Genomic DNA, 138,431 nt, shown 5'->3' on the forward strand with positions numbered 1-138,431 from the left:
CATTAGTTGCTTGCTTCATTCCTGCCAAATTTCAGTAGAGAGGAGGGGGGAACAAGGAAGGTGAAACCATTAACACAGATGGACTGTTACCTAGCACCAGGAATGTCCAAGGTCGTACCAACATGAGAACCAAGAACTGGCTGAGGAGAAGGGAGGTTAAAAAGTGAGGGTAAAAGTAGACTGGGAATGCACGGGCCTTTAGTTTCAGCAATGCTTTGAAGCTGCATGTACGTCTCAATAAATGAGTTTCTTTTTGAACTTGACTCGGGTTTCAAGAGATTTTTCTTCATTGGGATTTGAACATTGCAGATCTAACAGGGTGAAAGCTTACTTTAAAAGTTTCAGGCTGAAAGAGTGAAAGATACCTAAATCAAACGTGACATTCAGATCTCAACTGTCAACCTAGGCAATGGGCAAAGAGAATGAAGACCTGTAAAGACATCAAATGCAAAAGATGCATTCAGGAGAATGAAGCTTCCCCTTTCAGGTGGGCTTTTACAAAGAGGAAGGGGAGGACCATTTTACCTGTTTCCAGGTAAACAAGTCTCTAGTCTCCTAGAAAATGGGATGAGAGATCCAGAAAAAAATGTGGCAAATTAGGGCATATTGGAGCTAAATGCTGATGATTGCTTGTATTTATTTAACGGTTTTTATAGCCCACCCAACTCAAAATGCACAACAGAGGATTTCTCTGAGGAAGAGTGGCTGATGGTGCCATAGTGAAAATGTTCTCCTCAGGAGCATGCAGTAGGGATCGTACGTGGATGGGCTTAGCGATGCCAGCTCGAGGGAGCTGGAGGGATCGACCACTCACACTCCAGCCTTGAGTGTATTTGTGTGCATGGCCCTTTTCCCTCTCAAGGCCTTTTCTTTCCACAGGGGCTTTCCCAGTGATTCTTACAAAGACAAACACACGCCTGAGGTCCTTCAAAGGAAACTCAGTGGGGGCAGAGTTGCAGAGGACAACTGATGTGACATAAAAGATAAGCATTTCTCCGTGCCAAACTGCTCACTGTTGAAACTGCTTTGTACTGGAGGAGGACGTTTTTCTCAGGGCCATCAAATTTACTCCCAAGAGCAGGTCTAACCCCAGTTATTAGGTCTGGAGGGGCTTTTTCCAAGATGAAAAGTCCATTGCAGCCGCTCACGGATCTCCTTTGTTTTGATGCCATAGACAATAGGGTTGAGCATGGAGGGGACCATCAAGTAGATGTTGGCCAGGAAGATGTGAACACTGTGGGGGATGTTATGCCCGAAGCGATGGGTGAGGAAGGAGAAGAGGCCAGGTGTGTACAGAATGATGATGACAGCTACGTGGGCCCCACAAGTGCCCAGGGCTTTGTGACGAGCCTCCACTGAAGGCAGATGGAATACAGCTTGTAAGATCAGTCCGTAGGAGATGAAGATAAAGGTCAGGTCTCCACCAACAATGAGAAGCGACACAGTCAGCCCATAGAGATTGTTGGGTGTAGTGTTCCCACACGCTAGTTTTACTAGAGCCATATGCTCACAATAAGTATGAGAGATATGTTGGGAGTGACAAAATGGCAGCCTCAGCACAAGGAAAGGGAAGGGCAAGATGCTTACAAAGGCTCGGATAAGGATGGCTGTTCCGAACCTGACCACAGTCTTTGTTGTCAGCAGGGTTGTGTAGCTGAGTGGGTAGCAGATGGCCACATATCGGTCATATGCCATGGCGGTGAGTGTCCCAGATTCCACAGCACAGAGGGCGTGGACCACAAACATCTGCACCAGGCAGGCAGGAAAGGTGATCTCTTGGGCACTGGTCCAGAAGATGCCAAGCATCTTGGGAAGGATACAGGTGGGCATGGCCATGTCAGTCAGTGCCAGGATGGAGAGGAAGAGGTACATGGGCTGGTGCAGGCTGGATTCTGTCCAGATGACCCAGAGCAGTGTGGCATTGCCCAAGAGAGCCACGGCGTAGATGAGGCAGAAGGGAATGGACAGCCAGGCCTGGACGCTCTCTAGTCCGGGAAGACCCAGGAGGAAGAAGGAGGTGGAAGAGGCATGGCCACTGAGGTTGGAAGGAACTAATCAGAGGGAAGAGAAAGCTGTTGTCAGAGAGAGTCTGTTGTCAGGAGGGTATAAAGGCCACTTACTCTGAGACATTTTTCATTATCAGCTGGCACAAGGCCTCAGCTTCTGCCTTGTCCACTTCAGACCTTGGCAGGCAGACTTCCGTTCTGGGCATTCTGTCTGGAACCACCCCCTGGCAAACCCTTTTCTGAAAACCATCTGTAATGCCACCAAAACATGCTGGCTTTGCTCACATTCTTCGGCTCTTTTTCAGTTGGGTGACAAACAGGGAAGAAAGAAGCCCTCGCAGGAAAATGTTTAATTTACTCAATACTCTGGTTTCTATTAAGGACTTTTCATATTTTAACAGGAGCCCTAACTGTATCTCAGGTTATGTTTAAGGCTGAAGGTCTATGGCAGCAATGCAGAGCTTCGCACCTCGTACACGTTTAATTTACATCCTGGCCAGTTAATGCTGTTTGGTTATCAGAAATATCCAGAATGGGTCCTGGCCCTGAGAACTTTTTCCCCTTCTAGTTACATTCGGGGTCAGGCTGATCTGTTGGGAGAATCTGGACCAGCAGAAGGAAATCCTTCTTGGTCTAATGCTGGTGGGTTCCAGACAGCTTAGCTAAACTGTGGTGTTGGCCACTTGTTCAGACGAAGTGGACCAGGAGGTTTATGGAGGATTGGGCTTTCAGTAGCTATCCATTTCATACCTCCTGAATCCTGGGCAGCTTCCCCCAGAAAGTAGCACCTGCTGGGGAGCAACAGCAGAAGAGGCAGTCACCCTTCTGCTTATATTCTTGTTTCCTGGATGACCTGGTTGGCCACCATCTGATACAGAAAGGTGGACCAGCGGAGCCCTGGTCTTCTTACGCTCGTACCCTCCGTATTTATTAATGGTTAAGCTGAAGTTCTTCCTTTCCAGCAACAAAGTTCTTGCTTAGTGGAACCTCAACGCTTGACTAAGCAACCCTCAGAGGGAAAACATGAGCATTTTCACAGTTCCTTCCATTTTGGCTCCTACCGCAAATCTCTTTTCAGGTTACTACTCACCCTGCATTATCCAACTCACTCTCTCTCTCTCTCTCTGCTCTGTAAATAAGAAGAGAAGTTCAAGATGAGAAAAGCTCCCCCGTATTGCCTGCAAGAAGAGGAAAAAGGAAAAAAAGCAGAACCTGCTTTCAGGTGGAACCTTCAGAGACACTTTTTGGGGAAATGAAGGCTTTCTGACAGGTTTTGTCGAGAACATAGTGGCAGGTTCCTCCTCAGAAGGAAGGAAGCTGAACTGTTGTGGTTTGTGGTTTGGAAATGTTTATCATATGAGCTGGTCATCAGGGTTTTCCAGGTGAAGCACATCTACTTCCTTCCATCTGTCCTCACAGACTGCCTCCAGACCCATCGGTGTTTCTATGGCTCTCTGGACATCTCCACTTTTGCCAATATCCTTCTGAATGTGGGATCTGTATAACTCAACATATCCCCAGTGACATACTTGTTGACAAGGGGAAACATAAACTACCCAGTTTCTTCCAGGATATGTGTCTTTGTCACCTTCATCCCTCTTCTAGACCTTCAACCTTATTTCTAGGGCCACGTTCCTTCTCTCTTTTTTACACCCCCCCGCCCGCTTTTGATGAGGCACATTTTGCTAGTTAGAAATAAATCTCGTCTGGAACATGGTCACCGTTCTGACTTGGAAGACCCTAAGCGTCTCTGTTTTCAGCAAGTGCCAACAAGCGGTGGGAAAACTTAAGCTACATGGCGGTGTGGCCACCTCCTCTCCTCTCCTCTCCTCTCCTCTGCTCTGCTCTGCTCTGCTCTCCCCTCGGCAAGCCCCTCTGTTCTAAGCACAGCACAGAAGGGAGCTGGGCACTGTGGGCAGTGGGCAAAGCCATACTCACAAAGCGGCCTCCTTCTGCCCCCGGCCCAGTCCTGCATCTGCCGGAAGACGCTGCTCATCTGTGGCCAGGCAGGGCCGGAAGGAGAAGCTCCGCAGCCTTTGCTTTTATAGGCTTGGATGAGCAGGAATTCCCATCAGAGAAAGGCCAGAGGAGAGGAGGGTTCCCCAAAGGGTTTCAGGCTGCAACTCTGCCTGCGCCCACAGAAACACCGGCATGGCTGCCAAGCGGCTTCTTCATTACCGTTGGACTGAGCATTGGGCTGTAGCTGGTCCGGGGAAGAGAAGTAACTGTTATTGGAGGAGATGAGAGGTAGAAATCCTGATGACCGCTGTTTCTTTGATGGCGTGCGTGCGTTGCTGGGTAGGATTGGCCCGGGAGGTGTTTCCTTTCTCTCCTGCCATGGGTCGTCTGCCCAGCAGAAGGCGAATGGGGGGGCATTTGGGGTGCTGGCGTTTGGGGGCCTTCTCTCGGCTTCCAGGATTGGTGATGAATTTCCTCTGAGCCAGAGCAAGCGTGGTCACATTGGATATTCTCAGCAAAGACCTTAAAGATGGTAAAAAATGGCAACCCTCCTTCCCCTTGTGCCATTCGCCAGACTGCCTGAAGAAGTAGCAGTGGTAATAATAATAATAACTTCTTTTATCATTTTATTATGGTACTAATTAAGCAGAGGAGAGTATCAAATACATGTCATGGGATTGAGGAAACAATGCAACTTCCTTATGTGAAAAGAAGCAAAAGCCAAATCTGGAACAGCTTTTAATGTTTGAAACAAAAGGAAAGGATGTCTGGCAGAAATATATATTCAAACACAGATTCAGCAGTTATCATCTACCTGCCCCTCCCCTTTTTATCACGGAGGAATCACGGGCAACCCTCTCTGTGGTTGGTTTACATGACAGAAGCCCATTGGGGGTATGGAACTTTTTCTGAAGCAAAGTACTGATGAATCAGTGCAATGATGAGAGAAACAACATTTTGCAATTTTGGGACTCTGTCCGAAGCGCGTCTGTGGGGTGTGTGTTTGTGTGTGAGATCAGTCAAGGGAGCAGGCATGCTTGCACAAGTGAAGCCTTGCCCCTTTTTAAGTGTGCAGCATCATATGCTTGATGTATTTAAAAAGAGGAAGATTTCATGTATGGAGGCGTGACTGCCATCTTGGCTCTTTGCCCCCCCCCCCCCGATCTCCCTGCCTTTAGAGGTCATGACAGTTTAGACATCTCCAAGCAGGAGGAGGACTCCATAGATCCAAGGTCTCTTTGTGCCTCTGATATCCTGTGACTTCACATGTCCTCCTGGCCTGATCCCTCACATGAGAAGCCACAGACAATAGTCAGCAGAGCATGGTTTGTGGTGTGACCACAGTGCCTGGTATCGTAATGGGGGTCCCCTGCCAGAGTAAAATTAGCAGCTTTATTGCTCACTCTCAGGAAGTCAGGTCCCACAACCTCTTCCCCCCCTTCTGTCTCCACGTGTGAGCGACCTGCTCGAGGCTATTCTGGGACCGAAAGGAAGGTCTGAGAGATGAAGGACTTGCAGAATCTGGCATCACTGGAGAATCCGCCATGTCCATCAGTGGCTTGTCCTGAGATGATAAATGTGGCCAAAGGGATCTCTTGGGAGTTCTGTCCATGTGAGTAACTCTAGTTTACCCTCCTGTCAGCAACGGTTGATCACTGGGATGTCCAAGAGACCCCCAAAAGGAATGCACCCACATTCCAAGGACTGGCCCACTTCTGGCTTTCTAGAGCCCAGGGCACTCTAAGGTGGTTGTGCGACCCCTCTGTGAACTCGCCCTTAAGCACCCCCCCCCCATTAGCCTTCTGGAGAGCCCGCAAGACCCAGCTCTTCCCCCAAGTGCTGGGGTAGGGAGAGGCCAGGGTGAGATGAGAATGTGGGTTGCATCAGGGAGGTGCAGCGGTGGCACCACGTTTTCTCCATCTTTTAGTGGCATCGTTTTTTGTGTTATGATCGTAGATGTCATTTCATTGGCTGTAAGCTGGCCAAAGTTGGTTTTCAGATGGGCAGCTATACTAATGCTATGCTAGAAAGAAAGAAAGAAAGAAAGAAAGAAAGAAAGAAAGAAAGAAAGAAAGAAAGAAAGAAAGAAAGAAAGAAAGAAAGAAAGAAAGAAAGAAAGACAGACAGACAGACGGTAGGGAACATATGGAGAGCATTCCTTCGGAGAGACCCCAAGCCCTTTCCTGGCAGCCACCATGGGCTTGTGTGTGTCTGTGAGCCAGAAAGTTCCAGGCAAGCTGCATCCGCTCCACTCGGAATGGCATGGACGGGGAGGGGGGGCTTAGAAGACAACACGGAGCTGCTGCCCAACTGGCCTTCCCGTGTGCCTGGGCGATGCCCAGGAGCATTCTTTATCTTGGTGGCCCCCAGCCCGGTTCAGCCCAGTTTCAAACTTGGTCTTTTCCTGCCCCACAAAATTTGGTCCTGTTCTGCTCAGGTTTTGGGGAGTTATCCTAATGGAGAGATGGAAAGATGGATGGGGTCTTGAGCCTCTTGATGTCATTTATTTCCAGATATTCAAAAATGGGAACTGGAAAGAAGAAAAGCACCCTCTGAACTCGTCTCCCTGGTTAAGGATGGAATTTGAATGTATGGAGACCAGCCCCCAAAGCAGGTGACATGACACCACCCCAGGCACCCCGGTTGTGGAAGGCTGGAAGGGCGGGGTTGGGGGCATGAGGGCGTTCTTCCTGGGAGCTGCGAGGTCCCTCAGCCATTCGCTGTGCTCGACAGGAGAGATCCACTTCTAAATCTATGGGTGGGACTCAACTGCAGGAAAGCACAGCTGGACAGATGCAAGCTGCAAGGAGCAACCTTATGCACAGGTGAGCTTAAAACGTTTCTGTGCAGCCTTTATTTTGTTAAAAGTCACCACAAAGAGAGCCCTCAAATATGGAAGTTCTGGAATTAAGTTCTGGAATTCTTGCAGCTTTCAAGATATTATTCGGTCTAGGAGGAAACGGTCTTTAAAAAAGTGGCAAAGGGCCACTCTTCCAAGCTGCTCCCTGCCAGCTTCCCATGGAGGACCCTCTTCTACCCCCATCTTTCCTGGAGGAGCATTTCTCAAACCTTCCAGCTCTGTTACCCACAGACGGTCAAGCAAGAGAGAGAATGTATTGTCGAAGGCTTTCACGGCCGGCATACGATGGCTGGTGTGGGTCTTCCGGGCTGTGTGGCCGTGGTCTTGAAGTTTTGTTTCCTAACGTTTCGCCAGCACCTGTGACCGGCATCTTCAGAGAGCAGGAGCACAGACAGGGGCACAGAGAGAACTGCTCCTGTCTGTGCTCCTGCTCTCTGAAGATGCCGGTCACAGGTGCTGGCGAAACGTTAGGAAACAAAACTTCAAGACCACGGCCACACAGCCTGGAAGACCCACACCAGCCAAGAGAGAGAATGCTCAGTAGAGGCCAAGGGGGCCAAGGGATGGATCTCTTATGTTTAATAAGCTCTGAAGCACATATCATGTGAAGGACTTCTCCTCTTGCCCATCATCATCATCATCATCATCATCATCATCATCATCGCCCATGAGAAGCTCATTTTATAGAGAGATTGGAAATGTATCAATTGGCCCCCCGGAGAGATTCTTCTGGCGTGATGTGGCCCCCTCTGATAATGGGGGGCAGGGACATACAGGCATCTTAGAAGAAGCTGTGGAGTCCATGGGTGAGCAATAGTGGCAGGAGGGGTTTGTAATCTCCATCCTGGGGTCAGTTTGCACAGCTCAGGGATTGGGGCCAACCATAGGAGACAGGGGAATTTCAGCCTCCACAGGCAGGTCGGATATTACTGTAGGATATTGGCCATTGCAACAAGAAGACTGCAGGCTGTTGAAGACAGCAGTTGACCTGGAGGCCCAATGGACTTCAGATCCTCTGTCTCCATCTGCCTCCTCCTGGGATTAACAAAACAACTATCTGCTTTGATATCTACGCACAACTGGCTTCAGTGAGACTCCCGGCTCCTGTTGAGTCTCATGTACTTTAAGGCACGTTTCCTGATGTCCTTAGTCCTAGCCCCATAGACAATGGGGTTGAGCACAGGTGGGACCAGGAGGTAGGTGTTGCTCATAATGGCCTGGAGCAGGGGAGACATGTCTCTCCTATACCGGTGGATCACAGAGAGGCTAATCAGGGGCACATAGAAAGCCAGGACCATGCAGATGTGGGCCACGCAGGTTCCAGAGGCCCGTAGGCGTTGCTCCCTGGAGCTCAGCTGCAGGACAGCCTTGATGATCAACAAGTAGGACACAAAGATGAGCAGGAAGTCAAGGCCCATCACCAGGCTGATGGCGATCAGGCCGTACACAGTGTTCAGTGTGTATTCGTCACAAGCTAGGTTCATCATATCTTGGTGGAGGCAGTAGGAATGCTGGAGATCCCTGGGGCCGCAGAATGACAGGCGACTGATGAGGAAGGGCAGAGGAAGGAAAAAGGCCACCCCTCTCACCACTGCCACTATGCCCACTTTTGCTGTCACAGAGTTGGTAAGGATGGTCGTGTACTGGAGTGGGCGGCAGATGGCCACGTAGCGATCCACTGCCATGGCCAAGAGGATGGTGGACTCCATAGCTGAGAGGGAGTGGATGAAGAACATCTGGAGAAGGCAGGTCCTGTAGTCAATTTCCTTGGCATCAAACCAAAAGAGAGAAAGGAGCCTGGGCATCGTGCAAGAGGCAAGGGCCAAGTCCACGCCTGCCAGCATACTGAGGAAGAAGTACATGGGAGTGTGGAGGGCCGGTTCAGCCTTAATGACCAGCACCACAATGGAGTTGCCCACGAGGGCCACAACATACATGGCACACAGGGGGAATGCCAGCCAGAAGTGGGCAGTTTCCAGGCCAGGCAAGCCCCTCAAGATAAAGGAGGTTTCATTAGGGAAGGGCATGGCCAGGGCGACGTCCGGGAGCCGGGTGCTCTAGGCTGCGGAAAGGAAAGGAGGCAGAGTTGGCAACATCAACAAGATGGGATGACACGGAAGCCCTGCCCTTCTTGCTCCTGCCCCCAAACACAGTGCCACTGCCCAGCAGAGGGCCCAGCTGGAGGGACTCGTGGGGTGATGCCCATAAGCAGCAAGGGGCTTGGGAAGAGTGAGGGGAATGCCTGGGGCTGTTAGACGTAGACGCGTGGGCTGCTTACCAGCTAAGCCATGGTTTGAATTACTAAGCCACAATGGGCTGGAGCCACACATGATACTAAGTCAGAGCAGAGTGCTGGATTTAGGACTAAAGAGGCCGAGTTTGGCTCCTCCCTCAGCCATGGAAACTCAGTGGGTCACGCTCCCTCAGCCCAACCTACCCCACAGGATTGTTGGGGAAGGAAAAAAATGGAGGAAGAACTGGGCATCCTGCCTGGAACTCCGAGAGAAACAGAGGGACCTGGAGCTGCCCCGGACTCGCAAGAAGCCAGCGATGCTGGGGTAGGGGGAGCCACAGTGGCCTGGCTAAGCCGCACCCACAACCACACCCCACCAGCCACCCCATGGCACTGAGAGATGGGCAGTCCAAGGCATTGCTTGCTTTCCCTGATCGATCAGAGAATCAAAAAAGAGAAACAATGGAGCGACAAGTCAGCATTACAGCTGAGGAAAAAAAAGAAAAAGGAAAATGCAACTGCAGAATGACATTGTTTTAAACATATGCAAAGGCACTTTAAATTTAAAAAGCAACTTCGTGACCACGCCTTGCATCGCCCTCCAAACCATCTCCCACAGGCCAGGCTGAAGGCGCTTCCAGTTCCTGGGAAGAACTCGGGGAAGCAGAAGGGGCACTTCTTGGCCTCCACCCCTGAGCCACACCCTGCACCGGGGCACTGGATAGCTCAGGTGCCTGGCGGTCATGGCCTCGGGGGTGCCAGACCGTGCCCTCCCCATTCCTTAAGAACAGACGCCAAAAGCCCAGATTAGCGGACCAAGGTTTGGGGGCTGCACGAGGCAGCCAGTGAGTCTAGGACCGGCTCCGGTCACACCTCCCTTCCAGACTGGAGCACGGGGTCCGAGTTGTAGCAGCCTTCCCTGAGCCCGTGCCCTCAGACAACCATTCCATTAATTCCAGTTGCAAAATCTGGCTGGTGATCACAGGAGATGTAGTCAAACACATCTGCCGGGGGCTGCGTTTGGGAAGGCTGCTCATTTTTAAAAAGTTTTCCAACCAAGTAAAGAGAAGATGAGAGGGGAAAGAAGATGCAGGCTTCTCCTGGAAACCTTTGAGTTAAAATCATACACACACACACACACACACACACACACACGACTTGCAGTTCTGAAACTTTTGTTAAAAACTTGCAACTTACCTTGACAGATAATTTCCCTAGTCTCTCCTCACGCACAGTTGGTAAATGACATTTCCCAAGTGAACTTTCCTTTCCTTTCCTTTCCTTTCCTTTCCTTTCCTTTCCTTTCCTTTCCTTTCCTTTCCTTTCCTTTCCTTTCCTTTCCTTTCCTTTCCTTTCCTTTCCTTTCCCCTTCCCTCTCTCTCTTTCTCTCTTTTTCTTTCTCTCCTTCCTCCCTCCTCCCTCCCTTTTCCCCCTCCCTCCCTCCCTCCCTCCTTCTCCTTCCTTCTTTCTTTCCTCTGGTGTCCTTAAGATACAGCCTCCGTGAAGACCCCCGGCCCCACCCAGGCCCTTCCCACCGAGGATCCTCTGTGAGCTCCCACAGGAGGTGTGCTGTGTGGCTTGAGAAGCAGAGGGCTCCCTTGCTGCTGTGAACTGCAGCCCTTTCACGGTCGGCCCCTCGGGACCAGCTGGCCGCTGCTGGGAATGTTCCACCCAAGAAGAGCAGCTTCTCCGGGAAAGAGGAGGGCGTGCAGAGCTCCTTTAGGGATCATGTCTGGAATGGTCAGTCCATCTCAACAGAACAGACCTCTCAAAGGCACAGAGTAGCCCTTCCCAGGGCCGGGGAGAGGGCTCGCTCTGCCTTTCTCCTGGGTTCGTTCCAAGAGGAGAGGCTTGGTGGCTTTTGGCCAGAGACTGTCTTCCAGCCCAGCCGGCACTCAGGCATTTAGCGGTGGCCCTGCCATGAACACCGGCCTGGGTCATTGTGGCTGTTCTCAGCCGTGGCTCTGGGGAGCGAGGCAGGACCCTCGCCTGCCTGGAGAGCAACCGAGAGAGCTCCAGAGGACAGACACACAATCGGGCTGGGTGTGGGTGCAGCAGAACTGAGGGGCAGCAGGGCGACCCGGGGGCCCACAAGAAGTTCTTTCTCTGTACGCATTCAGGAAACACCCCGTGAAGAAGTTAAGAACTGACTTGAATCCATCTCAGTCTCAGAACATTCAGTCAGGGGAGGGGGCTTGCCCCCGAGGAGCGTGGAAGGGGGCGGCCCCAGGAAATCGAAGTAACGCAGCCCTGCCGATCGCCACAAGACCCGTGGCACCCCACGGCTACCGAATCTGCCGTAGTCCTCTACGGCCCAGAAGCCCCTTCCTGGGGGCCGCACGCAACTGCTTGGCACACCTGTGCAAGGTTCTGCCACAGTCAACTTGTGAGCATTTCAGGGGCCCTGGACTGATCCGGGCCCCTCTCCAGAACGTGTGATGTCATTTATACCTGCAATCAGCTCAGCCGCGAACGAGAGGGGCGAAGAGCAGCAGGCTTTTCAGATAGTGAAATAACATGAGGGGAATGACGAAACGAATCTGTTTATTTAGAGGACTTGGTCTGTTTATTTACTACACTTTTAAAAACTGCCCAATAACCAAAGCTCTCTAGGCGGTTTATTTAAAAAAACACTCTAAAATGCAATTTGAAAAAAAAACCCTGATATACAGTAAGAGGTGAAAGAGAAACTCGGCATGAACGAGGCAGCTGCCAGTCAGTCAGAGACAAAACAGCCTGGATTAAGATGCAGCTCACCCATAATTAAAAGCCAGGGAAAAGTCCTGGGGAAACGGAAAGGCCTCCCCTGGTCCCGAAACGATGCTAGAAATTGTGCCATTTATGGCGCCCGGTCGAGGAGGCGAAGGAAACCAGCCCGGAGCGCTTGCCGCGGGCCGCCGAGCCTCACCACACCTGCCGGGCGAGGCCTGTCAGGCAGGCGGCGCAGTACGCCGAGCCCCCCCCCCGCGAGGAACACGACGCCGGCCCCGCGGGGAGACCAGTTCCTTGCCCGGAGGGGCCCGCGGTTGGCGAAGCAGCGGGGGGGGGGGTCCCGATCCGCCTCCTCCCTCCAGCCCCGGAGGCCGAGAGCGAGACGGCCGGCCCGAAACGACGCGCGGGGTCCGGGGGCGGCGGCGGCGGCTCGCTTCGACTTCGCTCCCAGCCGGGGGCGTCGCGCCTCTCTGGCGGGCCGGCGGCGGGGCGTGGGGGCTGGCAGCGGTGCCTCTGCCCCCCCCCCTTTGCGTGTCTGGAGAAGGCAACCGGAGAAGGCAGCCGGTCGCCCCTGAGTTTGACCCGTGAAATTAAGAGCTCTGCCGCTCTCACCCTTCCCTGCAAGCGAAGGGACTCGGGTAGCAAGTAAGAGGAAAAGCACGCGAGGGAAATAGCCGCGCTGCCGTGGCGGAGCCTCGCTCGGACGTGCCCTTCCTCGAGGGGACGAGCCAGACCCGCTCTTACCCGCTTTTGCTGAAGAGCCGCGCGGAAGGGCGCCGTTTGGCTTGGCAGCTCCTGGGCCTCCCTGCGCGCCCGCGTTTGAAAGCGAAGCCGCGTGGAAGGAGCGCTGCCTTCGTCGGGCAGCGAAACACCCGCGGGCGCTCTTCCGCTCACCATCCTAGGCACGGTGTAGGCTTTAAACTGGGGTGAGCGAAGGGGGGAAGGAGGGGCTTATGCAGGCGTAGGCGCCTTTTGATAAAGTGGGTTTTCTGATTTTTGAAAGAAAACAAGGAGAGCTGTTAAAAAACTCAAGGTGGTGGCCGCAATCACACACACACAAAACAAGCAGGGCTTCAGTGGCGGGGTCGTGGTTGCCATCTTGACTTTTTTGACCTCCCTGCACCTGAGTTCCACCCCTCCTTCTGGAGGCAGCGGGACTTGTTTTTCTGAACCCTGTTTGTGGGTGTGTGACAAAGAGGCATTTCCTTTGCGATCCAGAAAAAGAAGGGGGTGGACGGTTCTTCCCAAGGGGCTCTCAGAAGCTGGAAGCGGCAAGTGGTAGCCACGCCCGGCCTTTGTGAAAGCAGCAGGAGATGCCTCCTGTCACGGGGGGGGGGGGGGGCGATGTTGGCCTTAAAGGCTGAAAAGAGGATGAAGAGGTGCCACTGTGGTGTGATGGAACACCCCCCCCCCCACTGCTGGCTGACTGAGGGCCCTGGGGGGGATTTTCCTCAGAGCAGCTCTAGGACTGGGGGAAGGGGCCAAGGGGCTACAGCCGCTGCAGGATGACCAAAGACCGCCCCCAAAATAGCTCCCCAGATTCCAGCGTTCTGGTGCCCGGTTGAAAAGCCCGGGTCTCTGCTGGCTTTGGGTCTTTGGCTTTTAACGCAGCTTCCTGGCAGTATTTTAGTGCCTGAAGGGACTGACCCTCGCTGGCCACCTGCAGAGTCCTTGAGTTGGGAGACGCCCTTGAGGCCATCGGCTCCACCCACCTGCTCAGGTGAGGAGCTTCATCCCAAGCAATGAAAGCCCAGCAGCGCTCGGAGTCCTTGGTTGCTCTTTCTAAAGTTCAGTTGGGGGAATCTGCCTTCCTGACTCTGGGTGGGGTACATAATAAAACCTAGTGCCCGCCGCCCCCCAAATAGCCTCCCAAGCCCTTAAACCTCTTGGAATCAACAGGTATCCTTAATAATACGACACAAATAATTATTCCATCTCCTGCTCTCTGAAGCAACTTGACCTTCTCTGTAAGCAATTTTGGAGTATTTGAAGGCACTGTCATCTCCCCCCTCCCCGCCCGGGTCTATCCTCAAGACGAAACCCACCCAGCTCCTTCAGTCTCCCTTCACAGGACTCAAAAAGAGTGAGGAAGACCACAAACAGATTGGAGAAGCAAGACATCCACTGAAAGATTCCCTAGAGAGGTTCCCTCTTCCCCCCGTCCTCTTTGGCTGGGCTCCAACGTCCCACGGAGCCTGTTCCTCACGTGCCCCTCTCCCGGGCACAAGCCAGCCCTGGCAGCCCCTGCTGTTGCTCATTTGCCGGCAGTTTATGTGCCAGGTGTCTGAACTGCTCCAATCGCATGACTCTGGGCGGCACATACCCATGTGTGGAAGGTAAAAGACAAAGTCTCTATGAAATAATGTGACAGCCCCCCAAAGGGGCAAACAAATACACCGATGGATGCCCGCAGCCGGTTGGTCACCTGCAGCCAAAAGCCTGGTGGAAGAGGAACGCTGAAACAACTTTCTGGAATCTAAGAGAGGAAGACGGTGCTCTTCTCCCTGTGCCCAGGAGTAAGAACTTGTCCTCAGCTGTGGTGGTGATGTTCCACTGCACTCTCATAGGCGGAGGGAGGGAGGGAGGGAGGACGCCTTTCCCCACTGGCCCGGGCAGCCTCTGTTTATTGCCCTGGGCCCTTGGCTGCATCTGGTCCCCAGCCCAGAAATGAGGCAGGCCTAGATCCTCAGGTGGCCTCGTGCCCCTTCTTCCACCACCCTCCAAGGATGGCCTTGAGGGAATTTAGGGGGCTGACTGGGCAGTGCCAGGGAAGAGAGGCCATTGACCGACAGCACGGATGGTGAAGCTAGTTTTCTGCCAACTCCAGGAGGGGACAACCCTTCAACTCAGCTGTGGGGAAAGACCCTTAAATGTCTCTATTAAAAGCTTAATGGCTGCACTGACACAAAGGGCTAAACTCATAGTTTTCTTCTTCTTTACAGCTGAATGTGTTGCATGAACCCAGACTATTCATTTAGCTCCATATATTGTATACATCCTGAAAGATGGGTTAACTCAGTAACTGGGTGAAAAGTTTCATGTGAATGCAGCCAAAACAAGAGAGAGGGTATATTCTAAGGTCTTGCCTTAGAAATGTGGGTGAAAAGAAGGGCAGGAGTGTTGGGAAAAGCTGGACCAGTGTTCTTCAAACTTGGCAGCTTTAAGAGGGGTGGACTTCAACTCTCAGAATTCTTCAGCTAGCATTCTGAGAGTTGAAGTCCACCCATCTTGAAGTTGCCAAATTTGAAAAACACTGAGCTGGACTATTCAACACACGTCCACACCTTGTTTCTTTGATGCAGTGGCTCTTTTCCCTGAATTTCATTTCCCTTGTTCTCCTTCATGAAGACAGAAACTTCAAAAACCTACTACTGAGACACACTGGATGCCGGAAAAGTTGAAAACAGGGTTATTTACCAACAGAAATTCATAACTAATGATATAGCGTATGTTTTGAACTCTCGTGCTATGGGAACTCAGGATATTTCTGAGTGCCCTCAAACCACTAGAGACAAAGCTGGGTCATCTGCTGGCATCCTGAACCTTCCTCCTGGCAAGCAACGGTGGTCCCTTCCCAGAGACAAGAGTGTGCTCACTGGGTTGTCCCATGGCTTCCTCTTGGGGTGGGGTGGGGGAGAGGAATCTGGGGGTGTGGTAGGGCGGGGCAGATGGGTGGGAGGGAAATTCCAGCTTGGCCCAGGGACATGCAGCCATCAGTGGACCCTTGGGTGGGCCAGTCCCATCTCTGGGAACCAAGGGCAGGCTCGTAGCCCCCTGACCCAGCTAATCCTCCATTGTTTATTTAGCTATATCTGCTTAGACATTTGAGCTGGATTTATCAGAAGATGAACCCATGTGACGTCGTTGGAAGAAGTGCCTGGAAACTGCCTGGGATCTGGCAGTTGTCACCCAGCCCCCAGCCCCCACTCATCATCCCCCAGGGTTGCCAGATGCAGGAGAGGCCAGGCCCTGCCCTTGGCCTGCAGCCCCAAGGATGACACTTCAGCAGCAGGATCCCCCCTGCCCATGAACGATGGAGGCCAGGAGCCCCGTCTTCTTCTGCTCTGGCCACCCCTGCAATCACCTGCAGCCCAGCTCTCTGGCCCTGCCAGAATATCAGCAGGAGTCAGAAGGTTCCCCCCCCCTTCTCCCATTTTCCCACGGAGGGGAGGGAGCTGTTGGGAAGCCGCAGGAGGAGGAGGAGAGGGCCCAGAGAGAAAAAGGAGGCCAGGAGGGCAGGCCTTTCCTTTCAATTCCCATCAGCCAGCCGGGGGTCTGTGTGCTCCCCCCCCCGCCCCGCCCCGCCCCGAGGGAGTTGCCTCCTCCCGCCGGCAGGCTCAGGCAGAGGACAGTCTGGCCAGCCCTGGTGGGGAAGCACAGCCTCCCCAGCCGCCTTCAGGCAGATGACGCGGCGAAGGGCCAACCCAGGTCCAGGGAGCCCGTCGTCCTGGCTGGCTTGGATCAAAGGGTCGTGCCTTATTCGCCCCCACGGGGCCCGTCGCCCTGCCCAGCCTGACTGTTAAAGAAGCAGCAGCTCATCCTTCTACTAAAGGAGAAGAGGGACTGGGAGCCTGGCCCACTGCACAGCGCCGGTGCCCAGCGAGCAGAACGCACCCGAGGCCCCACAGCCCACGCCGGCCCTCCAGAGAGGGCTGAGGGTGGGGGGAGGGCCAGCGGGCGGCGCCTCGGGGGCGATCCAGGCTAGTTAGCGACGCCCGTGCTACGTTGAGGCGCCTTCGCTGCCACGTCGTGCAAAGTCCGGAAATTAGGGCAGGGTCCAAACTGCCTGCGGACCAAACGCGCCGGTGACGGGGCGCGCTGGCTCTTCCGGGTTTCCCGGGCTGAGCGCGCTGCTTGGGTCAACGGCACCGGGCAGCGAGGCTCCGGCCGCGTCTCCTGCCAGGCGCCCACAGTGCTGCACTCCCCGCGCGAGAGAGGGGGGCGGAAGGCGGGCAAACGTGCGCCCGAGATGCCCGCCAGCCCCGCGGAGGTCGCCGCCGTTTCTGCGGCTGCTTCTCCCTTTGGAGTCTTTCCTCCCAATGCCATCCCTTGGCGGCGCTTTGCGCCACGGCTTGGGCAGGCTTTTACGCCTGCCGACGGGGCGGGACGCTCCCCGGGGAAACTTCCAATGTAGGGCTTCTGCTTGTGACACAGAAGAGCCTGAAATTCCTTGGAAACGTGAGGACGGGGACGTGAGGAAGGAGAGAAGGGAGGGAGTACCCATCCAACTGCGTAGCTTTGCCGGGGAATTTCTAACTCTGCTTTTCTATCAAAAGTAGCGGGGGGGGGGGTGCATGCGCGCGCGCGCTCCAGACAGACCTCCCATCGTTTGGGCTGCCCTTCGCTGCCCACCGTGACTGCCAGGCGTCTGTGAAGGGGGGAGGGTTGCGGCTGCCATCTTGACTTTTTTTACCCTCCCCCCGGTGGACCCCCATGCCCTCGGTGGCTGCTGCTGATCTCCAGCATTAGCCCCTCCGCCCAAGGAGCTGCAGCAGACCTCGCCCTGGAAAGCCCTCTCCCGCTCTCCAGCCCGGGACATGCGCCTCTGCGGCTCCGGAGAGATCTTGCCCTGCCCCCGAGGAAGGCCGATCTGCTGCTGCTATTTTTAACGCGGAGGGTTTATTGCTTGAAGCCCATGTAAGGGAGAAAGGATGAGTAGGGGTTTTTCTAAAAATAAGGGAAGGTAATGGGAACGGGGAGGGCGGCTGGGCTCCAGCTGGCAAGGCTCTGCTCTGCTTGGGGCTTTCCTGGGAACTCAGAGGCAGGTTTGGGCAAAAGTGCCCAGGGCCGGGCTGCCAGCCTCCCCCGGCAGTTGAGCACCACCGCGGGACGGGTGGGCAAGGGAGAAACGAGCCAACCTTTCAAAGGGGGGGGGGAAGGCAGAGGGAGCGCGGGGATCCCTCCTGCTCCTGCTTAGGAGGGGCAGCCACTCTCTGGAGGGAGTGGAGTGAAAGACCCCACCCCCACCCCCAGGCAGAGGGCTGCCTTCCTGAAGGTGTGCAACTGGAGGCTTCCATCTGGGCCCCCGCCTTCAGCAGGGGGTGGGCTCCGTGGCCGCCCTCCAGAGCGCCTTCCGAGTCTAATGTTCAGGGGCTCTGCGGCTAAGTGAGTCCAGCCACCCTTCACTGCATTAAGCAAATCAAGACCAAATCAAACCCACAGCCAATAAAAAGCCCTAGATAAACCCCTGAGGGCTGGGATGGGGGAGGAGGAGAACACGGAGCTTCAGCAGGGTCTTCACGGTATTGTCAAAATAGTCAAGGTGGCAGTTGTGATGGTGTGATTGAAGTTCTGCCTGTCTTTTATGTCTGTCGCGCATAAGAACAGGTGGAGCTTCGATCATGTCGTTGCAGCCATCTTGACTTTTTTGACCACTGCTGTGGACACCACCATGGGATCTTTCCTCCCATGGAGTTCCCTGGGCAAACACAGCTAAGTGCTCTCATTCTTTGGGCCCCATCCTCCCAATGAAACCATCTGCATGCAGGCGCAGCAGGTCATAAATCAGGGAGGATAATAAACCCCTTGCCCAGGACTGGAGGCATCAGACTCTCCCGATCCTCCTGTGGGCCTCTGCCTCAACCAGGGAGCACCCGTGGAGTCAGTGGCTTCTTGGGAGCCGGGTGAAAGCCTGGTCCCCACCACTGGGGGGGGGGGCGCAGTTCTTCTGGATCCCGGAGGGGATTCACCCCTTTTGCAGTTCAAGGGCAGCTCCCCTCCTCTAATCATCCATCCGTCCGTCCATCCGTCCATCCATCCATCCATCCATCCATCTATCTTTACTAAAATGTTAAGAAAAGAAAGATTAAAAATGAACAAGAACTAATATTTAGAATAAAGAAGAAAAGCCAGAAGTGCAGGAAAGGAAAAAAAGGAAAGAAAGAAAATATAAAAATATCTTCTCCTCTAGTCCAGCCATCATGGAAGTGCAGCAAGTCTCTAAACAGCTGCTCCAGTTTGCTGCCCATGTTGACAAGGCAGTTCTCCATCTGCTGAGGGTCAAATGCAAGGCAGTGGGTTCTGTTCTCTGTTGTTGTTGAGGGTGCGAGTCTTTATTTTAAGGTTTGTTTTCCAAATGCCCTGGGCACTCCCCCGCAGGTGGGCCTTTTCCTCCTGGCACCAGTGGGCTTTCCTCTGGTGCAAGGTTATGGGTTGGGCGTTGCTTCCTGAACTGCTGACAGGAAGCTGCGGTGCGGCGATCCCGCGAACCTTCCAGGGAGCGCTGCAATAAAGTGATGGTCGGAGTGAAACGCCCTGAGCATTAGAGACACTGGAAAGCGAAGAATCAAGGCACCTCCTTTGACCGCCCTTAACCAAGAAAGTGGAGGCCACCAAGAGCCGTCCTCCTCCAATGGATCCTCAGAGGGATGGGGGAAACTGCCCGTGGCTCCCAGCTGGGCCATGGTGGGGTCCCCTGAGCGGGACTGCCAACCGAGTCCTCCTCCATCTGCGCTCCTTTGGGTGGGACCATTATTTCTCCTGAATTCTCACAGTTTTCACCTCCGCGAGACACAGAGCAGCTTTGGGAGGGATTCTGACTGTGGAAACCGCCTCTGAAACACCCTTTGTTTGGCCCCATGGGGCTAGCTACGAAAAAGGCTTTCCCAAGCACTGGTCTGGAACCCTTGAAAATCTCTCTTCGGGAGGAGCAGGTGGCGGTTGTCTGATCGGATTGGGAAGCTGCTTCGAGTTGCCACGAATGCTGAGAACAGAAGGAAACCCCTTCCCCAGCACATTGTGTTACGCCGCTTGTCTATGATGCATTTGACACAGAGAGGCTGCGGGTGTTAAACAGATTGTTCCCCGCTGCTTTTTTTCTAGGCCATAAACAGATGAAAATTGGTGGTATGGAAGTGTGTAGGGCTCAGCTGTATCGTAGTTCTCCTGTTTGGGGGCTGGGTCTGCTTTATAGCTTAGGCCAGTGTTTCTCAACCATGGCCCCTTTAAGCTGCGTGGACTTCAACTCCCAGAATTCCCCAGCCAGAATTCTGGGAGTTGAGGTCCACACAGCTTAAAGTGGCCGTGGTTGAGAAACACTGGCCTAGGGAATCTAAATTTTGGCAATTTGCACATTTTATGCACACGTATACACGTCACTGAGAGAAAGCAATTTGTGGCCCAACCCGAGACTTCAGAGCATCCAAGATTTGGTTATAACATTCTGACTCCCCCCAGGTTGCCTCAAACTGGTTCTTCTAAAGGGGTGACAGGGGGAAATGATTTAACACATGGGAAACATTGATAATCAATTATATTTTATAGTTGATTAATTTGAATTTAAATGACATGAACTCAGATGTAGGTTGTGCCGTGGGGCCTCTGTCATCAAAGACTCCGTTCAACCTTCAGCCCCCCAAAACTCTGCCTTCTAGGTTTTAGAGACAAACGAGAGTTCCTCTGGAAGCCAAGAAGTGACCGCATGACTCGGCTCTTATAATCTCCAGCCAGTGTGAACAAGAATGATGCTGGTTGAGATTATGGAATTTGGGGTCAAAGACATTTGGTAGGCACTGGGTTGAGGTGATGGAGAAAATGGGTAATGCCAACCCTGTGCAGGGTGTGCTATGCCCTGTGTGTGAAAGCTGCAGAAAGAAGGCTGCTGCCATGTCTTCAGTGGCCAAAGGGGAGGGGGACCCAGCCTCCTTCTCTCCGAAAAGGGCCCTGGACCCATGAATATGCCCAGCATTTCTGATTCTGATACCTAGGATCACTGGCGCATCTCCCACCGATGAAACTGGCCTCTCCCAGAGCTTCTGGTATCCATGGACCATGATGAGGCTTGTGGGGTGCTTCAGCAAATCCTAGGCGTTGAACAGCAAAGCCTAATCTCTTGTCTCCTGGGGCGGGAATCAGAGCCTGTCACAACCTGATGAATGAGATACCACCCTGGACAGCCCACCCACCCTGGAGGCTTTTCCCTGCCCCTTTCACATCCTCCCATCTGCTCTGCTGAGAGGCGCGGGCCTCGTGAGGAGCATCGTGGTCCTGTGGCTTTGGGTGATCAGAACAATTGGGCATTGCTGGCTTTATGGTGAATGTGATAAGGATCTGCACAGCGTGATGCCCTGTTTGGGAAGCTCCCAATGTTACTCAGACGAATTCCTTGTCTCCTCTTACTTTCCGGGAGACAGCCTACTATTATTTATAGGGCGCGCAGAGTGTGGCAGCCATAAAATAGTGAGCTGGCTCCCTCCCCTGCTGCCATGCATTATCTTCTGCTACTGTTATCTTCAGCCCTATCTGTTTGGACGTCTACATTTTTGCAGGGTACATTAAGTTGCTGGCCTTCAGCCATAACAACATCTCTCTCGGTGTGCCTGTTGGTGTGATGTTGCATTAGAGAAGGAAGGGCCAGAGGAGGCGTTGACAGTACAAACGCCCCGCCCGGGTTCTTGGACTTTACCTGAGGGGAGGGGGGCCCAGGCACCCGCATCTCCCACTTTGGAGCATTCCACCCCCTTCTCTTTCCTGCCACCCAGAAGATCACAGACCCAGGTCTTCCCTTCAAGGGAGAGGCTGTGTGCAACTAGAAACTTTCTGCTCTGCAAAATTGTCACCCATCCTTCCCCAGCCTGCCTGATGGTGTGTTCCCAGTGCGGGGGGCTTCGTCTCCCAGAATTGGCAGCCAGCCCATGGCTGGGAACTCTGGGAGCTGAAGGCATCTGGAGACAAAAAACAATTGGGAACGACAGCCAAGATAATTTCTTGCAAGGCGCCAAACCTGCTCTGATGCCACCTTACCCTGGCATCGTGAGTGGCCTTGCCTTGGGCTCTCTGTCTCTTGATCGTCTTCCGTGGGATCCAGGCCACTTTTGCCCGTTCCGCAGCACTCCTGCTCAGCCAGGAAAGGGCTCCTATTCTGTGCTCAAGGGATGCCTGAGAGCATCCTGCCTCCGCTTCAGCACAACTTCCTTCCCCACCGGGAAGGGGTGATGCTGGGTGGGAGCGGGTTGCAGTGAGGGAGTCCACCAACCACTCCCCTGAAAATGTCCCGCATTAAAACACTAAAAGGGACAGTACCAATCACATGCTCCATCGCTGAGAAAACGAGCTCGGCCGTCGGGGCGGCGCAGATCAGGCTGGTCGTCAGGACAGAAGGGATGGTGAGCAGCAGTGAAGCTCTGTGCCACCAAGTGTCACCTCCAGATGTGGTCTGGCATGAGCCGTCTTACAGCATGGGCCACGTGGAGGGGGTGCCACATTCTTTGGAAACGTGGATGATTGCGCAGTGGGAGTCACAGGGAAGACTTTTGCAGGGTGGTGGGGGGAAGAGAAATGGGTGCGTTTCTTTTATTTTGGCTGGAGTTGAATTTTTGGGCTACAGTGCAGAGTTTTTGTTTTGGAAGTTGCATTTGGTTAAATGTTTGGAAAAGCCCGCCTGGAGGGATTCCTCAGGTCTTTGGCCTGTGACTGTTGGGAACGTGTCAACCTGCACAGAGCATAAGCTCCACAGGGCAGCTGATGAAAGTAATCACGGTTCTGGTTGCTTTTCTGGATACCAAATCAATGGAAAGAAAACGAAGGTAATAGCCAGGCACTTAACCTCCCAGGAAGAAAATTTTGTGAAAAAAGAGACTGGCTTTGAGATAAGAAAAGATCCCGAGAGAGATTTGTGACTTCACTTGACAGGATGCAACAAAGACATATTTCAAAACAATTACAACAAGCCATGGAAAGAAATAAAACAAGACCTTGGAGGAGTCCAAAAGGAGGAAAAGCTTAAAACGTTCCTGGCTAGGACTTACGGCGCCAATAAAAATGAATGTATTATCCAAGATAAACTTCTTGTTTCAAAGGGTACCAATTCAAATCCCAGATAAAAATTGCTGGATTGATAAAGAACGATGAATAGATTTGTATGAAATGCAAAAAAGCCAAGAGTAAAATTCATAATATTGCAAGACGTAAAAGAGGGTGGTGGATCAGCTTTCCCCAATCTCAGATGATATTACAGAGCAAGCTGTCTGTCATGGATAACAGGATGGATAAAATTTCCTAGTAGCAGAAAATAACAACAGCAACAACAATAAAAGGAGCATGGGCTTCACCGATATTTATGGTATAAAGAAACAAGACAAGAATCTGAGGGGACATATTATAAGAGAAAATCTGTCAAAAATTTGGGGTTTCCTAAAAGCAACGATAAATCCAACAATTTCAGCACTAGCGTCACCATCAAATGCTTTCTATTTCAAAGCTAATTATGGCAAGAAAGATCTGATCATATATGCCAACAAGATACACCAGGACACAAGAGGTAGATGAAAGACACAAGTTGCTTAAGGAAGGAAGAAATCTAGCATGGTTAATGTCTTTGCAAATAACTAGAAAAATAAAAAGAAGGAGGGACCCTGAGAAAGATGACATAATTTGAAGTACTTATATAGAATCAAGACAATTTATTAGGATTATTTCTAATTTCTACACCTTGTATAGAAAATCCATTTGGGATTCCACTTGAACTCCCTCCACCTTGTTTGCTCTTCCTGTTTGCTCACTCAGTGAACTTAGGATTCTTCAGTTTATAAAATAAAAGGCAAGAAAGGAGAAACATGTTAAGAGATGTACACAAAGTTAGGCATACTCTCCCCACCTCGCCCCCCAAAGAGAACCCCATGGAATCACCTTGATGAAGAAGTTGAAACTGGATGGCTTGAGATTCCAACAAATTTACATGGTGCAACTCTATGTGAATTTTCTAGGTCAAGATGTCATGATGGCCCCCAATGTGGGTAAGTTCAAAAGGGCATGAAACAAATTCATGGAGAAGGACTTCCACTGCATCTCTATATTATCTATAGAATCACAGTGTAAAGGTGCAGTTGCTGCCTTGTGATCTTCACTTTACAGACACCTGGTGGGCCATGGCAGGAGCAAAAGGTTGCATTACCTGAATCTTTGACTTAGTCCAGCTCAGCTGTTTCTCCATTCTTAGTTTGTCATCTTATTTGATCTGGGAGTCCACATCTTCATATTTACCCAAATCATTTCCATGCTCAAGCCCTAATCTGGGGTGCTGCTCCCTCTTCTTTATATCTGGTGAAGCAGAACTCCATGTAATTTCCATACATGATGGTACTCAGCTGAAACTCCAAGGTGACCTCCCCCATTGACAGGCAACCAGGTGCACCATAATTCCTACAAGCCCCAGCCAGCATTGCCAATTATAAAGGTTCATGGGAAAAGTTGTCTAAGACACCTGCCTATCTCTGATGTTGATGTCCAAGCATGGAGAAAGGAACAGATTGTTGTACACTGGAATTGGTGTTCCAAGTAAAGGTGAGCCAGCATCTAATGGCGCCTCCACCCACACCCAGTTCAGAGAAGCTATCTGGAAGGATGACGTGATTGATGGTAATTCACTCACAAATGATGTGAGGTGGGTTGACCATCAGTCATCATGTAGGAAAGAAATGTTGTTTATGACAGATGAGAATTTCCATCTGTAATATGGAAGCGCTTTATTTTGTAGGAATGGAAGCATTTTATTTTGCATTCTATTCTTCCTTAACTTTTTAGTTTCAGTACAATCCAAGTCCTTTTTTATTACCCTCAGAATTTTCTACCATCAAATCCTGGTTTGCTTCCTCAGGAAAATGTTGTATATTCTCTGCCGAATCTGCTGGGTCTTCATGCTGTACACAATGGGATTAAGGAAAGGTGGGGCCATAATGTAGATGTTGGCCATCAGCATGTGCACAAGGGGGGAAAAGTGTTTCCCATATCGATGGAGCAAACTGACACTGATCATTGGGACATAAAAAATGAGGATGGCACAAATGTGGGAAACACAAGTGTTGAGAGCCTTGAGACGTTCTCGATGGGATGCAATGCCCAAAACAGTTTTCAGAATCATGATGTAGGACACAAGAATGATGACAACATCGAATCCCAGTGTAAAAATGATGATAATCAAACCATACAAGATATTGACCTTTATGTCTACACAGGCTAGCTTCATTATATCAGGATGGAGACAGTAGGAGTGAGAAAGTATACTGGAGCTGCAGAAGCGTAGACGTTTAATCAGAAAGGGAGTTGGGAAGCAGACACAGATACATCTGACTGCAGCAGCTATTCCTATTTTTGCAACAGCTATGTTTGGGAAGAGTGTTCTGTATCTCAGTGGCTCACGGATTGCAACAACACGGTCAAAAGCCATTGCCACCAGAATGCCAGACTCCAGCCATTGAAATGCATGGATGAAGAACATTTGGGTAATACAAGCACGAAATGTGATTTCCTTGGAGTCAAACCAGTAAACTCTCAGCATAGTTGGAAAGGTGGACATGGAGAGGCCCAGATCTGAGCAGGCAAGGATGGAAAGGAAGATGTACATGGGTTCATGAAGGCTTGGGTCAGTTTTGATGACAAAGAGAATGAGGCTGTTCCCAAGCAGCGTGAAGACACAGAGCACAAACAGAGGAAAGGCCATCAAAGCATTCTTTTCCTCCATCCCAGGAATGCCAGTCAGGACAAAGGATAACAGGTTCAGGCTGCTGTTATTGAACATCTTGACAGCTGACATGCTTCCCACAGGAACGTCTGATACAGTCATAGAGGTGAATAAGGAGGTTCTTGTGCTATTATATATTTTGGAAAATATCCACAGTCATTCTGAGTGGAGTGAGTGTTTCAGTTTACTCAGACAGGCTAGGTTATGAGAAGTAACAAACTAATTTAAAGGATGGGGTTCAGCCTGATAATTTGTTCAGCTTTCATCCTCCCAGGTGTCCTCTCCTCATTCTAAAATGTGATCCTGTTCCTTTTCTCAAAGGTTCACGCATCATGAGCAGCCTAGAGATCTCAACATTTGGGAGCTCCTGGTGGCTTTGAGTTTGGACTCTGAGTCTGAAGACTTCCTCTTTTAGCTAGGAACCAATCAGATATCTGAAGACTGCTATCACCCCTCAGTCATCTCCTCTGTAGACTAAACGTACCAGATCCATTAGCTGCTCCTCACAGGGCTTGGCTTCCAGACCCTCGTTTATCTTGCTGGCCCTGCTCTGAACTTGATCAGTCACTGTCCTGGGCACCACAGTCCAAAAAGGGCACTGATACAGGACTCCAAGTGAGATCTGACCAGCATGGAGTAGAGAGAAACAGTTACTTCCCATGGTCTGAACTCTGCCCTATTAATGCACCTGAAGATAGCATTAGACTAGCTATGTCATATCGCTGGGTCATGTTTACCTTTGGGTAGACCAGGACACTGAGATCTCTTTCACATGGACTACTGCCAAGACAGAGACTCCCCCAACCTAGATTTGTGCTTCCATTTTTCCTACCCAGATGTGAAACCCCATGCTCTACCCAGGGCTGTCCATTAAGAGCATTTGAAAGCTTCAGCTGGTCCACAATGTGGCAGCACGTGCAGTTTTGGGCACACCCCGTGTTAAATCACTGCTATATGAGCTGCACTGGCTCCTGGTGCTTTGAACTGTATCCAGAAGCCTTTAAAGCCTTTAAATGTCACCTTTAAAGCCCCACAAGGCAGGGGGCAGTTACTTGGGGTTTCTGCCCATCCCACCAGATCTGTAGGTAGGGTGGGCATGCTCCGGGTTCCCTCTGTGAAACAATGACATCTAGTGGGACCCAGGAAGTGGATCTTCTCCTTCATGGCCCCTGCCCTATGGGACAACTTCCCCTGACCTCACTGGCCTTCTGGAGGGTCTTGAAGACCTTATTTTCCCACAGATCTCGGGGCTGGGAAGCTGGTGGAGCCAGCACACGTGTGCTTGCTTCATTTGTTAAAGACATGTTTAAAGGGGCCTTGATTAGGCTGTTCTATTTGGTTCTTGCTTGTTTATTGTGGTTTTATCATTTCGTTTGCCATCCAGGATTACACTGGTTAAGATGGCCAGCCATATAAGTTTTTTATAATAAATGAATGCAACTTGACATTCTCCCTGTCATTTCAGCCCACAGCCTTAGCTGATCTAGGTATTTTCAGTCTGTTCTTCCTCCTCCAATCTCCTCCAATGTTTAGAGACCTCTCTGAACTTTGGGTCATCTGCAAATCAGTATTTATTTATTGGCTGCATTTATATGCGGCCTCAGTCTAACTGATCGAGGTAATGCATGCCAATAACTCCCGCTGCTCATAAAAAAACCGTAATCATTAAAAACTGCTAGAACATAACCCTCAAACTGGATGCAGAGCGATCAGCGGGCCCATACCGAGCACTCTGCGCCCCACAAGCCCAGCAGAAAAGGATCCTTCTTGTTAACCGAGAGGGAGCCGAAAGAGACGCGTGGCCATCGAAACCTGAAGTGGTGAATCCACCCTGCCGTTATTCCTGCAGCGGCAGGCCTCCTCCTGCTCTCCAGCCGCCCCCCCAGCTCCAAAACGGCCCCAGCTTCTGCTGCCGGGCTTGCTTACAAGCAGGCGCCTCCTTTGAACAAAACTCTCACTGGCCATCTTGGGCCAAAATCTTATTCCTCCCCTGACGAAGGTCCAGGAGACCCGCTTCTTAGATTAACTCTTTCCTGCCTCAATGTGCCTCAACTCTTACCTCCGCCAGGGACTCAGCAGGAGTCTCGGAGAAATATTATTTATTTACTTCTCTGCAAGCGGCGTATATGCTCTGCATGACTCCTGGTGGTTTACAATAAGTATAAAGAGAGCTTCCCTAAGAAGGTGGCGTACGGAGGGTCACCTCACCGAGGGCGGTTCAAATGATGCCGGGAGGGTGGCAGTCACACCTCCCAGGGCAAGGGCTCCCTCGGGTCCAGGTCCCTTGGAATTCTGCCAGGGGTGAATTGCTCAGCCCCCCCCCCGCCTCCCACTTGAACACCTGGGCCAGGCAGATTGTGCCTGGAGGAGAGAGTCCCTAAGGAAACCTGCCATCTAGGCCAAGTTTAAGTAAAAGCAGCACCTTGAATTGGACTCAGAAGCCAACGGACACCCTACCCAGCACTTAAGGGACATGCGTTTAACGGCTCCTGTCCTGGTTGCCACTTTCACTAGCTTCTGAGCCATTTTCAAAGGCAGTCCTACAGAGAGTATGTTGCAATAATCAAAGTGTCAAATAGGGGGTGATAAAGGCTGGGATGCATTGCAGTTGCAAAGTCTTTGGTGGGGCCACAACGGGGGGGCTTGCCAAAGCACAGGGAAGACTCCTCTGGCCATAACTTCCACCTTGCTGAAGATGTTGGTGATGAAGTGGGTGGAGCCGGGCTCTACCCCACTCCTATTGGCCACTTTAGGCTGCTGTGGGCATGTCTCCTCCCCTCTGGTCCTAGGGCATTGCCTTCCACCAATATTTGGGGTTGGGTTGCTACAGAGACGGGACACCTGGCTCCCACAGAGGCATCTCCTTACATAAAGCCTGCCTGGCACTTCAGAAAGGCTGAAAGTCAGGCTATTTATTTATTTATTTATTTATTCCGTTTATATGGCTTCTCATCTCGCTTCTGCAACACTGGATGACTAACTACAATGATCAATAATATTAATAAAAACCACACAACATTCCAAATAAAAGCTACAATCATAACACAAACATACCGCATGCAGCAGAGCTCACCTAACGTCTCGGCCCAATGCCTGAGGGAATAGCCAAGTCCTCAAAGCTTTCCAAATGCCAGTGGGATTGGGGCCATCCGAATCTTGGGACTGGGGGAACTGGTGTTCTGTAGCAGGGTTCCTCAACCTTGACAACTTGAAGATGTGTGGCTGGCTGGGGAATTCTGGGAGTTGAAGTCCACACATCTTCAAGTTGCCAAGGTTGAGGAACCCTGTTCTATCGGGAAGGAATTGTGAAGGCTGTTTATATGAATGGGTTTAGTGACCTTCTGGAAGAGCATTAGACCTGTGTTTTTTCTTCTGGATAGTGTCCGGCATGATCCATCTTACAGCATGGGTTGCTTCGCATGAATAGTCAGAAATGGGGACCCATATTCTTAGGAACATGAATGATTGCTGGGTGGAGAGCCACAGTGAAGTCTGTAGGAAGTTTCTTTTGTGGGTCGGTGGGGGAAGAGAAATGGGTATATTTCTTTTATTTTTACAGGAGTTGACGTTTTGGACTACTAGACAGATACTCTCTTGAAGCCTGTATTTGGTTAAAAATGAAAGAAAAGCCAGACTGGAGGAAATCCCACTGCACGTGATCTGGAGAAGGCTGCCTGGTGTGCAGTAGGCCCAGGTTCAGACTTAGCCCAAGTGAGAGGTGGCCCCCATAGAGAACTTCCTTGATGATGGCTGCCACCCTGGGAAACAGAATAGATGAGAGACAGATGCAAGGCTACTGGAGGTGCATAATGTATTCTGACCATGCCTCTTGAACAATTTGATTTTATTTATATTTATTTAATTGACAGTATTTGTAATCCGCCCCACTCCAAAAGGACTCTAGGTAGTTAACCCCAAAACATTAAGCCAATTAACCCATAGGATAGAAACAATATAAATACCATAAAGCAAAAGTACTTTGCTAAATACTTCCTATAAGAGCTACCCACAATTAGCTAGGTCCGAAGGCATGCTGAAACGGTGCTGATTTTACCGTGATGTGCAAACAAACATAGGGGATGCACGAACCTCTGCGGGGAGAGTGGGGCCACCATGGAGGACGCCCATTACCCACTCCACACCCCATGGCTTTGCTTTCTGGATCTGTGGGCTGCACAATTAGCCCACACGTTGTTTCCAGTAGTGTTTCCTTACACAAAGGCACAGTTCCCAGAGGGACTGATCTGAGCGATGAAATTAGGGGCCGTCCATGGAGGTCCCTGTGAGACCGAGAACTCTGGATTAAAGGGGCCATGGCTGCAGTCCGCTTCAGGGTGCTTCTGATGATGCTCAGTTCTTAGCTCCTGGGAAGACTCTCTTGGCCTCCTTCTTCCTGAGAAAAGGGCCCCAAGAAGCCCCCTCCTTGCCAAGGATCCTGGCTATGTGATGCAGTTGTAGGCTGATTCTTTCTCTCTGTGAGGTTATACGTGGCCAATCTCAGCAGGTGGTGCAATTCCGTTGGGATCTGTTTTTCACTCTGAGCAGGTGGTGCAACTGTGCTGGGATGTGGTCTTCCCTCGGAGCAGGACTTATATACCTCATGGACCTAGAAACTGCCTTCTCCTTTTCTCTCCCTGCAGCTGGTTGGGCTGGAAGCACAAGGAGGTTTCTTCCTGACACAGGAGCAGGTAAAGGGTTGGGGAGGGCAGGGGAGGGGAGGGCATCACAATTGTCTTTGTAGTGCATGATCTTCAGGCCCATAATGGGAGGGGGGAGTTGAGAGGGACCTTGTTTACCAGTCTTGGGGTGAGTTCATGAGAAAGGGGAGTCTTCTCGCACGACCGTCTCTGGTCTACAGTCCCTCTGGCAGCTGCATGAGGTTCTCCTAGAACTCTTCCCTACGTAGGTGAGTGGGAAGGAGCGGAGATGTAATGAGACCATCCCAACCACGGGCAACGAGTCTCTCTCAGGATAAAGATCCACTGTCTGATGAAGGAGCTTTCATCCCCACAAATTTGCCATTCTTCCTCCTCCTCCTCCTCTGCTCCATCTGGTAACAGCTCTTAACATTAGAATTCTTCCCCCATCCCCAGCTGTAAGGTGGGTGGGCAATAGGGAGCAAAAGAGGATGCTCCTTGAAGTGTGCTGGACCCTTGGTCCCTCAGGAGCTTGAACCTGGAGAGCAAGGGGCCTTCACTTCCTTTCCAAGCCTTCTTGTGACGTGCGCCAGGGAGCAGTGAAGTCCAGTCCCACACAGGGCTCAGATCCTGGAAAGGAGAAATCACTGAGATCACGAGTTATTTGTCTGCCTCAGATGAGGAACCATCCAACCAATTCTAAGTAGAAAGGTAAAAATAGGTACACAGAAATAAATCTAATCCCTTACTTGATGTTGACCACCCCAAGTCATGATATCAAACTAGCTCAACTAGCTCAATCAACACTTTTGGGATCCTGATTCTATAGGATCGCATGGGTTGATTAGTTCAATTAGCCCAGGACTCCCAAAACAAGCAGGACCAACAGGAACATCAGGGACATCATCAACAAAACAAAGAAAGCTTTTCTGGGCTTTCTACTATTCAAGGGGGGGTGTCAAGAATTCATTTTTTGGGTGAACTTACGTTTTGCTCAGAGAATGTATCTGAAAGTCCTTCCTCCTCATCCCAGAACCTCCCTAGCGTGCCCTCCTATTCTTTTGTCAGTGGTGAAGGATTGGGTGGCACCAATAAGATCGGTCCATGCTTGGCCTCTTCTTGATGGATGAACAATGTGTGGAAATCCTTCTGTTTCCTTTCAGGATCTGAGAGCTGTCATGTGGTAGAGTTGAATGGTCCCACCACCGATCGGAGCATGTCATCCACAAATTGGACCACGCTCCACCCTTCCTCCTTTATTCTTCTTGGGATCCCAGGCCTGCAAGATTTTCATATCTGGATCTCCATCCCCTTCTGCTCCATCTACGTAATCGCCCTTTTGGGGAACTGCTTTCTTCTGGGGGTTATCAAGAGCGAGCCAAGCCTCCATGAGCCCATGTACTTGTTCCTCTGCATGGTGGCTGTTGCAGATCTCATTGTCTCCACCTCCACTGTACCCAAAATGCTCAGCATTTTCTGGTTTCAGGATAGGAGCATCCATCCTGATGCCTGTTTAGCCCAAATGTTCTTGATCTATTCCGTGTCCACCATGGAATCTGGATTCTTAGCCGCCATGGCCTTTGATCGCTATGTGGCAATATGCAACCCACTGAGGCACTCTGCCATCTTGACCACCCGTGTCATCGCTAAGGTGGCTTGGCAGTTTTGATCCGAGCGACTGTCCTCCTCTGCCCCCATCCCTTTCTCCTCAAGTGGCTCCCATTTTGCAGGGGCAATACCATCGCTCACACCTACTGTGAGTTCATGTCCCTAGTGAAACTGACATGTTCTGACACTCGGCTTACCAAAGTTTTCAGCCTGACTGTGGCCTTTCTAACAGGTGGCCTGGATTTAATCTTCATCATGACATCCTACGTCCTGATTCTCCAGGCAGTGTTCAGGCTTCCCTCCAAGGAGGCACGTATCAAATCTCTTGGCACTTGTGGGTCTCACTTCTGTGTGATCTTGATATTCTACACTCCAGCATTTTTCTCCTTTCTTACTCACCGATTTGGCCACAGGATTGCTCCCAGTGTCCACATCATCGTTGCCAACCTCTATATCCTGGTTCCACCCATGATGAATCCCATCATCTATGGTGCAAGGACAAAAAGGATCCGGGAAACCATCCTTCAGATCTTCTGGATCTCATTTTCAGAAGACCGAGGAAAGGGAAAGTAATGCAACAGGCCACTTCCTTGCTACTCTTTATTGATAATTTCTGATATTTCGTCTGAATATTTTTCCACCTTTGGAACACATGGCAGGTGGTTGGGTCCATGCAGGTGGTGAATGTTTCTCTGTGGGAGGAGGTGGTTCCGTCTGCTTTGAAAGAGGTGGTTATCCACCCCCTCCTTAAGAGACCATCACTGGACCAAAGACATCTGGACAATTTTCATCCAGGCTCCAACCTTCCCTTTTCTGGACCAGTTTCAGATGGCCCTGGAAGAAGCAGGTTGTCTGCGACCTTTTTAGTCAGGATGTAGCCACTTTATAATACTGAGATGGCACTGAGCACACTTGTCGGTAAACTCTGTTGGGCTCAGGATAGGCTCAGGGCATGCATCCTGGTGCTGACCCAGTGCCTGGAAGCTGTGAGGCTTTGGCTGGGGAGAAACTGGCTTCAGCTCAACCCTAGCAAGACAGAATGGCTTTGGGTTTTGCCCACCCCCACCCCCCATGTCTGATGAGCGGTATCTTTGACTCTTGAGAGGGTAGCACTTCCCCAGAGTTGGTGTGCAATTTTGGTGTCCACCCGGACTTATGGTTCTTGCTTGAGGAGCAGGTGGCAGCCGTGGGTAGGGAGCCTTTGCACACCAATTGCATCCATTCCTGGACTGGACTGGGACACCTTGCTCATGGTCACTCATGCCTTGGTCACTTCCCAGTTGGAATATTGCAATGTGCGGTACATGAGGCTGCCCTTGAAGACCACCCAGAAATTACAATTCATCCAGAACACAGCAGCTTGTACAATATTGGGCACCTCTTGGTTTGCCCATAGTACACCACAGCTGTGCCATCTGTACTGGCTCCCAATTTCTTTCCAGGTGTAATTCAAGGTGCTGGTTATTACCTTTAAAGCCCCATATGGCACAGGGCCAGGGTATCTGCAGGACCGCCTCTCCCTGAGGGTTCCTGCCCATCCCACTAGGTCGGATAGTGTCATGGCCCAGGACTCAGAATCTGACTCTGAAGAAGCTGCTCCAGCTGAACCAGTGGGATGTCAGGCTCAGGAGACGCCAAGGCAGGAATCACCTGAGGCTGATCAAAGACAGCTACCATCAGAACAGCTGGAGCAGTCTGATGATGAGGCACGGCCCCCAAGCCCTCGGACTTGGTGAGTAGAGCAGAGAGCAGAGCAATGATGCTCAGTGAGGCTGCTTGCCAAGCAAGAGAGTCACTATCTTAATTGAAGAGTTAAGCCGCAGTCCTGACCCATGTTTCTCTGTTGGAAACAACCGTCTGATCTCCTGCTCTGGCGTGTTGTTCCTGTGTATTTTGCTCATGTTAAAAAGCCTGAAATATTTGGACTGGCTGACAAACCTGGCTTGGCTCTCAGAAATTCAGACTGGATATTGAGTTCTCTTCTGCACGTTCCTGTGGAAAACAAAACTACCCTGGCAGGCTTTTTTCCAAGAGACTCTGGAAAGATTTACATTCCTTTCCTCATTGTGATGGAATGGACTTATGAAGGCCAGGCTCAGGGAGATAAGTATGTTCTTAGCCCTCAACAGGAGCATGGGAAGTTCAAGAAGGTGAGGCTGGCACCTCCCTAAGGAATTCACGGTGTTGTGGCTGGCTGGCTGGGGAACTAGGGTTGAGTCTGGTGAGATTTCTGTCCTGAGGTTGAAGCTAATAAATGCAACAGAACTGTATTTGCATTGTCTCTTGGAGTTCTTTGGGCTGAACCTGACATCACTCTCACCAGACTCAGCCCTAGTTCCCAAGCCAGCCAGCTCTGGGACTTTTCATATGTAACCCTGCAGGGGGCTGCACTTCCCCAGTGAGTGTTGGTACACAATTTGGGGATCCTCCTGGAGCCTTGGCTCCTCCTCAAAGAGCAGGGGGCAGCCGTTGCAAGGGGGGCTTTTCCACAGATTTGTCTCATGCACCAATTACTCCCATTCTTGGTGCTCATGGTAACTCATGCCTTAGTCACCTCCTGTTTGGATTACTGTAATGCACTCTACGTGGGGCTGCCCTTAGAGAGCACTTGGAAGCTGCAGCTGGTCCAGAACACAGCTGCATGAGCTGTTGTTTCTGGCATTTCTTGCTACACCCATATAATACCGCTGCTCCACAAGCTTCACTGGCCCCCAGTGGGCTTCTGGCTGCAATTCAAGGTGCCAGTCATCACCCGTATAGCCCTATATGGCATAGGGTCAGGCCACGTGTAGGACTGCTTTTCTCCCATTGGTTCTGCTTGCCCCACCAATTCTATCAGAGAGGGCATGCTCCAGGTTGCTTCTATCAAAGAATGCATCTTGCTGGGCCCTGCAGTCATGCCTTCTCATTGGCCTGGCTGTTTCCTCCGGCATTTGAGTCAGGCAGTTTCAGTCCCAGCCCAAGAACAACGGCGAAACAGTCCAGTTGAGTAAAGTTCCTTCATTTGCTCACACCTTATAGGCAGAATCTTGCCAGACTACTGCAACCAGTGGATATTCCCTGGGGGATTCCAGGGAGGGGCCATCCTGAACCTCCTTTGCTTCCCACGCTCCCCCTGTGGACTGTGCTGCCTCTTGCCTCCTCCCCCCTCTTGGGATGCACCCCCCTTCCTTGATAGCCTTGCTCTCTGTTGCTATCCACCACAGCACCCTCCCTTCGTAGATACTTTTCATCACAGGCGGGTAGATGATCTCTGATGTGGTCAATGTGCCTTTTTCTGTGAGTGGGGTTGCTGTTTACCTTTGGGTGCCTGCGGTTATATGTGGCTGGGGTAATTGTGTTTTGAGTCCTTGTGAGTCAGAGTCAGAGCCCAGAGTCAGTTGTGTGAGAATCATATAAATAAATAAACAAATAAACAAATAAATAAATAAATAAATAACTTTGTGAGGCAGCCCATTCCACCGGTGGACAGCTCTTACCTCGAGGTCCTTCCTCCTTGTATCTCACCTGGATCTCCTTCCCTCACTGGTTCTGATTCTGCCCTCCGAGGTGATAGAGACCAAGTCCACCCCCTCCTTTATATGACAACCTTCTTAGATACCAGAAAACTGCTGTCTCCCCTCACTTCTCTCCTTGGTGGACTAAACATTCGCAGATCCTTAGCAGCTGCATCGCACTGTTGGCTTGCGTTCAGCTTGTGATCTACCTGTTCAGCCAGATCCTTTCAAATGTATTGCTGTGAAGCCAGGCCTCCCCTACTCTGTACTTAGTGTCTTTCATTTTTCATCCCCAGATGCAGAACCTGGCATTTCTTCCTGTTCTTTTCAGCCAACTGTTCAAGCCTGGGCAGATTTTCTGAACCTGTCTTAGCAATAACGGTGGTCGTAGCACTATTCTTTCTCTAGCTCTCTCCTGTAGGGATTGTGAATCCTTTTCCTTTTACCTAGGACTTCATGTTCTTTTAGCTTCCACTCGGCCCTCTGTTTTTCTTCACCCTCCAACGCCTGCGCTTCAGGAGGTCCTGCTGAAGGGTGGGGTTCCTGGTAATAATTCCCGTTTACTGGTTTGCTTCTCAATCTTTCAGGGCTTATCCGGTCGTAGGAGGGAGGGAAAGAGAAATGCTTTCCAGATCTATTATTTATCCTTTCCCGGTGAAGTAGAGTTCTACTATGTCTTCTATTGTCTGTTTCCTGACCTGCTCCACCTCCAAGGGCGGTGGACACCACCCGTGAGTTGAGGATGAGTCCAGAAAGGGGGGTAAAGCAAGAAGGGAGAGGGTCAAGAACGGACGGGCAGGGAATGAAGCCATATTGGGTACAAAGGTGATGTAGGCCAATTAGAGGAGATGTATGGAGGATTGATTTGGTACATGGTAACTGCAGGGAGATCATTATGTGCACAAAGATGGAAAGATTCCTAAATACCCACAACGGAGGAGTGGATTGTAACGATTATGGAATTGGAGGAAATGGCAGAACTGACCTCTTGTGATCGGACAAGACACCAAGTACTTTTATCAGAAACTGGAAACCTCTTATGGACTTTTTGCTGAAAATGGGAAAAAATGAACTGGTGATTTATGGATTTGCTGACTGAAAAGGGTTGAATATGGGAAGAAGAGAATTGTGGTGTAATTTTAATGAGGGAGGAATGAGGATAAGATTGTTTGCAACTGCTGTAAAGAAGATCGGAAGTCGCTTTATGTATCTTTTTTTTCCTATTTGTACTTCTTCCTATACTTCCTTTATTCTCTTACTCCACACTTTTCTTTTTCTTTCCTTTGCTCTTACTTTATATTATTTCATGTTTATCTTTTATTTCTGTGAAAATTTTCCAATAAAAATTAAATGCAAAAAAAAAAAGTACTGTATGTTTGGTTGGATGGATGGATGGATGGATGGGCAGAGAATGAAGGCGTACAAAGGTGATTGATCAACACTAAAGAAGCCCCTTGAGGAGGTTGGGTCAAAGAGAGTAGGAATGAGGATCAAATTGAGATATGTGTTTATGTATCTGTGTGGGTGTAGTCAAGAGGAAGGGGAGGACCAGGAAACTCTTGACTGGATGGAGCTGAAAGAAGAAAAGGCAAAGTATGAAGCAGTGGATGGACACAGTGAAAGCAAGGCTCATTGCAAAAATGGAAAGGAAGGGTGTTTTGCTTTAATCTGGATTTACAACTACATTTCCTCCTTATCTTCCGCCTTTCATTTTTGGCTTAGTCTTTGCTATTTCTTTTTTGCATTTTGCAGAACGTATCTTGCCCGGAAAAGGAACAGCGTGATGGATTTGTTTTCATGCGTGCATGTGTGTATGTAATTTCCATTGTTTCTATCCTACAAAACTTCTAATCTCTCCATATCAACCTGCACGTTTCTTGCCTTACAATGTCACACCCACCCTGCCTTTTCCCGCATTGTCTCTGATGTGGCAACTGTGATCCTGCGGTCCTTGGGGATGTCAGATGCAGCCTAGCGCAGCAGCCCAGTGCCGTTGGTCAATTTCACCGCCTCAGGCAAAAGGTAATCAAGGCAAGGAAACAATGCGACCACAAGTTAACTACCGGCAAAGGGCGGGCAATTAAGAAGCGGCAACACTGTAGTGCAGCCGGCTTCCCAGGCGCCCCAGGCATCTCCGGCTCATGATACACCAGAAGCACAGCAATCAGCGGGCAATTCAAACCCAGTTTTAAACAATCACCACAAGAAAAGCCCAGGAACGCAAGGGCAGGAGAGACAAAAGAAGCAGATCAGAACACAATAGAAACTGGCTGAATCTGCCATCAAGGTGAGGGGAAGGAAGATCGCCATGAACAGAGGGGCAGCCCAGAGCAAGGGCAAGGGGCGGAACCGAGGGGTACTGTGGGTCAAGGGGAGAGCCCTATAAAAAGACTGTAAGAAACCATGCCAAGCCAATCCTGGCTTTGTAACTGTTACGCATTACGCCTGAGTAAACTAACTTTCATCTGAGCTTGTGTCTCACGAGGTTTTTGTTCAGCGCCAAATGCAGTGATCCTTATAGGGGAAAGACTCAAGGCCTTGGGAATGTGGGTGCAAGATGGCCTTGCAAGATTCTCTTTGCAATTCAGCCCCCCTGGGATGCCCCACAGAGAACTCTGGGGGTTCCAGGCCATAAAACCTGCTCCTTGCGTAGCCAGGTGAGCAGATGCAAGGGACCCCTGGTCTGGGATGCAGCCACTGGCAGACCCTCCCCTCGGGCAGACCAGCGGTCAGTTTCCATGGCTGAGCCTGCCTGGCAGGGGCTCTTTCCAGGTGAGCAGGCAGGGCAAGGGCTGGAGAGGCCAAGAGGGGTCTGGGCAAGGGCACAGGCAGCTGCTGGATGATGGGAACTCTAGTTGCTGCTGGTCCCTAGGCTTGATCTTGACCTCGCAGAGTAAAGAAAGATCTATAGGTAGTAGTAATTTAACCATTTCTGCACTGTGAGAGCCAGTTTGGTGTAATGGTTAAAGGCACAAGTCTAGAAGCCAGGAGGCTGTGAATTTCCCCTCTTAGGCACATCTGTGTCTTGGGAACCAGGCCGAGGGCAGAGGCAGCAGCTGAGTGACGGGAATGCTAGCCTTGGATGGTTCTGCTCTGTGTCCACCTGGTCCTGCTCTGTTGCCAGTCCAAAATTAACTGGGAAGGTTTAAACTAAACCGGAAGGGGGAGGAAGGTGGACCCCAGATTCAGGTAGAGAAGTTCTGTGCCTCAGGAATGTGGCTGCACATGGGAGTGGAACGGGAGGAAATGATGCTCAGAAATCCTCAAGCCGTGATGGTACGGAGACCAATAAATACTGGGGTGCCTGATCTCCAGGGTCAGTACCTGAATGCACTGAGCGTGGTTAGCCAGCCAACTAAAAATCCTGACTTGGGAAAGTAAATATGACCATTTGGGCGTCAAGGGATAGTCAAAAGAAATCGACCCAACAAAAATGGAGGTGAAGAAGCCGTGGACCTCTACAGAAAGTCATGATCTCAAATCTGGAGGTCCTCCTGTGGAAAGCATCTGGGTCAGAGGAAAAGGAGGAAGAAACCAGGGGATGCCCTTGGGGGACTCTGCTAGAGGCCCCCACCCAGGCAGAGCTTTCGGGAACCACTTTCTAAGTCCACTCAGCAAGTTTTCAGGAGGGCAAACTGTGGTAAAGGGAGACCTCCCCTCTCCCAGGATCTGCTGGGGAACTGGCTCTGGAGCAAGTTACCGGGGTCCAATAGGTTTTTCATCTCTCTTGCTGACTATTTCATGTTTCAGAAGATGGGGTCTTCTGTCCCATAAGTAACCTTGAGCAGGAGAGAGGAAGCAATCAACAGATGGAAGGTGTCAGGCACCGGGGCAGAACTGACCACCACATCATGCTGGCATTAAAGCCAATACGGGGGAGGGCTGGAGAAGTCAGTCAGCTATCTTGGATTTCAAGAGGACAGGTGTTACTGAGCTCAGGTGAAAGGTGGGCAGAATAAATGGCCTGAAATCCTGAAGCATAAACAAGCCCAAGAGGGGTCAGGGATCCTGAAAGCCCAGGTGCATCTGATCCTATGGAAGGGGAAATGGGAGAAGTTTAAAGAGGTCTGTTTGGACAAATAACTGAGCTCCGGAGAACTTGAGGAGCAAAATAGGGATGTCTGAGATAGGAAGGTGCTGCTAAAAACAGAGCAGGAGCAGAACCTGGTAGCAGAGCTTAAAAGGACGGAGCATGAAGGCTAAAGCGAAGGACGAGGAGAGGCTGGTGAGGAACCAGAAAGGGTGCCGGGAGGAGCTCCGAGGCTACATCCTACAGAGAGTGCTTGAAGGAGCTTGGTACATTTAACCTAAAGAAAAAAGGCTGAGGGGCAGCAGTCTTCCAATACATGAAAGATGTCACAGGGAAACCCCCTGTAGATTTATTCTCTGTAGTGCCTGAGCACAGGACAAGAACCAACAGGTGCAGTTTTATAGAGGGAGATCCAGCCTCAAAATAAGGAGGGATTTCCTGACCATGAGCGCTACAAAGCAGCGGGACAGCCTGCCTTCTGGAGTTCTGGGGCTCCCTCACCGGAGGCCTACAAAGGTTGGAGGGCCATTTGTCTGGGGCAGAAGAGGTTTCTTGCCCAGACCTCCGGGGTCCCTTTCAACCTTTGGATTCTATGCACGCAACACAGAATAAGGAGGGTTATCTTCAGCGATTCATAGAGGCTGTTTTCCTGCCCTCCCAAAAGGGGTGCTCCCCGCTCTTTACAGAGGTGTAAGACCTTCCCTCTTGTGCCTCCAGAGATGGAGAAGCTCTCTATCTCCTTCCTTTCCATGATTCTTATTTCCCGTTGCTTCCAGGGTCCTTTTCACACTGGGCTGGTTGCTCCTCGTTTGCACGGCTGCTGTTTGTCGCAATCTGTGTCTAAAGTCCAGTGCTGGAACATGCTGGCCTGTTTTTCTTATCGGCAAGGATAAAGTGACTTTCCCTCCACTGAGATCTGGGGGAATGTCCACATCTAATAACTCCCACTTTCATTCTCCCACCTGCATCTTGCTTGGTGTGCCGGGACTGGAGCCTCTCCATCCCTGGCTCTCCATCCCTGTCTGTGCTGGGTATGTTATTGCTCTTCTGGGGAACGTCACCATCCTCTTTGTTGTGAAGACAGAAGCCAGCCTCCACCAGCCCATGTTCTACTTCCTCTGCCTGCTCTCCTTCATAGACCTGGGTCTCTCCACCTCCACCCTGCCCAAGATGCTGGCCATTTTCTGGTTTGGCCTGGGGGAGACCACTTTTGGTGCCTGCCTGGCCCAGATGTTCTTCATCCACACTTTCACAGGGATGGAATCTGTGGTGCTCTTGGCCATGGCCTTTGACAGGTACGTGGCCATCTGTGACCCTCTGAGATATGCCACCATCCTGACCAAGGAGCAGGTGACCTGGATATGTGTTGTTGTGGTGTTGCCACCAACAATTCTTGTAATTCCCATGGCTTTGTTGACTCTCCGCTTGCCCTTCTGCAATGCCCATATCATCATCGCACATACATACTGTGAGCACATGGGCATTGCCCAGCTGGCCTGTGCAGATATCCGGGTGAACAGGGCCTATGGCTTATTTACTATTGCCTTTCTTATGCTGGATTTACTCTTGATTTTTGGGTCCTATGTGCTAATCCTAAAAGCGGTTTTCCATCTCCCTTCTAGGGAGGCCCGGCTCAAGTCCTTGGGCACCTGTGGCTCCCACATTGCTGTAATTTTTGTCTTCTACACACCAGCCTTCTTCTCCTTCCTCACCCACCGCTTTGGACATAACATTCCCCACTTTGCCCACATCCTCATTGCCAACCTCTATATCATTCTGCCTCCAATGCTCAACCCAGTCATTTACGGAGTGAGGACCAGGGAGATCCGGAAAAGAATTCTGCATTTGTTCAGCCCTGGAAGGGGAGCTTTGACCAACATTTCCTGATGTTTTTGGTGCATGTAAAAAACCTATATGTATTAATACTTTGCACCAGAGTTTGCTGGACACCAGGTGACCACAGCCAGAACACCTAGCAGTGAAGCACTGAAGTACAAGCTCCTGATTAAAGAGCTTGTCTTTCAACTGGTAAAAATAAGGAAAGCTGGATTTCAATGTAGTGTTTTATAAAGCAGATTTTTAAAAGGGAGAATGCAGCATAGATTTTATAGCATCACTGAGAACATATAAGAAGCAGGGCTCTGTTTGTAGAGCCCACGAAGTCTTCCCGAGGGTTGCAGACCCTCCCTTCTGCAGCCTGGACAGGAACTGGAATATCCGGAGTAGCTGGGAAGCACCGCTTAGTCTCATTTTGGGATCTGAACAGAAAATGTCTGCCTTATTCCACCCACAGTGGCTAAGGATGCTTTAAACCTGAATTGTACATGCTTTTCTTTCTAAGAACAGATCCGTGGCTGCACAGCTTACCTATTTCTGGCTTAGTTCATCAGACATAATTTGGTCTCCTCCCCTCTCAGGTCAGAGTGGGACGAAGGGACAACGAGGCAAGTGTAGCTGGGCCCCACCTTCCCTTCTCTCCTCCCTTTCCATCAACATCATCTTCCAAAATATTTCCAGCCCTGCACACCTGACCTCAAACTAGAAGACAGACATAAGCCAGCCCCCAACCTTTCCTCTCTGGTTGTCTGGCAGACCAGGAAATCCATTCACTCCTGGGGAAGTGGGCTGGGCTGAACCAAAAACGACAAACCAAAATACACTCCCCATTAACCCACAAGCCCCAAATATAAAAGCATTAGCAGCCTAAAAGCAGTCAGAAAAAAGAAACAGAAAGCCAGCTTAGTGCACACATGCTTCCTGGCAGCAGCTGTGGGGCTGGAAGAGAGAGAAGTGGAGAAAAAGAAAAAGAATTTCTAGGCCGCACCCCAGGCATCAATCCATGCAGAAACCTCGCCCTGCCCCTGCTCACTCCCCCTGTCTGGAGGTCCTCAGCTTGAGCGACCCCCCCGCCCCCATCCTCCTCTCTCCTTAGCCCTGCAAGGCTGTGATTGTCAGGGCAGCACCATGAAAACAGCTGATGCCGAAGACCTCCGTCGCAAGGCTCTGGGGGGTCCTCAGATCGGATCCAAGATGCAGCACCTGTGAAGGAATGCAGTGGAGCACCAGGTTCTCAGGAAGGAAGGAGCACATTCCAGGAGTTGGGAGGGAGGAGGACAAGAGACAACACAGTCCGGAGCAGGAGCGTGGGAAGCGGAAGAGATTTAGGATAGCCCCTCCCTAGAACCTCCCGGGGTATATCCACTAGTTGCAATAGTGCAGATTTAGTCTGGCAAAATTCTGTCTATATGGTGTAAGCAATAAAAGAACTGTTAGGATTTTCTCATGGGAAGGATTCATCTTGTTATCTGCAAAACAGTATTGTTATGGCTAAGTAAATCGTGTGACTTAGTTTAGTTTTTTAGTTTGCACGTATATTGCTATGTACTGCCACCCATTGGCATAGAGTATGCTAGTTACTCAAGGGTGGCAATATAACGAGAGGATTATATGCCCAGCCTCTCAGTAGAGTTTTAGCCACCATGTAGTCATTTTTATGGGTTATGTAGTAGTAACTAATAACCAAGTAGTGTACCTCTTCTCTGAGAGTTTTTGGCTAGAGACTTTGTTAAGCTTGTGTAGTATATAAGTCTTGGATGCTAAAATACATGAGAAGAAGTGTTTTTTCCTATATTTTGTATGCAACTTGTATTTTATGGATGGCTGGTGTGGGTCTTCCGGGCTGTGTGGCCGTGGTCTTGAAGTCTTGTTTCCTAACGTTTCGCCAGCACCTGTGACCGGCATCTTCAGAGTGCAGGAGCACAGACAGGAGCGGTTCTCTCTGTGCCCAGGGTGATGTGACCCTTTTGTGGGTATTTATAGAGATCGGGGGGAGGGGGGGATTGGGGGGGGCATGGGGGGGTTGGGTTACTGAGTGGCTGCTTGTTTTGGTGTCTGAATATGTGTGTATCTTCCTGGGGATTAGGCAGGGTTTTTTCTTCTATTGAATTGTTAACGAGGGGCTGCTGGGGGTGATTGGCAAGTTCATTGTGTGAACTGTTCACATGTCCTGGTGGTTGAGCTGAGTTCGTTGACCTTTTGCAGGCTGTATTTTTCAGGATTGGTAGCCAGGTTTTGTTGATTTTTAGACTCTCCTCTTTTTTATTGAAACTGTGCTGGTGTTTGTGAATCTCAATGGCTTCCCGGTATAGCCTGGTATAGTGGCTGTTGGTGTTATCCAGTATCTCTGTGTTTTCAAATAGGATTTTGTGTCCAGTGTGCTTGAGAGCATGTTCAGCTACTGCAGATTTTTCTGGTTGCTGTAGTCTGCAGTGTCTTTCGTGTTCTTTTATCCTGGTATGGATGCTGCGTTTTGTGGTCCCGATGTATACTTGTCCGCAACTGCATGGTATGCGGTATACTCCTGCAGCGGTGAGGGGATCCCTTTTGTCTTTTGCTGATTTTAGCACTTCTTGTACTTTTCTGGTGGGTCTGAAGATTGTTTGGAAATTGTGTTTTTCCATCAATTTTCCCATGCGGTCTGTGAAGTAGCCATTCGCTTGTAGGACCCAATTAAGGTGGTTAAGTTCAGAGTTTAGGAATTGGGTTTCGCAGATCCGATTGGCATGATCCATGAGGGTTTTGATAATGCCTCTTTTCTGACGTGGGTGGTGGTTGGAGTTTTTGTGTAGGTACCGGTCTGTGTGGGTGGGTTTTCTGTAGACTTTGTGTCCTAATTTGAGGTCTGGTTTGCGTATGACCAACGTGTCTAGAAATGGAAGTTGGCCATCCACTTCTTTTTCCATGGTGAATTGTATATTGGGGTGGATGCTGTTTAGGTGGTTCAGGAACTTCTGTAGGTCTTCTTCATCCTGACTCCAAATTGCGAAGGTGTCATCCACAAATCGGAACCAGACTGTTGGGGTAACGGGTGCGGTTTCTAAAGCCCGTTTTTCAAAATGTTCCATGTAGAAATTTGCTACGACTGGGCTCAGGGGGCTTCCCAGCGAATGGCTACTCCAAGAATGAAATAAAAAGAGCCATCAAACCAAGAAAGCAACATGCAACTGAAGAAGAAAAACAGCCACCCACCAATAAAGTATTTCTGCCCTATATCAAAGGGGTCACAGACCGCATGGGAAAACTGATGGAAAAACACAACTTCCAAACAATCTTCAGACCCACCAGAAAAGTACAAGAAGTGCTAAAATCAGCAAAAGACAAAAGGGATCCCCTCACCGCTGCAGGAGTATACCGCATACCATGCAGTTGCGGACAAGTATACATCGGGACCACAAAACGCAGCATCCATACCAGGATAAAAGAACACGAAAGACACTGCAGACTACAGCAACCAGAAAAATCTGCAGTAGCTGAACATGCTCTCAAGCACACTGGACACAAAATCCTATTTGAAAACACAGAGATACTGGACAACACCAACAGCCACTATACCAGGCTATACCGGGAAGCCATTGAGATTCACAAACACCAGCACAGTTTCAATAAAAAAGAAGAGAGTCTAAAAATCAACAAAACCTGGCTACCAATCCTGAAAAATACAGCCTGCAAAAGGTCAACGAACTCAGCTCAACCACCAGGACATGTGAACAGTTCACACAATGAACTTGCCAATCACCCCCAGCAGCCCCTCGTTAACAATTCAATAGAAGAAAAAACCCTGCCTAATCCCCAGGAAGATACACACATATTCAGACACCAAAACAAGCAGCCACTCAGTAACCCAACCCCCCCATGCCCCCCCCAATCCCCCCTCCCCCCGATCTCTATAAATACCCACAAAAGGGTCACATCACCCTGGGCACAGAGAGAACCGCTCCTGTCTGTGCTCCTGCACTCTGAAGATGCCGGTCACAGGTGCTGGCGAAACGTTAGGAAACAAGACTTCAAGACCACGGCCACACAGCCCGGAAGACCCACACCAGCCATCGTATGCCGGCCGTGAAAGCCTTCGACAATACATTGTATTTTATGGAGTTTTGCATTTTTTATCAATAAACCAGATAGTATATATTTTCTGGCTGGATTTCTTTGGAGAACAACATATGGACATTACATTTTGTAAATCTCTCATGCTGATGTGTATTTTTTCCTGGGCAAACTTTCCTAGGAGTATTGTTGCATGCTGCACAACAAGTACTGAACTTGGCTGGACTGTTTCCATGTTGTCCTTGGGCTGGGCCTGACAGCACCCAAGAGACCTCTTTGGATTTTTTTTTTCTCCCTTATTATTAACACAGCAAAACAAAACAAGTTTCATTTTCCCTGTGTGTGTGTGTGTGCAACATCCTAGCAGCTTACCTAACACAGACAATTCCCTTCTCCCTATTCCCCAACTTTCTTCCTGGCAAGCAGTGAGAAGTGGCAATAAAACTAAAACAGAAGGAGAATCAACAGAGATGTGATCAATGCACAGCCGCCAGGCGTTTCTACCAGCAAAGTAAAGCCCCCCACCAGTCTACTCGGTTATGTGTGTAGCCAAGTGATGGTGAAATATGAGCATTCCTATGCCTACTTCCTACTTAGAGATAATTAAGGGGGTCAGTTATGCTGGCTGGCTCCCTCTCTCTCGTCGGTCATTTCTCTGAGAGGCGTTTCCTCCCACTGGGTGACCAGACATCATCTTTCCCTTCACCCCTTTCAGTTTTTCCCCAAAGCGGTCTGCAATTGGTAGCTCTGTCCTATGCAGTCCTCTTCTCCAGACCTCCTCCCCCACCCCCAACTCGCAATCACTTCCAGAGTTGTGCCCCAGGATCCCCTGGAACAGCAAACCTTCCACAGCCAAGGCGGCTGAGACCCGCATTTGACTGCCAGCTATTACAGCTCTCTGTCCTAGAAGCTGTGAGGGAATTCCCCTAAGCTCAGTGGGCCACAAACCAACGGATGAAGAGTGCTTTGAAGCTGCTTTATTGCAACTGGGATTACAGGTATTCTCAATCAGGAGACAACAAAGTCTCCAAGCAAGCGCTAGTATAAATTTGCTTACATACGTCATCTGCCTCCCTTCCCGTATCCCTGTTTGGAGCAAGCAGCGGTTGTCAAGCAGTAGCTGGCTGATTAGCAAAGACCAGCCAACAAGCCCAGTTCCACCTTTGAATCGGGCAGAGTTACTGGGAATCCCAAAAGACAGCTCTCTGCATCTTATGGGCGATCCTCCTGATCGGATCCTGTTTAGGCACCTGGTCTGCTTCCACAATGGCTCTAAGCAAGCTCCTTCTGGAAGGTCCCTTCTGGGCTTCCAGCACGTTCCCTGGGTGATTCGGGGGTCCCATGTTGTCTTTCACCTCTTCAGCTTTCTCCTACTCCTTTGCCCGCTCAGCCGCAGCCCCCTTTCCTCCGTGGGAAGGGCATGGGGACCGATCCTCTCTCTCCCAGCTCTGGGTCGCTCTCGGATAAAAAGAGCGACGCCTCTGGCTGAGCGTGTGTGTGCCAGGAGGGCGTTGAGAGCCATGGGCAGCTGCAGGCTTGGCAGGGGGGAAGGGGAAAGTACAACTCTCCTTCTCTGCTGGCTAGGCTGGGGTGGCAGCCACCTTGGCAGAAAGGAGGGGAAAGAGAAAGAGAAAAGCAGGGAGAAATGCTCGGCTGAGCAGCAAGGTGGAGGTCTTTCCTGGATGACAGGAGCCCGTCTCTGCTTCCAGCACTAGAGAGGTGTCCAATCCCTTCATGGGGCATGCAGAAGTGAAACCAAGTTCTCACTCAAGATGGCTTATCTGGATTTGGGAATTCATCATCAAGGTGTCAGAAAGAAGTCCATGCAATAAGGATGTGAGATGTAGCTGGGAAGGGCTGGAAGCATGTCAGACCTGGTTTAGGTGGAGCAATTCCTGACATAGCCTCCAGATGCCATCTATCAATATGGCTTCAACCAAGCCCCCAGGACAGCCACTGAAGCTGGAGAGTTGGGGGAAACATTGATCTAAGGGTTCTAGTAATCACCTTGTTCCTTTCTAAGTGCTTGCAAAGCCATTGTTTGGTTATCTTTTCTAGGGTTTCCCAGGTATCGATGTCAAGCTGATGGGTCTATAGTTTCCGAGGCCCACTTTTCCCCTTCCTAAAACATTGGAGCAGCATTGGCCCTTCTCCAGCCTTCCGGCACCTGCTCGGGGATTTCTCAAAGGTTTCCGCCAGTGCTCTGAGATGACACCCGCCATTTCTCGAACACGCTGGGAAGTGATCCACCTGGTCCAGGAGTCCTGAATTCATTCAGAGCCACCCAGTGCTCCCTCCCCAATCCCTTACCTGCTTTGATCTGCGTTGCTCTCCTGCTCCCCACAGAGCAGCTTCTGGAAGTTGAACCGCTTTTCCTTTGCGAAAAGACAGGTGCAACACTGGACTTCAACAGTTCAGCCTCCTCTCTCTTGCCTATCACTGTCTTGCCATCTTCACAATCAGTGGGCATCCATTTCCTGGATTTTCCTCTTGTTCCGCACATATCCGAAGAACCCATTGTGTTATTTTTGATATTCTTTGCAAGCCTCAGTGCATTCTGAGCCTCAGCCTTCCTGATCCCACCTTAGAGATTCGGGCTATTTCCTGGTATTTAAACTTGTCCTTTTTCTTTCTCAGTTTATCAGAAGGCATTTCTGCAGCCATACCAGTCTCATCAGCTCTCTCCCTTTCGTTCTTTCGTTCTCTCTCTCTGGCAATGTTTGTTTTTGGGCCTTAATTATCTCATGTTTCAAAGTTCCCCAACCCTCCTGAACTGTTTTTCCCTTCAGAATTTCCATCCATGGAAACCTTCCTACTGTTTTCCTTGATTGATTGATTGATTGATTGATTGATTGATTGATTATGTGCCATCAAGTCGTTCTTGACCCCTAGTGACCACATAGACAGATTTTCTCCATGGCAATCTGTCCCTAACCTGTTCTTTCAGGATGCCCAGCAGTGCACTCATCACCACTGCAACTGAGTCCCTCCACCTTGCTGCTGGTTGTCCTCTTCTTCTCTTTCCTTCCACCTTTCCCAGCATCAGAGCCTTCTCTGGACAGCTGGGTCTTTGCATGATGTGTCCGAAGCAGGATAATTGAGTCATTTGTGCCTCGAGTGAGAACTCTGGGTCGATTTGCTCAGTGATCCATCAGTTTGTTTTCTTGGCTGCCCGTGGTCTTCTCAGGAGTCTTCAACCCCAAAGTTCAAAGGCGTCAATACTCTTCCTATCCTGCTTCTTTAAAGTCCAACTTTTGCGTCCATGGAGTGTCACAGGGGATCTGTTCAATATACAGTATGGCGACAGACCAAGTGCACACAAATTAAGACAAGAGCAAAAGCAAAAGATGCATAAAACAAATGCGCATTAAAATCCCCTTCATCCCTGAGCTAAGCACACTTGGGAGAACAATCGAGTCCAGAAGCTTCAGATTGTCATGGCTGTAATTAGAAAATCCGGCTGCGGTTCTAGAGATTCCCCGATCCCGGTTATTCAGTAGGTAGCACACAATTGCCATGAGAGAGCCGTCTGGATGGTTTACAGTAAGAGGGGATATTGCCTCTGCCCTCCAAGGGCGGTAAATAAGGGCCGTTCAGAGGTCCGTGCCCTGCTGTTTCAATTTCAGAGTCAGAGCAGATACATAAAGGTTCTTGATAAGGAATAGAATGAAATCTGCCCACAGTACCACTGAGGGGGGAGCATCCAGATGTGCGAATGGGAAGGCACTCCGACGAGATTCAACTAGCCAATGACATAAATATTAAGGAGTAATGAAGGGAAGCGTCTGAGCTCATTGAAGTGGAGATGGGAGGTGTTGGTTCTATCTCCTTGAAAGCCCAGATGTAAAAGTCTTTGCTAATATGGCTAGCTTCACTTCTCCCTGCCTTCCAAACATGTTATTCCCAATCTGTGTGAGGTGCCAGAAGCCCTTCTGTAAATATTGTAGACCGTGGTCCAAGAATCCAAAGTTTTCTTGACGACACCATCCTTTCGTCCAGGGGTCACTTCCAGAACTCTCCATTCCCTTCCCAGGCCACGACCTTCAGTTGCCAGCATGGATGAACAGACCACCGAAGTTCCAAACCCCTTTGCCTTCCTGCTTAGCTCCTCATAGTCCCTTGCTATTCTTCCCAGGCTCCTTCTGGCAGTCTCATTTCTTCCAGCATGAAACAGAAGGAAGGGATTGTGGTCAGTAGGTTTGATTAGTTGGGTCAGCGGTAGCCTTGGCTTGGTAACCCGGAGAAAAGGGAAAACTAGAACTATTCATTCAAAGCTGAGTCCTGGGGCAGGGGGATCTCCTCTTCAGCCCCCTGCAGACTGTAGACAAGGGGGGAATCAGTCTAGCTGCCTGCCTGATAAGACTCCTTCGCCTGCCGCCCTCGACCTCCTGGAAATCAGACCAGGGGCTCAGAAAGGGATCTGGCAGGCCTTTGTTTGTAACAACCCCACCCCCACTGCAGCTGAGTTCTCACAACATGCCAAGAGCACTGTGTGTTGTGTGCAGTGTACTAGCTAAACCCACGTCAGCCCAGTGTGCCATATTGTGCAGACCCGGTCTTCAGTCCAAATTTGCAAAGCAAATTCTTTTTTTTCAGATCAAATAAGAACGGGGGGGGGGGGGAAATGGAGGAATTTCTCTGCCTGATTCTGACTTAGGTCTTTCCTGTACTTGTAGAACTCTGTCCTGCTTCTTCAGGGCTTCTACCAACCCGTTGAGTGATGGCTCCAGCAGGAGACAGAGGATGGGTGAAGCAACCTGGAGTACATGGGTTCAAGATGAATTGAACCATGGATTTATGAGGCTAGAGTACAGCACGGAGCCAAGATGATGGCCCAGGAGCAAAGAAAGCAACCTTGCAGCTAAAGAGAATTCAACCACATTCTGGAGCAACTAACAGGAATCACAGTCTGGCCAGGAGAATCCTTCCATAGCACCACCGTCCTTAAAGGAATAGCTCTCTTTCCAACAGTCTTGAGAGCTCTTAGACAGGTGGTGGAGCCTGAGGAGAAATGGGGGCCCTCAAGGGGGATACTCCACCTCGTTAGGTAACCCTGTCTCCTGGGTTACCATTTGATCATTAAGTCAACCCACTGGAGTGGGAGTCAGAGCCATATTTCTGGATTTTATGGAAGAAGCTGTAGGTTCCAGTTGGAGGAACCATTGGCAGTTGGCCCAGGGGCTGATGATCCTCCTCCTCCTCCTCCTCCTCCTCCTCCTCCTCCTCCTCCTCCTTACTGCTGGCATTGGTTTCCAAGGGTCCTGGGTCACAAGAAGCTGTGGCAAAGGCAGCCTCATAAATACACAACCAAGAGGCATGAGAAGTGCCATGGAATTTCTTTTTGGGACTCAGTCTGGAGGATTTCCTAAGGTCCTTTTCTGGTGGGTTTATTTTTTTATAGCCTCTAAAAACACTGTGATACAGAAAAAATGTTTTCTTACTCTCTGTCCTCCTGGATCTCTCTTCTTTCAGTTTAAGCTTCTGGGTGTTTGTCCACTTCAGCACCCCGCTGTCCAGTTAAGTAATCAGGACTCGGACTCTTGCAAAGCACTGTCTGTGAGAAAACTAGAGGTCTCTCCCTGCTTCTCACCCCACTGAGACCTTCCAAGGATTGTTCCTTTGCCTCCCCGCTCTTCCTCTCCCTTCCTTGTCCCCTTCCTCTGGGACTCCTTGCCCCAGCAACTAACCTTCCCTCTTCACTTGCCCAATCTTTACAGGGTCCCTAGCATTACCAGGATGCAACCATTAGGGAGTGCAACACGGGAGAATAATATAGGGGCCTCATGTCTCCCCATTTTCCACCATCTCAAGATCCTCCTCTGGGTCTTCAACTTCCTTCCTTCCTGGAATCCTCCCTGATGATTTTCAGCAGTCTCCAAGCTGCTCTCCAGCTTGCCAACTCTTCAGCCACCAATACTTGGCCACCATATGCTGCCAACCTGCCACTGACTTTCCCACTACTCCTCTCTTGGGAATCAGCCTTCATGACCCATGCATGCTTTCCATTGGTAGCATCTAGAAAAGATAAGTGTGCCCTGTGCAAAGCAGCCCAGGTGCCTTCAGTTAATTGTCCCATCCCAAGAAGGTAAAAGGAGAAGAGGACGGCAGAGGATGAGATGGTTAGATAGCATCACTGAAGCAATGAGCATGAAACTGAGCAAACTCAGGGAGGCAGTGAAGGACAGGAAGGCCTGGCGTGATATGGTTCATGGGATCACAAAGAGTCGGACATGACTTAACGACTGAACAACAACAGAAGAAGGTAACCTTGAAGTTTGCAAATAGCCACAAATCTTAAGGAAAAAAGTTAAGGAGAAGAAAATACATATGACTTGTCTTCACCCAACATGTAAAGTAGCAGCCTTCCCGCAGTTGCACAGCCCTTCCTGTGAGGTTTCTGTAAAGCAGTTAAATCCTGGCTCTTTGGGGGAGCTCCTGGGGAGGGATGATTCTCATTCCAAGCTATTTGATGGTGATTGATGGGTGGGGCTGTGATCGGTTGATTATCTGGGGCTTTTTTCTGTTGCTTTAAGACATTTGTACTTGACCAGAATGGGAAGCTGCAGGAAGGAGGGAGTGAAGAAAAACCCAGCAGATATACTTGCACACACGCTAAGCTTGGTCAGTCTTAACCATGGTTACATGACTGGATGTAGGGACTTAATATGCCCTCCATGTACACTTCATTCACTCAGTTTGGTTCAGTGTATGTTGAGGAGGCTGGAAGGAGGCTGGAAATGTGTTCTGTTGGGTTCAGAACATGTGTGTTCTGACCCTTTCTTGCACCTCTTCCTTCCCGCTCTTTCTTCTCCTTCTCCCCATAGCAAGCTGCTAGGAAGGGATAATTCACTAATGGTGTTTCAAAGAACTAACTGTGGAAGGCCAGTTTTAGCTAAAAAAAGCCACTATAGATCCTCATTTGTCTATATGTTAGGGGACTGTTTGAACCTCAATAACAAAATTCTCAATAGATCTTAGATTACGGCTTATTCAACAAAAAAAAGAACACTTCAGACTTCCTGGGCCCCATTGCGTTTGGATAAAAAAGAATGAATAAATCATCATGTTGTTGGGGATGCAATGAGAATAATGCTTCATTAAAACATTTTTTGCAATGCCCTAAAGCTATTCTGTTCTGTGAAGAAGTCACAACAAATATTAACTTGCCTTCAAGAGAGAGTTTAATATGTTAGCATGTCCATATTCTTTTGAATTACATACCTATTGCATGGACACTGACAGCTGGATTCTGCATGCCCTTTTTATTGCTTTCAAACCTTTCAGCATTGGAAAGATAAATGTATGGTCCCAATTACTCCGTGGACTGAAGACCTGATGTTACTTTTGACTCATGAACAAGTTGCTTACAGACATAGAATATATGTGGACAATTACAATGAAATATGTAATTCCTTCCTTCACTGAAATTGTTATGTAAAACTTATACACATTTGTACATCTACGAAAAGTCCTTATTGTATAATGTTGTTAGTGTTATTGCTTTAGTTTCTGTAATGATTTTGTTCCTTTTCTGTTTTATTAAATAAATAAAGCAAAAAAATCTCACAGGAGATAAACAAAAGCCAAACATTATTTTAAAAAAGGAATAGAAAACATTTTAAGAACCTCTTTTTAATTTTAAATATTAGAATCCCAACATTCAGCGCTGAAAAAGATCAGCTATCGAGCAGCCCATATCATGGTATCCAACAGCTGGCAACTTGCTGAAAAAGAAAAAAACGTAGAGGAAAATAAAGTGCTGCAGACAGAGCACAGGATGGTGCTGCTTGGCTACTGATGGAGCGCTCTCTATTAAAATGGCACAGATCATGAGATGGTTCTAGAGAAAAAATGTCTATCTTGGGCACACAGCCTCTAACCCGCAGGAAGGCTGCTATCAGAAACCCAGTTCTGGGAAATAAACACAGAAAATCAGAGACGCCAAAAACCTAGGCCCAATCCCTGGCCGGACGTTTTGTCTACTTCTACCAAACGTTGTCTGAGACAAAGATTTCTCTGCTTCACTGACCAGACTTGCCCCCCACCCCACCCAGCCTCTTGGGGATTCCCCCCATGCTGGTCCTTTGCCAGCCTCAGTCACCAATTTCTGCCAAGGTCTCCCTTTGGCCTCCAGAAGGTACGACTCTGGAAGAAGGAGGGCTGGGCTCCTTGGCCAAGAGCCATCTCCCCCTCAAGGGCTGCTCCCTGGAGGCCTCAGCCCAGGCAGTCCCAATGTGTTCCACTCCCCCTGGAAGAAGCATGGCTGGGGGGCTTTCTTCAGCCTCTCCATGTCTCACAGCTCCTGCTGCAACGTGGCCCTTGGCCAAAGGTAGGTTGCTGGATCGAGCCCCTGTGGACAGCAAATAAGCTGGAGGATAAGGCTCAGACCTGGGTGAGGGGGCTTCCTGATGGAACTTCTGGCTTATGTTTTTAGCTTACTCTTCTGACCAACCCAAATTTTGCACCTATTCAATTAGACTATTCTTGCTTAGCAGGAAGCCCCAAGAGCTCTCCTGAGCCAAATTATTTCAGGGAACCTCTGATAGGCACCATTCCTGTGCTGCCCCCAGAAGGTGATCAGGGAATATTTTCCCCATTTTTCAAAGGGTGGGCAGGGTGGGCACTGATACAGACACACACAGTCAGCACTTAAATGCATGAGGGATTTTATTCAGGACACGAAGATGCTCTTCCCAATAAAGGAGTGCGAGCTAATGATTTATGCAAGTGAAAGTATTATTTACAAATACCCAGTATGTACAGAGGCGTATAAGGTAAGAAATAAGCCACTTAATCTTCTCCCTCTCATGTCTCTTCCCCTCACTTTCCACTTGGGCTTTCTTTCAGCTTCTTCTCTCCCTCCTTATCTCAATTACTGATCCTGGAATACCTGGGAGTTTTCTCCCGGCTGGCGTGCTGCCAGACAATGCCTTGAACTCAAAAAGTTCCACTGTCCAGTGTCTGAATCTTTGTCCACACAACACAGTCTATCTCATGGTGGTTTGGACCTCTAATCAGGTGGGTCCATAGCTGGCTGGCCAATCACAGTTAGAGAGCCAGCATTCATGGCTGTACCTTGAGCTGGACAGCGGCAACCAGTGGGGTCCCATGGGGGTGCCTCTTGGGGCCAGTATTATTTAATATATTTTCAATGACCTGGATAATGGGGTTGAGGGACTTCTTGTCAGATCTGTGGAAGGCATAAAACTGTGAGATCTGGCCCAACAGCCAGGATGACCAAATTTAACCTGGACAGATTACCCTGCAGAGGTTGGCCCAAGGGAACAAGATGTCTTTCAACAGGGAGAAAGGAAAGGTATTAAATTTAGGGAGGAAAAATATAGCGGCACCCATACAAAACAGGGCTTCATAGCTTGGTAGCATTAGAGAATTACTTGGGTGCGGTTCTTGATAACAAACTGAGCTGGAGCCACCCATGGGAGGCAGTGGATAGACAGTTGCTGCAATTCTGGGCTGTGTCAGAAGAAGCATCATATCAAAGACGCTCAAAGTCCTTATTTCCCTCTGCTCTGTGAGGGTGAGGCCACCACTGGAGTACCATGCATAATTCTGGGTGCCATATTTCCAGAAGGCCATTGAGAGGTTAGAACACATTCAGAGAAGGGCAAGAAAGGTGATACGGGGCCTTGAAGGTGCCCTATGAGGACAGAATGACGGAACATGCAATGTTGAGTCTTAAGAAAAGAAGACTAGGGGGAGACATGATAGCCATGTTCAGGAACATAAAGGGAAGCCACAGGGAAGATGGCCAAGAACTCTTTTGCATGGCCTCAGAAACTGGGAGCAGAAATAATAGATGCAAGTTGCAGTTGCCTAGGTTTCATTTAAACATAAGGAAAAACTTTCTGAAAGATCAGTATGGCAGCGGAACAGTCTCCTTACAGATCTTGGTGGTTTTCCATCTTTGGACATTTTTAAGAAGAGGCTGAACAAAGATCTTTTGTGGAAGTTAAATTGGTTTTCCTGTACACTACAGAGTGTCAGATTCAGCCCAAGAAACTCCACGGGATGGTTCTGGAATTGCTGTTACTTTATTAGCTTACACCTGCTAGACAGAATCTCGCCAGGCTAACTCTAACTCCCAAAGTCTGCAACTAAACACTACGAATTCCTTAGGGCGGTGCCAGTCTCATCCTCTTTGCTTTCACATGCTCAGGCTGTGGGCTCAGTAGATGCTTCTCCCCATGACCTTGAACCTCCTCATCCAGGTCCTCCATCACAAGAGTGTTTGACTAGATGACCCTTGTGGTCCCTTCCAAATCCACTGTTCTATGAGTCTATGAACCTTTATGTTCTCTACACTACTGATCACGGCCTAGTCCACAGTAAAAGGCCCTCTGAAACTTTTGGAAGACTTGACCTGCCTTTCATGATATTTTCACCAGGGGATTTTAGACAAGCATAATTGGTATTAAGAACAGAAGCTTCTGGTGTTGGTGTACCACCTGAAGAATATTTGGGTTATCCTGGCCCGGATTTGCTTGGTTTTTACACTGTATACAATGGGGTTCATGAGGGGCGGCACCAGCAGGTAAACATAGCCCATAAAAATACGGACAAAGAGCGGGGACTCTTTCCCAAACCTGTGGATCACAGACAAGCCAATCATTGGTGCGTAGAATAGCAAGACTGCACAGATGTGAGAGCCACAAGTGCTGAGGGCTTTGAGGCGGTCTGCCCGTGTATTGATGCCCAACACAGTCTTGAGGATCACAAGGTAAGACAAAAGGATAAGGAGTGAGTCCACCCCCACCGTGGAGACAATGACAAACATACCATAAATGCTGTTGACAGCAATGTCCGAGCAGGCCAGCTTCATCACCTCCTGGTGGAGACAGTAGGAGTGGAAGAGGAGGTTGACTCGACAGTAGTGATACCTTCTGAGAAGGAAGGGCAGCGGGAAGATCAAGGCCACCCCTCTGACCACAAACGCCAGTCCCATCTTCCTTATTCTTGGCATGGTCAAGATGGAGGCATATCTGAGGGGGCTGCGGATGGCCACAACACGATCAAAAGCCATGGCCAAGAGCACCGAGGATTCCACAAATGAGAGCGAGTGGATGAAGAATAGCTGAGCCAAACAGGCACTAAAGCTGATACTTCTGGCATTGAACCAAAAGACGCCTAGTATGGTTGGCATGGTAGAGATGGATAACCCAAGATCTGTGATAGCCAGCATGGAGAGGAAAATGTACATGGGCTTGTGGAGGCTTCGGTCTGTTTTGATCACAAAAAGAATAATAGAGTTCCCCAAAACAGAAATGAGATAGATGGAGCAGAATGGGATGGAGATCAAAATGAGGTTGGATTCCATACCCGGAATCCCAGTCAGCCAGACCACTGATGGCTTTAATGTGGAACTATTCTGGAATGCCAAGGGGTACAAGGCAGTCTCAGGAACACCCGGCATGTTCCTTCAGATGGTGAATGACTCCTTTTTGACTGTGAGCATGGCAAAGTGGGCTTTCAAGCTGAGATTGGGAAGGGCCCAAAGAAACATCTGGGGTTTCTCCTGACTTGCTCCTTTTCATTTCTTGTGTGGATCTTAATCCTGAGAAAAACCAGAAGGATGGGTATTAGTTGAGATGCATTCCTGGAAACAATATGGAAAATAGGCACACGTACATACATAAAGGGTGTTATTTAAACCCTTCCCGGTAACAGCAGGAAATTGATTTTCCTATTATGTATCAGGACCTAAAAAGGTTTTAAAATCACCAACTAAACTTGTCTATCAGTTTAATAAGATGCCTTTATGTTTGTGAATTAAAGACATTTGCACATCCCCTATTTTGCATAATTTGTTTCGCTTCTTGTAATCACATGATTTCTGCAGTGCATCTCCTTGACTTTAGGGTTTCTTCTGGGTGATGCCAATATTTCACCCAGCCCATTTCTCTTTCTCCGTTCCTAGCTATGTGCTCGGCTGGGAACATCAGACACCCAGAGAAGGGCTGCTTGGTTCAGATCAGAGGTCCGCCTAGGGCAGCAGTCGGGTCCCACTGGGAGCGAACAAGACAAAAGTACAAAGGGGTCACCTTCCTTTGCCACAGATTTTGGAAAACGTTCTGTCCAGGATTAGAGAGAAGCTCTAGTTAGTGTTTTCCTCCCTACATTCCTCTAGACCAGTGTTGCTCAACCTTGACCACCCTAAGATGTGAGGACTTCGACTCCCAGAATTCCCAGTATGCTGACCTAGACTTTTAAAATGCCAACAGCATTAGCAGCCACAGCTAACTTGGTGATCTTAAATTCCATGACTGATTTCCCTAATCCCTCTCCCCAGACGTTCCTGGAGCCAGGCCTCATACCAGAAGCAGAACATTTCTCAATCTCCTTTCTCCACCCTACGCCTGATGTTATAGACCTCTGTTGTATATTCACATGCCTGCTTTTTCTCCAAGAAGAAATCTAGCTTTTCCCTAGGAAAAAGTGCTCCAGCCCTTTGAACATTGGCTTCTTCCTCACTCGTACCAAATCTCCAATAGCTTCTCCATGTCCAGCCTACGCAGAGGCTTTCAGTCCTTTCTCATCTTCCAACCTTCCACTGACCCAGGCTTCACAAAAATTCAGAGTGGGTTTGGGGAAAGGCAAGGGCGACAGTCGGGGGCTAGAAAGGAAGAGACAGAAGGAGCTGAGGGGTCTGAACCGTGGGAGGATTGAGGAGGGACCTGATGGCATTTTCCAAGGAACGGAGAGGAGGTCAGAAAGAAGAAGGTCAAGACTCACCCCCTCTTGTCCTGGCGCGGAGAACTCCCAACAGCGGGTTTACGCTGCAGGGAGGCAGATTCTGGCTCAGTATGAGGATAACCCCAAAGGCTGCAATTCTAGGGCTCCAGGAAGGAGACCTGCTTTTTACCCCGCTGATGCTTTCACCGAGCGGCCCCCGCCCCACCAGAGTCCCTTCCGGTCAGCCCCCTCCGGTTATCCCATGGATGCCCATCACTCTGCACTCACCCCCTCAAGCCGCGTTTGCCACCTCCAGCTCTTTGGCAGCTCTTTGCAACCCGGTTTTGGATTTCACGTAGCTCAACAGTTTGGAGCCACCTGAAAATCTGGCGGCTTCACAGCTCATCTCCAGCTGTAAATCCTTCACGTGGAAGTCGAAAATCACAGTTGCCCAAAGAGATGCCGCTGGGGAAACCACAGCCCTCCCGCATAAGATCTGCCTGTTTGTTTTGCCATTTCTGTATTTATTGTTCCCCACTAAACGGCCGAAGCCAAACAGCGAATTTGAGCAATCAGTCAATTGTCCGGTCTTGCTCCATACGCAGGATCATAAACCAATCAGAAGGGCTGCGTGTGCAGAACACGCTAAATCAGAAAGCAGCGAACCAAGGTTAACGCTCCCCAGGCTGGCATGCTGCATGGATGCTGTTGCCAGTTCTTTGACTGACCTGGTTGAAGGGCATCGTATGCCCACGGATATCAATTTATCTGACCTCATTATGGCGAAGGGGGCTCAGGAGCATTCCCTCCTTTCAAAAGCCTTTCAAAAGCTGAAATAAACTGGACCAGGGTTCCCACGTTGCACCAAGTGGCTATTTGCTTTAACTCTAGCTGTGGAACAAGGTTTGTAGCCTCTTGGGGCGATCTGAGCATTGCCCCAAGCCACAGCCAGCTGTACACAGCAGGGGTTCTTGACTCGCTTTGCCTCTCCCTGCCCTCCCACGCAGCTCCTGCGGACCCAGACAGACCGTTGGTGCACGGCTGCCCTTTGCTGAAAGGGCACAGACAGCTCGTGAGCGATTCTCCCTCAGCCCTCCTTCGATGGCCTCTGGGGCAGTTCCCCCGCCACGGGCTGACCCGGGGCGCCTTCCCCGCAGCCTGCTGGCCAACAGCCTTCCTGGTCCCTTCCACCCAGCCAGGGAAGACACGGGGGGGCTTCGGCCCTCGCGAGATGGCTGTGTGGACGGATTCAGCTGCCTTTATGAACCTCCCCGGCAGGGTGTGTGTGTGCGTGTGTGTGTGCCTCTGGTGGCCTTCCTCCCAGGGAAAGCGGAGGGAAGCCCCAGCGGACCAGTCCCCCAGGACCTCATCCTCCTAGGTGCCCGGGCGCCACGACGCAGGTGATGGGTAAGCTGACGGCCGCTCTACTTGCAAGGGCAACCGGGGCCCCACGGGGGGCATGGGCCACCCCCTGCCAGGAGGTGTGAGGTCAGAGAGGGGCAGCCATGGAGGGCCATTGCCCCCTTTGGGTCCACTGGCCTTTCCAAGGCCGTGGTCCCCCCCCCCAGAAAAAGACAGCTTCAAAACCAGTTGAGTTGGGCTCGGACAAAAAGAAAGGCTCTCTGACCTGGGCGCTTTCGTCCCTCGGCCCCTCTCTCAGCAGGCTTTGGGGCACCCTGCGGGGAAAAGCCCCCCTGCCCTTCCTCTAACCCTGATTAAATGACCTCCCCCCACCCCTTGCCACAGGAGCTCCTCTCAGACAGGCACCTCTTTAGTGCGTAGCTAAACAGGCATGGGTTGAAGAGCCCCGAGAGAGCAAGGAAACTGTGTGTGTGTGTGTGTGTGTGTGTGTTTGTGCATGTTCTTGATTGTGTTACAAACCAAGTGCTGTGTTCCCTACAATGGCTCTGGGGTGGGTGCGTATACGAGAGAGAGAAACGGGTGCAGGAATGCGCGTTTGGCTCCTCGCCTTCCTCTGCAGGAAGAAGAAGAGGGTCCGCTTCTTGGGCACCCGGCTGTGTGCCTGAATGGGTGCCCTGAACTGGGGAACTCCCAAAGGGAGCCAGTCCGGGTAGTGGCGGGGAGGCTGGTGGGACGCTGACTTGGCAGGCGTCCCGCCGGGAGAGGGACTGGGGGGCAGGCTGCCCGCGCTGCTGCTCCTGAGCCCGGCTCTTTCGCTGGCGCTGGCCTCGCTCTGGGCCACCGCATCTCACCGCGCCAGCCGGCTTCTCCTGCCCCGCCAGCTGATTTCAATACTGCCAGCCAGCAGGGTGGCTCAGCGGGGCTGGGTTCAGTCAGCGAATTCGCCCATTTGCAGGGTTTGCCCACTCAGCAATGTGGAGTTTTCTGGCTGGCTGTGATTTTCTTTCTCTCTTGATTGTTTTCGTTACTAATTGTAAGCTGCCCGGAGTCAGTATAGAGTCTGGCGGCCTAAATAAATAAAAGTTTCGAAGGAAACTTTGCATGAGAGTCTTGATATGCCCTTCTCCAGTTATGCGTAACGGGAGGAGGAGGAGAAGCCGTTTTAAAGGCAAGACAGGACGGCCTTGCTCCATGCTGGCTACAGCATCTGCCTTTTGCTGAGCTGGGATCCCCCACAGGAGAACCATGCCCAAAGAAGATGAACAGTGTGTATGTGTGGAGGGTCCTCCTCCTTTGCTCTCCTAGAACGTGGTGTGCCTTTATGTCTCAGAGTAGAGGTCTCACAGAGCAAGCCAGGAGGTAGATCAGTTCCAATAACTTTATTAGAGTCTATCTACAAACACAGGGAGAGGGAGAGAGGAAAAGGAAGAAGGGAGGAAGGAAGAAAGAAGGAGGGAGGGAGGGAGGGAGGGAGGGAGGGAGGGAGGGAGGAAGGGAGGAAAAATAAAAGAAGGAAGGAAGGGAAAAGGGGAAGAAAGGAAGGGAAAAGGAAGGAGGGCAGGGCAGGGCAGGGCAGGGCAGGGCAGGGCAGGGCAGGGGAGGGCAGGGGAGGGAGGGAGGGAGGGAGGGAGGGAGGGAGGGAGGGAGGTCAATCTTATCTGCTAGCCAAGAATTTGGGAGGTTCAAAATAGCTCTTTGAAGGTGAATCTCAGCTTTTCAGTAACTTCTGTCCATCTTATATATACTGTTTTTTCACAGTATTTCGTACACACTTTGTTCCGTACTCGTACTTTTCCTTCTGTTTGATGTTTTCAGTTCTTTCTCAAGGAAACAGTAATAAATGTCCTTGGCCAGCACCAGAAGCTAATTCTAAGAGGCCATAGTTGACTCTTTACTTTTCAGGAGACTATGAAAGATCCTCATCCGAATCTGTTTTGTTCTTATGCTGTATACAATGGGGTTCATAAGGGGTGGCACTAAAAGATAGACATTGGCCATGAGGATGTGGACCACAGGAGGAGCATTTTTCCCATATCGATGGATCATTGAGAGTCCAATCATTGGTGTATAGAAAGTTAGGACCGCACAGATATGGGAGATGCAGGTACTCAAGGCTCGGAGGCGCTCAGCCTTAGAGGCGATGCTTAACACGGTTTTGAGGATCATAATATATGACAAAACAAGCAGTACAGAGTCAAGAACCATAGAAGACACCACCACCATCAAGCCATAGATGCTGCTGACTCTTCTGTCTGAGAGCACCACCTTCAGAATATCCTGGTGCAAGCAGAATGAATATGAGAGTACATTCATCCTCCCATACTCCAGAAGCTTTAGGAGGAAGGAAGTTGGGAACACAAGTACGGCAGCTCGAATGGCCACTCCCACCCCAATCTTGATGACTGTCTTATAGGTCAAAACACTTGTGTATCTTAGAGGATTCCAGATGGCCACCAAGCGATCAAATGCCATAGAAAGTAAAACACCAGATTCAACAATGGAGAAAGTGTGGATGAAGTACATCTGGATCAAGCAGGCATCAAAATGGATCACACGGTGGTTGAACCACAGGACACTCAGCATGGTGGGCAAAGTGGCAAAGGATAAGCCCAGGTCTGAGAGCACCAGCATGGAAAGAAAATAGTACATGGGGGTGTGGAGAGTTTGGTCCGTCTTGAGGACAAAGAGGATGGTGCAGTTCCCTGTGATGGCCACGAGGTACATGGAGCAGATGGGGAGGGAGATCCAGAGGTGGTGTTTTTCTAGCCCAGGAAAGCCTGTCAGAAGGAAAATTGGGGGGCTGGCAGTCTGATTAGAGGATGCCATAATGCTGGCCTGAGAATCTCTCCTGCTGTCTCTGATGTGTGCTTTCAAAAAAAGAAAAAGAAAAGGAAGCCATGTGGTAAATGAGCAACTCAAAGATCCTCACTTCTTTAGCTGCCTAACTAAGACTTTTCTTCATATTTATTTATTTGGACACATTATGCGAAGACCCAGCTCTCTGGAGAAGGCTCTAATGCTGAGAAAGGTAGAAGGAAAGAGAAGAAGAGGATGACCAGCAGTGAAGGGGATGGACTGAGGCACAGATATGGAAGACCTGAAGGGTCAGGTTGGGGACAGGTCGTCATGGAGAAAATCTATCTATGGGGTCTCCAAGAGTTGGAAACCAACTCGATGGCACATAATCAATTTATTTCCTACAGTTATATATCACCTGACTCCCAGGGACACTGGGAGACTGAAAAAGCAGGGAGAGTTAAACCGAAAACCTATTTTCTCAAACTTACAGTTTTTTAAAAAAAATATATACTTCATTAGCCGTGGATATATTAGCCATCACAACTTTGCAATATAAATTTAAAAATTAAAAAGTGCCTGGAGAATTACATAAGAAACAAACCATATTGCTCAAAATTCTTCTGCCTTACCCCTTTGTCATTAAGGACTAATTCAAGCCAGTTCCTTCAGTATCCTGCAGGAACTAATGTCATCCGCAGGGCCTGGGAACGTGAAGGCATTCAGATAGCTAGAAGATCCTTTATCGCATCTTTTCTGATCTGCACTCTTTTTTTTTTCAGTATCCCATCAGCTCACCCTGCCACATAGGGATCACCATTTTTTAATGAACTAAAGAGAGAGAGAGAGAGACAGAAAGGGGGGGGGGAGGAAAGGAGAAAGAAAGAAAGAAAGAAAGAAAGAAAGAAAGAAAGAAAGAAAGAAAGAAAGAAAGAAACTCACCATATCTCTTCACCCTGCCCATATATCCAAGACAAGCAGCCCAGACAACATGTATTAAGTTGGATGCAGTTCTCATAAGGGAATTACAACTGATTGAAAAGAGCCTCTGGTTAGAGTCCTTGGAAGAGGCTGAGTCAGGCTAGAGCCGTGGGAACTCCTTAGACCTTAGGTAAGAAAACCCCAAAGAAGAGATGGTCCTCTTCCTGTTGTTTTCCCATGGAGCGAAGAAAAAGTAACTCTACAGAAGATGCCTTCCATATGAAAGAGAGGGAGAGAGAAATACACTTAGCTTGCATTTAAAGTCAAACTTAAATTTTCCATATTCAGACCAAGTCAGAAACTGAAAATCTCTGTCTTATATGATGGGGTTCACCAATCAAAATAACCACCCTTCTTAGAAATGTGTGTGTGTGTCTGTACGTGTGTGTGTGTGCCTTTGAGTCACTCTTGACTCCTGGCGAGTGCCTGGACAAGTCCCTGCAATTTTCCTGGCAAGGTTTTTTGGAAGTGGTTTCCCCCGGCCTTCTTCCTGGGGCTGAGGAAGAGGGACTGGCCCAACGTCACCCAGTTGGCTTCCATGCCTAAGGGATGACTAGAACTCATCGTCTCCTGGTTTCTAGCCTGCTGCCTTCACCGCCACACCAAACGGGTCCCAATTCTTAGAGAAACATCAGTAGGACTGAGTTCCAGTCAAGCTAGTCGGTAAATTCCTGTTGCAACCAATGGATCAACATTTGGTTGATCTGAAGAAAAAATGGACCATGCCCCTGTGGGAAAAACACTAGTAATAAAATACATACATACATACATACATACATACATACATACATACATACATTATTATTATTAAGGATTTTGATTCCAATATTAAAATCTAATACAAACTAAACTTAAAGAAAGATAAGAGAATAGAAAGGGGTAAAAAGTGCAAAAAGAGAGAGAGAGAGAGAGAGAGGCAAAAGGGAAAAGTAAGACTATAACAAAGAGGAAAGAAATATATAAAGAAGGGACTTCCAACCTTCATCACAAGAAGTATAAACAAATTTAGTGACTCTTCACCCCCTCTAAGGTCACAAACATTTGTCTCTTCATCCCAGATCCCATCTCTTATCTTTAAACAAATCCATAAAAGGTCATCTTTTCAGTCCTGGTGGCAGCAGAAAGTCCATAAAGGGTTGCCAGAAGTAACAACATCTTATTTTAACCTGGATCAAATAAACCAACTTTATATTCCTTCTTTTTACTTCTAACAGTCTTAATCTTTAGTTCATTCAAATATTGCTGTAGGATTTGATTTCTCTTCATTTCTTCTTTGTCCCATTGCACAGAGTGCTTCAAGGCTTTAACAAGCCTCTTTTGTAAATCCAATAGGAAAAAAATTATCCAGGTCACTCTCTTGGTCTGTCATTTGTATTTCCCTTTTAAATTTTAAAACCTCAGCCAGTTTCTTTTGGAGATCCAGTGAAATGTCCTTTTCTAAGTCATCCTCTAGGCTTGTCGGTGTAAATCCACTTTTGATACCCTCTGTGTCTTGTCAGATGAAAGTTGTTGTATATCTGTCATTTCTTTAATAACATCTTTTGGACATAGTTTATCCACCGAAACAGACATCATTACTGACATTGTTGATATTGTGGCTACTATTTTCTGACTCCATCCTTCAAAAACCTGCTTTAGTATATTTATCATTAGAACATTTTGCAACGTTTTACAGGTTTGTAAATCTTTCCTCCGCCTAAAAACTTTAGTTCCCTCTAGTGTCCAGTCTGAAATCATGAAATTGCTATCTGTTATAAAAACCAAAACTGAATCTTTCCCATGAGAAGCTGTTTGTTCATTATAATTAATTCCAAAATTAGTGTGTTGGCCATCACAACTATGCAATATAAATTTAAAATTTAAAAATTAAAAAGTGCCTGGAGAATTATATAAGAAATGAACCATATTGGTCAAAATTCATCTGCCCTACCCCTTTGTCATTAAGGACTAATTCAAGCCAGTTCCTTCATTATCCTGCAGGAACTAATGTCATCCGCAGGGCCTGGGGACTTGAAAGCATTCAGATAGCTAGAAGATCTTTTATCGCATCTTTTCTGATCTCCACTCTTTTTTTTTTCAGCATCCCAGTAGCTCACCCTGCCACATAGGGATCATCATTTTTTAATGAACTAAAGAGAGAGAGAGAGAGAGACAGAAGGGGGGGGGAGGAAAGGAGAAAGAAAGAAAGAAAGAAAGAAAGAAAGAAAGAAAGAAAGAAAGAAAGAAAGAAAGAAAGAAAGTAAACTCACCGTATCACTTCACCCTGCCCATATATCCAAGACAAGCAGCCCAGACAACATGTATTAAGATGGATGCAGTTCTCATAAGGGAATTACAACTCACTGAAAAGAGCCTCTGGTTAGGGTCCTTGGAAGAGGCTGAGTCAGGCTAGAGCCGTGGGAACTCCTTAGACCTTAGCTAAGAGAACCCAAAAGAAGAGATGGTCCTTCCTGGTCCAGGAAAAGGTCCTGCAACATCCACAAGGCAAGTGTTTTTATGTGACTTAGGGAGGCACTGGCTGCTTACACCAGAGGAAATTGCTCTGGGAGCTGCTCAAGGCAATGTTCCTCATCGATGTCATCTGTAAAGAATTCCCGGGAGCCCAATAATGATCAGGCTTCTGCCCAGCAGACTGGATAGGAAACCTTTAAGCAGGCCCACAGAATCCAACCACTTCTGATAAGCAAATGTACTGCAGAAAAGCTAAGAAGCTATTAGGAAAGGGTTCCAGTAACTGCTGTGTGTTCACTCCAATGTTCACCAGACTGTCACATGTGGACAAGTGCCTGGGAATGAGCTGAATTCTGAGTTTGGTCTTCACTGGTGTTTCACATCAACATCACATGAGGAAGAAAAGCTTGACTGATTTTAAATAGGGATAGCATATTTGGGCTACAAAATGCAGGCAACTGCTGACAGCAAAGAGATGCAGAAGATTCTAATGGTCATCTGGATCCTGTAGCCCAGATCTAACTGGTCCATTTTGAGCATGTGTTAAGTACAGCATTACATGAAATGCATTTCATACCTGCCAAGAAAGGGCCAGGCCTTCCTAAAGATGGGGACTATTGGAGGTTGACCAAGAGCTGTTACCATTGTTACGATTACAGGAAGGCTTTTTTCAGGAGGAAACTTGCTCTTTTAAGGTGAGCGTGAAGGTCCTTCTTATAAAAATTCAGTCACCCCTTCCTGGATTCAGGTAGGCATTAATATCCTCAGAGGGCCAGGGCTGCACCAAGGAGCTTGCTTGTACAAGCCACATAGTTTAAGAGCATGAATGTTTCTGAAGGCGCCACTAAATGCCAGATCAAGGGAAGGGCAAATGATGTGCTCTTAGAATCCAGGTCTACCTCGCTCTAAGGAGGGCTTTGAGTTTTGGAAGAAGAAAACCCTGTACTTTGGAAAGGACTTGTGAAGTTGTAGGGCTGATGGAGTCCTGCTTGTTGCTGCCTCTGTTCCCTCTACCTCATCTACTCTTGTGTCAATACATCCCCCATCTCATTGAGTAGTCAGTCAAGGCCATCCCCTAGTTCCATCCTTCACCTTTTGGATGATGAAGTTACCTGCAAGATGTGTCAAGAACCCTTTGGGTCTTCCACTTGCCGTAGAGTGTAAGAATCGTGGTACTCAGTTCCCAATGAAAGCAACTCCCATTGAAACCAATGCAGGGTCGAAGAAAAGTTCATTTATTGGAAAGTAGTGCACAGCTCCAAAGCAAAAGCTGGAACTGAGTCCCACTCATGCCAAAACTTAGTTTTACCCCATTCCCATTTCACCTCCCCCCTTCTGTCTTTGAGTCTCTCTTGCGCATGTTGAAGATTTTCTCCAGGTCTCACGCTGGCACGGCCTTGGGCATTCCTGAGATCCAGATAACAGTCCATCTGCTCCTAATGGTTAATGTCCCAACCTTCCCCCCCTTCCTCCCCATCACTGTTATGGCAGAAACAAAGCAAGCAAACTAACAAGGCAATTGATTGATTGTGAGGATTCTGACATGTCGCACCTCTGGAAAAAGAGATCAGTTCCAGACTTCATGAAAACTGACCTGCAGAAAGGTTAGATAGAGAGAAATAAAACATATATACATTTTTACAACATGAATAAATCCATTATTTGGTTCATCAGGGTATTTCCTATAGAAGTCTAATTAACTGTGGTGCTCACATATATTTTCTTGCTACCCACTTGCATTGTGACTTGGGAAAATGCTCCACTGAATGAGGAATTGTATTTCTCCTCTAAGTTTTCTGGCATCTAAAATCTCTTTTACTTCAAAATGCTGCTTGCCTTCAATCATTATCGCGTCTGGTGGTGGCCATGTTCCACTTTGGTGATTCTTTGTAAGGTTTTAGACGGCTGCAATGGAAGACTGGGTGATTCCTCTTAAGATTTTTATGTAGCTGTAGTTGAAGTGTAACAGGGTTAATGAGCTTTTCTATCATAAAAGGTCCCACAAATTTCGGTCCCAATTTCTTCGATGGTTGCAGTGTTTTGAGGTATTTAGTCGATAAATACACTTTGTCTCCCACTTTCCACTCCTTTTCAAGGGACCGCTTGCTATTTGCATGTTTTTTGTAATCCTATCTGGCATGTTGTAATGCCACTTTAATTATAGGCCAAGTATCTGTCATTTGTTTAATCCATTCGTCTATTGAGGCTACTTGAATGGATTTCTGGGGAAGTCCTGGGATAGCCACAAAATCCTGCCTGGTAGCTACTTTGAATAGGGTAAACCCAATGCTCTGATGCACAGTGTTGTTATAAGCCACTTCAGCAAATAGCAGGAGTTCTGCCCTATTGTCCTGCTGATAATTTACAGAACATTTTAAATATTGTTCTAATATGGAGTTCAAATGCTCAGAAGCACTGTTTGTCTGAACTTAATTCGTTCCGTGACTCTGGTCGCACCCCGAATTGGTCGCAACCCGAAGCAAATTTCCCCATAAGGTTCAATGTAATTACCGTTAATCCGTTGTGGCGTGGAGGACAGGGAGGCAGCTATTGCTTGGAGGGAGAGTCCCCCTCCCTACGACCATGTGTCAGGGGTGGAAAATGGCTGTGGACTACGTGTCAGGGGCGGAAAAATGGCTGCAGACCATGTGTCAGGGGCGGAAAAATGGCTGCAGACCATGTGTCAGGGGCGGAAAAATGGCTGCAGACCATGTGTCAGGGGCGGAAAAATGGCCGCAGACCGTGTCACGGGAGGGAAAATGGCCACATATCCTGTTTGTACCCCGAGGCGGAGTTCGCAAACCGAGGGAAAATTTTGCAGCCGGAGCTGGTCGTAACCTGAAAAGTTCGTTAACAGAAGCATTCGTAACCCGAGGTTCCACTGTAATGGGCTCCTTTTGAATGGTAGAATCTTATAATTGCTGATGGTGCGCTGTGCCGCACTTGCTCAATAAAGGAAATGTGCATTCCAGAATAGAGAAGCATGGAATGGCACTCCAAGGTATTTATAGGTGCGCACCTGTTCAATTGCGGTCCCATTTATTTGCCATTTTTGGCTTTTATGATAGTGTCGGGCAAAAACTAAAATTTTAGTTTTCTGATAATTTATTGAAAGTTCTTGATCTGTGCAGAATAAAACTAGTGCCCTAAGTGCTCTTCTCATTCCCACTTGTGTAGTAGACATAATGACTATATCATTGGCATATAGTAGTGCTGGAATTGCACGGTCAGCCAAAATAGGGGGGTGATGGGCTGAAGCAGCAAGCGCTTGAATTATTGGATTTAGATACAAATTGAAAAGTAATGGAGCTAATATGCAACCTCTGTAACTTGGGACTGCTCTAGATAAGTGTCCCCAAGGGGTGCATCTAATTTTCAGGGAGGTATTTGAGTAAAGCGACTGAATAAGGACTAGGAGCCTTTTGTCTATCATGGTATGTCTCAGCCTATCCTATAGTCTCTCCCATGGTATTAGATCAAAAGCTGCCTTAAAGTCAATAAAAGTTGCGAAAAGAGAACCACGAGGAGGAGTAGAATATTTTTTGGCTAAATGGTGAAGAACTAAACAATGATCTAGTGTTGAGTGTTCCTCTCTAAACCCAGCCTGTTCTTCAGCAATAATATTTTCATTTTGTACCCAATCCAATAACTTCAAATATAGAAATCTGACATAAAGTTTATTTATTGTATTTAGTAAACTAATAGGCCTATAATTTGTAGGGTCAAGTCTATTTCCTTTATTTTTGTATATTGGTACTACAATAGCCTGATTCTAATCAGCTGGAAATTGTCCTGTATTGTTAATATGTGTAAATAAGGTAACCAAAACTGGGGCCCACCAGTCTTTATTTTCCTTTATTCGTTCTGGGGGGATAAAATCACCACCAGATGCTTTACCTGGTTTTAATTGGGCAATAAGATCTTTAACCTCAGCTATGGATACCGGCGGCCAATCTCCATTTTATCCATATGGCCCTGCAGTACAGTGGCATGGGGTTCCGGCTCCCCCTTCTTTTTCCGACTTTGAGACACGCTTATGTCTCCAATGCCAATCGACCACCTCACCTTGGATTTCTTTTTCGAGGACGAGGCAATATCATACTCTTGCAAATCCCCAGACTCTTGGGATCGAGTCCAGCGCCTGCCCAACCATTGTTCTTTATTCCTCACTTCCAGTTTTGCTATTGGCTTCAACGTCTCCATTTCTGATTCCGACGCTGGATCATCTACTATGCCACCAATGGCTCCGACCTCCACTTTGAAAAGTAGCGCACAGCTCCAAAGCAAAAGCTGGAACTGAGTCCCACACGCACCGAAACTTAGTTTTACCTCCTTCCCATTTCACCCCCTCCCTCTGTCTTTGAGTCTCTCTTGCACATGATGAAGATTCTCTCTGGGTCTCATGCTGGTACGACCTTGGGCATTCCTGAGATCCAGATAACAATCCATCTGTGCCTAACGGTTAACTTTCCAACCTTCCCCCCCCTCCCCCCGTTCCTCCCCATCACGGTAATGGCAGAAATGAAGTAAGCAAACTTGATTGATTGTGAGGATTCTGACATGGAGTTTGATTTGCAGATAAAGTGGGGTAGTCAAAATCCCCCCTTACCGTGGTGGTGGGTTTCCTGGATACCTCAGCCACCTGATTTGCAAGAACCTCATCTATATCTTCTGCCTGGCTGGGTGGTCTGTAGTGTCATTATTGTTTCTTTCTCCTTAATATTCACCAGACACTTTCAGCAGGGTTTTCATCCTTGGTGCCACCAATATCCATACAGGTGTAGCCATTCTTTGGGTTTGATGTGACCCCCCCTCCTCCCCTTTTGTTCTGCCAGCTTCTTCTGAAAAGATTATACCCTTCCAGGACTGTATTGCAGTCATGAGGTTCCTCCCACCAGGTTCAGTAACACCAACTGTTCTGTATTGTCGAAGGCTTTCACGGCTGGCATACGATGGCTGGTGTGGGTCTTCCGGGCTGTGTGGCCGTGGTCTTGAAGTTTCTTCAAGACCACGGCCACACAGCCCGGAAGACCCACACCAGCCACCAACTGTCCTATTTGCCACCTCCTACTAGGATTTCAGGTTCTTCCTATTTGTTCCCCGAACTCTGCCCATTGGTGTACAGGTATCCGAGTCCCTTGGCAGTGCCCCCACCCAGCTGTGCCAGGTAGCCAGTGCTATTGGAGAAAGAACATTCTCTTATCGAGGGGTTCACACATCCAAGTTCTCCTGTTCCCTGAAACCTCTAATCAACATCCGTTGATCACTGCTAGGGCGAATACCAATCAATCTTTACAGATGCTTTAAATCAATCTTGCATGTAGTTTCTTTACAGGTATTCAAAACCAGTGATACTATGACTGCACAGGTACCAAAAATCCACATAAGGGAGTGTACAGCTGCAAAATAGACATCCAAAAGAGTGTACATTTGGGAAAGTTCCATGCCAAAAGGGATCTGAGCAATGAGTTCAAAATATACTTTAATAATGATATATATATATGGCTCCAACAGATCCCAAGAATGACATCAGAGCTCTCTGTCCAGAACAGTACAGTTCTAGGAACAGCTCAGATCCTGTGCAGAGCCCTCAATTCTCAGGCCTCTGGCAGAGGACCTGAGACTGAGGAAGACACAGACCAAGAGACCGTTCCCTTGGTTGCATCTCTTTGCCCTGTCTCCCAAGGTCATTCCCACCTACCATTACATGTGGCTAAACAAGGCTTAATATGATGTTTGTTTGACATTGATGAAACCCAAAGAAATCGAATCCTGGAAGAATCAGGACAGACAAAGGGGATTTTTTTTTTTTAAACGCAATGCTTAATTAAACTTTGGAATTTGCTGCCATGAGTTGTGGGGCTGGCTATCAGCTCGGCTGGCTTCCAAAAAGGGTTGGACTAATGCTATGAAGTCCTGGGGATCTGTGGCTCTTAGCCTGGATGGCGGTGGGGCTGCCTCTGAAGGGCCTCTGCTAGGAGAGGAGTGGGCTTCCTCACACATTTGGTGGTCCAGTGGGAGAACAGGCTGATGGGGCAGATGGGCCAGAGGTCCCATCCAGCAGGGCACACCTTATATTCTTATGATGCCATTTCTGTTGTCCCTGCATTCTTGCACCTTAATAGGGCACCAATTTTTTCAAGACAAGACCATCACCTCCTCTTACTCTGAGACTTTTACCTGAGAAAGTGAGAACAGCTGGGTGATACTGCTCTGAGTCAAAATACTTTCTCTCTTAGTGAAAAGTCCTGAAGCAAATGAAGTTCCTCCCTAGTTCCCCAGCCCTGCCCCAAGCGTTCCCCCAACCATACCTCTGCTTGGACATCTGTTAATTTCTCCAGGCCACCCACCAGGGCCTCAGCTCATGCTGCAACCTTGAAGATCTGACCTGGGCTACATTTCCATCAGAACACACCAGAGGGACCTGAAATATAGGTTTACGACTATTTCTGGCTTATTTAATCTAGAAATGTCTACGTTCTGTGTCCATGTTCCTATCTCTGTGTTTGTAGCACTATGTTTTCCTCTCTTAACTATTTCTTAGTCCTTTAAATCTTCCCCTTTCTTCCAGGTCTTCAGCTCCTGAACCAACCTCAGTCCACTTGCATGTGAAAAAAACCCTTTCTACTCCTCTGTAGACTTGCGAATGGGCTTTTCTCTTCACCCCCCCCCCCCCACAGCACTCACCATCCTCTCTTTCTGTAGCTGGTGTGGGGAGCTCTGCCCCTGGGCGTCTGCAGGCAGCGGGCTTGGCTGGGTTGGCAGACTCTGGTTGGGCTCTCCTCCTCCCCGTCTCTCAGCTCTGCCTCTCAGCTGGGCTGGTCATTGGGTGGGGGCTTCTCTTTCCCGCATCTCTGCTGTCTTCCTGGCTGGACCCCTTCTGGACACACCCACACACATGGTTGCTTTCGGTTCCCTTTTGATAAAGCCAACTCTCCAGTTAAGGAGACGGTGGGGCTGTTTTAACCCTCTTCCCAGGCAGCACCAAAACTCTGGATCCCAGGAAGGAAAAGAAGTGCCTGCTCACTCCGGTGGTGAGTTCACTTTTTCGCATACCTCCCTCCTTTTAAGTGACAAGATTTTTTTTTTTTTTTTTTGGCACTCTTGTTACCCCATCTCCTTTATTTGTTTCTGTGTCTTGCCCCTGACAGGGTAGAAAATCTGCAAGGATATTTTGCTTCCCTGCTCTGGACTTGTAGGGTTGTAATGATAGGTACCAGCATTAATTCCTGGATTACTGTCTTTCATCTGCTGTATCCAGACGAATGGTTGATGGCCCATGACAACCATAAATTCCCAGCTCCGTCAATATATGTTGAGGGCATCTGTGGCCCATTTCAAGGCCAATGCTTCCTTTTCAGTGGTGCTGGAAATGGCCATTGGTTCCTCGTGGTAATAGCTTCATGGCTAAATATACCACTGGGTGATCTCTGTCCTCATAGCTCTGCATTAAGTCAAAGACGGGGAGCAAAGTGGGAAATAAACCAGTTATAATATCCCACCAGTCCCCAGAAAGATTTAGCTTCCTTCCTTGTTTTTGGAGCCTTGACTTCATTCAGAGCCAATATCTTCTTTCTATCTAATTTCACCTCTCTGTTCCCTACCAGAATACCTAAAGTTCTTTATAGCCTACATGACGTTTTGTTGGACTGACTGTAAGACCAGCCTTTTGAAGACTGGTTGCCACTTTTCCCAAATGCTTTAAATGGTCTTCCCAGCTTTGGCTATAGACCATGATGTCATCTAGATAAGCCTCATACCACGTTCCTCAGCCAGGTAAGATTTGGTCCATTAACGTTTGGAAGGTGGCAGAAGCTCCATGTAGACCGAATGGCATTAGGGTGATCTGAAATGTTCCCTTGATGTTGCAAAAGCTGTCTTCTCCCTTGACTCTATCTCTAAAGGCTTCTGCCAGGACTCTTTTGTGAGATCTAAATTGACACGTGGTTAGCTCCACCTAGATGATCTACCAAATCATCTGTACGAGGCACTGGGTAGCTGTCAAATTTGGCTATTTTATTGATCTGCTTCACGTCAGCACAAAATTGTACATCACCAGTAGGTTTAGGAGTTAATACAATAGGAGAACACTAGTCACTGTATGATGGCTCCATGATTCCCAGTTTCAACATTTTATCTATCACCCCCTTTAATATGGCTCTTAAATGTTCTGGCACTCTCTAGGGTCTTTGCCTAATGGGATGAGAATCTCCTGGATCTATCCATTCTCAGTCAGGTCAGTACCAGGCCTGTCAGTAAATTTCTGAAAAATTTCTAGAAACTCCTTTAAATATTTTTTTGGAGTACAGTTAACTCAGGATTCACATCCACATCACTTTTTTTCTTATCTTCCCCTGTCCTCATATTCCTGGTCTCTGTTTAAACACCCTCTGCAGAAGTCAGTCCCCCACTTCTGGTCAATGGTTGAACACCATTAAGAAACTCTTCTTGATGACTATCTGGTCATCTAATCTATAGCTGATATAGATTATTTAAACCTGCTATTTTTTTCATTCGGTTTTCTCTAATGACTCTGAACAATTCTGCTCCATTTCCTACATGACATCCCTTCAGATACTGAGGTCTTCTCTTCTCCAAGCAAAACATACCCAGAGCCTACATCCATTCCTCATCAATTTCTCCTTCTGGGCCCCTTAACATCATGATTGCTATACCCTGGACATCCCAGTCTGTCGGTGTCCCTTTCAAAATTCAGTGTCCAGGACTAGACACAATATTCTTGGTGTAGTCTGATCAGCACAGAATAGGGAGAAAAAAAGAGGTCTCTTGATCTTGACTAGGACTGTATTCAGTATCAGGTTTATAGAATTCTAGTCTGTAAAACTGAATCTCAACCTTATGAATGTGCACTTCCCTTACAAGGTTGCCTTTCATAAGAGTTGATGGAAGAGGTGGAGAGCTCTCTCTCGAATCTGCTTTGTTTGCACCCCATAAATAATGGGGTTCATCATTGGAGGGAAGAGCAGGTAGAAGTTGGCCAAGAGAATGTGTATGTAGGCAGGAACGTGGTGGCCAAACCTGTGTATGAGTGAGGAAAGAACCACAGGAATGTAGAAAACCAAGATGGCGCATACATGAGAGAGGCAGGTGGCAAAGGCTTTGTGCTGTTCCTCCTTCGTAGCCAGGCTCAAGACAGCACTGAGGATCTTGGCATAGGATAGCACAATAAAGCCCAAGTCAAGGCCCACAATCAGGAGAGCTACAAAGATCCCGTAGATATTATTGAACCGGGTGTTGGAACAGGCCAGCCTCACCACTGCCATGTGCTCGCAGTAGCAGTGGGCAATGGTCAGTGAGTGGCAATAGGGCAGTCTCTGCAGCAGGAAGGGCAAAGGGAGCACCAAGGCAACTGCTCTCATCAAAGCCATCAGCCCAGCTTTGGCTACCAGAGAATGCGTCAGGATGCTGTGGTACCTCAGAGGGTGGCAAATTGCCACATAGCGGTCAAAGGACATGGCCAAGAGCACTGCAGACTCCATGATGGAAAATGTGTGGAGGAAGAACATCTGTACCAGGCAGCCAACCAACCCAATCTCCCCAGCGTTGAACCAGAAGATGCCCAGGGTTTTCGGCATGGTGGTGAGGGACAAGACCACATCACTGGAGGCCAGCATGGAGAGGAAGAAGAACATGGGCTGATGGAGACTCATGTCTGTCTTAATCACATAGAGAAGGCTGCAGTTACCCAGCAGGGAGATGACAAACATAGAGCAGAAAGGGATGGAGATCCAGTGCTGAACATGTTCCAGGCCAGGTATTCCAGTCAGGAAGAAAACCACGGGCTCCAAGGCTGTGTGATTGTGCACTGATCCATTATAAGATCCACTGAAAAGTTGTTTCATTTCAAGATGTTCTTCAGTGGGCTTTTCTCGCACAGACAGCACACACCCGATGGGGGGATGAGCTCTCAGTGAGGTTTGGGGCTTGGGAGGTTGCCTTCCCTTCTGGCATCAGAAGCAGAAATGCTGTCAGCAAAACAGAACGTTAGCCCAACATTCATCTTAACCCATCTTCTATCTCTGACTAATTAGTATCCTTCATGAACTAGTTTCTCTAGCACCAAGCAGAAATTAGAGGTAAGAATTCAGGATTTCAAGCACCCCGTTCTGTCACCCAGGCAGGCAGCAAAGTACTTTCCACAAAACTCCAGGATTTTTGGAAACAAACAAGAAAAATAACGAATTCTCAAACAAAAGAATACTGCAGCTTTCTTTGGACCTGGACCTTTTTTTCTTTTCTTTTCTGACCTGGCTATCTGGGCAGTAAGTCACATTGCATGTTTGAAGAAATCATCAATAAATAACTGCCTTGCCTAACTTCTTCAAACACTCTCAGACCATCAGTTTTCCAATTTTGCAATCCTTGTTCCATCAGGATAATCCTGAAGCAAATTCGTTAAAGAACAAGAACAACAACAACATTCTGGTATTCTGCTTCCTTCTGGAATTAGTAAATTTTATGTGGTTGACTACACTGGAAGGTATTTGATCTCTTTTCCTGAATAGGCTCATAATGTTACTGCAGTTTTTGCTGACTGGTTAACCTCTTCTTTTCCTGCTTTTCAAAAAATCTGTTAGTCTCTAATGATTGCAGGAGTGAACAGTTCAAACCCTCTTGATATACACAGACAGATAATTTCGTTTTCTTTCATCACTCTGTATCACTTGAAATTCCTGTTGTTTTCCCATGGAGCGAAGAAAAAGTAACTCTACAGAAGATGCCTTCCATATGAAAGAGAGGGAGAGAGAAATACACTTAGCTTGCATTTAAAGTCAAACTTAAATTTTCCATATTCAAACCAAGTCAGAAACTGAAAATCTCTGTCTTATATGATGGGGTTCACCAATCAAAATAACCACCCTTCTTAGAAATGTGTGTGTGTGTGTGTACGTGTGTGTGTGTGCCTTTGAGTCACTCTTGACTCCTGGCGAGTGCCTGGACAAGTCCCTGCAATTTTCCTGGCAAGGTTTTTTGGAAGTGGTTTGCCCCGGCCTTCTTCCTGGGGCTGAGGAAGAGGGACTGGCCCAACGTCACCCAGTTGGCTTCCATGCCGAAGGGATGACTAGAACTCACCGTCTCCCAGTTCCTAGCTGGTGTCTTCACCGCCACACCAAACGGGTCCCAATTCTTAGAGAAACATCAATAGGACTGAGTTCTAGTCAAGCTAGTTGGTAAATTCCTGTTGCAACCAATGGATCAACATTTGGTTGATCTGAAAAAAAAATAGACCATGCCCCGTGGGAAGAACACTAGTAATAAAATACATACATACATACATACATACATACATACATACATTATTATTAAGAATTTTGATTCTAATATTAAAATCTAATACAAACTAAACTTAAAGAAAGAGAATAGAAAGGGGTAAAAAGTGCAAAAAAAAAAAAGAGAGGGAAAAGGGAAAAGTAAGACTATAACAAAGAGGAAAGAAATATATAAAGAAGGGACTTCCAACCTTCATCACAAGAAGTATAAACAAATTTAGTGACTCTTCACCCCCTCTAAGGTCACAAACATTTGTCTCTTCATCCCAGATCCCATCTCTTATCTTTAAACAAATCCATAAAAGGTCATCTTTTCAGTCCTGGTGGCAGCAGAAAGTCCATAAAGGGTTGCCAGAAGTAACAACATCTTGTTTTAACCTGGATCAAATAAACCAACTTTATATTCCTTCTTTTTACTTCTAACAGTCTTAATCTTTAGTTCATTCAAATATTGCTGTAGGATTTGATTTCTCTTCATTTCTTCTTTGTCCCATTGCACAGAGTGCTTCAAGGCTTTAACAAGCCTCTTTTGTAAATCCAATAGGAAAAAAATTATCCAGGTCACTCTCTTGGTCTGTCATTTGTATTTCCCTTTTAAATTTTAAAACCTCAGCCAGTTTCTTTTGGAGATCCAGTGAAATGTCCTTTTCTAAGTCATCCTCTAGGCTTGTCGGTGTAAATCCACTTTTGATACCCTCTGTGTCTTGTCAGATGAAAGTTGTTGTATATCTGTCATTTCTTTAATAACATCTTTTGGACATAGTTTATCCACCGAAACAGACATCATTACTGACATTGTTGATATTGTGGCTACTATTTTCTGACTCCATCCTTCAAAAACCTGCTTTAGTATATTTATCGTTAGAACATTTTGCAACCTTTTACAGGTTTGTGAATCTTTCCTCCGCCTAAAAACGTTAGTTCCCTCCAGTGTCCAGTTTCTGAAATCATGACGTTGCTTATCTTTGCTATCTATGTCCTGTAAAAAGCAAAACTGAATCTATTTCTCATGAGAAACTGTTTCTGCTTTGTAAGTAATTCCAAAATCTTATTGTAAAAATTTCAATATTCCAATTTATCTGGACCCTTAGTCCAATTATAACTTTCTAAGTCCAAAATCTTATTTAGCTTTTTGCTGTTTGTTTCAGATTCTTTAAATTCTTAAGCTTATGATTAAGATTTTCTTTCCTTCAGGGTTGCATATTTTGTGTTTGTGTGTGTATACATGCATACACACACAAAAAGTTTGTGTATACACACACACACATGCATACACAAAAAATATTATACAAAGATTCATGATGCTGGGGAGTTGCAAAAACTATACAGATGGCAAGATTGCAAAACAATGCAAACATTTCAAAGGATGTGTGCATAAAGAGAGAGTTTTAAAGAAAACTAAAAAAAATGATCAAACCTGTGTAGAAAATTAGGAGTCTGGGAGCCACTTTTCCAACTTGCTTGTTTTATTCCATGGGCGAAACTTCAATCTGCTGCTCATTTCATCAGCTGCATAGAGATCTGATGCATAGGTAGGTGCATGATGAACTGAGCTGCAAATCAGAAAAGCTTTGCTCTTGCAATGAAATGGGTGGCTTGGAAAGGGGGCTCCCAGACTCCCCATTTTTGGCCACCCTAGACTCACCTGGTTCTCCTCCTCCAGTGTCAAACCAGGATAGGAATGGGACAAGCCAAGTCGGGAACTGAGAGAAGCTGAAAAGGTGGATTGGGCCATGGTGCTTCTGCCCAGCAGTAACTGTGCCCCGTGGATGCCAGGCCTTGCTCTGGGCAAAGCATGCTTGGCTGCATTCGCCCAGAACTGGATTGCTCCTCAGAAGGGAGGGAGGCTGACTGCTCAGGTCCTTCCTCTTCCTCCAGACCCCCCAAGGAGAAGAGGAGGACATTAGAAAAGAAGCCGCTACCTGCAACCAGCCACCAGCTGCCAAAGCCTCCCAAGGTGGGGGCCACCCAACTCGGACCCTCAAGATCGGGGGGCCTGGCCACATTCCTAGGTTCTCACAATTCTGAGAAGTAACCATGCCCAGCCCTGCTTAGCCAGGGGCTGCTGACACCTGCTAAGTCTCCTTGAACATTGTGGACAGGGGGACGGGGGCAGAAGGACATTCGGCTCATGAAGTTCCGGCTCTACCCCCACTTGAAACATCTGGGAAAGTGCGATGCAGCCTTGGAGGTGGCCAGGGCCCTGGTGGCTTAAGCAGTTCTGGCCATCCTTTCCTCTGGCTACTGTCCCTTGATTCTTAAATTGTCCTATTTCTAGGCAGAGTTTTGGGAAATTATTGACTTTCTTTTAAAATAACAAGTGCAAACTGATAGCCTGTGCCGTGTCATGGTTAAGGTCGGAGACCCAGGAAGCTCTGTGGATGATGTGGGGCCAGTCACTCCCTCCCAGCCCAACCTCCTTCACAGGGTGGCTGCTGTGGGGGAAGCTAGGAGAGAGAGTGCTGTGCGTGCTGCCTTGAGCTCGGCATGAAAGATCAGTTATAAATAGAATAATAAGCTTTTAAAAACTTTCTCTTCTACTGTGCCAGAAGTCTCAAACTCCCCCCGCCGCCGCCCCCGAAGCATGAAATATATTTACAAAATGCAGCCCTCCCAGGTCACCTACCTGCAGAGCAGGCTCAACTGCTTTCCTTAACTGGACCCACACTGAAACTGGAAGGACTGCGCCACTCGCAGGCTCACGGCTGAGGCAGAAGAGGGCTCGGCCGCAGGACACCGGCGCTGATGCCCGCTCAAGAGCTGGAGACGGCTGCCGAGACACGCCCGGTTTATACAGGAGGAGGCAGCTCCCTTTTTCTCCACGGGACTCAATCAGACTCCAGCACAGGGCGGAGACACCGTCTCCCGCCAGAGGGGAACCCCATTTGCTCGCCTGGAGCTCTCAGGGGAATCCAGGACCTACAGCAGGCTGCCCTGTTCTCCTATCCCTTGCTCTCCTCTGGTCCTCGGCCCCTCCAGAGGAAACAACATTTACCCAGCAGGAGCAACAACCTTGATCAGGAGATACTGCAACGTGTGCCAATATCTGAGGTTGTGTAGCATTCCCAGACCTGAAAAAAAGCCCCCCCCCCCAAGCTTCTTTGTCCGTAGTCATGGATAGACGTGGCAGCATCAAGGTTCAGTATCTCTAGGCTGTAGTGATAGGAAAGTTACAGGGACTCTTGAAACATTTAAAGATAAAGGGAATTATAAAAGTGCTATGCCATTTCCTTGCTTCCTTCTTTGGAAAATATAGGCCCCCCCTGACTTACTTTCCAGGGTTGGACTGCTGTAATGTGCTCAACATAGGACTGCCCTTGAAGATCACGCAGAAACTACAACTGGTACAAAATGCATTGGCTCACATGGTAGCTGGCCCAGCCCAGTATTGCTGAGTAGCACCAATATGAGGGAGCTGCATCGATTGGCAGATTGTTTCTGGGTGCCTTTCGAGCTGCTGGTGTCCATCTTTGAAGTCCTCCATGGCTCATGGAGACCACCTGCTCCAGACTGAACGTGCCAGGCCAGATGTGCCTGTGGAGGGTGCCTGATGAGTCTCTGCCCTGCGTGAGCTGTGCCTCACCAAGAGGAGCATGGCCTTGGAAGGGGTCCGCCTTCTTCCAAAGGGTCACCCCTCTCAAGACAGGAGGGGTGTCGCGCTGCACCCAAAGAAACCCTACGCCTGCCCAGAAATGTAAGTAAAGCCTGCTGAGAGTCCTTAGGAAGGAGCAGAGGGAGAAACAAGGCTGATCTCCCCAAGGGAGATGATTATGGCTGCCTGGGCAGGCCAAAGATTTGGGCAAAGCCTTTCTGTGTTAGAGAATCAAACTTTCATAGAAGCCCACGATCGTTACCACGTTGGGGCGGGGGCGTGCCAATGATCGTGACACCTGCTGAAATCTTTTTCTGCCAAGAGTCAGTGTTCTCTCCTGCTGACAACTTCCTTTGCCAGAAAGTAGAAATAAAAACAAGGGGTTGCTTGTTCGCCACCCTGGACCAGCTCTGGGTCAACAGAGAGGGATTGGTTGAAGAAGTGAAGGTGCCTGGAGCCTCGGGAGGCAGAGAGTTCAGCTCATGATATGGAGGGGAAGTGGAATAGAGGAGAGCGGGACTTATGGGCAGGGTTTCAATGGACCCTGGCAGAAGGAGGTCAGATCAGGTCAGTAGTACCAGGCCTGTTAGTAAATTTCTGAAAAACTTCTAGAAATTCCTTTAAATCTTCTTTTGGGAGTAGAATTAACTCAGGATTCACATCCACGTCTCCCTTTTCTTGTCTTCCCCTGTTCTCATATTCCTGGTCTCTGTTTAAACACCCACTGCAGAAGTCAGTCCCCCACTTCTGGTCAATGGTTGAACACCATTAAGAAACTCTTCTTGAAGACTACCTGGTCATCTAATCTATAGCTGATATAGATTATTTAAACCTGCTATTTTTTTTCATTCTGTTTTCTCTAATGTCTCTGAACAATTCTGCCCCGTTTCCTACATGACAGCCTTTCAGATATTGAGGTCTTTTCTTCTCCAAGTTAAACATACCCAAAGCCTACATCCATTCCTCATCAATGTTTCCTTCCAGGCCCCTTAACATCATGATTGCTATACACCCCAGTCTTTTTTTGGCATATTCTGCTTCCTAGTCTGGTTCCTGCTCCCACCCCTCCACTCCCATCCCACTTCTATGCCTCTTCCTTTGTTTTGGTTTTTTCCTGCCTAAACAAAACTTTGCATTTGTCCCTGTTGAAATTCATCTTGCTGGTTTCTGCCCATTGTTCTGGCTTGCCAAGAACCTCTTGAATTTTGATAATGTCTTCTACATGTTTGAGGGAACTCGCATTGCAATTGGTTGAATTATATTAAATGCACTAATCAGTTTAGTAAAACCTTCACTAGAAATATAGATATGACGAAAATATGTTCTCAAAAGGAGAAAGCAATGTCCCGTATATTGAATGGAGCTTATCCTTTCTTCTGGCTAATTCTGAGATGCTCCTTGCCATATATCCCTGCGTTTTGTTTAAAGAAACAGAACTGTTGAAATGTTAGGCAACTCCAGCTGATAAATTTTTATTTTTGATGCCGCTATAGAGTTGCTGGAAGGCCATGTGAGATACTGAGCAAAGCCTAAGCATTTTCCCAGGAGGAGGAAGACAGAATCCCGACCTACATAATCCAGCAGATTTATTGCCCATCGTTCCTTAAGTAGCCTCCTTCGGTTTTCTCACCAGGTATTCCAAACCCATTACCTGGAACAGGCAAACGCACAACACACGATCGCTGACCTGCAGGAAAGCCATGGGTGAGAAGAAGACAGAACCTCAGGATGGCAGACGGATACAAGGCCTGTTTGTACATGGCTGGAGATTTCAGAGGGAAGGAATTGGACAGGAAATATTGTAGAAGACCGAGACCACCTACACGTGATGGAGTCCGAACTGGCAGTGGCTGGCCAGGAATGGGATTGTGGGGTTATGGTAAACAGCGGATGAAAATCTTTGCTCTTCTGAAATAACGAAGTGTTATAAAAGCCATCTCTCTCCCTCCCTCCCTCCCTCCCTCCCTCCCTCCCTCCCTCCCTCCCTCTCGTATTTGGGTGGCCAAAAATATTCATGGCAAACCTATGATAAAAGACAGCATGGTGCATTTTCCTCAAAAGAAGGTCTTGATGCGCTACCTCTGTGGATGCAGCCCAAAACGGCACTGGCTCTTTTGGCAGCCGTGGCACACGGCTGGCTCATGCTTGTTCTGTGGTCCACCAAAACTCCCAGGTCCTTCCTGCAAGGACGGCTGTTAAGCCAGGTGCCACCCGCCTAGGTGCAGAGACTTGCATTTCTCATCCCTGAACCACATTTTGTTCGAAATTCAAGCCTACCAAGATCCTTTTGAAATCGGAGCCTATCTTTAGGAGTGTTCGGGTGGCAGCGCAGTGTCCTCCCGCCAGGTTTTGTTGGCACCTACCCCTGAATGGGAGGGGTACATAAAGGACCAGCTCCTCATGGGGGCCCAGTCCAAAGGCTTTGCCAAGGAAAAGGCGGGGGCAGGAGGGAAGCGCCCCCCATTCCATGCTAAAGGTTAATAGACGTATTTGATGGTTCAGGATCTAATTGAATGGACCTTTTTTTGGTTAAAGCGCTTTATAAATACTTCTAAATAACTCCAAGGGTGTTGGAGATCTGAACTCAGCAGGAGCCCTAGTTAGGGGATGTGCTGCTGAACATAAGCAGAGCGCTGAAAGAATCTCGAGTTATTTATCTGTTATTGGTTTTTCATTTATTTTGCATGGCTTACCCCCGTCACAAACAGCTTTGAGCTGCATAAATCTCAGCTTCTGTAAAATAATAATCACAATAATAGTAACTTATTAAATTTAAGTGCTAGAGACTCTGGGCAGTTTACAAATGATTTAAAACATGAAACAAAACAACAAGAAGGAAAAAAAGGGGTAGAGGAGGCAGGATAAATGGGAATTAATAAATACATAAATAACAAACTGGGTGGAAAGAAAAGAGAACAACCGAAGCTAACAGGAGGCTCCATCATCCCCACCAAAGGCCTGGGCAAAGAGCCAGGTTCTGAGGGCCCTTCGAAACACCAGCAGGGTGGGGGCCATTTGGATCCTGGAGGGAACCTCATTCCAGAGGGCAGGGGCCACCACAGAGAAGACACAGTTCTGGGCTCCTGATAGGTGGCCTTGTTTAATTGACGGAACCCAGAGTGCGCCAACCCTGCGGGATTGAATCGGCCGGGCAGAGGTTATGGGACGGAGGCGGTCCCTCAAGTGCCCAGGCCCTATGCCATGTAGGGCTTTATAGGTGACAACCAGCACCTTGCATCCCACCCAGAAGCAAACTGGCAACCAGAGCACTCGCAAAGGCAGAGGTGTTACGTGGGCATACCGAGGCATGCCCATCACTCCCTGCACCACGGCATTCTGGGCCAGCTGAAGCTTCCAAGTGGTCTTCAAGGGCAGCCCCTTGTAGAGCGCATTGCAGTAGTCAAGCTGTGAGGTGACCAGGGCATAAGTGACCGTCTGAAGGCCTCCGATCTAGGAAAGTGTACAGTTGGTGCACTAGATGAAGATGGGCAAAAGCCTTCCCGGCCATAGCTGCCATCTGCTATGGAGGTGGAGTAGGAGCTGTGAGTCCAGGAGGACCCCCAAACTGCACACCATCCTTGAGTGGGGAAGTGCAACCCCTTCCAAGCTCAAAGTTCCAACAGAAGAGACTCTCCGTAGCTCAGGGTGGAACTGTGGAGTCCTTGGGGCTCTCTGAGCTTGGCTGTTTCATTGCAGACATGTCATTACCCAACGAGGGAACATCATGAGTGCTAGTGAGGGTGGGGTTTGCTCCCTGTTTAACAAAAATCAAATGCCTCCCATGCCCAGAGAATACAGGGTCACAGCTTTAAAGCCCCCAGTTAAGTAGCAGTTCATCCCATTAAAAAGGAAAAAAGGGTTCCCGACATAATTGCCTGGGGTGCAGGGCGCGGGATTTCCCAGCCATCAGTGAACGCTAGCAGACCTAGATGTACCTGAAGTAAAACCTAGATTTCTATCAAGAAATAGACAGACAAAGAGCCATTTAAGCCGCAGACAGCCATTTGAGTAACCCCAGGCCCAGCAAGCAACAGCCCGAGGGACTGTGTGGAGACCCTTCCCCCTCCCGTTCTCTTTCCTCCGGTCTCCCATTGGCCCTGGGGCCAGGATCAGAGGGGAAAGAGACGCGGCACCTCCATAAATAAGCACCAAAACAAGCCCCAGTAGAGGAGACCGTATTCCTTCCCTTCGGCCAGTTGTAATGGCGGCGAGAGTGAGGACTGTAGTTCTCATCGCTCCTGCAAGGGAGAGGAGATGGAGGCTGCCTGCCAAATGCTCTTCCTTATGAACCTGAAGATGTGGACTAAGAAATATCCAGTTTTGTCTGTTGCACATAGACATGAATCTCAACCTTATGAACGTGAACTTCCTTTACAAGGTTGCCTTTCGTAAGAGTTGCTGGTGGAAGAGGTGGAGAGCTCTCCCGAATCTGCTTTGTTTGCACCCCATAAATAATGGGGTTCATCGTTGGAGGGAACAGCAGGTAGAAATTGGCCAGCAGAATGTGTATGTAGGCAGGAACGTCGTGGCCAAACCTGTGTATGACTGATGAGAGAACCACAGGAGTGTAGGTAACCAAGATGGCGCATACATGAGAGAGGCAGGTGCCAAAGGCTTTGTGCTGTTCCTCCTTCGTAGCCAGGCTCAAGACAGTTCTGACAATCTTGGCATAGGATAGCACAATAAAGCCCAAGTCAAGGCCCACAATCAGGAGAGCTACAAAGATCCCGTAGATATTATTGAACCGGGTGTTGGAACAGGCCAGCCTCACCACTGCCATGTGCTCGCAGTAGCAGTGGGCAATGGTCAGTGAGTGGCAATAGGACAGTCTCTGCAGCAGGAAGGGCAAGGGGAGCATCAGGGCAACTGCCCTCATCAAAGCCACCAGCCCAGCTTTGGCTACCAGAGAATGGGTCAGGATGCTGTGGTACCTCAGAGGGTGGCAAATTGCCACATAGCGGTCAAAGGACATGGCCAAGAGCACTGCAGACTCCATGATGGAAAATGAGTGGAGGAAGAACATCTGTACCAGGCAGCCGACCAACCCAATCTCTCCAGCGTTGAACCAGAAGATGCCCAGGGTTTTCGGCATGGTGGTGAGGGACAAGACCACATCAATGGAGGCCAGCATGGAGAGGAAGAAGAACATGGGCTGATGGAGACTCATGTCTGTCTTGATCACATAGAGAAGGCTGCAGTTACCCAGCAGGGAGATGACAAACATAGAGCAGAAAGGGATGGAGATCCAGTGCTGAACATGTTCCAGGCCAGGTATTCCAGTCAGGAAGAAAACCACGGGCTCCAAGGCTGTGTGATTGCACACTGATCCATTATAAGATCCACTGAAAAGTTGTTTCATTTCAAGATGTTCTTCAGTGGGCTTTTCTCGCACAGACAGCACACACCCGATGGGGGGACGAGCTCTCAGTGAGGTTTGGGGCTTGGGAGGTTGCCTTCCCTTCTGGCATCAGAAGCAGAAATGCTGTCAGCAAAACAGAACGTTAGCCCAACATTCATCTTAACCCGCCTTCTATCTCTGACTAATTAGTATCCTTCATGAACTAGTTTCTCTAGCACCAAGCAGAAATTAGAGGTAAGAATTTAGGATTTCAAGCACCCCGTTCTGTCACCCAGGCAGGCAGCAAAGTACTTTCCACAAAACTCCAGGACTCTTGGAAACAAACAAGCAAAAATCATGAATTCTTAAACAAAAGAACACTGCCACCTTCTTTGGACCTGGACCTTTTTTTCTTTTCTTTTCTGGCTATTTGGCCAGTAAGTCACATTGCATGTTTGAAGAAATCATCAATAAATAACTGCCTTGCCTAACTTCTTCAAACACTCTCAGACCATCAGTTTTCCAATTTTGCAATCCTTGTTCCATCAGGATACTTACTTCCTGAAACAAATTCCTTAAATAATTATAATAAAAACTGTGCAGCCAACTATAACAATAATAATACCCCAGTGAGGCACTGCCTTGACATGGTTGTGGGGCTTGCATGCTCTGAGGAGGATGAGAGCGATGCCAGAAGTTCAACCATTCTGGAGAAGTCTTGTCAGCCAAAAAGTGTCTCTCCCATAAACAATATGGTGAGACATAATTTACAGAAACACATAACAGATCAGCAAGGATCGCGCTAGGTATCCTAGTTCCTGAAGGTCTGCAGCTGCAGGACTACTGGAAGAAAAGATGTCCACCCATTGTAAATATACAAAGACTGAAAACAAAGAAATAATGATCTGCTATTACAAATCAAGTCCGAAGAGAGCAGAATATCTGAAGAGAATGCACCACTTCTGGAAAGAACAACATCCAGAATCAGAAATAACAGAACAGAGGCTAGCAGATCAATGATGATTTATAACACGAAATAAAGTATTCACTGAAGTAGAATTGGAAGAACTGCAAAGGTCTACCCAGGGCAAAGAAATTGAAGCCTTGCCAGAAAGAGCTCAGACTGTAGAGCCTTCTCCTCAGAAAAAACAAAGCCCTCTAAGTAAAAAACAAGAGGAATTGAAACAAAGAATAACTGAGCATCTAGAACAGCACAAAAAGAACAGAATAAGGTTGCCTGCATCGAAGGTTGCCACAAAAAACAGCTCGCGCAAGTATTAAACGATGCCAGTACTGTAATGTCAAATATAAGCAAGAAACCAACCAACCACTATACAGCATGGCTGCAGTTATAACTGAATGCCTTGGATGCAGAATCAACAAACAAGGAAAAAGCCAAACAGTGCACCACCAAAACGGAAGATCAGGTTGGAAAATAAGATCAGCATGCTAAGATCAGATGCAAACAGGCTAGAATAGATGAACGAAAAGAAGCTGAAGAACAAGAAGAGCAAAGACTACCTGATCAAGAAACAAGGAACATCAAGGAAGCACTGGAAATAATAAAGCAGCAAATAACAGCCACAGCCAAAAAGATCAGCAGATAAGAAGCTTCAATTGACAAAGAAGAAACAGTGCAGTTCTGGGCACATCTATGGGACAACCCAAAGAAATGCAACAAGAATGCAGCTTGGATAAAAGGGGGTAGATAAGAATAAAAAAGAAGCTGAAATGAAAGGACTTGTAATAACAGCAGAAATGGTGGAGAAAAGGGCAAGGAAGATCAAGAACTGGGCAGCACCAGGTGAAGATGAACTGCATGGTTTTTGGTTGAAACATCTGACTGCTCTGCACCCACTCATTGCCAAGCAGTTTAACAAGACACTGCAAGGAGGTGAAACCGAAGATTGGTTAACACCTGGCAAAGCCTATCTGATCATGAAAGATCCAGCAAAAGGGGCAGCACCAGGCAACTACAGGCCAATTACCTGCTTACCAACAACTTTCAAATTGCCAACTGGTGTGGTAGCTGATGCAGTCCAACAGCACCTAGTTGAAAACAAGCTCTTTCCATCGGAGCAGAAAGGAAACCGCCCAAAGAGCAGAGGGACAAAAGATCAGCTCCTAACTGACAAGAGGATTTTGGAAAACTGTAAGAGAAGGAAGACCAACTTGAATGTAGCTTGGACTGATTACAAGAAGGCATTCGACTCCCTGCCACATGACTGGGTAATCAAGTGCCTAGAAATAGCAGGAGTCAGTAGAAACATCAGAAGCTTTGTGCAAAGATCAGTGGCACAATAGAAGACCCAGTTGCTGGTCAATGGTGATAGACTGGGAGAAGTTAATATCAAGAGAGGAATCTTTCAAGGAGACTCACTATCACCACTACTGTTTGCCATTGCAATGGTTCCTCTGTCAAAAATACTGAACAAGTCTGGCCATGGCTGTCAAACATCAAAGACATCTGTCAGGTTATCCCACCTCCTTTACATGGACCATCTGAAGCTGTATGAAGAAACACCATCTGAAATGGAATTGCTGCTCAACACTGTCCAGATATACAGCCAAGATATTGCATGGAGTTTGGACTGGACAAATGTGCCACCCTTACCATCAACAGGGGGAAAATAGTGAAAACTGAAGGACTCAAGATGCCCCATGGAAATAACATCAAGAATCTGGATGAGGAAGATCACTACAAATACCTGGGCATCCTTCAGGCTGACAACATCAAGCACACTGAAGTCAAGAAGAAGGTTAGTAGTGAATATATCATGAGAGTGAAGAAGATCTTAAAGTCGAAAGTCAGTGGAGGAAATACCATCAAGGCCATTAACACCTGGGCAATTCCAGGCATTAGATACGCAGCTGGAATAGTGGACTGGACTCAAGCAGAACTAGAAGCCCTGGGTAGGAAGACCAAAAGAATGACAACGAATCATGGCCTTCATCCACACAGCGACGTTGACAGGCTCTACTTACCAAGGAGCATAGGTGGGCATGGAACCTTGCAAGTACACCAGGCAGTTGAAGAAGAAACAAGGGCATTGGAAGAATATCTGAAGGACAGTGAAAAAGATGCACTGAAGCTAGTACACCACGAAGGCTTACTGGATACCAAAGAGACCAAACTGGCCTATGAGAAAGACCAAATGAAGCATAGAAGAGACATGGCAAGGCAAAGGATTACATGGCCAGTACACAGGGAAAAAAACTAGCAGGCAAAGCAGATCACAACAAGACCTGGCGATGGCTAAGAGCAGGAGAGTTGAAGAAAGAGGCCGAGGGTCTCATTCTGGCTGCACAAGACCAAGCCTTAAGGACAGATGCATTCAAAGCCAGAATTGAGAAGGCAGCAACAGGCAGCGAATGCCACCTCTGCAGAGAAGCTGAGGAAACAGTGGGCCACCTGGTCGCTGCTGCAAGAGGATCGCACAGACTGACTACAAGCAACGGCTTGACAAAGTAGCAACAGTGGTGCGCTGGCGTATCTGCAAGCAGGAACTGGTGGGACCACAACACAGACCAAGTCATAGAGAAGGAAGAAGCTCAAGCGCTCTGGGACTCTGGAAGTCAGACAGACAAGCACCTCCACACAACGCCCCAGACTTAACAATTGTGGATGAGAAAGACACAAAAGTCCCGATAGTGGACACTGCAGTACCTGGAGACGGCAGAAGAGAAGAGAACGAACTGGAGAAAATCACAAGATACAAAGACCTGCAAGTGGAAGTAGAACGACTGTGGCAAAAGAAGGCAAAGATAGCCCCAGTAGTTATAGGCGCCTTGGGTGCAGTCCCAAAACATCTGGAGCACCCCTTGAACACCTTCTGCAAACCCTCTTGATATACACAGAGAGATCATTTAGTGTGTCACTTGAAATTACTGCCGTTTTCCATGGAGCCAAGAAAATGCAACTCTGCATAAGATGCCTTCCATATGAAGGAGAGGGAGAGAGAGATACTTTTAGCGTTTAAATTCACACTTAAATGTTCCATATTCAGACCAAGACACAGACTGAAACTCAGCTGCATTCTGAAAGTCACATGCCTCTGAATTATATGATGGGGTTCACCAATCAAAATAACCATCCTTCTCAGAAGTGGCTGTGTGTGTGTGGGTGCATGCGTGTGTGCCTTCGAGTCAGTTTTGACTCCTAGTGGGTGCCCAGACAAGTCCCCCCAGTTTTCTTGGCATGGTTCTTCAGAAGTGCCGTTGCCTTCTTCTTCTGGTGCATAGGTAGGTGCATGATGAACTGAGTGGCAGATCACAAAAGATTTGCTCTTGGAATGAAACGGGTGGGTTGGAAAGGGGGCTCCCAGACTCCCCATTTTTGGCCACCCTAGACTCACCCGGCTCTCCTCCTCCAGTGTCAAACCAGGATAGGAATGGGACAAGCCAAAGGGTTGGACTAGAAGACCTCCAAGGTCCCTTCCAACTCTGTCATTCTATGAACAACTGTCTCTTCTACTGTGCCAGAAGTCTCAAACTCCCCCCGCCGCCGCCCCCGAAGCATGAAATATATTTACAAAATGCAGCCCTCCCAGGTCACCTACCTGCAGAGCAGGCTCAACTGCTTTCCTTAACTGGACCCACACTGAAACTGGAAGGACTGCGCCACTCGCAGGCTCACGGCTGAGGCAGAAGAGGGCTCGGCCGCAGGACACCGGCGCTGATGCCCGCTCAAGAGCTGGAGACGGCTGCCGAGACACGCCCGGTTTATACAGGAGGAGGCAGCTCCCTTTTTCTCCACGGGACTCAATCAGACTCCAGCATAGGGCGGAGACACCGTCTCCCGCCAGAGGGGAACCCCATTTGCTCGCCTGGAGCTCTCAGGGGAATCCAGGACCTACAGCAGGTCTCACTCCAGTATTCAGGAAGCTTTTAAAAATGTGGCTTCTCAGGTGAGGAAGACAAATGGAGTCCGTGGAGTTCTCTGAGCTTAGCTGTTTTCTTGCAAACGTTTCGTTACCCGCCTGGGTAACATCTTCAGTGCTAGAGTGGGATGGGGTTTGCTCTCTGTTTACATAGAGGGCATGTGGGGCTGGGGGTTTCGTTTTGTTTTGCTTTTCCTCTGGTAGTTCCTTGATTAGGGTATAGTTTTCTGCTTGATTGTTTGTCTGGTGTTAATCCTTGTTTATCTGGGTGTTGGCTGCTGGAGAGGAGATGTTCTGGTCTTTTTGTTTCCTTCTTAGCTTTTTATTGTCTCTTTTGAATGGTGTGTAGATGTTGTTTATCTCTGTGTGCCTGTTGATGGCTGCCTTGTCTAAATGCCAAGCTTCCAAGAATTCCCTCGCATTTTTGGATTTAGCTTGGTCTAGGATATTCACAGTCTCCCAGCTGAAACTATGGTTAAGTCTGTCCATGTGTTGTGAGATTAAGGAGTTTTCATTGTGTCTTCTGACTGCTAGTTGGTGTTCATGGATGCGCTCTGCCAGCCTTCTGCCTGTCTGGACCTGGCAAATGGACCTGAACGGAGAAAAATTATGCTGAGGGATGATGATGAGAATGGTGATGATGATGATTCTATGTTAACAGCATTTGTTATTCTGATTGATATTGATTTCTGATCATTTTGATAATTTTCTATTGTAATATCTCTATTTATTTATTTATTTTTCAAATTTGTCACCACCCATCTCGCTACAGAGTAACTCTGGGTGGTTTACAGCAAAAACAGAATAAACATTAATTAAAATAGATACATATTAATTGATTGATTAAGATATGCTAAAAAACAAACTTCCTATATGATACTTCCAAGAGGCCGATGTGAATTAGGTGTTAATAAACTCAGGGAGCGTCACCAAGGCACCAGCCATCCCCAGGGTCGGTTGTATTTTTCCTCGCCCCACACAAGCTGGCAGAGCCAAGTCTTCAATTCCCTCTGGAAAATTGGGAGGGTAGGGGCCCGCCTCACCTCTGAGGGGAGAGTATTCCATAGGGTGGGGGCAACGGCAGAGACGGCTCTCCTCCTAGGACCCGCCAGTCGACATTCTCTCACCAACGGGATCTGCAACATGCCTTCTCTGCCGGACCAGGTGGGACGGGTCGATGTAATGGGGGTGAGGCGGTCCCTCAGGTAACCTGGACCTGTGCCATGTAGGGCTTTAAAGGTGATAACCAACACATTGAATTGGACCCAGAAGCAAACTGGCACCCAATGCAGCTCCCGCAGCAAAGGTGTTACATGTGCCATCCGTGGGCCACCCAAGATTGCCCACGTGGCTGCATTTTGAACCAGCTGTAGCTTCCGGATACTCTTCAAGGGTAGCCCCATGTAGAGAGCGTTGCAATAGTCTAAACAAGAGATGACCAGGGCGTGAGTGGTAGATGGGAGGGACTCCTGACCCAGGAAGGGGGATAACTGGCACACAACACGAACTTGAGCAAAGGCCCTCCTGGCCACGACTGCCATCTGCTCCTTGAGCGGGAGTCGTGAGTCCAGGAGGACCCCCGGGTTATGCACTGGGTCTGCCTGGGGCAGTGCAACCCCATTGAGAACCAAAGATGGTAAACCCCCAGATACAGAGGAGCCCCCAATCCACAGCCACTCCGTCTTACCAGGGTTCAGCTGAAGCCCGTTGTTCCCCATCCAGACCCGCACAGCCTATTCTACTGTAAAGTTTTCCAATATGCATTGTATGCAATGCAGTGACCACTTAGAGTCATGTGATTGCAGTAGCGTGGCAGCATTTGTAATAAATAAGTAAATCCATGCACCTCTGAACTATCCCCCTGCATCTTTTTGAAAACAGGGGTGGCAGGGATAGAGAAGGGCAACTCAGCAGCCTCTAGACTCTCCCACAAAGGGCGCAAGCTGTCCCACCTTTCATCCGGAGCAAAAGGCGGTGGGCAAAGCACTCCCTCCCTGATTGCTCCCTCCTCCCCTTAACGGCTCTGATGAAATTCCCAGAACCTCCAAAATCTTCCCATTGGAGACTGTAGTCCCAACCCACGAAGCGCTCTTAAGATCAGCACCTTGGATTCGGACAGGAAGCCAGCTAGGAGCCCAGAAGATTGCCCAGGACTGTCCTGCTACCCTCAGACACACATATAACCGTTCCAGTCGGTGTCTTGCGTTCCGTGGTAACTGAAGTTTCTGGACCGTCACAAGGGCTCTCCCATTCCAGTATCTCTATGCTGCCTTACCCGGGCGCGGCTCCCTTGATGATGCTATCTCCTTCCGTTGAGGGCTGCAGCTGGCCCATCAGCCGATGGGAGGGGATGTTTTTCTTAACCCCAAATAATCACAAACCAGCAGCTGAAGAGTGCTTTGAAGTTGCTTCATTGCGACTTAGGAGAAGACGATTTACAGGTAAGCAGGCCCTTTTAACACGTAGGTTCCCTACATCATCTTCCTGTGTTCCTTATTAGGAGCAACCAACGATTCTCCAACCCCGCATTGGCTGGTTGGAAAAAGAAGAATCTCACCTTTGACCCAGCACATTATCCCAGACCTGCTCTTTTCTCGGGGAATCACACAGAGCAACTTTATGCATCTTACTGGTGATTCTCCTTCCTCCCAGGACATTGTTTCGTCCCCTGCAGAAGCTTCCAGACTGTCCTCATCGTGCACAAGATGGCTTCAGCTCCGTCTGCCAATGTCTGCTGGTCCTGGGTACCTACACCAAGAAGATAAAGGGTGCTTCCTGCCTCAGTGCTGACTGGTGCCTGTAATGTCAAATGTGCATCCAGAAGCACCCCAACTCCAGACTCGATCCTTTGGGGGAGGGCGCCCCCTTCCAGAACAGGTACACCTCTGGACAGATAACCCATCCACTAAGAGGTACTTTGTCCATCTGGATGGAGCTTCAGCTTGTGCGTCTTCCTCCGGCCCACTCCTGTGGCAGGGCTGGCTCAGCCCTTCCACCGCCTCACCAAGAGGAGCATGGCCTTGGAAGGGGTCCGCCTTCTTCCAAAGGATCACCCCTCTCAAGACAGGAGGGGTGTCGCGCTGCACCCAAAGAAACCCTACGCCTGCCCAGAAATGTAAGTAAAGCCTGCTGAGAGTCCTTAGGAAGGAGCAGAGGGAGAAACAAGGCTGATCTCCCCAAGGGAGATGATTATGGCTGCCTGGGCAGGCCAAAGATTTGGGCAAAGCCTTTCTGTGTTAGAGAATCAAACTTTCATAGAAGCCCAGGATCATTACCACGTTGGGGCGGGGGCGTGCCAATGATCGTGACACCTGCTGAAATCTTTTTCTGCCAAGAGTCAGTGTTCTCTCCTGCTGACAACTTCCTTTGCCAGAAAGTAGAAATAAAAACAAGGGGTTGCTTGTTCGCCACCCTGGACCAGCTCTGGGTCAACAGAGAGGGATTGGTTGAAGAAGTGAAGGTGCCTGGAGCCTCGGGAGGCAGAGAGTTCAGCTCATGATATGGAGGGGAAGTGGAATAGAGGAGAGCGGGACTTATGGGCAGGGTTTCAATGGACCCTGGCAGAAGGAGGTCAGGTCCATTGGCCTAAAATCCTGAGGATTAGAGTGCTTGGGAAGGACGGAAACCCAAGAGGCTGAACTGGGGCTCTGGCCCCTCAAACAACGCCCTGCCCGATGAGCACGAAACTGCTCAGTGGGACTCTTCTAGAAGCTCTTGTACTGAACAGGTACAGAATCCAACGTAGCAAACCACCCAACGCACACAAAAGCAGCCTCGCAACGGCCCGTGGCAGACAGAAGAGGGACACTCACAATGTCTGCACACTCAGCAACGGGAGGCTGATTTGAAGGCCCAGCAACTGCTCCACCAACTCAGTTCTGAAGAGGAGTGGCAGGATGTCATAACAAGTGTCCTGCTGAGCACCTTCACGTGGAAAGCTGGCTGGTGATCCCAGGGGACCGTGGCCGGACTCCCCTTCACCTGACTTCACACAAGAGAAGTGATAACTCTTCCGCGCCTCTGTTTCCTGCCTTCCTTGTTGGGTGTGTCAGGGGAAAAACCTCATTAAACACGGGAGACGGACACACCAGAACGGACACACTTCAAAGTTCTAAAAGCTTTATTAAATTTTAGTTCAATAAGCAAGTAAAATTCAACCAATAGCATACAAGGTACTGACTTAGATTCACATTGCAATGAGGACCAGCATGAGCAAGCGGTCAGGTAAGACAGCTTGGCCGAGTGGCCCCAACCCCCTTTTTGCAATCCTTTTTATCCTCAAAAACCGCAGACCACAGACATGACTCCCAGGATTTGCAACTGAATCATAACGTCCTTGGTGCTAATTTTACCATACTTCCCTATTCCATTGTTCCTGTCACACTCCTTCTATCAGCACTTTACTTTGTCCATCTATTTTCCAGCTTCCTGTCCATGACTGAAAACTTTAGTCCACATAGCAGTTTTATTTATTGCTCTATACGCTTGTTTTATTTGTATGTTACAATTAACAAAGGCCTTAAGTATTAATAAATCATTTTTTTCCTCTCACAGGTGGTTGAACCAAACTGAGGAGGCCATCCATACTGCTCACACTGAGAACTATGAGGAAGAGTTTGTTGCTGCTGCTGGAGAGCCCTGCCTGTCCTCTGTGGTTGCAACAGAGGGAACTGCTGGCTGAAGAGGGCTTGCCACCTTGCAAAAATGGAGCCTTCCCGGCCACCTTCATCCCCCCCAAACTGAACATAATCCTTCCATTGCGGCAGGAGGATATTGCTCTCACACATGCTCCCTTTGGGTAGTGGTTGAGTATACCAGCCAGCCCTCATATCCTCTCCCGAGACCTTCACTCAGCCACTGCACCACAGCCCAGTGATGGGACCGTTGGCTTCCCCAGCACTGGAACATTGGATGAAGGGAAGGCCTCCATCTGTCACCAGGGAAGAGCCTGGCTGAAGAGGGCAACTTCAGCACTCGGAGGGTCAGTGGTCTCAAGAGAAGACTCAAGAAGCAACACAGTCGGAGGCATGAGGTCTCTGCCTGCTGGGACCTCTCCCTTATGGTTCACCTACTGCTGCTCAACCAGATAGCCAGGCGTTAGTGTCCCCCCCTCACCTGCCACCACCCTCCCCAGCATCCCAGATGGAGCATAGGAGCAAAGCAGCAGATGCCCTTGAGGTAGGAATCCCCCCCCCCCCTGCCTTAATCACGTTGCTGGTTGCCATGAAAATGGAGGTGAGTTTCTCCTGCCCTGCCAGCCACCCCTTCGCCACGCAGTTCATAGGGGAAGGGGCACATCCGTATGAATATGGGCCCTATGGAAGACAGTGGCTCTGCTTCCCTGTGGAGAGGATCGGTTTAGACTACCTCATGGCGGCTAACATTTCAACCCATAATGGCCTACACTGATGTTTGTTGCAAATGATTGTTGTAATATTGAACTCCTAACAACAGAAACAAAAGATAAGACAATAAAAAAGCACCAACTCATGGAAGGCATTTATTCTTCTGAATTTGGGAAGTGAGCAGTGGAAGAGTTCAGGAATGATGCCTCTGCTAGCATCTTCACACATCTGGCACCCCACTGCTAGGCCGCCTACTTGCCATCTCTCCAGGGGCCTGGGGGAGCAGGAGAAGGCCCACCTCAGCAGAAAGGAAGGTCTTCGCTGTATCTTCACTGGCTATTAGGGCTCTTTCTGGTGGGCTCTGACTGCCTGAAACCATGTGAGAGAGTGGCTTGCCAAGCTTAGACTTCTTCCTGTAAGTTAGCCAGGCAGGAGAGAAAGCTCAAGAGAAACTCTGCATGCCTTGGCTCTCTGCACATGGAAATTGGGCAGGGGTGATTGCTGAGAGAGAACCGTCCCAAGAGTTCACCTCCCATCCCGTGGGGGCCACTTCCCACCTTCTACTTTCATGCTTTTGGAATAAAACCAGACAACCTATGACCCGTTGGGTCATCATTTCAGAGATATTTCCTGACCTAAACAGAGAAAAAGAATGACCACGGTCAGGCAAAACAGCAGTGGGAGTGGGAGCAACGTCCGACTTCCTGCCGGCTTCCCCACTGACTTTCCTTGTGGGAAGCTGACAGGGAGTGTCAGAAATCCTTCCTTCCTTCCTTCCTTCCTTCCTTCCTTCCTTCCTTCCTTCCTTCCTTCCTTCCTTCCTTCCTTCCTTCCTTCCTTCCTTCCTTGTAAGTCTTCCCCACCCACACACCCTCCCATGATTGAGTTTAGATTTCCTGCCAGCTTCCCCATTGACTTGTGGGAAGCTGTCAGGGAGCACTGAAAGGAGGATCACGTGACTGCACCTGACCGTGGCAGCGCAGTGGCAGTGCTGAAGCAGCAGCAGGGCAGTGGTGCTGAACAGTCAACAACTTTCCCAAATTTCAGCCCCGCGGGAGTAATGGGTCCCAGATTTTGGACGCATTCTGTAAGTTGGCTCATTTGAGGTACCTTGGTTGAAAAATTGTTGCTCTGTGATGCACTGTTTCACCCAATTGAAGGTTACAAACAATCAAGCAGACACGAGAGTTTTAGCAGTATACAGATATAAGACAGGCAATGCCCCAACCTTCAGAATAGAAAGCTTTATTTTCAGTGAAGAGAGTCATACTGCAGGCTTCTCAGAAAAGGTCTCCTTCAGCATGGTAATTTATGCCCAAATCTCCTGGAAAGTTTGAGGCTTAACCACTTAGAGACGAAACATCTCTGGGAGTTAGTACAATCTTCTCTGGACATTTTTACGATTCTATGAGAAGATGGAAGACTTGAGTCTTGTGATCATCTTGACTGATGGCTGGATTTCCCTTCTTGCCACCCAGTGGATGGCCCTAAGTGCCCAGGAAGCGGGCTTTGTTCCTTCACCAGAAATAAGGATGCTGATTTCAGGGCATGTCTTACACATCATACAGAGGGATATACTCTGCTGATGGCATATTTATGGATGATGGATTTTCCCCATCACTGCTTAGGGGCAGTCATGCTTTTCTCCTTGTGGAACAGCCTCAGGACACTTTCACGGATCTCTTTCGTCTTCACTCCATAGACAATGGGATTCATCATGGGGGGCAGAAGAAGGTAAAGGTTGGCCATAATGATGTGAACATGGGGAGTGATGTGATGACCACCAAAGCGGTGTGCAAAGAAGGTGAAGAAGGCTGGTGTATACGAGATAACAATGGCACAGATGTGAGCACTGCAGGTGCCAAACGCCTTGCTCCGTTGTTCCGGAGAGGAAAGGCCCACCACCGCCTTCAAGATCATGGCGTAAGACATGGTAATGCAGAGGATATCAAAGCCCCCAATCAGCAGGGCGACTGTCAGGCCATAGATGGCATCCACACGGATATTGCTGCAGGCCAGCTTTACCACTGCCATGTGGTCGCAGTAGGTGTGAGCAATGGCTCTGCTGCCCCAATATTTCATGTTCCTGACTAGGAAAGGAAAGGGGAGGATGAGAACCGCTCCTCTGAGGAAGGTAAAGAGCCCCACCTTGAGGATGATGGGGTTGGTTAAGATCGTAGCGTATCTCAGTGGATAACAGATAGCGACAAAGCGGTCCAAGGCCATGAGCATGAGGACTCCGGATTCCATCCCGGTGAAGGTGTGGACCACGTACATCTGGACCAGGCAGGAGCTGAAGCTGATCTCCTCCAGGTTTAGCCAAAAAATGCAGAATGCTTTTGGCATCGTAGAGGTGCCCATGATTATGTCCGTGACAGACAACATGCAGAGGAAGTAGTACATGGGCCTGTGAAGGACCTCCTCAGCCCAGATGATGTAGAGAAGTCCACAGTTCCCCACCATGCCAATGAGGTACATAGAGAAAAATGGGAAGGAGATCCAGAGATGAGCGCGCTCCAGGCCTGGGACCCCTTTCAAGAGAAACTGCACGAGGCCATAGTCAGTTTCATTCATGATGCCCATCATGGGAAGAGAAAGGTACGGGAGCCACCCTAGAATGTAAAGAGTCTGGGAACAGAAACACAGGAAGAAATCCGCCAAACCAATGTCAGGCTTCATTCCAAACACCTGAATGGAATAAGATCCCTTCTAAACTATTTTTATCACTTTCACAAACATATTAATTACTGCAAGATGTGTGCTTCACTGACCACCATGAGGCACCGTGTTACCAGTCTCGTCTTTATTGGGAGTCATCCGATGTGGGCAGCCTGACGTTATTCTATGGGGTTCAAACCTTCCACTGAGAATAAACTCACAGACCTTTCCAGTTGGGTGACTGTGGACAGTGTGGTAGTTCTGGGAGCCATCCAGCTCCTGGCATTCGGTAGTCTGCAGGAAAGGGTCTATGGGGGCGATCCGAAGGGTCTGCACAGTCCAACTTCCAAAGCTTTCAGAGCACAGAGACACAGAGAGAGGTCCACGTCCGATGATTCTCAGTAAGGGTATGAGACGTGTATATGGATATACACTGTGTAAAACGAAGGAGGCTTCCACCCCCTCCTCCAAAATCCCGTGCATGCAGGCCTGGCATAATCTAACATCTGTGCTCGGAGAGCTTAAGGGGAGGTGGACTATACAGACTATTCTGCTAACCTTTACAATTTGTAGAACCCCTTTATCGATCTGTTTCTTCTTTTAGTATGCCTGAACTTCTGTCCTATCCGATGGACACTTTTACGCATCTCGCTTGAGGACGCATAAACGAAAGCAAACACAGCATAGCTCTGTATTTACTTTACCATCTCTTCCTGGGGCCGTGCACCGGCAAACGCCAAATAGCAAAATTATGGCAAAGCCAACCAAAGCGATCTCCCTGAAAAATACTATTGTAGAGCATAAGAGCCACAAAGGAGGAAATGGTGCAAAAGGTTGCATTTTTGCGCACCCCAAATGGGACTCACTGACCCAAGAGCCAGGGGGGCAGGGGTGTCTGAGCAAAGGTCCAGACGTGCCCCAGAACTGGCCGGAGCGCTCAACGTGTCTGCAGCAAACAGGCTGAAGGATCGAAGCAGAACGCTACATCCCCTAAAGACGTTCTCACGAAGTACCTTTGCACTGTCAGCTACAGGAGATCCTTCGTGTATCCAGACCAGATTTGCATGCAACCTTTGGAGAACAAAACTGCAGGAGGCAACTCTTGGCAGGATCTGGTCACACTTCAGAACTCAGCTGATGCTGAGGATGTGTTGTCACACATCACACAGAGATTCCTCTTTTGCAGCACCTTTCACCTCAGGGGCAGGTGGCACTGCTTGAAGGAGCAAATGCCTTGGAGAAACTGATGCCTAGGAGCTCAGAAGACACCTGCTCATGATCAGCCAAATCCCTGCCAGCCAGTCCGTGTCCTTCTCTGAAAAACGGGTTTATAGACCTTCAAGATACAGAGTCCCTTTGGGATTCTCCTGGAATCAGCTACCTGTGAGGCTGTAGAGAACATTCAGAGGCTGAAGCCGGACAGGAGGAGGCTTCTCATGGGAGTTTCCCAGTCACCCTGCCCTCCCCGGTGCTCCGAGGCTGAACTGACCCCTGGTCTCTAAGTCTTCACTCATCCTGGGAAATAGGAATTGGCTAACTCTCCCAACACTTTGGAATGGGTCTCCCACATCCAAGCCGTCCATTTCTCCGTTCTCACTGACTGCAACCGGCAGTCTTCTCTCTCTCCCCATCCCAAAGTCAACTGCTCCTTCTGTCAGTGCTCCTTCTCTAGTATCCCATCATCTGTTCTGCCCCTTCAGCCATCCTACATGAACTGTAGGCACCACAGGCCGGAAGACAATCAACGCGTGCATCTTCCCTCAAAGCCCTATCCCCTTTACTCCATGGACTCAACCGTTCATGGGGTAGGCGTTGTTAACGCGTTTCCTCAGAACGGAGCCATGCAGTGCGCTCTTATGAGCCACTTAAACAATGCTCCTATCGCATTCATTCCGCAATAGCTGAGTGGCTGAAATAGCAACGCATTCTGCTTGACTTGAAGAGCAAACTGTGCTCCTTGGTCTCCTTCTTCAGGCCAAGGGAGGCATGACATCACTGTCCAGGGACGTAAAAGGGCGCCACAGAGGAGATGGCCAGGAACCGCAATGCAATCTACCCAGAAACTACAACCGCCCAGAACGTGGTGGCGAGTGTGTTCTGGGTGTGCCACGTTTTGTTCATGTTCCACCAGTGCTACATGAGCTCCGCTGGCTTCCGGGTTCTTTCTGGGAGCACTTCAAGGGCTGGTTATCAGCGTTAAAGCCCCAAATGGCATGGGGGCAGGTCACTTGCAGAACTGCCTCTCCCGATGGTATCTGCCCGTCCCAGCAGGTCAGATAGGGTGGGCACGCTCCAGTCCCTTCCCTTAAATGTTGACCTCTAGTGGCACCTACTGTAGGAAGTCTGCCTTTGTGAGGAAAACACATCTTTGGGTGAAGGAAGGAAGCTGTCAGAGGCCTCAGATGAATGGGATCGCCCTCGTAACATTGAAATATCAAGGAACGTGCAGGCTGGCTGTAAAGAATTTGTCCAGCCGGGGTGAACTGGGGTGATTGTAGAAAGCCTCATCTCAAAGCCTGATCGCAAACATCCCATTGCACAAGGCGTCTGTCTCGCAGTCCTTCCTGGCATTTGGTACCTTGGACTAACCTCTTCCTTCCTCTTAGTAAGGCTGTTGTTTCCCTTGAAGGCAGCAGGTAAGAAGAGGGGCAGATCCACGAGCCATCCCCCTCGAAGGAGGATGAGATAAGAAGGGGGCAGAAGCTAACTTGGGGCCTATTGCTTACTGATGGGTGTCTGCATCATCGCATGATTATGTACGCACATGCATCCTTTTCCCTTCCCCCAAATAAAGATCAAGGTATCCATCTTGCCTGCAGGGGAGAGTCTCCCACGAACCCTTGGTGGGTCCCCTCCAGTGCGCGCCGCAGGGAAGCCTTGATTATTTTGCACTTCGAGTCCTGCGTTTTGATTCCACGCCTTCTCTGCCTGCCCTGCCCTGCCCTGCCCTGCCCTGCCCTGCCCTGCCCTGGGGCACACCCTCCCCCCAGGATCCAGCTGGGCACCCGAAATCTCAGACTCAAGACTTCGTGGCTGTGTTCCTGCAACCCCTTTAACTAGGCCCAGTGGCTACACCCACCGCCTGCTTAGTGTGGCAGATGCTGACCTTGGCGATTGGGTTGCCTTCTGCCAGCCAGGCCCATTTGGTTAGTTCAAGGCATTGTGAACCCCCAGTAAATGGGTGCATTTGGTAGCTAGGCGTGACGTGTTGCGGAAACGCCTGCAGAGGCCTCAGACGGCCTCGCAAGATGCCATGTTGACTCACTCCAGGTTGACAGCCCTTCTTCTGGCTGAGGAAGGTAGAGCTTCCTGGGCGAGAGCTACCTGGAGCAAACAGGCCGCTCCAGAGTAGAGCAACAACTGGAGAGAAGAAGGTTGCTGGCTCTGCGCTTGCAGCTTGAATATCAGCTCCTCCTTTCTGCTTGGGAGCGATCGGGATACCTCTCCGCAGGTTTTTAGAGCTTGCGTCAAACTGGCTGAACGATTCTGTGCCATCAAGTCGCTGTCGACTCTTAAGCGACCAGATAGATGGATAGACAGGCAGATTAGGACATTATTATAATAAGCACTACAAATACGCAGCACTAACATCTGCTAAAATCCCCCAAATGGTTTCAGGAAATAGCCTGAAGGAACCCCTATTTCAATTTCTCAAGGAGGTTTCCAACACGCCCATTGCAACCCTGTGGGCCTTCCTGAAGTTTGCAGGAGCACACCCCTCCTTCCAGCCCACAGGGATGTGTATTCCCTCCTGCACCGCTGTGTGCCTGCAACGGTTACCGGATTTGTCGGTTTCGATCACGGGACTGCTGATCCCGCGGGGGACTGAGCCACAGTATTAAGCGGCTCCTCCTCTCCGCCTGTTCGTGGCAGGTTTGGTGTGCATGTGTGCAGCCCAGGCTGTGACCCCGGAAGAAGCTCCAGGTGAGTCGATGTGCCTGCGTGCCCGCTAAGAAGCCAGAAGTGCCCCTCCTCTCCAGGAAAGGCGCTGCGGTTGTTGAACTGGGCACTGGAGAGGGGCGCAGAAGCGAAGGCCTGGAAGGGCGATGCCAGCAATTGCTGGGGATGGGTGGGATCAGCCCGAGGGGCTTCGGTCACACCCGGGGCACGGCCAGAAGCACTGGATGTGCTCAGCCCAAGGTGCCCCATTACTTGTAGCCACCTTCCTGGCACAGGGTTTGTCCCGGACTTGAGGAGGATGACTGCTCTATTCGTACCGGATTTAATTAAATTGAAGGGAAGTTGGTTCTTAAAGCAGAATTTGTGAAGTACTGACCAAGCAGCAGCTTTTGCCCGTGTTTCCAGTTCTGGTGCCCTGCAGGTTCATGTGGAGGGTGGTGGTTGTCTGGATTTTAGAGCTGAATCTGTCTGGAGAGTCAGACAGAGTCACTGCTGACCGCAACGGGCTTTTCACATACTGCAACTGGGGTACGTACCATCGATACGGCAGCCGTAAACCGTCTCACAGGGAACCCGCACCTGCATAACCAGCTTGCCTTCCTCTCCCTTCCCTCCCGTCCCCGTTGCAACCCCACGTCAGTCGAGCCCTCCGGGTGTTTGATGAAGTGAGCGGCAGTTCACTAAAGCTTCTGCCTTGTCATGAGATGGGTTAATCGGAAAAGGGGCTCCCAGGCCCTCCTGACCTGGGGCCGCCGTAGCCCAGCACGGCTCTCCTCCGACAACGCTGATCACCCTGAGGCGCCTGCGGGAAAGGGCGTGAGGATCTGCCATCCAAGGCACGAGCCGCAGCGCCCTTCTCCTTTCGGTGCTGAAACACCCAGGCAGGACGGAGCGGATCTCGCGAGGGCAGCCCCACCTCAGGGCGGGGGAGAAAGCAAGAAAGGGCTCTTGAGTTCTCCTGGCCCCTTTTCCAGCTTTCCAGCCCCTTGTCACGGCCGGACTGTCCATGTTCTTCTGGGCGGTCGAAGCCATGAGCTCTTCCTAAACGGGACAAGGTTTACAGGCGGCGGGAGCCCTGCTTGGTCATCCAAAGACGAGGCGGCCCATGTTTTTCTTAGCCAGCAAAGGAAGAGACTGTGGGCCTCCCTGGCTTTCTCTCCAATGCGCAAATCTCTTTGCCGCTGCAGGGCCCTGAAGAAGCACTGCCAGGCTCAGCTTCCACTGAGGGACCACCAATCCGCCACACCTTTTCCTCCCATGCCACACAAGTGCGCGTGCATGCACACACGCACACACACACAAAACAACAACTTTCCACTGTATGCATCTGCCCCAGCTATGCTCCTAGAAGCACCAGCATCTGCAGAGAAGGCTGCAACCAGGGTCTTGGTTGGCAAGCAGGACCTCTGAGCTTCTAAGCTGGGTAAACCTCCGTGATCAGTCCCTGAGTTGTGTGGGGGGGTGACCTCAGCCATCTCCAGAGCTCTTCCCTTTGGAACACGGGCGCGCAGTGTGCAGGCGTATGAGTATAAATGGGAAGGGGAGGCATCCTAGTGGTTCCCACACGGCCAGCCCCTGCAGGGTTAGCGTGTCCTTCCCTTTCTATTTCACGATAGAAAGCCCAGACAGGCCTCCAAGCCCAACCGCCGGCAGCAAAGGCTCATGGGCTTGAGGACAGACAACCCAGACCCCATTCTCTTAACTGCATAATCTGTGCGAGAAGAGGAAAGGGGACTTAAAACGCCAGAGCAAACATGCAGCCACAGATGAAAGCAATGTTTAAGAACAGGGCGCAGCTCAGCGTAAACATGTAGAAGGCAGCTCCAAAGGGCTCATCAGAGCAAGTCATGCAGAACTTTTAAATAAGGTTTTCAGGGGCTGGAAAGAAAAGGTCTGACGGCACGCCGCCGGGATGGACCTCTCCAGCTGCACAGTTTCTGCAATTCCACACATGCGACGCTTTCTCTGACCGCCTTGTTGTCTCTGTTGCAGGCAATGAAATGGTCGCCAAGGCCAGTTAGATGCCATGTCCTGTTACAATCAGTCCAGAGGCGCCTCGGTTTTTTTCCTAATGGGGATCCCAGGCCTAGAAGGCGCTCACTTCTGGATGGCCTTCCCCTTCTGCTCCATGTATCTGGTCGCTTTGGTGGGGAACATCACCATCCTCCTTGTGGTCAGAAGGGAGCCGAGCCTCCACTTGCCCATGTATTACTTCCTTTGCATGCTGGCCATCCTGGACTTGGTGCTGTCCACCTCCACCGTGCCCAAGATCCTCGGTATCTTCTGGTTCCACTCCCACACAATTGGCTTCAAAGCTTGTGTGATCCAGATGTTCTTCATTCATGGTTTCTCAGCTGTGGAGTCAGGCGTGCTGCTCGCCATGGCCTTTGACCGTTACGTGGCAATCTGTGACCCCCTGCGCTACACCACCATCCTCACCACCTCTGCTATTGCCAAGATTGGATGTGCAGCCTTCATGAGGGGCATTGGGTTCATGACCCCTTTGACCTGCATGGTGAGCCACCTCCCATACCGTGGGCCCAATGTCATTGCCCATTCCTACTGCGAGCACATGGCTGTGGTGAAGCTGGCCTGTGCAGATACAACACCCAACAACATCTACGGGATCACTGCCGCCACCTTTGTGGTGGGTTCGGATTCGGTCTTCATCGCTGTCTCCTATGCGCTCATTCTCAGAGCAGTCCAAGGCCTGTCCTCTAAAGAGGCCCGGCAGAAGTCCTTTGGCACCTGTGGCTCCCACATCTGCGTCATCCTGATCTTCTACACCCCTGCCCTTTTCTCCTTTTACACTCAGCGCTGGGGCCACAATATCCCTGCACATGTCCACATCTTCTTGGCTGACCTTTACCTTCTGGTGCCCCCCATGCTGAACCCCATCATCTACGGCATGAAAACCAAGCAACTCCGCCAGCAAGTGCTCAAGCCGTTCTTGCAACCCAACCTGAGTCTTGATTCCAGCTGTTAGAAGCCAGAGGGTGAGAAGGACACCTCCTAGGTGTTAGGTGTTCGTGTCTGTGTGTCAACATTCAGGTCATTTGTTGAAGGGTGCCTTCCACGTCTGGCCTGCGCCTCAGCACGTCAGCCGGCCTTTCTCTTCCACCTTTCGTCCCCTCAGAAAACTGGGAAACTTCAGCTCTAACAGAAAGCTTTCACGCTCAGCTACTAACACCTCAACGAATCTAGAAAGCAGCAGGACTCAAAGGATCCCTCTGTCAAAGATTTGCAGCCCATTAAGCTGCCAAAGACAAATGTAGGTGGTGCGACAGAGGATGGAGTTGGGCTGGGCTCGGACATTGCCCTGGGGCCTCTGTTGCATTGAATGCTTACGCAAAAGATGGCTTGGCCTCGGTCTCCGTTATAGGCAACCTTGTCAGGGTCAGTCTTTCCCTAGGGGGTGCCCTCCAGATACGTTGGCCATCCCAGCTGAGAATCTGGCGGGTCACAGCCTCAACGTACCTGGAAGATGCCTGTTACAAGGCCTGGAACGCAAGGCCAGCACCGTGAGTGGATCGAGGGCAGAGGTCCTGCTGAAGGGCTGACCTGCTGGGGGCTACCACTTGGTTTCACACGTTATTCCCTTTGATCGTCCCCTGCTAGGCCGCCTGGTACCCCCTTTCTCGCAAGAAGACACCAAGGAAAGAGGACAGAGAAGAAGGCGGCGGCAGCTAGCGAAACCCGCTGAGCGTTCTCGTTTCTAATAAACGCCGCTGGGCTCCGGAACGGGGAGCAGCTGGGCAAGTTGGGTGTCCATCGCTTTGGAGCAATGCTGGAGGCCGTGATCCAGAAACAAGGCTCTCCCTCCTCTGCTCCCCTCCCAAGCCCGCGATGCTCAGGGAGGGGGACGGGCCACAGGAGGGCACCTGCCGTGCTGCAGGAGGCCCCGATCCAAGCGCAGCAGCTGGGCACGGCAGCTTCCATGCCGCTGGAAAGCAGGGCCATCCTGGCCGCCAGAGGGGCAGCCGTGGCTTCAGGGCCTGGGTCAGAACACCTCACCCTCTCGGTGGCTCCAGGCTCCGCTCGGCCCTGGCCCACGAGGGCTGGCGCAGTGGGGAGAAAGAGAGGAAGGGTGCCGCTGTCCCCTCTGCCTGCCCTGTGCCCTTGGGCGCCTCCTGGGGGAACCGAGGCATGGAGGAAGGGCCTCAGATTAGCAGCCTTGTAGGCTGCCCCACCGGTGCTTGGCTCTGGCGCCCGCCTCGGGCACGTCCTGTCAACAGACGTTCCTCTTCCAGATACAAACGCCACCCCACTGATCCTCGCTCGGGTTAGATTCCTCCCGCTGCCCAGAAACAGGCAGCCAGTCTTCCCACACAGGCTAATCTCAGGGAGCGGAACCTGGGTATTCCTTCGTGGCCCTTTGGCCAGTGTGGGGGGACCCCAGAATGCGGGCTAAGTCAGTAACCAGGATAGGCAGGATGTGCAATGGGGCCACACAGAGGGCTAAGCCACAATAGGGTGTGTCTGGTTTTGCTTAGGACGGTGCCTGAACCCAACCATGGTGGGTTAAAACCATCATTGACAGCAGAGAGTGCTGGATGACACACACGCATGCACGCACACGCACACACCCGATTGTGGCTTACTTAAACAAACGTAAAGCATGAGCTGAGTCAGTCTAATCGGGTCCTCCTAGCATAGACCTTTCTTCTGTGTAATCCGCAAATGATGGTTTGTATCTCACGTGTTCTATCAAGCCACCAAGTCTGCTGCTGGCAATAAACCATGGTTCATGCAGTCATTCAAAAACAGCAGGCGTGCAGCAACCCCCGCTTGCTCCTGAGCAGCCCCTGGGCAGTTAGCCCAAAGAGAAAAGCACTGACGTCCGCAAAGCCTGGTTCGTTCCTGGGGTGCCCCGAGGGTTTTTACTTTGCTCCTCGATGCCAGTTACATGGCCACCTACATTGTAAAGGTTAACCCTGGGCAGCTCCTGTCCACCTCCATAAAAAACAGAGTGAAAAGGTCCGTCCTGCCTGCTTCCACATCCTTCTTCGTTTTGCAGTCAGCCTACGGGGTGGGAGAGGATTTCATTCGGTTCTGGGCGGGGGTGAGAAACCTGAGCTCAATCCGGCGGCCTCCGCAGCTGGGGATGAGGCCCCTTCAGAAGACCCCGGTGCCCCCTGACCCCGCCCGCTCTCCAGGTGCAGGGAGACCCCCTTGGCCGAGGCGCGAGGAGCACTGCTTGGCGGCAGCTCTTGGGCCGAGGAAGGCCAGCAGGACCCCAGAGGGACGGACGGGTGGACGGAGGAGCCTTCGGCCTTCAGCCACGCAGCCGGACAGGCACGCTGCTTCATCGCCTTTGCACCCTCCTTTCTAACCGGCTCTGATCAGGGCTACAGGGCAATCCGTGGGCGGCGTTCTCGGGCGAAAAGTGAAATTCACGATTCGCTACGGAATATGGGGACCAGGATAAATGCTGATTGGAGGGTCTTTTTAACTTTACTGCTTCCTTTACTCAGTTTTATTTACAGTACAATGCAACGAAGACAATTATCAAAAGAAGATGCACGTAATGCATCTTCCTATCAAAGTGGTTTTCCAACAAGTTTGCAGCTATATGGAAATATGGAGTGCTCGGTTCTTAACATTTTGCTAAAAGACCCTGGTGGCCTCTCGTGGAGCCTTGAAGACCGGGCGGTGCTCTTGGACCTGGAGGTTCGATGGCCCGTCGAGAGGTCTCTGTTAATGGGGGGGGGGATCCTTGATTGCCATTGTTAGAGAGAGACAGAGACAGAGAGGCAGATAGAGATAGATAGATAGATAGATAGATAGATAGATAGATAGATAGATAGGGGAGAGAGAGAGAGAGAGAGAGATGATAGTTGATAGATAGATCAATAGAGATGATAGAGATTAGATAGATGATAAATGACAGAGATAGGCAGATAGATGATAGAGGTATAGAAGATAGATGATAGGTGACAGAGAGAGAGATAAGAGATAGAGAGAGATGATAGAGAGATATAGATAATGATGGAGATAAATGACATAGATAGATAGATAGATAGATAGATAGATAGATAGATAGATAGATAGATAGATAGATAGATGATGGAGAGATAGGCAGGTAGGTGAAAGAGATAGATAGAAGGTGATAGAGATAGAGAGAAGATGGAGATTACAGAGAGAATAGAGAGATAGGTAGAGATAGATAATAGATGAACAGACAGATAAATGGGGGGGGGAGAGATTTAGAGGGAATTTTCCTTCTCAGCTGCTGTGTTCACAAGACAAATTGAACCAGGTCAGTTAAAGATCAGATCTAGCAAGTGCCTTTAGACGTATTTTCTTTCCCAAGCGTTTCATAGAAAACATGCATTGTGCAGACCCACAACATGGGTGAGTGCAGTAACCAAACCGGCTGTGTTGTGCGAATGCAGCCAAATAGGATGGCTGGTGTGGGTCTTCCGGGCTGTGTGGCTGTCTTCTGGAAGTTTTGTTTCCTAATGTTTCGCCAGCATTTGTGACCGGCATCTTCAGAGGGCAGGAGCACAGACAGGAGCAGTTCTCTCTGTGCCCAGGATGATGTGACCCTGTTGTGGGTATTTAAAAAGATCAGCGAGGGTGCATGAAGGGTGTATGTGGGGGGGGGGCGGTTGGGTTAATGATTGGCTGCTTGTTTTGGTGTCTGCATATGTGTGTATCTTCCTGGAGGTTAGGCAGGGTGTTTTCTATTGAGTTGTTAACGAGGGGCTGCTGAGGGTGATTAGTATGTTCATTGTGTGAATTGTTCACATGTCCTGGGGGTTGAGCTGAGTTCGTTGACCTTTTGCAGGTTGTATTTATAGATAGATAGATAGATAGATAGATAGATAGATAGATAGATAGATAGATAGATAGATAGATAGATAGATGATGGAGAGATAAATGGGCAGGTAGGTGAAAGAGATAGATAGAAGGTGATAGAGATGGAGATGATGGAGATTAGAGAGAGAATAGAGAGATAGGTAGAGATAGATAATAGATGAACAGACAGATAAATGAGAGAGAGAGAGAGAGAGAGAGAGATTTAGAGGGAATTTTCCTTCTCAGTTGCTGTGTTCACAAGACAAATTTAACCAGGTCAGTTAAAGATCAGATCTAGCAAGTGCCTTTAGACATATTTTCTTTTCCAAGCATTTCATGGAAAACATGCATTGTGCAGACCCACAACATGGGTGAGTGCAGTAACCAGACCGGCTGTGTTGTGCGAATGCAGCCAAATAGGATGGCTGGTGTGGGTCTTCCAGGCTGTGTGGCCGTGTTCTGGAAGTTTTGTTTCCTAACATTTTGCCAGCATCTGTGACCGGCATCTTCAGAGGGCAGGAGCACAGACAGGAGCAGTTCTCTCTGTGCCTAGGATGATGTGACCCTTTTGTGGGTATTTAAAGAGATCAGCGAGGGTGCATGAAGGGTGTGGGGGGGGGGGGGGTTGGGTTAATGATTGGCTGCTTGTTTTGGTGTCTGCATATGTGTGTATCTTCCTGGAGGTTAGTCAGGGTGTTTTCTATTGAGTTGTTAACGAGTGGCTGCTGAGGGTGATTAGCATGTTCGTTGTGTGAATTGTTCATGCGTCCTGGTGGTTGAGCTGAGTTCGTTGACCTTTTGCAGGCTGTATTTTTCAGGATTGGTAGCCAGGTTTTGTTGATTTTTAGACTCTCCTCTTTTTTATTGAAACTGTGCTGGTGTTTGTGAATCTCAATGGCTTCCCGGTATAGCCTGGTATAGTGGCTGTTGGTGTTCTCCAGTATCTCTGTGTTTTCAAATAGGATTTTGTGTCCAGTGTGCTTGAGAGCATGTTCAGCTACTGCAGATTCCTCTGGTTGCTGTAGTCTGCAGTGTCTTTCGTGTTCTTTTATCCTGGTCTGGATGCGGCGTTTTGTGGTCCCGATGTATACTTGCCCGCAGCTGCATGGTATGCGGTATACTCCTGCGGTGGTGAGGGGATCCCTTTTGTCTTTTGCTGATTTTAGCACTTCTTGTACTTTTCTGGTGGGTCTGAAGATTGTTTGGAAGTTGTCCAAACAATCCACTGCTGGTCACAGATGCTGGCGAAACGTTAGGACACAAAACTTCCAGAACACGGCCACACGGCCCGGAAGACCCACACCAGCCATCGTATTCCGGCCGTGAAAGCCTTCGACAATACGCAGCCAAATAGCTTCAGTAAGATTCATCAAGTTCGGCTCCCAAATCATCCTTTCAAGCCTTGCAGGACTCTCAAGAAAACCTGTTCTGATAATGTAAGCTTCACACAACGCATGTAACATCAGTGTCACACAATATTGCTTTTAAATGGAGCATACATAGCTAACTCTTCCAATATTGATAACAGGTTGATGCATTTGACTGAGATTAAAAAGGAATGACTGAACTTGTGGTGTTATTATCTATCATTCATAATCACAATTAAGACTGCATTATTGATGGTTAATCAGAGCAAAAATACATAGAGCAATACAAAACTGCATCACCACGGCTGCAGCTGCAGACCCCCACATCTCACCATCTTCTGCACGCGTGTTAGCCCCAACTAGCACAGACCAATGGCAATGTCTGGGGCAATATTCCCCCTGCGTGCCCGCACAACAATTGCATGCCTGCACCATGCCCGCGCACGAGGCAAGGCAGAACAGCAGTGGCAGAACGCAGAGACCCGCAGAGCCCCCTCCCTGGGATTCAGCTCTGGCAGCACCCTGAGTTGTAAACTGTCGCGGACCGCAGAGGAGAATTTAAGGGCCCGTAGCAAGTGTGTTTGAGGTCCCTGCCTATGCCATGAAGGGCTTTCTGTGCAATAACCACTCCTTGAATGGCACCCAGAAGTGGTAGCCAGTGCCGCTCATGAAGCAGGGATGACGCACGGACCGATCCCAGTCTGCCTGCTCTGCCTGCGTCACTGCCTTTTGGACCAGCTGGAGCTCCTAGGTGGTTTCAAGGGCAGCCCCTCGCAGAATCCATTGCAGTAGTCCAGTCATGAGGGGACTAGGGCACGAGTGATCATCTGAAGGACCTCCTGTCCTAGGAAGAGGCACAATTGGCGCACCAGACGGACCTGTGCAAAGACCTTCTTAGTCACCGTGCCACCGGCTCCTGAGCAGGAGCAGTGAGTCCAGGAGGATCCCCCAAGTTGTATACCAGTGTGGGATGGGGAAGCGCCACCCCGTCAAAGACCAAAGATGACCACTCCCCAGCTCCCCAGCTCCAGGGGGCCCAAATCATTACAGCTACTTAGCCTTGGCAGGGTTGAACCTGAGCCTCTTCCTCCCCGTGCAGACCCAAACAAGCTCCAGGCAGTGGGTCAGGACATCAACATTACCACCTGGACGGCTCAGGGCTGAGATGAATTCCTCAGGGCCCTTACAGAAGAAAACTCCCTTCTGAAGAGCTTACAAGAGGCGTCTGGCTTGTCTCCGGGCCCAGGAGAGCGTGTTGGCTAATTTCCTCTGCATTTCTTTGCTCCGGGCAGTGTAAACAATGGGATTCAAAACAGGGGGAAAGATGAGATAGAAGTTGGCCAGAAGAATGTGAGCTGGAGGAGACACCTGGTGGCCAAACCTGTGGATCAGGGAGGAGACTGCTATGGGGACGTAGAAGGCTAAGATGGCACAAATGTGGGAGCTGCAAGTGCTAAAAGATTTGAGTCGAGCCTCTGCTGTGTCCAAATTCATCACTGCCCGGAGGATCAGGACGTAAGACACCCCGATGCCCAGGGAGTCGATGATGAGGATCAGGAAGCCAATTACCATGCCATAGATGTTGCTGATGGAGGTGTCCTCGCAGGAGAGCATGGCCACAGCCATGTGCTCACAATAAGAGTGTGCAATGATGTTGGTGTGGTAGCGAGTCAGTCTCCTCGCAAGCAAAGGAAGGGGAGAGATATAGAGGAAGCCCCGCAGGAGAGCTGTCGCCCCAATCTTGACCACAGCCGAATGGGTTAAGATGGCCCTGTGTCTCAAGGGGGCACATATTGCCACATAACGGTCATAAGCCATAGCAAGGAAGATTCCCGATTCAACTGTGGCAAACGAGTGGATGACGAACATCTGGAGGAGGCATGAGTGGAAGCCTATCTCCTTGTGGTCGAACCAGAAGATGGCCAGCAGCTTGGGCAGGGTGGAGGAGGAGAGCACCAAATCAGTGACGGCCAGCATGGAAAGGAAGAGGTACATGGGCTGGTGGAGGCCAGGCTCCGCCTTGATGAGGAAGAGGATGGTGCAGTTCCCAAGCACGGCCATGATGTACAGGGAGCCAAAGGGGAGGGAGAGCCACGCGTGGACCGCTTCCAGCTGAGGAATGCCCGTGAGGAAGAAGGTCGATGGGCTGAGACAGGCGTTGTAGAAAGCAGGCGTCATGTCATCCGCGCCTCCCAGGGCAGACCATCATTCCTGCAGCTGGGAACATCAGTACGTGCAGAAGAGTTATCGAGTTCTCTTTCTTTGTGTGCCTGTTCAACAGATTTATAGCGCCACCCATCTAACCGCCAGCGAACAATAATTAAAACATAATACAATTATAAAACAGGTTTAAAAGAAGGGGCAAAAGCAGGTCCCAGTAACCACCTTGTCACAGGGCGACGGGGCTCTTTTTGAGCTGGAGGTGCATCTGGCTTTGCAAGGGCGGCAACTGACACGGAAAACAAGGCGGTGGGGGCTTTTGTGCTCGTTCCCGTTGACAGCGAAGCTATTTGCAACCAGTATCTGCAACCGGCATAGGCAACCCACTCCCGGTGTTCTCCCGGTTCCAGGTTTCCTCCTAACTCCCTCCCATGGACTATCCCTCCCCCCGTCTCTCCTGCTGCCCCCCTTTCCCGCCTCCCCCTCCCTGGTCTCTGGGCTTGTCGAGGGAGAGTGGAAAGAAAGGAGGGGCCGGGATTTTGCTGCCGTGTCTCAGCGTGGCTTGGCCTCCTCCTGGAACCGCTCAGCCAAACGCCTGCTACCTCCCCGTTGGGGGAGAACCTCTCTCGGGGTCTTCTGCCCGGTCCTTCTCCAGGGACCGACGAACCCCTCCTTTCGCCTTGGGCCTTGGGCGAAGATGTCGTCTCGCTGGGTCTTCACCTCCCTTCTTCCAGGGAAGCCGCCCGTGGGCCTTCCTTCTTCCTCCCCAGGCAGGGACTGAGGACTGCTCTGCACACGCCTGTATCGTCGCTCTCCAACTTTCCTCTCCAGCCAGTTTCGCACACTCTTTTTCTCTCCTCTCCCCCCCCCCGCCACTCTCCAACTTTGGGTCAGACCGGCATTACGTCCCCCAGCAGCTGAGGAGGTGGGTGTCCCCCAGGGCCCCGGTCCCCAACGCCTCTATGCCAGGCTGGGCCAACGGGGCTGCTGCGTCTACATCTCCCCGGCCCCCGTGACAGCCCAGCTGCCCTTCAGCTGAGCTTCTTCCCCCCGCTCTCTCCATCTGCTGACTCACGCAGCAGAACAGCAGCCAGGCCAGGCCAGGCCAGGCCAGGCCACCAGAATCCACACGCCGCACACCTGTCACACGCAAGCCCACCCGAACGCCGTCAACCCCAGTTTGGTTGGGGCAAAGGCCAGCTCTTGTACCTCCATACACTTCCACCAGTGGGGCTGTCCGTCTACTCAGCCTCATCCTGGGAGGTGGGTTGCGAGGGTTCTTTGCTTTCCGAGGACTGGGCGCAGCACAGCGTGGCAGAGCTGTACCCAACACACCTCCCCCAGCAACAGACTCCTGCTCTCCAGGTGATGTTGCCCTGTAAATAGGTCTTCGATGCTCAGACCTTTAATACTTAGTCCAAGCAAAACCTATGAGTCTGCAAAGTGGCAGACCGCCTTCGCCTCCTCCCAAGCGTTCTTACTCTAGTCGGGATGAGGGGCTGCCTCAGGGTGGCGGTCCCTCCTCCAGGCACTGCTGAGCTCCAGGCGCCAGGCAGGACTCCGCCAGGATGGGCCGCTCCCCTTAACTTGTGGTCCTGGCCGTTGACTGACCCTCCCCTTGCCTGCTGGCAAGAGCTGCCGGGCTTCAGAGGTCACCTCCGCTTCCCTGTCCGCAGGCCGCTGGCTCATCGCCTTCCCTCCCACGTGCTCTGTCTTAGCTAGGAGGCGGGGGGGAGGGGGGGCTGCCTCTGGACTTCAGTCCTTGGAAACATGGGGTGTGGCTGAAATGTCGCAGGCAGCTGGAGCGCCGGCGTGGATGCTTGTGAGTGAATGCGTGAATGGATGAGGGAGATGGGGCGAGAAGCTTTTCTGCCCGGCCGCAGCTACTCTTTCCAAGCAGACAGCAGCCCCACCTTCGCGCCCCGACGTGGATACAAGGGGGATCTCAGGCTGGTCGGAGGAGGGCTGATCAGGAGGCGTCCAGCTTCCCCTCCACGCACACAGCTCCTGCACTAAGGGCCGAAGAAGACAACCTGGGGCCCGAGTCCCCTTCTGCGGCCACTCGGATAAGGGCCCGGCAGCAGAGTTTTCCAGACGCCCCAAAGGCAGAGACGTCTCCAGACCTTCGCGGTCCTTGAGTAGCAGAAAGGAAGCCAGCGTCAGCCACACGAAGGACCCTGGTCTGTTCAGAAGCCACCTACAAGCTCCTGTCCTGATTCTCTGCTGAGTTGCCCGTAAACTCTGGATGCAGACATCCATAATCACGTCAGGACCGCAGCAGGTTGTTAACAGCCCTTGCGCCCCCCCCCGTCACCCATCACACCCCGCAAAAAGAGTCCTGCTGCAAATGTACTTTTACGCCCCGCTTTCTGGCTGCCCAGATAAAGATGAGGACCCAAAGGAGGTGGGGAAGAAATGACCTGAAGGAACATGAGGCTAAAACAAACTCCCCAGTGTGCCCCATACAACCGCCCCCCCCCCACCAAAATAAGGTAAGGAACAAGGGGGGACTTCTCCTAACCCTTTGAGAAAGGGGCTGAGTTCAGTCCGTGGGCTTCCCAGGGTGGCCAGTCCGGCAAGCAACCGAGTGGGCAGACTTTATCCTGCTTCTTCTTAAGAAGGGTTCTTCTTACAACGAAACATGGACTTTCTGGGGGAAATGTGGAGAAGAAACTCAGATGCACTCACACCTAAAGTGAGGTCCATGTTTTTCGATATATTGCATTCATAACCCCAACCCACAGCCGCAAGACCATGCGGATGAATTCCGTGGCACAATTCCCGGGCCTTGGAAATCTTGAGCAGCATTGAAAAGATCAGGCGATCGCCTGTTCAGTAAGCTGGCTCTAAGTCCTAGGCTGGGCAGACTCCAGATCAGCTTCTTCTGAGGAGAGCCAGCCTTCGAGGGCCGCCCCAGCCGTTGGGTTCCCAGCCCACCTTCGCTCCTCGAGGCCCGGCCTCTCGCAGCTTCCTCCCCAGCACCGCCAAGGAATCGGCCTCTAGGTCAGGGGCCCAGAGCAGGGAGCGAAGCGGTCCGCCTGGCAGCGTGCCACAGCAGTGAGACACAGCTGGGGCACCGCCTGCGGGCAAAGAGAAGCCGGTCCAGAGGCCTGCACCTTTGCAAGGGGGGCCATTGCTCTGTGGAGATCTGAGCTCTGCTGCCGAAGCTCCACCCCACCAAGACGGGCCATGCGCCTCACTTACCCAGTTAGCGAGCCAGCCTGGTCCTTCCTGCAGAAATGTCGGCTGGCGCTTCTTGGTGGAGTTCTTATGCTGCCCTCTCCAGCTCCTAGAGGGATTCTACAAGCCAGCAGGGGCCAGGGGCAATTAAATGCTTTTGGGCTTGCAAACCTCAACGCATCAATGAGCTCTAAGAATGTTTGGCTGGATCCAGGTGGGCAAATCGTTCCTTTGGCAGACGCACCGAAATCAGTGGGAAGTCAAGCTCCCCTAATCCCCCTGGGCCTGGCTGAGGCTGGGGCAGCCCTTGGGCAGCAGAAACAGTTTTCGGCCGGCTCTCGCGGGGGAAGGTTGTCCCCTCCAGGCCCACTTGCTTTGCCCCCCACCGACCGCCCTGCTTGTCACCTGGGGAGAGAAGGAGGCACCCTTAGGGCCTCCCGAAAGTCTCCCCACCCCAGAGAGGGGCCAGATGGAAATGAAGAGTTGGCCAAACTCGTCGAGGCTCCTGAAGCACAGCTGGTGGTCTGGGTGTCATTTATGGGCATTCTCAAAACTGCTGCAGTGACCCTCCGGTCAGTACTCTTGGTCTTCTGCTGCTCTTCCGTTTGTTGGTTTAGGCAGGGTCGGTTTTGTTACTCTCCCTCGTGCTCAAGGCAACCTTGTTATGGTCTCTTCAGACGTGTGTGTGCAGGAAAGTAGGATAAAAATGGGGTCTTTCTTTCCCTTTCTTCACCCCTTGGGAAAGGACCCAACCCAGAACAACAGAACTGCCCAGTCCCACCTTTCGCCCGCCCAGCCCCATCGTCATGTCCTCTCCTGCTCCTCCGCCCCTTCCTGCTGAAGAAGCCTGGAAGGAATTGTCCCAGCACCGCCCCAGGCCAAGTCCTGATGAAGGGGGCCCAGGGACTCCGAGCGCTTGTCCGTGGAGAAGTCTAACCTCTGGCACCCTGCGAAGCTCCCTGCCTCCCATCCCACGTCACAAACGGGCCGGAACCCCAAAGCTCCAGGGGCCAAATGCCTCGGCAGGACGTAAGGGCCGAGGAGGACCAACTGTGTCTTTGGCCCATCGGCGCCGCAAAGGAAGCTGGACCGCGAGAAAGGCGTCCTCCTCCGCCGCGCTCCACCTGTCTCCCGGCCGGCTTCCTTGTCCTTTTGAACAGGCTCTGCAAAATGGGAGGGGAGGGTCGTTCAGAAGCAGCAATGCTTTAATGTGCATACGTGATTGCTGCGGAATTGTTTTAATGTTCAAGATGTTGAGCTGTGTCCCAAATTGTTAGAATCTGACTATTTATGAGGAGCTATGGCTGTCCCAGGCCTGGAGCGTTGATCAGAGAATTCCTTTGAGAAGTTGGAAAAGTAACAGTACTCCTGATATTAAGGATTGGATTTAAGAGAGGCAATTTTATCTAATGATAACAAAAGGACTCAATATGCTCTTTGACAGTGCCGGATTTAGACGAGGTGAGGCCCCTTGTTAAAAGTTGCACCAGAAGGTCTCTCTCAGGTGCGTACCAAAACCGGATCTTGGGTCGCCGCAAAAGAATTGAAAACAGATATATGCTTTTTAATTATTTAAGAGCAAGGCGTTTAAAGTGAAAAATACACATCATTTTCAGATGAATGCATTTCCTGGTTACATATTTATCATTTGGCTGGCTGGCTTTCTCTCACAGATTACAGTACACATAAAAAGCCACATCTACATACTACTAAACCTCTCGGGTCTGTAACCTTCAACTGGGCGAAACGGTGCGTCACAGGGCAACAGTTTTTGAACCAAGATACTTCAAATGGGCTAACTTACAGAATGCGTCCAACATTCGGGATGCATGACTCCCGTGGGACTGGAATTTGGGAAATTTGCGGCTGCTTCAGCACCGCTGTGCTCCTGCACCGCTGTGGTCAGCCCAGGTCAAGTGATCGTCATGGGCGTATCCCCGGCCTCTTTCCTGCCTCCCTCTGTCCCCTGCACCCAATCAGATGGCAGCAAGGCCTGATAGGCAAGTGGCAATTGGCTGCTTTGGAAACCAGGCAGAAATTTAAAATCTCTTAACGGCTGTGGGCATTGAGGGAAGGACGAGGGAGCGACTCTGGCTGGAGGGCGCCGGCAGTCAATGGGTGAGCCCTCTTCCTCCCTCGAGGAGGGGGCCCTTGGGGACACGCCGGAATAGGGAGCGGGGGTGCAGTTTTCCTTATGATCCGCAGCTCCCTTTGTTCCCCCTCCCCCCAGCAAAGCGGCAGGCAGTTCCGCAGGTCAGTTGAGGAGGAGGAGGAGGCTTCACGGGGGCTCTCCTGAGGGTCGTGAGGGGAGGGCAAATGGCGCAAGCCTATATTATAGGAGAGAGAGAGGAAGGAAGGAGGGAGGGAGGGAGGGAGGGAGGGAGGGAGGAAGGAAGGAAGGAAGGAAGGAAGGAAGGAAGGAAGGAAGGAAGGAAGGAAGGAAGGAAGGAAGGAAGGAAGGAAAGTCTCCCCTTCACCCTTTCAGCTCCCCCATGAAACCGAAGGCGAAACAAATCCTGGCTGTTCATTGTTCCACTAGCGAGCGCGTCGGGGAGATGGAACGCCCTTCGCCGGCAAGGGCTGCGCTTCGCACCCGGGAGCAGTGCCAGGAGGGGCAGTTCAGAGTATGTGTGGTTTGGGCTTGGATGGGCCTCCTGGAGGGCCTGCATGGCTCCTCCAGGTCTCTCTCCCTCCCTCTCCCCCCCAGAGGGCAGGCAGCTGTGTGGCCAGGACCAGAGGGGTGCAGAGGGCTGGCAGGGGCCAGGGCCCAGGGCCCGGCTGCGAGAGCGCCCTCCACTCCTGTCCCTCTGTGCTCCTCTGCCGAGGAACCAGGAATGCGAGGAGGGTCTCCCAGGGCCCAGGGGGAGAGACGCTCTTGGGATGGGTGGCTGGGCTGGCTCGGGGGTCCTGGGCACTCCTCCTGAGCGGCGCTGCCCGGGGGCCTGTCCAGAGAGGCAAGGAGGCAGCTGCCCAGGGGCCCAGTTGCAAGGAAAGACCCAGCTAGAAGTGCAGATTGTTTGGGGGGTGGAGCGGCATCGACTGCAAGGGTTGAGTGGCACCAGCCGCTGGCAGCTACAGAGGCACAGAGAAGGTAAAGAGCCGCTGGGGGCCTAGATCCGAGGGGTTCCCAAGCCCCTCCTGCTGGCTTTGGCCAATTTTGGGGCGATCTGGCAAATCGGGCAAAGAGCCAGCTTGGTGGGGCGGTGAAGGCACCAGGCTAGAGGGACGGCGCGTTCCCGTCCCGCCTGAGGCACGAAAGCCGGCTGGTGACTCTGGGCCAGTCCCTCTCCCTCAGCCCAACCCTCCTCACAGGGTTGTTGTTGTGGGGAACACGGGGGAGGAAGGAGTGCGGCTTTGCAGTCCGCATCAGGGTGGGCCACTCATGGGGTCTCGACAGGCGAGAGTGAAGACAAACACGCAGGTTTTCCTCGAGGTGAGTGAGCCCAGAGCGTGTTCTGAACTACTCTTTTATTGGGTATTACAAGTCAGGAAGCAGGTTGTGGGGGCAGGTTGTGGGGGCATATAGCCTTTTATAGTCATGCAACAGCTTTAAGCAACACTATTGGTTTATTCTATGTTTCCTGTATAGCCTGTCATGGTTATACGTTTCCCTACTTGCTTACGTGGCATCAGGTATTTCTCAAGCAGTGATCGCCTTATCGTGCTTTTAGGTGCTTTTATTATCTGGTGCCTTCCCTCATCCTAGGTTTCTGGTTCGTGTGCCGGCCACTGGCCTGTCCACACTGCAGAAGCCTGAATCAAGTTTCTGATAAGCAAGCATTTTATTCCAACATCTCCTCCGTTTTTGTTTTAAAAGTAAAACTGGTGGATTCCAACTCTTCGTCAGAGTCTAATATGCGGAGGGATGCTTTTTCCATATTTTCTCCAGACCGTATTGGTTGGTAATGGTGGCGTTCCAGTACCATATTTTCCAAGGCACCTATTTTAGTTTCCACAAATTTTGTTAGGCGAGATAGAATGCAGGGGCCAAATGTACATGCAAGGAGTAGCAATATCAGTGGTCCTGCTATGGTACCTATCAGGGTGGTCAACCATGGGGAAAAGTTGAACCAGGATTGAGACCATCCTTGCTGACCCTCCCTCTCCTTTTTACGTTTATCCAGGCCCTCCCTGAGTTTGGTCATGGAGTCCTGCACTATGCCAGAGTGATCTGCATAGAAGCAACATTCTTCTCTTAAAGCCACACATAACCCCCCCTCTTTTAGAAAAAGTAAATCAAGGCCTCTTCTGTTCTGCAAGACCACTTCTGAGAGGGAGGTTAGGGATTTTTGTAAGTGAGAGATCGAAGTTTCTATTCTCTCTAAGTCTTCATCGATGGCTGCCCTAAGGTGGTGATATTGGACATACTGATTTGCAAAGGATGCTATCCCAGTTCCTGCTCCTGTTAGGCCAAGTCCTACCAAGAGAGCTACTGTGAGGGTGGAAATGGGTTCACGCTTGTGTCTTGTGAGTTCTGACCCTGAGTAAGTGTTGTAAACTTCTTCTTCTGTGTGGTAGTATATGCGTGGCATGACCTGGACAAGGATGCAAAAACCTTTGGTGCTTATTACATGACCATGGGCACAGGCCGTGAGGCCTGTAGAGCAAGCCCACCATCCATCTGTGGGTGGTATGTAAAAAAGTGTTGTATCAACCTCACTATGTGTTGTGTTGCAGTATTGTTTATACTGTGTGGGAACCTGTCCAAGGCAGGTTCCCTTGCCTGAGATTGACTGCAATGTTTGTGAGCCATGTTTCCATCTGCATGCCTTGTCATTCGAGGAAGTGTTGTATGGAGAAACAAGCCCTACAGCCTCATAATATGGGGGTCGAACATCGTAGCAAAACCAGCAGGCTGTAGTAAGGTTGGGATTGGTGTCATTGACCATGTGATAGGTGGCTGTGACGATGTCCCAAAGAGGGTTCCCAGGGCGGCTCTGTGAAGGGGAAAAGAATAACCGATGGAAGTAGGCGAACTTTTCCCGGGAGTGGGGGTGGGTTGTGGGGGTGGCTCCCTGCGGTTGGCTGGTATTGTCTTGGGGCCCACCGGTTCCGGGGGTTCTATGGGGGTTTGTGTTAGGCGTATAGTAAAAATATTCCCTGGCTCCCCGGTTTTATCATGAACTCGGCCTCCCCAAGTGACCCCTGACTGCCACCCCGTGTGTCGTTTTCCCTCAGCGGTGAAAGAGATTTTAACCGGATTACAATTAACATATGTTCCAAATTGGTTTTGCTCACATCGTACGTTCTCACCAGTCCGTCTGAGTGTAATAAGATCACCTCTGAAAGGGGGGTTCCATGTTATTTCTCCCGTGGAGACGCAGCTCCAGTCCGCACAAAAGTAATCGTTTTCCCCACCACACTTCTTCCGGTATGTTGTTGCCCTGACATGGCCGGGGCAGACATAAAGGGGCCATCTCTTGATCCATCTGTGGCTAACCATACCCGGTCTGTTGGGAGAAGTGGTGGTGTCCATCATCACTCCAAAGTCAAAGTACAGGTCAGGAAACCAGGACCCCGGCACCGCCATAGATGAAGTGGAGTTCAGGATGTCTGCGTGTGCGTCCAATACCGCCCACGTTAGGTTCTGGGGTTGATGGGGATTGTGCTGCGCATAGTTAGGTGCGCAGAGGGCAACGCTCAGTAGCTGAAGGGCAACCGGGAACCACAGTATTCTTCCCAATTGAGGCAGATGTGACATTTTGATTGAGGCCCTTCCCTTGGTCTACCTTCTGTTGTCCCTGCTGTCCTCTTCCTCGGCCGTACGTTGAGGGTCAGCTTCCGGAGTGACACCAGTAAGGCCTCTTATGTGGGGAGGAGGAGGGGCGTCTTGGGCGTCCGGCGAAAGCGGGAGATGACAAGGACGGACGCAGCGACCAGGGACCCACAGAACCTTATCGGGAAGCTGAATGGCCGCGTAACCTCGACCCCAGGTGATGAGTTGCGCAGGCCCTCTCCAGGCGGGGTCTGGCAGGCAACGATAGTAGACAAGTGGTCGTTGGTGGTCAGCAGCAGGTTGTGAGGCAAAGTGACGACAAGCAGCAGAAGTGGCAGGTAGTCCGGTCAAGTTGAGAAAGTTAAGAGTATAGAGGCAAAGGTTGAGAATGTCTTGCACCGCTGGGAGGCTAGGGGGCCCTTTCCCCTTGGTTTCTATATATCTGTCAAGAGCATGTTTTAAGGTCTGATTTGCTCTTTCAATTATGGCTTGACCTTTGCTGTTGTATGGTATGCCGAATTTGTGTGTGATTCCCCATTTCTGGCAAAAGGCGGCAAAAGCACTGCCTGTATAGCCAGGCCCATTGTCTGTTTTAAGTTCTTTTGGGCGTCCCAGCGTTGCAAAGGTTCGAATACAATGATTAATAATGTGTTTAGAGGCTTCGCCCCTTTGAGGGGTGGCCATGATGAACCCCGAGTAAGTGTCAATGGAAACGTGTAAGTACTTCCATGGGGAAAAAGAAGCATATTGGGTAACATCCATTTGCCAAATTTGGTTGCACTCTGTCCCCCTGGGGTTAACCCCCATGGGCACAGAGTGCGCTTGTTTGCTACAGGTGGGGCATTGCTGTAAAATTGCAGTGGCCTCTGTAGCAGAAATTTTGAACTGCTTAATGAGCGCCTTTTTATTCTGGTGGAAATAGGAATGACTTTCCCACGGAGTGGGTGAGGAAAAGGCAAAAATGAGTGGGGAGGAGGATGCAGCCGCGGCCGCAGCGTCGGCCACGCTATTTCCTTCCTGGAGGATACCAGGGAACGGTTGGTGGCTACGAATGTGTGCAACATGGAAAAAATGAGTCCTTTTAGAAATGAGGTGTTGTAAGGACAGAAACAAAGATAGAAGAGTTGGTTCGATAGAGGGGGATAAATAGGCTTGATAAATGGAGGAAATAATTTGGGAAACATAAAAACTGTCGAGAATAAGGTTAAAAGATTGATGAGGAAAGGCCTCAAAAGCAAGGATGGAAGCATAAAGCTCTGCCCGTTGGGCGGAGGATTGTGGAGGGGTGGTTTTTGTGTGCCATTGGCCGTCAATCTGCCAAGCGCAGGCGCCAGATTTTTTGCTGCCGTCGGCGAAGACAGTGACTGCATCATGAATGGGGAAAGGAGACATAGGAGTTTGCCAAATAAAGGGAGTGGTTCTGAGAAGTTGTACCCGAGGGTCTGGTGGTGGATGGCAAGAGACAGTGCCAGGCCAGTCAGCGAGGGCAAACTGAAGGTGGTCGCTGACCGCTAGCAGTGACTCCCATGTGGAGAGAGAGCAAGGAACATAAACGACAGAGGGTTCAACACCAGCCAGGGCCTTAGACCGCAGCCGACCTTTGGTAATAAGGGAAGCAAATTGAGCGGGTTTAGTAGTAAGCGTGGCACGAGGCGTGTGAGACAGGTGGATCCATTCAAGGATCAGCAACGAAGGTGTCACCTGAACCACCGCACCTGTTGGCAGTGTCAGCGTGTTCAGTAGGAGCAAAGAGAAAGGCAAGTTGTCTTTCATGCGATCCACCCATTTGGTACGTAGGGCCTGATTAATTAATTTTACAGCGTCCAATTGTTCCTTTTGCAAAGGGATGACATCTGCAGGTTGCTTTCCTTTAGTTAGTGCCGTGAATAAGGGAGAAAGTTGAATGGTGGAAAGACCTATATAGGGGCGGATCCAGTTGATGGATCCCAAATATTGCTGTAATTGTAGCAAGGTAGGCGCAGGTGGCAATTGAATGTTCGGCAAACAGGGGTTAGCGTGTGATTCAAGCACCTTGTGTCCCAAATAATGAAAAGGTGATGAAAGTTGTACTTTGTCTGGTGCAATATGTAATCCTCCTTGTTGCAATATGTGTTGTAGGTGAGGCAATGTTTTTAAGACAGTACCTTTGGGTCCTGGTGCAGCAACCAGAATGTCATCCATGTAATGATAAACTAAAAATGACGAATATTTATCCCTATAGGGTTGTAAAACCTGCGATACAAAGTATTGACACATGGTGGGGCTGTTCAGCATTCCCTGTGGCAAAACTTTCCATTGATAGCGAGAAGTTGGTTGAGAATTATTGAGCGCAGGTACAGTAAAGGCAAAGATATGTTTATCTTTAGGATGCAAGGGTATAGAGAAAAAGCAATCTTTAAGATCAATGATCATCATATCGTAACTTTGAGGAATCAAATTTGGATTTGGGAGGCCGCATTGCAGCGCCCCCATTGGTTTGATAATTGCATTCACCGCCCTAAGGTCATGAAGAAATCTCCATTTACCGGATTTCTTTTTAATTACAAAGACTGGAGTGTTATAAGGGCTTAAAGAGGGCTCAAGGTGCCCATTGTCCAATTGTTCATTGACCAATTGTTTTAATACAGTGAGTTTTTCCACTGTGAGCGGCCATTGATCTATCCAGACTGGAGTTTGAGATTGCAATTCCAGCCGCAAAACAGCTGAAACAGCCATTATTGCAAAATAAGCTTGGTTTGGAATTGGGACATCAAATCTCGTCCCCACAAGTTAGTATGTAAAGGTAAAACTACAGGCTTAATGAAAGCGGTAACAGGGCTTGTGGCTGACGTGACTGAGATCCAATTGCAGCTGATCTGAGCCGTCTGGATCCCTCCTACCCCTCTGACGGATGGGGCAGGGTCAGTAGGCCAATCGGCAGGCCATTCAGCTGAGCAGATGACCGAGACGTCGGCACCGGTATCTAGAAGACCGGAAAAAGAACGTCCATTGAGTTTAAACTCGGCTACTGGCCTTTTGGAGTTGACGTTTTGCTCTATAGTCATACAGTCAGAAAAAGTCTCAAGGGGGATCATTGTCGCCACCACATCTCCCTGTTTGATGGTTACCGGAGAATTAACCATAATTGCCAAGGCAAAATCAGAAAAGGAGTCAGCACTGCGCAAAAAGGGGGCAGCTATGACTCCTTGAGCGGTAAGGTCCAAGTTAGGGAAAACAAGCACTGGCATTTCGGGGGGCAATGTCAAAGGCAAGCGAGGCGATATAAAAAGATGATAAACATGAGCGGGTAAAGAATAGGTCACGGTCTCGTCCGCAGTCATCTCTACAGAGTGAGGGGACGGGTCCTCATTGGGTAATTCAGCCTTGGGGGTGGGGCTGGCTGCATGCCCCACAATCAGTTTCCCGAATTCTGCTGACTTTGATTAAAGGACCTGCATTGGTTGGCCCAATGAAATCCTTTTTTGCATTTTGGACAAACGGTCTTAGGTTTGACTGCCTGTTGGGAGGAACTGCGATGCCCTGCACTGAGATTTGAAATGGCCAGGTCTCCCGCAGTTGAAGCAATTTCCGGCAGGGCGTGACACAGGAAGTGCGTCTTGTGGCGCGAGGGAGGAAGAAGAAGGCGGAAGCAAGGTTGTGGTAATGGCGGAGGCCAGCGCAGCCATTTTGTGGCTGGTGGTTCCGACAATACGACATGCTTGGAGAAAATCAGCCAGGGTGATGCCAGGTTTGTTAGCTATGGGCTGGAGCACCTTTTGACAGTCCGAATTAGCGTTTTCATAAGCCAATTTCATACACAGTTCACCTCTAGCATCTACGTTGTCAATTTGGCGTTCTAATGCAACTTGAAGGCGACTAATAAAGGAAGAATAGTCTTCTGTAGGCGATTGAATTATTTTAGAAAAGGTTTGCAAAGGTTTGCCCTGATTGTCATCAACCTTTCGTAAGGCTGCTAAGGCACAATTTTTAATAATAGGAAAAGCAGCTCTATCGGAGTTTTGCTGTTGTGCAATAGTGCTGATGGTGCCAGTCCCCAGGACATCGTCAGCAGTAACATTTTGAGGGAGTCCAGCATTTATGGCAACGGCAGCCTGTTTGCCGTACTCCGAATTCCAAATTACATATTGAGCAGGGGTTAAAATCATGCCAAAAAGCGACTGCCAATCTGCAAGCAGCATTTCCACAGCAGCAGTAGAAAGCGAAGTAAGCAAGCCCAGAACATAACGCGACTGCAGGCCATAATCTCTAACAGCACTTTTAATCTCTTTGATTTGTTTGTCATCTATGTGCGTATGCACCGGCTGGCCGGGAGCGCCCGCAGCAGCTCCGGCGGGCACCACCCAGGTCACCGGAAACATTGCACACGCTTCAAGATCCTCAGCAGAGAGTTGACCTGACTGCTGAGCAGTCTGCATAGCTCTGATTATGTGACCCCCCCTTTGAGGTTTTATAGTCAGGGGGGAGCTTGGAGCCATGGGAGCCGTGGGACCATTGGCTGGATCAAGGCACCCAGAACCTGCTGACATGGGAAGTAAAGTGGCCGGAGAATTTTTAACAGAATCATACGGGGGTGGTATGGGTTCTGCCGGCATTTGGTTTTCGAATTTATGGTGAATCATTAAGCATTCCATGACCACACGCCATGAGGTCAGAATTTGGACCGGGGCCCTAGGGGCCGCGTGGAAGTATTCCCCCAATTTTGTCCATGTGGATATTTTCAGTGACCCTTTTTCAGGGTATGATGGACATTGTTGCCAAATGTAAGACAAAAGGCCAATTAATTCTTTGTTTTTCAAACGGGGGAGGGTTTTGCCTCCGTTTGAAGAAATTTTAGAGGAAGATTCGGTTAATTCCCTCAATTCCTTCAGATGCGCTGTCTGTTGTTGAGAGAATTTTCCGCCCATACTTACGAATATCCAGCCGTGTTTCAGACGGGACGAGTGCACAGCTCCCCTCGAGCGAATAAGTAAGGACGGTCCGAGACGCACCTCGTGAAGTCACGCGATCACGTCGGGGTCACCACAATGCGGCTTTGCAGTCCGCATCAGGGTGGGCCACTCATGGGGTCTCGACAGGCGAGAGTGAAGACAAACACGCAGGTTTTCCTCGAGGTGAGTGAGCCCAGAGCGTGTTCTGAACTACTCTTTTATTGGGTATTACAAGTCAGGAAGCAGGTTGTGGGGGCAGGTTGTGGGGGCATATAGCCTTTTATAGTCATGCAACAGCTTTAAGCAACACTATTGGTTTATTCTATGTTTCCTGTATAGCCTGTCATGGTTATACGTTTCCCTACTTGCTTACGTGGCATCAGGTATTTCTCAAGCAGTGATCGCCTTATCGTGCTTTTAGGTGCTTTTATTATCTGGTGCCTTCCCTCATCCTAGGTTTCTGGTTCGTGTGTCGGCCACTGGCCTGGCCACACTGCAGAAGCCTGAATCAAGTTTCTGATAAGCAAGCATTTTATTCCAACAAAGGAGTATCAGGTAGGTTCGCCACCTTGAGCTATTGATAAAAAATAAGAAAGGCGGGATAAAAAAATCTCAAAAAAAATGGTGCCCATCACTTGTGACAATGAAAGTGTGAGTCTCCAGGGGCTTCACTCATTCTGGAAGCCCTGCATGGAAGTGCGTGAAGAAGTGTACAAATCCTTGTCCCTTGGAAAGCGCCGCGTGTGGCATTTGTACTGTTCCTGCACAGAAAGCCGGGCGGGAGGGCTCAGTACAGCCCTGACCCGGTTTCCCAGCCATCTTCTCCGTGTCATCCAGCCTCACCCCTTTCCTTTCCCCCCTTGGCTCGCAAACCTTACACCTCCCACGCACCCTTTCCCACCGTGGGCATGCCGGCTGCGAGCTCTTCGTGCCCAAGATGGGCAGATGGGCATCATGGGGGGGATACAAATGCCCTGCGCTGTCCACATCAGCACGCCCTTATACAGTGGGGCAAAAAAGTATTTAGTCAGCCACCAATTGTGCAAGTTCTCCCACTTAAAAAGATGAGAGAGGCCTGTAATTTTCATCATAGGTATACCTCAACTATGAGAGACAAAATGGGGGAAAAATCCAGAAAATCACATTGTCTGATTTTTAAAGAATTTATTTGCAAATCATGGTGGAAAATAAGTATTTGGTCACCTACAGACAAGCAAGATGTCTGACTCTCACAGACCTGTAACTACTTCTTTAAGAAGCTCCTCTGTCCTCCACTCGTTACCTGTAGTAATGGCACCTGTTTGACCTTGTTATCAGTATAAAAGACACCTGTCACAACCTCAAACAGTCACAGTCCAAACTCCATTATGGTCAAGACCAAAGAGCTGTCGAAGGACACCAGAAACAAAATTGTAGACCTGCACCAGGCTGGGAAGACTGAATCTGCAATAGGCAAGCAGCTTGGTGCGAAGAAATCAACTGTGGGAGCAATAATTAGAAAATGGAAGACATACAAGACCACTGATAATCTCCCTTGATCTGGGGCTCCACGCAAGATCTCACCCCGTGGGGCCAAAATGATCACAAGAATGGTGAGCAAAAATCCCAGAACCACACAGGGGGACCTAGTGAATGACCTGCAGAGAGCTGGGACCAAAGTAACAAAGGCTACCATCAGTAACACACTATGCCGCCAGGGACTCAAATCCTGCAGTGCCAGACGTGTCCCCCTGCTTAAGCCAGTACATGTCCGGGCCCGTCTGAAGTTTGCTAGAGAGCATTTGGATGATCCAGAAGAGGATTGGGAGAATGTCATATGGTCAGATGAAACCAAAGTGGAACGTTTTGGTCTAAACTCAACTCGTCGTGTTTGGAGGAGAGAGAATGCTGAGTTGCATCCAAAGAACACCATACCTACTGTGAAGCATGGGGGTGGAAACATCATGCTTTGGGGCTGTTTCTCTGCAAAGGGACCAGGACGACTGATCCGTGTAAAGGAAAGAATGAATGGGGCCATGTATCGTGAGATTTTGAGTGAACACCTCTTTTCATCAGCAAGGGCACTGAAGATGAAACGTGGCTGGGTCTTTCAGCATGACAATGATCCCAAACACACTGCCCGGGCAACGAAGGAGTGGCTTCGTAAGAAGCATTTCAAGGTCCTGGAGTGGCCTAGCCAGTCTCCAGATCTCAACCCCATGGAAAACCTTTGGAGGGAGTTGAAAGTCCGTGTTGCCCAGCGACAGCCCCAAAACATCACTGCTCTAGAGGAGATCTGCATGGAGGAATGGGCCAAAATACCAGCAACAGTGTGTGAAAACCTTGTGAAGACTTACAGAAAACGTTTGACCTCTGTCATTGCCAACAAAGGATATATAACGAAGTATTGAGATGAACTTTTGATATTGACCAAATACTTATTTTCCACCATGATTTGCAAATAAATTCTTTAAAAATCAGACAATGTGATTTTCTGGATTTTTTCCCCCATTTTGTCTCTCGTAGTTGAGGTATACCTATGATGAAAATTACAGGCCTCTCTCATCTTTTTAAGTGGGAGAACTTGCACAATTGGTGGCTAACTAAATACTTTTTTGCCCCACTATACATATACCCACGTATCCAAATGGCCTCTTTCTATCCTGTAGCTCTGTTTATTTAAAACTGTGGCATAATCTATACTTTGCTACGTCTTTGCACACACACGGGCAGCCGAGAGCTTGGGTCAGCGGAGGAGGCACGCGTAATCGCCGGGGCCTTTACGAACTCACAGCTTTCAGACGTGAGCAACGGCGGAGGACGGCCGAACCGGCCGAACTGGCCTCGCGTGCGAAGGGGGCTCCCTCGAGCGGAGAGCCGCGCTGGCATTTCCCGTCTGGCGGCTGGCGAGAAGAGCCGCCATCCTCCTGGGAGACGGGCTGCGGGACGGGCTGGGCGGTCAGCCGCGTCCCGGGGGAGGCGGAGGCGGCTGGAGAACCTGTGCAGACTGCTGCTTTGGTCCCTTTCGCTAGGAGACAACCCCCCGCCCCCCCCGCCCCGTCTTCCTTAGTTACGGCTGATCTCACTTGTCTGGATGGATGCGGAGAAGTCCAAGCTCACGTCACGCGCTGCTCCTCTGGTCCTCTGGTCGGCCGGCTTCAGGGACCGTCTCTTCCCCTTGTGGGGCTTGGGGCCGAGCGGCCGGGGGGGCTAGCAAGCGCTCCTGCTCGCCGTCAAGCGGACCCCAGGAGACGGCGCGCTTGCTTTTGTTTTCCTGCGGCCGTTAATAGCGCGGCCCTCGTTAGTGCCTGCTGGGCCAGGGCGGCCAGCCGCGAGGGAACTGGGCACGACAGCCCAGTAATTAAGCCCTGGACATTTCATCTCATTAGGCGTCACTAGGAGAAACTTTGTACACGTTTAACGTGACCCCTGGGCTCGGCCTGCAGAAGCAGCTGCTGCAGCTTAACCCGCTGACCGAGGAACATCTCCGGGTCCGAGGGAGACGTTAGAAAGTGGCTGCAAAGTGGCCAATCCCGCCCCACCCTTCTGCCAAGGCCCTGCGGAAGGGGCAGTTGGGGGTCACACAGAGGTACCCGCAAATGCCAGCACTTCCTCTGGAGTGCCCCCCCGCCCCCCAGGCCTCGTCTAAAGTTAACCAGAGTCCGTCCAGAGACACGAAGCCGGACGGTTCGCAGGACCTGCTAATAAGTCAGGGCACACCTTCTCCCGGAAGGAGGAAGCCTCTTCCTCACCCCTGACATCCCCAAGGGCGCCCGAAGAGCCGTCAGGCTGGACGGGCCCTCAGCCCAGCATCCGGCCGGCCTTCTGGGTCGCCCGGGGGCCACTGGACGCATTCGGGGGGCCCTCCCCCTTCCTTCCCGGCAACTGCTATTTGGAGCTCTGCAGGGGCTCGGGTGCTGGAAGAAGCCCTCGGCAGAGCAGCCGTTGCGGGCCTGACCCGCCACGAGCCCCTCCAGCCCCCCTTCTCCGCCCTCATCCCCACCCCTGCCGACGGCCAGTCCCACCCCTGAGCTCCCCAGGCCACATCCGTGCAGGCGAAGAAATACGGGAACCACGTTCCGGGCACATTTTTGCAGGCTCTCGAGCGGGCGGGTCACTCTTGCCTTGACATGGACCTTCGTTTGGCTTTTTATCTGGTTCCTTTCAGGGGGAAGGAGGAAGTTGCTGGTGGGCAGCTCAAATGTCGTCTTATTAAGCCACAGGGGGACCTCTCTGGCTCGGGCATAGTATGTTGTGCGCATCCTGCAGCTGAGCTTTGTTCATGGCCGACGCATGCATTGTTGCTCTGGCTTGAGTGCAAGAGCCGCACCCTCGGAAGGCCTCGTATCGAATCCTAAAGAGACCGATGGCTCTCCATGGGGGGGGGGTCTTGCGACCCGCTCGCGACGGTGGGTGGCCGGGCAAGTCACCCCTCTTTAAGCAGGCGCTTAGTGCCCGTGCTGGCAACTTCCTTGGCGCTAGACGGGGATGAAAAGGGGGGACAAAAGAAAGAAGGCGGATGGGCAGCAACTCTTCCGGGGGAACCGGGCTCTTGCTGGCCCCCGCGGCTCTTCCTCTAGGACTGGACAAGCGGCAGACGTGGCATTGCCGACACACGTCCTTCCCTGCTCTGAGGTGAAAAGGGTGGGGCGAAGGAGGGAGACGGGGCGCTCTGGGCTTCCATGCATCTGCCCCAAGGTCCAAGAGACCCACCCTCGCGCCCCCCAGGCCACCAGTGCAGCGAACCAGAGGGGGATGGCAGTCCAGGGGTTGCACATGAGGTGGCAGGAAAGTGAATATCGGGAACGGATGGGAGATGGGCAGACGGAGCCCGCATCTTCACAGCCCCCGCCCCCCCCCCGGGCTCCTGCAAGGCCTGGGAAGGCTAGGAGGAGCCGGGACTCATGTGACCAAAGGCCCCAGGGCGGCCTTGCGTGAATTCGGTCCCGAGACAGACAGCCGGTGCTGAAGACTGTCTGGCCAAGGGGTCCTCCCACCGAAAAGGAGAGGCAAAATGAACCCGGGGGGGGGGCTTTGCGAGGAGGGCAAAGGGTCCCGGCAGGCCTGCCCAGGGACAACACCCCACGTGTTCCCCCACGCTCATCCTGGGTACCCTGTCCTGAAAGACCAGCGTGCGTTGCTGGCTTCAGAGTTCCTTTGGGGATTTTTTTTTAGCTTTCTGGATGGCGCTGAGATGCTTTTTGTATTTCATCAGAGTTTTCTGGAGACCCTCGCCTCTCTCCTCGACCCCCTGCGTCCTTGGCACCCACCCAAGAGGACGTCTAGGGAGCGCAGCGAGTCCGCCATTCCTCCGCCGGCCTCGTGACCGACGAAGGGGGTCCCTCCGGTCTGAGCAGCGTTTACGGCCCCACCTCCGAGCCAGGGGCTGCCAGGGGCTGGAGGCAAACCCGGCCTGTGACTCCTTCGGCCGCTGGCCAGGGAGGGGCCCAACAGGCCCCGGGCCCAGCTGGCATCGTCGTCCTTCCCGGCTGGCGACGCAGCCCCGTCTCAGGAGGCCAAGAGGAGGGCGAGGAGGTGGGTGCGGCCGAGACCGGGAGCTGCAGCCGGGAAGGGCGCCCAGCCCTCAAGCCACCCCTTCCGTTCTGGAACATGGGTCCCGGAGTCCCGGGAAAGGCCAAGCGCTCGGAGACAATCGTCGTTTCATAACAGCGTCCCGGCCTGTCTTTGAAGGAGTTCCTACCCATCGTTGACTGGAGAGAGAGACAAGTTTATTTAAATCCTGACCCGACCAAGATTGTCATACATTCAACCAGGAATAGGATACCAACCAGAATTTTTAGGTTTATCCTTTTTAAAAAATAGCAAATGAAGGGTTTAGCCCTGAAGTTTATATGAAGACTTGCAAGCCATAACAGAGAACTGGGGGGGGGGGTCTGGGGAGTAAATATCTGGTGAAACGGCGGCATTAAGCAATGCAGGTTCAGCGTAAGGTGGAATCGCTTTAGGTCCCAGAGAGCCGCTGCAGAGAACGCACTCGGGGCTGGAGCCTCGCTCAGTGGAGCCGCACCGCCCTCTGGCGGACGCGGTGCGCATCGCTTCTCGGCAGCGGTGAATCCTGCAGACCCCTGCCTTTATACGCGTGCCGCTGGCTCCGTGTGGTACGTTCATGCACGAGCGAATTCAGACAGGTGCGGTGCCTGTGTTCCCACAGCACACGCATGTGCCGGACATTAAACCTGGATTAGGGTTAACCTAGATTAGAAAATGGATGCGCAACTAAAAGCCGCCCAGGCCAGGGGTTCTCCGAGGAGCTCAAGTGCCCGAAATGTACAGCTCCAGTTACCATTTCTGAAGGACGGTTACAGTAAATGACACCGAAAGAACACAGCTATAAACTCCTAAAATTTTACTCGCTCTTAAACTTGGGGCTTTATAGCATTATTGGGTTGGGCGCCTGATATCTTGGCCCCCTGCGACAGCAATGCTGTCAGCGAGAGGTGGGTGAACTCTGAGAAAGGCCCGTGGACGGGCCCCGGAGGCACAGGGGCTCAAGGGGAAGCGTCTGCAAAAGGGTGCAGAAAGAGAGACGGGGGAGAGTGGACAAATCGGGAACGCGGCGGCCAAGGAAGATCCAGTGATGCTCACCGAAGGGGGGGGCGGGAATGGCTTCCTGGCCTTCACAGTCTGCGTTTGCCTTTCTCATCCCCCCCCGCCCCCGATTTGCTCCCTGCTGCAAAGGCCTGCTTTCCACGCCAGCCGTTCTCCCGCGAGGGAAGCCCTCGGGGCCGCAGACTCTGGGCAAAAGCCGCGGGGGAGGCCGGCGGGCAGGGCGGGCGCGAGGAGAGAGCCAGGTTGCCTCAAGCGCATCCAGAAAAGTTTCTCCAGCAAATTAGGGCCCACGGGAGCGGGGGGGCAACTGTTGCAACAGCCCTGGTCTTGTGGCGCCAGCCGCTGCGCCCGGCCCTGGACGGCCCGGCGGGATTGTCCGGCTCATTACAGCTAATTGGCCTCGGCGCTCGGCGCGGCTCTCCTGGGAAGGCCGTCCGGGCGGAAGAAGCCGACTCTCCAGGCCTGGCTGTGTCCGGCGAGCTGAGTTGACAAGCAAAGCAGGCGGGGAAAAGAAGGTCTGGCTGCCCTTCCAGAAGCTCCCTGCCTGCCGGGGGGGGCAGCGGAGGGGCTCCGATCCCATGTGCCGGGCCCTCCCAAGAGCGCCCTTTGGGCTGGGGGGAAAGGCCAGATGCGCCAAAGCGACTCTCCTCAGCAAGGAAGCCATATCAAGAGCAAGAAGAACAGTGGATAATACGTGGCTTGTTGCAGGGGAGGAATGTCTGACCCAGGAAGTGAAAATGGCCGTGTGTGAGAGGGTCCCTCTGCCCGCTTTATTCGAGGGAGGGTTTATCCATTATTTATTCTGCAGAGTGCACAACCCACCCCAGTGGTAAAGACTCTGTCAGATACACCACAGCAGCAATCAGCACAATAAAAACAGCGCCATACTGAGAATACATTCAATTAATACTGACCACACCGAGTTATCCCAAATGAAAGGCCTGTCTGAAGAGGACGGTCTTCTGACCGCTGCAAAGTGCAAAGAGGGTCAGGCCCAAATGTGTATCGGGTACTCTGCTCTAAAACACGGGGCTACTCCCAAGAAGATCTTCCTCCTGGCCACCACACCCCGTGTACCCCTCATGGGGGTGGAGCCTCAGAAGGTCCTCCCTAGATGTTCAGAGTGGACAGGCACTCGCATCTGGCAAGGCAGCTCCTGATAGGTCTTGGGGCCATTTGGGGCTTTATAGGTGATAACCAGCCCTTCCAACGGGGCCTGAAGCCTGCTAAGAACCCATGTCCCCCTACTAGGCTGGAGTTGTCCTCCTACAGACCAGCTGGCACATTCTGGACCAGCTGCAGCTGTGGGTCGTTTTCAAAGGTAGCCCCACGCAGAGTGTATTTCGGTAGTCCAACTAAATGGCGATGAAGACATGGGTTACCAGCACCAGATCATCCTAGTCCAGGTAGGGCAACAGCTGGTGCCCCGACCAGAACTGGGCAAACGCCCCCCTGGCCGTGACCTCCGCCTGCAGTCCTCCTCAAGCAGGAGCCAGAAGTCCAGGAGGACACTCAAATCCCTGGCAATATCTTTCACGAGAACATGACTCCATCAAAAGCGATACCAGCGTTACCAGATCACCCAGATGTTTGGGTGGACAAAGAGAAACTCTGTCTTGGTAGGATTTCATTGGATGCTCCCTCCTGAGCCCCTACCGACCTCTGCAGATCAGTAGAGAATTTCTACAGCATCGTCGGCTCAGCCTGGGGTGGCAATGTATAACTGAGGGTCATCAGTGTACTGCTGATCCCTCACCTCAAACTGATGAATAACTTCTTCCAGCCGTTTCATCTAGACGTTAAATAGCATAGGGGAAGATGCCAAGCCTCGCGGCACCCCAGCTGGAGTAATCAAGGGCTTGAGCCCTCGCCTTCTCGTGACCACCGACTGGAACTACCCACTCGGGTAGGAGCAGGGCCATTGTGCCCTGTATCCCAGCCCAGGAGGAGGCTACAGCTGAAGGAATCAAGCGCCACCGAGAGCTTTAAGGGGACCACGCTCCCCCCTTCAAGTCCCAAAGAAGGTCCTCAGTCGCAGCGACCAATGTCATTCCCATTTGATCAGTAGGCCCAATACTGACTGAAAGGGATCTAGCGGATTGCTTCTTCTCAGATCCCCTGCAGCTGATTCCCCACCTCCTTCTCCTCATTCTTCCCTAGAAGGGGATGGCCGGAGGCTAGAGAAAGTGGTCAGAAGGCCAGATCGAGAGTTGGCTTCTTCAGGAAAGGAAGACCGCTGCCTCTTTCTAGGCAGGCCGGACAGTGCCCTGTCCCCGCTCGGAGAAGCATTCGCCACCTCCCAAATCCAGCCACAGAGTCCTCACGAGTCACCAGAGGGAGCTGGAGGGGCGTGGACCAAACCCAGGGGCGGCACCACCTTGCACCACGGAGAGCATCGCCCCCTTCCTGGGATCGGACTGAGCCGAGGAGGATTCTAAGCTCCCCCACCTGCCGGCTACACGAAACCGACCAGAGTGCACCACGTCCCCAGGTGTGTTCTGAACCCACGACACACTGGGCCATTGACCCACGGCCGTTCCTCCAACGTGACCTTAGATAAGGGTCCAGGAAGCTGTGAAACTTAAAAGGAGTCATTCTCGGGGAAGGAGAACCCGTCCCAATGCAGAGAACATCAGCAGAAAAAGTGTAGGGTAACCGTAAGAGTCACTGGAATGAGTAAATAGTGAGGTACGTGGAAACAGACAAATGAGGCAAAGGGGAATTTGGATAGGAAATTCCCAGCTCTGCCGCCTGTCCCATTTCGGTGGGTTTTCCGTTTCTGCAAAGAGCCGCTGCTTCCAGAAGAACGCTTGTCCCACGGTCATCCTGCTGCGGCATTTGGCATTTGGGAGGTGGGGGCAAATAAAACTCCAGATGAGAAATCCTGTCCCAAGGGGCTCAGAATGGAAGACTAGCCTTTCTTCTGTTCATCAGAGCTATCCCGCCAGTCTGAACAACTATCATCAGTCCTGAGAAATTCAAACAAGCCGAGCAGCTGAGGAGCAAGAAGGTTTCTTTCTTGGGCTAGTATTTAAAAAGAAAGGAGGGGGCTCCGTCCTGTCTTTCATGGGGGGCAGAGAGGTGAGCAGCGGCCAGATTCCGAGGGATCTGGGAAATAGACGGAGCCCGCTGTGGCGAAATCTGAGTTGAGCACCCAGCGATTCGAGTTCAGGGCCCAACGGTTACAGAACGCTAGTTCTGCACTTTTATACCGGAATAGTGGTCCGGCCTACGTGCCGGTCCGACTCAGGGGCAGACGGTGGGGACGGAACTCGCTCTCGAACCGGAGACTCCCGCGCAGCAGTCCGGGACGCAGTGGAAGCTCGGTGTGGATCGGAACCCGAACGCGTGTCAGAGAGCACTGTCATGCCACTGTTTTATGCAAACGCTACGTGTGCGAATCCCGATCGGAGGAGGAGGCAGAGATAAACCCGGGGCCGCTCCCCACGTCCCCCTCCGTGGCAGCGCCCCTCCAGGAGACCCCCAGCCCTGTTGCAAGACACTCGATTCCATTTCTTCCCTTTTCCCCTAACCCCCCGTCCAGGCCTGGTCCTCCCTCGGGCAGCTCCCGGGGGCTTCCTCCGCGACGGCTTTGTCGTGCCGTGAGCCGCGTTCTGGCTTTCTCTCTGCGGATCCTGCCCTTTTGGCACCGAGGAAGACCTTCGCTGGGAGCAGGTGAGGGCCTGGCGCAAGAGCGGCCGGGGGGCCAGGCCTACAGGTTGCGGGCACTGACTGCGGCACAGCCCCTGTCGCCGCCGCCCCCCCTCCTCTGCCCCAGACTGGATCAGAAAACGGCCCGGAAGTGGCCCGGTGAGCTGGGAGAGTCCGAGGAAGGGAGGAAAGGTATTGCCCAACGAAAGCCTCCAGAATCTGAGGGATGCTCTTAAGTATTAACGGTTTTTTCATACGGCGAGAAGGGCTACTTTTTAAATGATGTACTTACCTTTTAAATTGGACCGTTTTCTTTTTTCAGATGCCCCATTTGATAATAAATTAGTCTGAGCAACACACACACACAGAGGGTATACCAAAAGTCAGGCCCCATAAACAATTCATTATATAAATTAAATGTTTGGATTGATTGCTATTTTCTTCTAAACACTTCCTTACTCGTTTGAGGTACAGTACGATCTTTGAGCGTTCCTAAATACGGTAACGTTTTCTCTGGAAAAAAATATTAATTCATAAAGCATACTGTGACTGGCTTAGGGGGCCTAACTTCTGATACAGCCTCTATCTCTGCTTAAGAAAAGGACGATGCGTTGGGTGGAGGTGCTTAGCGCGGCTTTCGTGCCTTTGGAAACATCTGGCAGAAGCCCACCGGAGGCAAATGTTTTGTGGGTATTTTATTTAATACTAACTTACGCCTGCCGTTCCCCGTTGGGTCCCTTCCCTCGTCCCCACTCTCCCTTCTGGGCCACGGGCCTTCCGGGAGTGGCATCCGGGGGTATCGAGGGTCCCCACGTGTCCTGAAGAGACTTGCTCACGACGGCCCCAGGAGGGAGCAGGAACTCCAACCGAGCGGCGACCGAGTTCATTTATCTCTGCCGCATGAGGCAACCACCATCGGGAGGACCTGGACGTGCAGCTTCTCCGTGGACCGAGCAGTGAATCTCTTACTGCGCGTTTCTGAGGAAGCTGCAGGTAAGTAGGCGGAGTGGATCGGACAGACCTGCCTTGCGTAACGCTCAGGAAGGGATCGGGCGGGGCAGCTTCTCTAGTTTCCAATCTAGCTTGACTGCTGTTACTCCAGAAGACGATTCTTTGTGAAATCCTTGAAGACGGCAGGAGGGAGAAGATTACAGAGAAAAAGAAGGAAGGAACCGGGTTGGCTTAAAGTCAGGAGAAGAGCCTTGGGAAGCGTGCAGACGCTTCACGGCCCATGAAAAGGCCGGCGGTGGAGCAATATTTCACTGAGGGCACAGCAAGAAAGCGTGGCTTAGCTACAAAGTGGGAAACGTACGGGGAGTCCTCAAATCTCAGTGCCCACAGTTCATTAATACAGACACCTGGGGAGAGAGAGATTTGACCAGGAAGCCCAGTGGCTGCCTCTCCACTCCAAAAACCAGCTCTTCTTCCTTTTCGCGGGCCAGTGAGTCCTATGATCACAACAAGGGTGCCCTGGAATGCATTCCACCTGACGTATCTATGCAGTATTCATGTTAGCTGAGTTGTTGGCTGATATTCATGTAACTGAGTTGCTGATTACTGGACGTTTGCACGACCTGCCCGTGTGAATTTATCTGCTGCTGGGCAAAAACCTTCTGGACACGAGATTTTATCAGGGGTGGCAGGCAGAAAAGGAACAGCAGCCCCCAAACCGCCCAACAGGTTCTTCCTCCTGTAAGGTCCAGACTAATTGATCTGGAACTCATTAGAGAAGAGCAGAAACTGTTTTGGAGAGACCGGTAGGAGAAGGATTAAGACTCCTCTCCGTGCTGGCAACACTGCTCTTCTTTGCAAACGGTGAGCCTCATTTTCAGGTGAGGAAGGAAGACCCTTAAATGGCACACCCAGTTTAGCCCAGGAACAATAACCTTCGCTGCACTCCTACCAGTTGCC

At 50.1% G+C, this 138,431-nt stretch overlaps 11 protein-coding genes, 1 long non-coding RNA gene and 1 pseudogene across 13 annotated transcripts; 3 read left to right on the top strand and 10 right to left on the bottom strand.

Annotated features, from left to right (window-relative positions):
• Positions 1–460: 460 nt before the first annotated feature.
• On the bottom strand, positions 461–4,002 carry LOC103050200 (olfactory receptor 52D1-like). The gene is made up of 3 exons (XM_088140876.1): positions 3,945–4,002; positions 1,149–2,051; positions 461–525 (listed from the first exon to the last, which is right to left on the bottom strand). The coding sequence occupies exons 1-3, from the start codon at positions 4,000–4,002 to the stop codon at positions 461–463; spliced, it is 1,026 nt and encodes a 341-aa protein (XP_087997002.1).
• Positions 4,003–7,387: 3,385 nt separating this feature from the next.
• Positions 7,388–10,472, bottom strand: LOC103051322 (olfactory receptor 51E2-like). The gene is made up of 2 exons (XM_007444815.4): positions 10,256–10,472; positions 7,388–8,887 (listed from the first exon to the last, which is right to left on the bottom strand). Exon 2 carries the CDS (start codon positions 8,850–8,852, stop codon positions 7,911–7,913), a length of 942 nt encoding a protein of 313 aa, XP_007444877.1. The 5' UTR covers positions 8,853–8,887; positions 10,256–10,472; the 3' UTR covers positions 7,388–7,910.
• A 13,850-nt stretch (positions 10,473–24,322) lies between these two features.
• LOC103063556 (olfactory receptor 51H1-like) lies at positions 24,323–25,298 on the bottom strand. The gene is given in 2 exon segments (XM_007444338.2): positions 24,323–24,346; positions 24,348–25,298. Coding segments are annotated over 2 exon segments (975 nt in total).
• A 5,781-nt stretch (positions 25,299–31,079) lies between these two features.
• On the top strand, positions 31,080–32,044 carry LOC148216022 (olfactory receptor 52K2-like; annotated as a pseudogene).
• Positions 32,045–39,922: 7,878 nt separating this feature from the next.
• Positions 39,923–45,491, top strand: LOC107326812 (olfactory receptor 52E4-like). The gene is made up of 2 exons (XM_088140877.1): positions 39,923–40,839; positions 45,434–45,491. The coding sequence occupies exons 1-2, from the start codon at positions 39,923–39,925 to the stop codon at positions 45,489–45,491; spliced, it is 975 nt and encodes a 324-aa protein (XP_087997003.1).
• A 7,686-nt stretch (positions 45,492–53,177) lies between these two features.
• On the bottom strand, positions 53,178–56,315 carry LOC103067746 (olfactory receptor 51G2-like). The gene is made up of 3 exons (XM_088140878.1): positions 55,351–56,315; positions 53,960–54,074; positions 53,178–53,234 (listed from the first exon to the last, which is right to left on the bottom strand). Exons 1-3 carry the CDS (start codon positions 56,313–56,315, stop codon positions 53,178–53,180), a joined length of 1,137 nt encoding a protein of 378 aa, XP_087997004.1.
• A 4,490-nt stretch (positions 56,316–60,805) lies between these two features.
• Positions 60,806–61,765, bottom strand: LOC148216023 (olfactory receptor 51G2-like). Its single transcript, XM_088140837.1, has one exon. The coding sequence runs from the start codon at positions 61,760–61,762 to the stop codon at positions 60,806–60,808; it is 957 nt and encodes a 318-aa protein (XP_087996963.1). The 5' UTR covers positions 61,763–61,765.
• Positions 61,766–69,097: 7,332 nt separating this feature from the next.
• On the bottom strand, positions 69,098–75,666 carry LOC148216024 (olfactory receptor 52K1-like). Its single transcript, XM_088140879.1, has 3 exons — positions 74,072–75,666; positions 72,798–72,853; positions 69,098–69,420 (listed from the first exon to the last, which is right to left on the bottom strand). Exons 1-3 carry the CDS (start codon positions 75,025–75,027, stop codon positions 69,098–69,100), a joined length of 1,335 nt encoding a protein of 444 aa, XP_087997005.1. The 5' UTR covers positions 75,028–75,666.
• Positions 75,667–84,350: 8,684 nt separating this feature from the next.
• On the bottom strand, positions 84,351–85,406 carry LOC148216025 (olfactory receptor 52K1-like). The gene has a single exon (XM_088140880.1). The coding sequence runs from the start codon at positions 85,404–85,406 to the stop codon at positions 84,351–84,353; it is 1,056 nt and encodes a 351-aa protein (XP_087997006.1).
• A 5,368-nt stretch (positions 85,407–90,774) lies between these two features.
• LOC148216026 (uncharacterized) lies at positions 90,775–92,460 on the bottom strand. The gene is made up of 3 exons (XR_015796143.1): positions 92,370–92,460; positions 91,309–91,496; positions 90,775–90,857 (listed from the first exon to the last, which is right to left on the bottom strand). It is a non-coding gene; the product is annotated as an uncharacterized LOC148216026 (long non-coding RNA).
• A 4,767-nt stretch (positions 92,461–97,227) lies between these two features.
• LOC103059238 (olfactory receptor 52N4-like) lies at positions 97,228–98,193 on the bottom strand. The gene has a single exon (XM_007444768.2). The coding sequence runs from the start codon at positions 98,191–98,193 to the stop codon at positions 97,228–97,230; it is 966 nt and encodes a 321-aa protein (XP_007444830.2).
• A 6,040-nt stretch (positions 98,194–104,233) lies between these two features.
• LOC103059477 (olfactory receptor 52P1-like) lies at positions 104,234–113,947 on the top strand. The gene is made up of 2 exons (XM_088140355.1): positions 104,234–105,099; positions 113,725–113,947. Exons 1-2 carry the CDS (start codon positions 104,240–104,242, stop codon positions 113,876–113,878), a joined length of 1,014 nt encoding a protein of 337 aa, XP_087996481.1. The 5' UTR covers positions 104,234–104,239; the 3' UTR covers positions 113,879–113,947.
• Positions 109,483–114,157, bottom strand: LOC103048207 (olfactory receptor 52M1-like). Of its 2 annotated transcripts, none has more exons than XM_088140354.1 (2): positions 113,978–114,157; positions 109,483–112,553 (listed from the first exon to the last, which is right to left on the bottom strand). In XM_088140354.1, exon 2 carries the CDS (start codon positions 112,512–112,514, stop codon positions 111,549–111,551), a length of 966 nt encoding a protein of 321 aa, XP_087996480.1. In that variant the 5' UTR covers positions 112,515–112,553; positions 113,978–114,157; the 3' UTR covers positions 109,483–111,548. The 2 variants fall into 2 exon arrangements, with proteins under 2 accessions (XP_087996480.1, XP_007444128.1); XM_007444066.3 differs by lacking the exon at positions 113,978–114,157 and adding an exon at positions 113,706–113,827 and having other exon boundaries at positions 109,616–112,553.
• Positions 114,158–138,431: the final 24,274 nt, after the last annotated feature.

The sequence above is a fragment of the Python bivittatus genome, unplaced genomic scaffold, assembly GCF_059951505.1.
Source record: "Python bivittatus isolate LINGU-HERP-01145 unplaced genomic scaffold, Pbiv_v1 ctg000340_np1212, whole genome shotgun sequence".
Classification (NCBI taxonomy): Eukaryota; Metazoa; Chordata; class Lepidosauria; order Squamata; family Pythonidae; genus Python; species Python bivittatus.

Excerpts from the sequence above, each read along its gene's own strand:
- LOC103067746 (XM_088140878.1), bottom strand. The coding sequence starts at position 56,315 with ATGCCGGGTGTTCCTGAGACTGCCTTGTACCCCTTGGCATTCCAGAAT. Across the intron at positions 54,075-55,350 it reads ATAACCCAAATATTCTTCAG|ATCTGACAAGAAGTCCCTCA; the intron begins GTGGTACACCAA and ends TGCCTTCCACAG. Across the intron at positions 53,235-53,959 it reads TTGCCGCTGTCCAGCTCAAG|GGGCTCGATCCAGCAACCTA; the intron begins GTACAGCCATGA and ends TGCTGTCCACAG.
- LOC107326812 (XM_088140877.1), top strand. The coding sequence starts at position 39,923 with ATGTCCACATCTAATAACTCCCACTTTCATTCTCCCACCTGCATCTTG. Across the intron at positions 40,840-45,433 it reads GAGATCCGGAAAAGAATTCT|CCAAGTGATGGTGAAATATG; the intron begins GCATTTGTTCAG and ends TTATGTGTGTAG.
- LOC103051322 (XM_007444815.4), bottom strand. The coding sequence starts at position 8,852 with ATGCCCTTCCCTAATGAAACCTCCTTTATCTTGAGGGGCTTGCCTGGC.
- LOC103050200 (XM_088140876.1), bottom strand. The coding sequence starts at position 4,002 with ATGAGCAGCGTCTTCCGGCAGATGCAGGACTGGGCCGGGGGCAGAAGG. Across the intron at positions 2,052-3,944 it reads GGGCAGAAGGAGGCCGCTTT|TTCCTTCCAACCTCAGTGGC; the intron begins GTGAGTATGGCT and ends CCCTCTGATTAG. Across the intron at positions 526-1,148 it reads CATCAAAACAAAGGAGATCC|GTAAAATGGTCCTCCCCTTC; the intron begins GTGAGCGGCTGC and ends ACCTGGAAACAG.
- LOC103059477 (XM_088140355.1), top strand. The coding sequence starts at position 104,240 with ATGGGGATCCCAGGCCTAGAAGGCGCTCACTTCTGGATGGCCTTCCCC. Across the intron at positions 105,100-113,724 it reads AAAACCAAGCAACTCCGCCA|TGGGGCTGTCCGTCTACTCA; the intron begins GCAAGTGCTCAA and ends CACTTCCACCAG.
- LOC148216023 (XM_088140837.1), bottom strand. The coding sequence starts at position 61,762 with ATGGCATCCTCTAATCAGACTGCCAGCCCCCCAATTTTCCTTCTGACA.
- LOC103059238 (XM_007444768.2), bottom strand. The coding sequence starts at position 98,193 with ATGGGCATCATGAATGAAACTGACTATGGCCTCGTGCAGTTTCTCTTG.
- LOC148216025 (XM_088140880.1), bottom strand. The coding sequence starts at position 85,406 with ATGAAACAACTTTTCAGTGGATCTTATAATGGATCAGTGTGCAATCAC.
- LOC148216024 (XM_088140879.1), bottom strand. The coding sequence starts at position 75,027 with ATGAAACAACTTTTCAGTGGATCTTATAATGGATCAGTGCACAATCAC. Across the intron at positions 72,854-74,071 it reads GAGAGAGCTCTCCACCTCTT|AAGTGGCAACCAGTCTTCAA; the intron begins CCATCAACTCTT and ends AGCATTTGGGAA. Across the intron at positions 69,421-72,797 it reads TCAGTCCAACAAAACGTCAT|TGGAGGTCGGAGCCATTGGT; the intron begins GTAGGCTATAAA and ends TACTTTTCAAAG.
- LOC103048207 (XM_088140354.1), bottom strand. The coding sequence starts at position 112,514 with ATGACGCCTGCTTTCTACAACGCCTGTCTCAGCCCATCGACCTTCTTC.